This window comes from Onychomys torridus, chromosome 7 (genome assembly GCF_903995425.1).
Source record: "Onychomys torridus chromosome 7, mOncTor1.1, whole genome shotgun sequence".
NCBI lineage: Eukaryota > Metazoa > Chordata > Mammalia > Rodentia > Cricetidae > Onychomys > Onychomys torridus.
In genome coordinates this window covers 48,704,279-48,834,570 of record NC_050449.1, presented here as the reverse complement: position 1 = coordinate 48,834,570, position 130,292 = coordinate 48,704,279, and the positions used below count along the sequence as shown (strand labels likewise).

Genomic DNA, 130,292 nt, shown 5'->3' with positions numbered 1-130,292 from the left:
CATCATCACCATCATCACCACCATCATCACCACCATCACCATCATCACCATCATCACCATCATCACCACCACCATCACCATCACCATCACCATCACCACCACCATCATCACCACCATCATCACCATCATCATCATCATCACCATCATCACCACCACCATCATCATCACCATCATCACCATCACCATCATCACCACCACCATCATCACCATCATCATCACCATCACCATCATCACCATCACCATCATCACCATCATCATCATCATCACCATCATCACCATCACCATCACCATCATCACCATCACCATCGTCGTCATCGTCGTCATCATCATCATCTTTCTTCACTGGTCTTATTCACCGATGATCTCTGTTTTAGGCAAGACTGTTAGCATGTAAATTCCCATAGCCGGGTCACCCTGGTTTAATTGTTGAATGGCATATCCCAGAAGATAGGAACTGGATTGGCAGATTCAGAGCACAGAAGCTTGACCACAGTGTGAATGTTCTAGAAGCATCCTCGTCTTCCGAAAACAACTAATGTAAGAGTAATCCTGACTTGTGCCGCTCCATGCTGTAAGTGTTTGGCTAACTTAAACTTCGGGTGTCCATTTTAGGGTTTGTTAGTTTATCAGACTTTGTGTCTGCAAAGGAGGGGGAGTGGAGAAGGATGACTCTGAGACATTATAACTTTTTATGCAGATAGTTTGATACTACTATGAATGTTTAAATTCTGCTCAGAAAATGCTCTGCCCTTTCCTTTACTCTCCTGGTATTTTCCTCTGTGTGGAGAAAAACAACCAGACCCTACATTATCTGAACATGTGGCCATCAATTGCAGTCTCCTGCCCTAGGGTCCTGATGCACCAGGAATACAAGTCCGGTTACATGCAGGTCTGAGACAGGTGGGTGAGGCTATGACCAGGCCTGCAGGAAGCCACGGGCAGGTATCTGGGGCCATGTGAGTCATCTGCAGAGTGGAATGCGTAAGACTGCCAACTGAGGTGGCACCCTGTGTCAAGCATGCAGCACCATAAGGAAGAGATAGGAAGTGAGCAGTGATGACCTCTAGACCCCACGCGGCCTACTGCCTAATTGAGCCTGTTTTGACTTGCAGTCACTTACTGCAAAGTGCTTTTGGAAGCTGTGGCATCTTAGCCTGCTAGTGAAGTGAGAGGACTGCAGTGAAGTGATAGCTCTTCACAAGTCATGAACACATTAGCACCATGGGATCCTAGAATGCCAGAGCTTGTGGGGTCATCAGCCTGTGCCCCCATTGCCCAGGTTGAAATAGTGGAATGCAGAGGAGAGAAAACCATAACTTGAATTGCCTGGGCATTCATGGCTTCAGTCACCTCATGAAGTGACTACTGTATCTTTCTATCTTTGGGGTACTTTTTAGAGGCTTCTCCATTTACCTCTGTTGCAGGGGCAGGGGCAGGTGAGATGGCTGTAGAGGGACCCCATTGAGATATGCTGGTGAGATATACTTCTGTGATGAACTGATTGTCCTTTCTCCCACTGTTCCTCTTGTCATAGCTGCCCTCTCCCAGCTCCAAGAACCAGAATTTACTGGACACAGCTGGTTCTCATCCTCACCATAGCATTTAGCATAGTTATGTTACTTACCAGGCTGGTATGTTCTAAGAAATGTCCATTTTATTCTCCAGGTGTCTTTGATTGTACAAACCTAGATGTCTCAGCCAACTCTATACCTAGCGTTCATAGTGTGCATATATGTTCATGTGACTCGCAGCACAGTCAGTTTGTTTACCTCTACCCCACAGATGTGTGGTTAATATGTTGTGCCATGTTACTACACACAATAGGAAATTGGCAGCAATGTTGCAGTCTTGCAGGACTACTGTCACATAGGTGTTCTGCAGCCCTTGACTGTACAGTATTTGCTGTGCATATAACCAGGCACTATCCTAGCACTTCCTATCTCTCTGGTCTTCATAAGGATTGTTAAATTATATTCTGCTTTTGTTGCTTTACAGCAATAATCTCTACAAGGTTCTGTAACTTCAAATTGGCAGGTAAACCAGAGCCAGGATTTGAAAGTGGGCTTCCAAGTGGTGCCTTCACTAGAAATCTGAGTCTCCCTCAACTCTAGAGACAAGGAGACCAGGCCTACATATAATCAGCCTCAGACGCAGCACTAAATGATTCTTGCCACTCATGAGGCTTTGTGGCAGCTGTTTTATCCCAGAACAGGTAGTTCCTTTGAGTGCCAACTTGGAATGTACTTCCAGAAGTCTGGGAAGCTGGTTCAGATGGTGAAGTGCTACATAACCATAAGGACCTGAGTTTGGATAACTGGTACCTTCTAAAAGGTCACACCACTACTGGGGAGATGGAGTTAGGTGGATCTGTGGGGCTTGCTAGCTAGCTAGTTTAACTAAATTACCTTCAAGCTCAATAAAAACCCTGCCTCTAAAAAATAAAGTGGAAAGGGAGTGAGGGAAAGACAACCAATCTCAGTTTCTGTCCACCACATGCACACACATTTGTACACATATATAAACATGTACACACAAAAACTCGGCTGTCGAAGATGGGATAAAGTGAAAACAGTCCACAAGGGATGGTCTGAGGTGCCCCTTTTACCTTCACTTTTTTGGAAACTGCACTATCAATTCCTTTTGCTCTTTCCTCTGGCTCTAGATCTCTGGAAGCAATGGGGAAGGAGGCAAGGGCAGTGTGCTTCCTACTATGTGTGTGCTTCTCCTTTCCTTCTGCTTATCTGAGGTCTGATTGGCTTCCTCTGGTCCCTGGAAGTTTTGGTGGCCTATTTCCCTTTGCAGGACAGCCCCTGAGAGGACAGAGATGCTCCTTCCCTCAACAGCCTGAGGCCCAGTGGTGCACTGCTCCCAGCATCCTCCCATGTGCTCAGGAACGCTGCAGGGAACATTCTTGCAGTGTTGGATGGTTCAGCAGTTGTGATGTGTAGAAGCCACAGCCTAAGGTAGCCTTAACTTCACTTGTCAGAGAGGACAGTGTGCTAGTCTCTGAGGTCACAGGCTGTTGAAGGCATGGTCCCTGCTCTCTGAATTATACCAGAAAAGAAGAGAGGAGATGTAGAAGCAGAGAGCGAACACTAGGCCAGTGGTGGCTCTTCTTAGGGGCTGGAGGCTTTGCATTAGCATGTAGGATGGAAGAGGAAACTGAGCTCAGAGTTCATGTAGATAGTTGAGGCAGTGAGGGCAGAAATGTAGAGTTTTGGAAGTATGAGTTAATGGAAGCCAGTTTGTAGGGGCCATTGACAAGGTTAAGAGACCTTTTCCCCCTAAACCAGTGTTTCTTGAACTTTACTCTCAAGGAATACTCCCATAATGGTTCCATGAAAGTGTACCATAGAGGGACAGTTAACCAGTAGAGCTGTGCTAATATGAAGTCATCCTGTACATCCTTTGCAAAAACTTTGCTGTCTGTACCCTTTATTTTCTAGACAATACAAGCAGATATCCAAGTGAATGGACAAGAAGCTCAGGCTGCCTTTCCATAGCTTTGTCTTAGAGATGTATCGGGTAATTTTGTTAAATATTTCAAAAATCCTTTCTGCTAGTAGGTGGCTATTGTTTGAATGTTTTAGAATTAAGTATGTCAGCATATTGGACCGAGATTATGGCTTATCCGATAAAATGCCTGCTACACGAGCATGGGAGCCAGAGTTTGGATTCCCGGAACTCATAGTAAAGCCTGGCAGGTGCAGTGGCAACTTACAAGAGGCAGGATCTCAGGACTAGCTACCTAACTAGCTAAACTAGCAAGAATTGAGTTTAATGAGAGACCATGCCTTCATAAATAAAAGTGGAGAGCCACTGAACAAACTCCCAGATTTCAACTTTGGGTGTACACACACACATACCACATACACACAATCAAAACTCAGCCTACTGAGTGCTCTACAAAGAGCTGTACGACCTGAGACCCTGCCACCTGAGGAGGGTTTATAGAGTTTATAGAAGGCCCATGGCCTACCTGGACAGCTAGCCAGACCTGGTGATGTATTCACGATGATGGAGGGAGGAAAGATGGAAGCTATTTGGAAGTAGTTACAGGACTCCTCTGGCTTCATGCCCTGAATGGGTTTAGCTGAAAACTCTTTGGCTACAATATGGGGCCCCAGAGACTCTGTAAATGGGTCCAGTGCTGTGGGTGAGGCTGGCAGAGAGCAAGCTTTTCCTCCCAGGATTGCAGGGGAGCCGGGTTGCCGCCAGAGCCTGGGTGTGTCTGCACCGGCTGGAGGACTGGAAACCCCAGCCATAAATGCACCTTATGTTCTCATTCTGAAAGGAATGCTCAGCATGGCTATGTTTCCTGTTGCCTCTGACTAGGGGTTTTGTTTTGGTGGACATAAAAGTGAGCCGGAGAAAGAGTGGGAAACCCAGAGAACCCTATTGATTGTGCCAGGTGGATATAGTTAGCTGGAGGCTTGGCTGATAATTCTGTAAAAAGAGCGTATAGGGGGGTATACTGTCAGAATTCCATGTAACCCTAGATTTGGGGGAACTCTGGGAGCCAGAATGAAGACCTGCTGATAACCTTGGCTTTTAAAATGCTGATGCTCATGGTCCTGCTAGTGAGTAGGGAGAGACTGAGGAAATCACATGCACAGGAGTTTGCCCCAGGTCACAAAGCAACTGAAACTTAAACCAGAAGTTTTGGCAAATATGGCTTACTAAGAATTGATTACATACTGGATGGTCTCTTATGCAGCCATCTCACTGCTGCTGCCTTCTGTGTGGAAGGCTGAGGGAATGGCCAGAGATACGGGCTTTGACATAGGGACCACACTGGACTTGGAGGTGCATGGCCTTCCTGCCGTCCCAGCTCCTTCCAAACCCACCTCCTCCGGGACTCTTGCCCTCTCTATTGGCTGCTTCCTCACCACCCCCAGCTTCCCTAAGACTCTCCTCCATGCACATGGCTTCAGAGCTGCAAGCCTGTTGTAGCAAGAGGCAGTGGTGGCGTGGGGCTTCCTCCAGAGGGGCTGGCACTTGCTTTCCATGCTATCCAGTCTGCTGGGTTGGAGGCCCAGAGGCTTAGGCCTACAGGGCATTGCCTTCATATCTCCCACAACTAGTCACATGGGCCAGGCAGTCAGGGCAGAGGCTGCTTCTCTCTGGACTATCCAGAAGCTTCAGTTGCTATCCTTATGTTGGGCCACCTGGGGACATTTGGGCTGATCACCCAGACATCTGGTTCTACTTCTATGTCTCTGAGGTGAGGTCACTCACTGGGCTAGACCCTGGTCAAAAGGTGCCTATTTATTTTATTTTTCTCTCCTTTTAATTTCCTTCTCTATTAATAACAGTGGTTATTATTATTATTATTATTATTATTATTATTATTATTATTATTGACACCATCTCACTCTTTAGCCCAGGCTAGCCTGGAACTCACTATACATCTCAAACTCGTGGCTCTCCCCTGCCTCAGCTTGAGTGCCAGGATGACAGACAAGACCCACCATGCCTGGTTTTCTTCTCCATTTAGGTTTCATGTTCTTCATGTGTAAGACAGTGACTTGAATGTGTCAACAGACCTCACACTATATGGGTAGAGACAATAACTCTTTTTTGAGAGTTTTGTATACCCAAGATGCTTTGCTGAGCCACTTAGATGCATGGTCTCATTAAAGTTTCATGAACCCATACTACAGATGAGAAGACCAAAGCCAACAGGGTTTATAGTCTGCCTGGGCACTTGGGACTAGTAGTAACTTTAGACAACCAAATGCTGTCCCACGGGCCCCAGCTGGGGTGGTCTGGAGTAGAGGAAAGATGTGGCAGGTAGCCAGGTTCAGAGGGCATAGCTGAAGAAGTGTACATCCAAAGCAGAAGGCCCTGCCTGGACAAGCACAGGTTCCCAAGCACAAGCTGACTCTCATTCCTGAGGCCTCTTCTAGGGCCTCCATTCTGTGCTTTGCTCAGGATGCAGTAGAGGGCAGGGGTTGTGCAGCAGGGTGGGTCCAGTCTGCTTTCTCTTGTGGCACTATCCCAACCAGGACCCACAGTCCATGCCCCTTCTTTAAACAGCGTAGGCGAGGTGAGTCCTCCTAGTTACGAGGCCTAATTGATGTTGGGGAGGCTCCTGGAGCGTGGGGTGGAAGGTGCGCTGTAAATCTCAGGCACGAGGTTCTGCCACACTTATCACAGTGTTTAATGTCCTGGCTGACCTCCTGGGTAGTCAATTTCATTTGGCTGTTCAGGGCGAATAGGCAGCCTGCTAAGCTGCAGCCCGAGGCTCTGTATGAAATTATGTCAGTGTGGTGTCCTTGGTAGCTGGTAATAAATTAGCGTCAAGTGTTCCATCATTTTCTTTGGATAATTAAATTAACTATGCATCAGGAGACAAAAACCAAACTTTTGAGCAATAAAGCCAAGGAAAGAGAAATCTGCAATATTATGATTTCCTCGAGGAGTGTGGGGTAAGTTAAGAGCTGGTATTGAAGAAGGAGATGGCAGGTATCTCCTTTCTGAAACTGGGTGACTCTGCGGCATTGTTCACAAGGGGACAAATGAGGATGTCGGAGGAGCAGCAGCAGGAGCTCAAGAGCTGGCTGTTGGAGCTAGGGCAGGGTACCCATCAGTCCCACCCACCTCCCTCCCCACTCTGAACTATCAGTGGCAGCAAATGAAATAACGGAGCATCTCCTGGGCATCCGCCCCAGAAGTGCTGAGCATGCGCTGGCAGAAACGCACCCCCGGCATCTATTATTAATAAGGGTGCCTTCAGCTTGTGTTTCCCTTGAAACATTCTCAGAGGGCTTTCCCTTCCATTATGTCATTAGTCATCCCAGCAACCCTCAGGGGTGGGGCACACGGGAGTCATTATTCTTGTGCTAGGGAGGGAGGAGCTCAAGGGTTTGCTTTGAGTCACAAAGCAAGACAGAAACAGGGCTGGTCTAGGAATCCAGATGCCCAGGCCTTGCGTGCTGTAAGGGACAGCGGCACTTGGAGTTAGGGTGGACAGGGATGAGCAGACTTTACTCCAGCCCAGTTCAGATACCAAGAGTTGTGAATCTTTGTTCAGCAGCTGCACACGTTGTAGATATGGCTTAGGGTACTGTGGGCTCTCAACAGCTCCTAGGGAGAAAGACCCTAGCTCTAGGGTCTCTCATTAGTGATAAGAACCTTGCTCTTTTGACTGGCCCAGGATGGTCCTGGGGTAAGAAGGGACTGACTAAGCTGTGGAGGCAATGAATACACTATCCCAGCCTCCACAGGGTGAACTGTTCTGCCCCTTGCCCTCTCTGTCCATATGACTTGACCTGAAAAGTTCCATCCTTGGTTTGAATTCTTGCTGGGGGCTCAGGAGGCTGAACAGTCATGCTACTTACTCAAAGAAGGCCTTACAGCCCCCGACCTAAGTGTCTTCTGGCCAGGGCTGCCGGGTTCCTGCAGGCTGGCCATACACTGCTGGTTCTGAGCCTTGCTGTCCTTACTTTGGGGTTCAACATGTCAGGATGGTCACAAGGTTCTCGAGGCTCCAGAGGCAGGGCTGAGCAATGAGGCCAGCCCTCTAGGGTACAGCAGGCTGCAGAGCACTAAGAGGCTGGAGTCTAGATTATGTCTCCGGCTTTCTGTCAGTGCCTCGTTTGATTCACCACTCCCCACAATGGCAGCTCACCCAGAGTCCTGTATTTGAATCCTGCGTCTACATTTTACTGGTTAGCAGTCTGTAGCAGGGACCAGTTACCTCATCACACTGTACCTGTACTTTCTCCTTGCTTTGCAGGGGAAGTAGAGCCTCGTTTGTGTGGCTGTGACAAGGAGAGACTGTCAAAAGTGCCCTGGGACATAAATAAGCATAGCCATTGCTGCTGTCACCATATTCCTACAGCAGGCAGCAATTGCTACCTGAGCTGCCCCCTTCTGAGGGAGCTTCAAACAGCTCCCTTGGGACCCCAGAGTGGGATTTTCTAAAGGAGTAATGAGCAGGGAGCCTCTTCTCTGGGCTGGAGACCTCCTAAGGAGTGTTGGCCCACCTCCACAGGCCCAGCTATAGCACTCTGGAGAGCCATGAAAGCCAAATCTTTTACCACAGGCCTCAAGTACCTGCCTGCCTCCGAGTCTTCTGTGATGAGGGTATAACTGAGGCTTGGCGCCTTCCCTCTCTGAGAGGAGTCCAGAGAAAGAACTATAACGCTGTCTGACACCCTGTGTAGGCTCATGATACTGGAAGCAGCCATCTCCACATGCCAGGATCTCAGACACCAAACACCAGAGTGTGGTTTCTCTACTCTCTGCTGCCCCCCTCCCCTACACTGTACATGCAGGGGTGCCCAGACCTGTAGGTTCTCACCTGCTTGACCCCTATGCTCTTCATCTTACTGATCTGTCTCTGGACTGTCATCCCACAGCAGCCACGAGGCTCCACTGTGAGCATTTCTGTGGCATAGTCCGTGAACACCTCAAGCCAGCACTCAGGGCCTCGGTGACCTGCCCCACTGATCCTTTCTATGTATCTGCACATGGCTCTACCCTGATACACTTTCTAACACTAGACTTCTTCCTGCTCTTGCAGGCCTCCACCTCCCTGACATGTTCCCATGCCTCTGCCGCCCGGCTAGCTCACCATCTCCAACATTCTATTTCTTCTAACAGTCTGAGCTGGCTCCCTACCTATTCGTTTTCTGGAAGTGGGTCATGTTTACAGTTCAGTGTAAAAACTACTCCATAAAAAAAAAAAAAATGGTATTCTTATTCTTTTAAAATCTCCTGTAAAGGTTTCCTCCACTGTCCTGTGGTTCATTGCTGGAGCTGAGGCTCATGGCAGAGGTGGGTGCTGGCTGGCTGGAGCTGAGGCTCACGGCAGAGGTGGTGCTGGCTGGCAGCAGATCTGCAGTGTTCATCTGGCCCACATCCTGGTTGATGATCTGCTTGATCAGCTGCACTAGCTCAGGACTGGGGACAACAGAGCTCATAGAGTGGCGGATGGCTGAGGAAGGTGGCTGGTGTCAGTCCTATGGGGGTAGGTTACTGATTACTAATGCCATCTTCCCATCACGATGCGGAAGACTGGGATGGCAGCCTTACCTCCAAGTGCTCTGGGGGAACTTGGATGCCCAGCCGTGTGTCACATGTCCTTCCCGCTGGTGTTGACCTGAGGACATCAACCTGCTTCACAGGATTGCTGAAGTATGGAAAGGCCTGCGAAATGGAAACCTCACAGTGCTGACTGGTGACCCAGCCTACCTCCAAGACTGCTGTCTTCACAAAGCCTCCCCGTGGCAGGCCTGGTCACTCCAGCACATGCCATCTGGGTTTCTTTCACACCTTTGTCACCCTCTTGTTCAGTTAGAGGGACATAAGTAGACAAGGTGCAAATAGGCTACCTGAGATGGTAGCTGCTTTTTTTCCCAGCAGGCAATGGGAGGAGAAATGGAGAGAAAGCATGGAGACAAAGGACAAGTCTCTAAACAGGCTCCATAGGGGAAGGGAAGGATCCAGCGACTGTTTGGCCATAGGCCTCTCCTATCCGGAAGGGGCAAAGCTGTTGCTCGTGTCTTGCTCATGGCTTACTGGAGCCTGCTCTCAGTAGCACTTAAAGGACTAGCTTAACAAAACGTATGTCTAGGACCCTCTGCGGCAGCAGCGGTTTCCCAGATAACAGCTGGAGGCCCAGGAGGACCAGCTTGCTCAGGTTGGAGGCTGGAGATGAGGACTCCTCAGGTCTTAATGCCTTTGCTTCCTGCCTGGTGTCTCCAATTCTATTCTTTCCTCTTTGAAGCCAGCTTCTGCTTCTGTCCCATCATGCTCTGGCACTCCTGCTTTATTATTTATTTTTACTTTCTAGATGCTATAACATAAACAGACCAAGGGAAAAGAGCATTCAATATTCTCTAGATTATGGGCACATTATTCACTCTGGGTGCTTATCATGCTCACATACATGATTATAAGCCTGAGAAAAGGGGATCAATGGGAACACTTACTCCAGAGGTATTTTTGAATGAAGGAGCATCTAAGATTAGGAATTCATTAAGGTCACAGGATATTGAAGAGTCATATGAATAAGAGCAAATATTTGGAACAGGCTCCCCCTCCTTTCATGGTTGCTAATTTGAAAAGAGAGGACATGGTATCCAAGCCCATCTTCAGAAACTTCCGAGGATGCTCTGGAGAGAGGGATAATGGCTCTCCTTTCATGTTATTAGATGGCCCAGCAGCAGCAGAGGCCCCCCTTCACTGTACCCCTGACCCACTGGGGTTTCTCTGACCCATGGGCCTTAAGAAAAGAATGCTTGCTTTTTCTGCACACAGGCCCGTCATAAACCGAAGGATAAAAAAGTGGCCTTTAGTAAGAACTATCAAACTGTATGTAACTACTTAATGAGTAAACTAACAGGGTAGAAAGTCTCCACAGCTGTGAGCATGGGTTGAGAGCCACAAAGATGAGATTCTTGTTGGGCGAAGCTTGATGTGCTTTGTAGGTCCCTGTGTTTCTTAAACCAAGTTTTGTCAATAAAGGAGGCATTTCCAGAGCTGCACCCAGAAACAACAGAGAGGACCATTTATTAGGTATAGGATCAACCCTTTCTGTGCATGTACTAGGGAAGGTGGATACCAATGGCCAATTTCTGTTGAAAAATGGGCAGAGTGGCATTGGCCCAGCACCCGTCTAGGGCCCTGGACAGTCTGAGAGGACAGATGAACCCGTTTCATTTGGATGACATTAGACTTGAGGGTAAGTCACGGGTGTGAAGCTTGCATAACCAGAAATGGTCTTCCCAAAAGGCCCCTCGGCAGGCTGAGCAAGGCAGGGGAAGCAAGCCAGTAAGCGGCCCCCTCCATGGCTTCTGCATCAGCTCCTGCCGCCGGGTCCCTGCCCTGCGTGGGTTCCTGTCTGACTTCCTTCAGTGAAGAGCAGTGATGCGGAAGTGTAAGTCCTGCCCAGGGTGCTTTGGTCAGGGTGTCTCATCACAGCAATAGTTTCCCTAACTAACAAGACCCAAGCATTCTTGTCTCAAAATATCTCCCAAAGCCCCCTTCCCTGAGTCGGACTGACCCTCTGACTCTGTGGCAGGGAGAATTATTTCCAGATATAGGACATCATGATCTTGGCTCAATTCAACATTGTAGTGTCTACCTACAGCCAAGAGATATAGGCCCACTATGGTTTAAACCTAAAAATCAAATGATCAAATCTCCTCCCTCCCTCCTTCCCTCCCTCCCTCCCTCCCTCTCCTCCTCCTCCTCCTCCTCTTCTTCTTCTCTCCTCTCCTCTCCTTTTTTCTCCTTCCTTCCTTCTCTCTCTCTCTCTCTCTCTCTCTCTCTCTCTCTCTCTCTCTCTCTCTGCCATCTAGGAGGGACCTCATACCGTGATTCTAGCCACTCTGACAGCTATCCCAGGTTCCTCACTCTTGAGAGCAGCCTAGGGCTAATTGCTTGGGACCAGTCTAGAGATGGTCGCCGATCTGGGCTGTACTGTAGTGCCGCCCTCTAACATGCTCCTCTGCACTCCTTCTGCACCTGCAGATGGGGCACTAGATGCACGGCCTGCCACAGTTTTACTGAAACCCCTTGAACTGCCCCCAGGAGCCCATCTCATAAAAGCCCCTTCCCTGTGGATTGACAGCCCCTAGACTCCACCCTCTGTCAGCAGGAAGCAACGAGAGTAGCCATTGCCCATCCCCCAACAGTAATCTGTGTCAGTCTCCTAAAGGTGAGAATGTAGGAGGGTTAGAGGGACATGGGTAAATAAGGAAAGCGGGAAATGGGCTCTGTGAGATGGAGATGTCTTTGTGTTTGGGCAGGGTGGGGTAAGGGGTATCTAAACAGAACTAATGGGGAAAATGCGAGGACCCTGGGGCCCTGTAAAATACCCAAGCCTGTGTCCATTTCTCAGACTCCCAGCCCTAGGCCCCCCAAACTCTAAGGGATACAGTTTACACTTTCTCTTTCTTGCCGCTTCCCCTTCTGTCTTTCATGGCTGTTCATGGTTGTCTTTCCATGCCAGGGAACAAACCCAGCAATCCTCCCGTGCCTCCGTTGCAGGGGTGGTCTTTGCCTACACAGCAATGTCCCTCCTTTTCTCTGATCCAGGCGCCTTTCCAGCATGGCTCTGTGCTTAGGCCTGGGCCCTGGGCCTCTAGTAACCTCAGAAGTAGGCAGAGGAGCAGGTGAGGGCCTGCTGCCCTACCAGGGCTGATTCAATGGGCACCAGGAGCTGGAGGACACCTGGCCTACTAGAGCGGGGATGGCTGGGCACTGATACTGCAAGAGTGAAGGAAAGATCTGAAAGTGTGAGCTACTTCATAAATGGCTGGGACTCACTGTCTGGTCCTCTGCGGGAATAGGAACCTTTAAACCGGCAAACCTTATCCCCCTGCCCCCACCCTCCCCACACAAGAGAGACCGTGATGGTCACACTCACAAAACTCTGACATCTGGGGCAGGGGGGAATGAGGGCAGGAAGTGATGGAGAAGGGAAACCCAGAGGCTAGGCCAGGCTGAGCTTGCTGCAGCCCAGCCCCTTGGAGGACATGGGCCTCAGCAAGGCTAGGACGGGAGCTGGGGTCAGGTAACTTGGAGAATGACCAGGGATGGGCAGGGAGCTGATGATGTCATTCAGGTGGCATTTGTAACTGGGCAGGTGGCAAAGCCGAGGCTGGAAACTATTATTGTGGACAAAATGTTGAACTCAGAGCTCTGGACCAGGTTGAGTTTGAGGACCCCAGGGGTGGAGCCCTGAGTCCAATGACCCCACTTGGGAGTTGCCAGTGAGAGGCACAGGTGTGGGCTCCATTCTGCTGTGGAGGTGGGAAGGGGAAAGCACTTGATGGCCTACACAGGTAGGTTTAGGACTCTGCCCTCTGTAAAGGCCTTGAGGCTGCCAGAGAGGAGATAGAGCCGCCTGGCTAAGTGTGTGCCCGGCTAACTCAGCCCACCATGAGCCCGGCTAACCTCGCCCACAGTGAGCCGCTCCAGACTCTTCACTTGGGCTAGAAATGGAACAAAAACCTCTGCCACCCCGAAGTCTCAGTGCAGCTGGTTTTTATTATTAAAGCCAGGGTTGTAAAATGGCTGCCCTTGCCCTCCCACACCCTCCCACCTCCAGATCCGTCCCCTCATGGCCTGTGAAGACTTGGAAACGTCCACGTTGAAATGAGAGAATGTCAGGTGGAATAGGCTCAGATGTGGTCTCTGTGATTGTGTCGGCTCCCCGCGGCATTCCTGCGGTGAGGCTGGGCAGCCCCTGCTCACAGTGCTGTTCCCGAGAATCCGGGGTGGACATCAGGAACGAAGGCCACGGAATAGGCTGAGCCCCACACTCTACCCTGCTGAAGCTGGGCCATAGGCTGGTTTTGTAAAAATGGTTAAAAAAAAAACAAAAAAAAAAAACAAAAAAACTAAAACCAAAACCCCAAACTCCAGCCATGAGCACCACCCTCTCCTGAGTAGGGCAAGAGGAGGCCCCAGCTCTGGACTCGGAGGTCTGAGGCATGAGGCCTCTGCCTGGCATTACCTCCCTGGAGGCAGACAGCACCCTGAGGGAGGCCAGGCGGGATCCTGAGCCCCATTTGTGGCCCTGGGTGGCCTCTGGGGTCTTGAAAGAGTTTCAAGATGGCTGTCTCCCCTCTTTCCACTCAACAAACCTGCAGGCTCTCTAGGCCTCAGGAACCCTATGCAACTTTGGCTCTTTGGATTCCAAAGATCTGAACTTCTCCTCCAGCCCAGCTGTGGGCTGCAAGTGGATGACAGGCTTGATCTGAAGGACAGGGAGGGTCTCCTGGTTCTTCTGGTTGAACAGACTTACCCTGTGCTCCAGCTCAGGGCTGGTCTGGGCTGAGCCCGCAGGGGTAGGCTGGGCCAGGGGTGCTGGGTCCAAGGCCTTATGGGCTGGGCAGGGGTCCTTTGACAGAGAGGACATCAGGTCCTGGACTGTGGCCTCTGCCACCTGCTGCTGAGGGGGAGGCAGCGGTGGGAGGGGAGAAGGTCCAGGCTCAGAGGACAGCTCCTCTCGGGGGGTGCTACAGTCTGTGGAGGAACCCAGCGTGTGGCTGCTGGCGCTCTGGGCCCTGGTGACTGAGCCACAGGTGGAGTGGGAGGTGGCCTCCGAGGTGGTACTGGTGCAGGCGCTGTTACCACTGAGCTTCAGAGGCAGGTCGACTGAGAAGAGGTCCGAGGAGATGTTGGGCTGGTGGATGTCTATGGCAGCTGTAGTGACCACATACACTGCTGGCTCTGGGACCCCACTGTCTGCAAGAAAGGTAGTATTAGTCGCACTTTGCCTCTGCCCACCCGGCTGGACTTGGAAGCCCCGTGTGGGGCTGGGCAGCAAGTGAGGCTTGGAAGGAGCCATGGTGAGGCCTTTGAGAACCGAGGTCTCTATCACTGCCTGCACCAAGGGAGATGCTGCCAATCCACCTTGTTGAACCGCAGTGCAGACATTTGGCACTCAACAAGTCACCCATGGAAAGGCGCCCACAACACTCCCAGTGGAAGCTTTAGAAGCCGGCTAGTGCCTTCCCCTTGAGGCCCACACTGTGCTCAGTCAGTGGAGGTTGCCGTCTTCTGGGTGCTGGGGATGGTCTGGGAATACAGCCTCGGACAGCTTGCCGTGGATCTTTATTTAAATCAAGAGGCAGAAGTGTCTCCACAATAGACTAACTTAGCCCATCTCAATCACCCCAGAAAGCCTGTCCCAGGAAAAGGAATTAGGGTTCTGCTGAGGAGTCGATTGAGTTGTTGTCGTTGTTGTTGTTATTATTATTATTATTATTACTATTACTATTCTTGGTATGTGTGCATGCACATGAGTACAGGAGTGCCTGCCCAAGTATGTGAGTGTGGAGGCCAGGGGCTGAATTGGATGTCTTTCTCTAATACCCTCTACCTTATTTTTTTGAGATAGGATCTCTCATGGAAACTGGGATTTACCAAGTAGCTAGCCAGAGGGCCCCTGAGATCCACCTTGTCACACTTGAGGGAGTTTTTAATGGGCTGGGATAGGACGGGCACATCCTGAGTAGTCTGCCTTCTGCAGACTGATGAGCCTCAGACCAATCAACATTCAACAGCTCTTTTCTCTGAGAGGCATTGGGGGGTGATGGTGGACTACTCTAGGTATAGAGCTACAGTGTTCTCCCCAAAGTTAGGGGGGAGGACTGAGAAGATGGATCAGGGCTGGAGAACCAGCAGTTTGGATGAGGCTAGGAGGAAGGAGAAAAGAGAGAAGTTGCCTTAAGGGATTAAGTAGTGGAGAAGAAAAATAATCAAATGCAGGTTACACAGCATATAGTCTATACGTAGAGTGGAGAGTGCAAGAATTTAAAGACTGTGAAATCCAAACTCATAGTTTAAAGCTTTGGCTACAGAAGAACAAGATGCTAAAAGGTCTGGGTATAAAATCAATCTTGCCCCTAGGAAAATACACCAGGTGTCCCCTAAGATTTCAAGGGTGTGAAGAATGCATAAAGCAGGTCAGGACTATCCTAGGCCTGCTGCCCCTTCAGCCAGTTATGCTGAGCAAGTTTGCTTTCCCTCAGGGCTACCTGAACATGTCTGTAGTTGGGATGAGAGATCACTTGAGTTCGGGATTACAGTCTTCCCTCTGTACATACTCAACCCTCATGGGTCAGAGATAAGATTGCCCCGACCTTGGCACCTGTAGGCTCAGCTCTAGGGCATCATAGTTTCAGCTAACAGTCTGCTGAGGAGTGAAGCTCCGGGTGTTTTGACCCTGAGTTCTACAATCAAAGTCCACAGGCTCATTACGGTAGGCCTTGCTCCCTGAAGCCAGGCCAGACTGTCCCTAGCCTTGGGTTTAGGGCTTACTGGGTCACAGGTGTCCTGGGGCTGCGTAGTTCATGCAAACAGTCCCAACCTGGACTTACCACTGCTAGGTCCATTGTAGTACTGGCTAATGTAGCTGTTCATGTCATCCTTCACGGTGGCTTCTACAGAGATGAGGACAGAGAAGGGTGCATGTGATGGCATGTCACTCTTTTAGCTGACTTGCCCTCTCTGAGCCACTGGAAAATGGTGAGAGCGAAGGCCGCATTCCTGCGTTATTACCGAGACTATGGAGCGCTAACAGGCAGGTCAGACTCCCAAAGTGGAGCCAGACACACAGCGGGCATTCGACACATACCTACGGAAGGCTGTGGAGGCTGCTCGGGATTTGCACACCCTCTGGCTTATCTGCCCAGTGAGGTCTGCAAGTGATAAGACCTGATGCTTTTTGAAGCTACCTTCTGAAGCACACCTGGGTTGGCTGCTGAAGCCAGGCCACACCACCTTCAGGTCTAGAGGCTGAGTGGTAGAGGAACAGATCTTAAAAGTTTTCTTTTGATCTTGAAATGCCTGTGGTCAGAGGTGTGTTCTGTGGCCGACTCCAGGCCCTACTCCTCCATTAGCTAGACCAGATTCTCTGGCCATCCATAACCTTTACTATAATTACAGTTTGGCTCTGCCACTGTGCTAGGAAGCAGAAGTGACTGTTCCCAGCAAGCCGTGGTGGGTGCAGGGCCACAGGGCCAAGGGGTCAGGCAGAAGGGGCTGTTTACTTAATCAGGTGGTGTTTTCTGATACCACCACTGACCTAGAACTTTACAGAGCCTGCAACTGCCCTGCTTATGGGAACCAAAGGTAAACTTATTGTGACTGTAATCCTCACCCCTGCCCCACTGCTCCTTCTAAAACTGGCATAATCATTCCCCTAAAGCAGCCTATACCTTGCAAATGTGTTTAGCAACGCTGCGGACTCACATCAAGCTCTTGGCCAGCAGATACTCTGCTCTCCTCTGTAGGCGTGACCTTCAACACACTACACTCCTGTGACCCCTACCCAGACTCCTCACCACCATCCCAGACCTGGGGTGGGGGGTGGTAGTCCAGAGTGCAGTGTACTAAGCAGCCTGTTTAGGCATCCCATGTCTCAGCCACCCAGGTTCCCGAGGCTTGTCTCCTCACTCTGCTGCCTACATGTCTGAGGAGGCCACATGTTCACCAGACTGTGATAAAAATAAGCTCAGTCAGGTGACCTTCAGCCAAGACCATGCTCCTGAGCACTGACGGTCTGGCCAACAGTCAGTCCATGGACAGCTGGATGACCTCCAGCTCCTTGTGACTCAACAAGTCCAAAACAGAAGTCATGTTGTCACTCCCCATGCACATAGCCTTCACCTTGGCTAATGGTCCTCCATCCCAGCAGCAGATCCTGGTCACTGCCCAGGGCCTCTGTACCTTCCTTAACAGCACCCTAACTTCCATCAAAAGTGTGACCCCTCATGGCTTTTTGTCTAGCCTTTGACTTGTCTATCTAATACATTCAGAAAGTGGGATCCCTTTGCAAAGTGACCTTCAAGGCCGAGTTGGGATTCAAAGCCAGACTTGGGTTCAAAATTCACTCAGGCTACTTCAAATGCCAACAAGTTCTGGGGCTCCTCTGGTTCCTGGTACTTTTATCAGCCCCACACACATGGGGCCAGCAAGGGGACCTTGTGTCCAGGAGCAGACAGGTCCTGTCTCCTTCAAGGATCAACCCCGGGACCAGCTCAACTTCCTGCTCCCTGCTGCTTGGCGGAGGGAAGACAAGGGCAGCCTGGCCAGAGGCACCTCTGTGGCTGTTTCTCCGGACGCCGGTGCTGCAAGGGGGACGCCGAAGTTGTGATAAATGGTGACATCTGCGGCACTCCTACCAGGAGCTGTAATTCATAAGTTATGGGCGAGTTTCAAGACTAATAAATTTGGGAGAGAAGTATTAATGACTATACAGGGGCACTGTGAACTTGGCAAGCCCCAAAGCCTGGAACTTTGCAGCCCAGGTTTTAAAAATGATTTGTGCTAAAGCAAGTCTAAACAGAAGCCGGTCGGCATAGTCTGACTGTGACCTGCTGGCAACTTCGGGACGCTCTTCCCTCTCAGAGGGATGAGGCTGGGTTGGGGCTGGCGCTGGTACTCTTGCCCTCCCCAGCAGCCCTCCCCCACTTAAGGAGCGACAGCCGTGCAGAGGTGATGCTGGCCACGTCCCAAGGCTCCTGTGACTCACTGCTATGTCTGCAGGTTAAAGCCTGGATTGTCTGTGTCTTACTGTGCATGCAGAGGGCCTCTGAGCTCTACTAGCCTGGAAGTCACAGCTACTAACAAATGTTGCCCTTTCTTAATCTTCAGAGCGGCCCAGAATGCTCTTGGCTCGCCTGACTGTAATTTCTAATGTCATGGAAATCCCACCCCGGACATGGCTTCTGGTCAGAGAGAAATCAGCTGGGGGATGCCCCGAGTCCCTGGACTACTACAGGCCGTGAATCATGGAGGCTTCTCTCAGCCCCTGCATTCTGCCCTCCGCTTTCCAAGGCATTGGCTGTGCCACGGAGAGCTCTGGAGACAGCTGTGGAAATGCAGATGGAGGACTGGATTGTGTGTGGGTGGCTGCTACACACGAGGTAAGTGTTCACTGAAAGGGAGGGAGGTATCCAGAAGTGCCACTGGGGTAGCAGGGAGCAGGAGCTGGCAAGGAAGGCATCTCATCTGTTACCACCACGTTCCTCCCCAGTGTGTTAGACTGACGTCTCAATTCCTGGTACCAGGATGCCAGCTTATCTGGAAACACGGCTGTGATGAAATTAGTCCAGCTGAGGCCATATTAGAGTAGGGCACACCCATACAAATAGGGAGTTTGGACACAGACACAAAGGGAGATGCCATGTAAAGATGAAGGCAGAGGCCGAGTCACACGTCTACAAGCCAAGGATTGCCCACAGCCACCAAGAGCTACAGAAGTGGATGGAGCAGACAGGTTCTCCATCAGGGCACTCAGAGGGACCAACCCAGCCAACAGCCTGATCTCAGACTTCTAGTATCCAAAACTGTGAGGCTATTTCGATTGCTCAGGTCACTCAGCTTGTGGCATTTTGATATAGACATCTAACAAATGACCACATTACTCTAAATGACGTAGGCATTTTCCAGAATGAGCACAGAGAACCAGTTAAGGTGGTTGTGTCAGGGAGTGACATGAAATATTTTAGAAGGGAACTGTATACCGGTGGGGGAAGATTACTGCTTCCTCACACCTCCTGTGAGGCCATGGAGCTAGCGAGTACAGCATCCCACCCTGCTTGCCCTTTCTAGTTCTGTCCTTGATGCAAAGGGTGAAGTCATTCCTGGATCAAGCTGGCTTTGGTGTCCTGAAGTCTAAGGTCTAGGCTCAACACCATCTCTTCCTGGCTGTGTGGCTGTTTTCTTTACAACCCTGCAAGGAACTCTCTTGACCCCAGGTAAAAATCAGGGTCCAGAGAAGCAAAATTGCCTGCCCAGGTGAGAGCTGCTTGGAAGAAGAAATGGCCTTTGCATCTTGCTCCATTGGTGCAGTACCTGGATGGGTACTGTCCCGTCCCCATAACTACTCAGTTATGGCCCTCAATTTGCCCCATCTGCAAAGCTTAGGTCACAAGCTGTTCTGGTTTTTGGCCGGGACTTCTTTTCTGGGCTGTGGTAGGTGGCAGTCCACTAGGAGAGTCTCAGACTTCCAACTCAGAGCCTGGCCCTACCAAGTGATGGTTAATGCTGGTTGTCAATTTGACAGGCTAATCCCCTAGGAGACAAATGTCTGGTCACCAGAGGTTCTGAACTGCAGAGAGAACAATGAGAGAGTATCTAGGGTAGGTTAACTGAGGTTGAAAGACCATCCTAACAGCGGGTGGCTCGATCCCATGAGTCCAGGCTCCAGACTGGCTAGAAATGGGAAGCAACCTAAGTACCAATTTTCATCTGGTTCCTGACTGGAGCTACCAGGTGCCCACTCCGCCCCTGCCACCTTCCGGGTTGATGGGCTGCACTCTGTAACCGGCTGCCATAAAACCAAAAAACAAAAAAGAAGACCTTCCTTCCTTTTATTAGGTATTTTTTTTTGCAAGTACAGGAAAGTATTCCCGGATCCGAATAATTTTTATTTTGTGTCAGGATCCCCTGGTTAGTTGCTCCCCCTGGGCTCTGGGAGGTAGTTCTGAGGGCGCTGGCCTCTGAGTGCCACGGAAGGTCAGGGCAGATGAGAAGGTACAGACCTGCAAGACCCCCCAGCTCCTGGAATCCCGTGTCCCCACCTCTGTGTGCAGAGCCCTGAAATCGGGGGAGGGAGCAATCCTTGGGACTCTGGGGACCGGACTCTGGGCTCACCTTGAGAGGGCCTCATCTCTTCCACGATGCTCTCGGCTGCAGTCTCCTCGGCCCACGTGCCGGCCTCCACCACCTTGTAGCGGCTGCGTGGCTGGCTGAGCACGTGAGGGCCTTGCAGCGCCGCCTCCCGCTCGGCAGCCAGATCCAGGTCCTGCTGGGCCAGGTGCGCGCGCAGCTGCCGGATCTCAAACTGCAAGAGGCAGAAGGGTTGAGGGTGGGTGCGCTGGTGGGGTGGGGTGGCGTGGGAGTGGGGACGGGGTCCGCAGCCTCACTAGGGGCTTTGCACCTGGATGGCACACTAGGATGTGGGGATAACAGGGCTGAGCACCCAAAAGCAGGACGCTGTACTCCTTAGCGTGCTCTCACCAACACTAAACACACTAGAACCTTTTACAAACGGTGAGTGCGAGCCCTGGTCTCGGATACTGTGAGGCCAGGCGCTACTCTAAGAAAACGGCTGTGACTAGAAAGACAACTGTGGTTTGTAGGAAAACCACTGGACCAGTGGTGAGGAAATCGGATTTGAATCCGCCTTTAACTACTTGTGCTCCCTTCAGGTTGCTCCGAGAGGTACTGAATGGAAGTCAGGAGACTCCCCCATACCCAAGCTAGCAGGACTTAAGCACTCTGGCTTCACATGCGTGCTGGTCCGGCTTATTTGTCTTCCAGTAATATCCGTTTCTGCTTCCACGAGTTATGGGCAGTGGCTCTCCGCTAGATAGTACCTGGATATGTGAGCTTAGAAAGGCCTCTTCACCTTCTCTGGCCTCAGTTTTCTGGTTTGTAAATGCAGTTTTATATCTCCGAGTTTTATGTCCCTTTCTGAAGATGTGGTAAAATAATGACAGCGGTAACACCATCAACACCACCATCATCGCCTTTGTTAGAAAGCTTCTTAGGAAGGCTTCTAAATGTCTCCCGTCTGCCACTGAAATTGGCGTCCACACTCCAAATCTTACTGGGACATATGTGTGTAGGACAATGGTCCGTGTGGGCTAAACGGTAATGAGGATTCACTGCCACCTAGTGTTCAAAGTACACATTGTACCCCATTTAACATGCCGAGGGGGCCAATGCTTTCTTTCTATTATCTACTTATCCCTGAGGCCCCAAACAGCCCAGACCCCTTATTAGAATGTTAGACTTGCATCTCCAGTGGCCGCTTATGATCATCATGTAGCCAGTTTGCTTGGTCAAAATAGCACTCCCCTGTCCCCCCAGACCTGTCCCTCGGCGTTTTTTATCTCATGTTAGCTACAGCCAAAAAATGTCCTCTCAGCATGGCATCCAACCCATCCCTTAGTCCAGCTCCATCTGCAAGCGCTCTCTAGTTCTGGCCATCCACTGACAGCTGCACACCCGCACATGGGCGCTGGCCACCCTACATCAGATCATGACACCCCTGTCTGTAAGTCTTAGTGGTTTAGCACCTCTCTTGGGAGAAAGCCCAAACTCCCTGCCCTTGGCTCCAAAAGCCTCCGCACAGCCTGGGCCTGCCCACCCTGCCAACTCCACCCCATTCCCTCTGTTTCTTCAAGAGTCTGGCTGTTCTGTAAAGGCATAACTGCTCCCTCTGTCCCGGATCACATGGCTGATCTCCACCCAGAGGGCTTTACCTTGGTCTCCCACCTAGTACCCTCAGTCACATCAGCCTCTGAAGTCTCGGCATCATACTGATTGCATTCAGATACCTTTGTCTCCATCCCTTCCTTCCTTTCTTAGACAAGGCCTCACGTAGTCTCAGCTAGCTTCAGACTCCTTAAATTCCCAATGTTTGGCCCACACCTTTTGAGTGCTGGGATGCTACTATGCCCTGGTTCCATGCAGCTCTGGGACTGGAACCCAGATCTTCCTGCATGCTGGGCAAGCACTGTGCCAACTGTGCCACACCCACAGACCTATTTTCAGTTTTTATTTATTTTTGTTTTATGTACATTGGTGGTTTGCCTGCATGTGTATCTGCATGGAGGTGTCAGAACTCCTGGAACTGGAGTTACAGACAGTTATGAGCTGCCATGTGGGTGCTGGGAATTGAACCCCGGGTACTCTGGAAGAGCAGCCAGTGCTCTTAACCACTAAGCCACCTCTCCAGCCCCCAATTCTTTTTTTTTTTTTTTTTTTTTGTGAAATAAGTAAAACATGAGCACAGCTGAAAGCATTGACTCACAAGGGAATGGCCTAGCTGTGACCTGGTGTGGGACAACTCCCAGTACCTGCATGCTTGTGTCTGGGACCACTCATGTTTCCAGAAAGTTCATTAATCTGTCACGGATGGGACCCTGGTGGGTGCTCTGCACTGGGAGCTGGGCAGTAGGACATCACCAGGCAGAGGGACTTCCTTTTAACTCTTGTACCTTTCTCTTAACCCTGTATCTCTCTCCCCAGGTACCTGCCCAATCCAGAGCCTGGGTGCTGAGCAGAGCTCTGGTTTCATTCTCCAGAGGACAAATCCATGGCCTGTTTTAGGGTGGAGTCTGGCCTCCTGGCCAGACAAGCCTTAGAGTATTTTAAATTTTTGTATGGACTTTTACCCAGTCTCCTTGCCCCGATGTTCATTTCACACTGCACCCCCTTCCTCCCAGAATCTCTGGGGGTTCTGAGGGCAGAACTGGTGCCATGTTCCTCTTCTGTGGTCATGTCAGTCATGATTTTGTTCACTTTGCCTAAAGCCCTTGAAATCTGTACCCTCCCTGATCCAACCTCCAAGGCTTGTCTCCTAAGTTCTATGCATTTGGGGTCTCCCTTTAACTTTCCTCTTAGTGGCAAATGTGTGGTTACAACACTAATTTACCTTTCACACCAACCGCCCAGCGGGTGCTGATAGAAAAGAAACAAAACCTTCATAGGTACCAAAACTGCCAGGAGGAAACCTGCTACTTTGCATGCAAATTAATTAATTAATTAAAACACGAAAGAACCTAACCCGAGTAAAATCCACTTAATTCACAGTGTATGCCACTGTCCGCACTTCATTACACAAACCCATCTTGGTTGATTGCAAGCTATTAGCACAATGTCATGGGAAACTGAGAAATGAGAGTGATTGGTTCTTCTAAGCTTGTAAGAGCCGTGGCACACCAACACTGTGATCCCCATCACCCCCGAAAGTATATGCAGAAGTACAGAGACCTTGTCTGTGCTGTTGTGTATACCCAGGAGGCTGCTGAATAAATGAAGTAAAATTAGTTAGCTTCTTCAGCCCTGTGGTTTCAGACTAAGCCTAACTCTAGCCTGAGCTTCAATAGCCCAAAGTAGAGACAAAGATTGTGCCACATACACTGAGCCCAGATCCTGGCCATAGACTGAGCCCTGATCCTGGTTACATACCCAGTATAGACTCAGCAATCTCAGCCTCCACTACTGGCCATACACTGAACCCTGACTTTGGTCACACATGAAAGTGGGTCCTTGTTATACTTTATCAACCCCAACCTGGGTCTGATATGGACCCCTAATCCTGGCACAGTCACATTCCTAACTCCTGATTCAAGACACTGGCTCTCAACAACCCAGCAGTCAAACGGGGCTGGCAGTCTCAAGAGTGTGAGAAAACACAGCTTACAAATTTTATGGTGGCCTCTTTTGTAGGGAGCAGCAAGAGGCCACTTCTCTACAAAGTCCTGAAGGTCTCTGAAAGTCCTGAAGGTCAATAGAGCCCATGAGGTAACCTTCCCAAGCTGTGTGGGGCTGGGAGCCCCCTTGCCTAGGCTGACGGGAACTTTCTATGGGCACATGCAGCCACTTTCTCAAGGCCATGCATCAGAGCTGCAGGCCCAGCTAAAGGCTTCTGGGGCCCCTCTGAGGGGATGCATTATTGATGGCTTGTAATCGATATGGAGCTGCTCCGGGGAGTCTCCCTGGAATTCAGGCCAGCCAGCCAGAGGTCAGGGCCTGCCCAACCCAAGACCACATGTGCTCAGAAACAAGTTTTGAATTGAAGATGTGAGCACTAAGTCCATGTAGTTTTCTCATTCGTTCAGAAGTCAGGTAGGGGCCACGTTAAAATTCGGCAAGTTTTGGAATGCAAATGCCTGCCCTGGCTTAAAGGTGAGAGTCCTGTGATCCCAGGGAAGAGATGGCTTGTGCCACTGCAAGGGACATATTACCTCTGAGAATCACAAGTCTTGTCCCAGAGTAGTGCCTGAGGCAGAGGAGGAAGGGAGAGGTTACCCAGCAGAGCATGTTACCACAGAGAGATGTTTTAGGGACCTCAGCCTGTATCTAAAGAGCAACAGGAAACAGCTGAAAATTTCACACAGGGCAGAGTGGTGGCATTAGTGCTGTGACCCAGAGGAGCGATCAAGGGTACCTTGCTGACCACAGGCTGGAGAACGGGAGATGTGCGGATACCTACCGGACCTACTGCAGCGGTCCAGACCAGAGATGGCCAAATTTGGACTACAATGAAGGCAGGGCTGAAGGAAACAAGAGGAAAGCGGGTGGGAGGCGGGGGTGGGGAAGTGAGAATGTCCCTACATGATATATATTGAAATGAGGGTAGGAGAGAGGGCAGCCTGCTAAAGAGGTACCTGGGTTTTATTTTATTTTTTGTAGACAAAGGTCTGACTATGTAAACCAGGCAGGCCTTGAACACATACTGGTCCACCTGCCTCAGTACTGGTGTTAAAGGTGTGCACCTTGGTGCTCGGCAGGGGTAGGTTTTTAGATGTTGGGTGGCTGGGTGGTATCTGGCTTCACCCTGAGTAAGAATGGCTGATTCATTATGCGAGAACTACAGATGGGCCAGATGGCATTCCACTCTGGCCACTGGCTGAGACTGCCCATAGGGGTTTCTCAGTGTGCCCCAGTGAGACCCTTAGGCACTGGCTCCCCACTCCTCTGTTACTTAACACTACCCATACACCTCCCCAGCTGACTGGAGGGTTGTTAGAGGAATGTCAGGCTGCTGTTAGTCAGATGAGTTCATTGAGGTCTGGAGGTGGAAGGAGCCTTTCTTCGTGCTGGTGGGAAGTGAGAAGGGAAGGCCAGGACCTAGGTATAACAAGCAAAGCCGCAGAGGGAGCCCTTGCCCTTGGCCTCCATCCTGCAGGACCTTGTGACAGGGAACTTAGAGCCTTGAGCATGAGATGGGGTGGGTCAGCTTGGCAGCAGGAGAAGAACACCAGGTCCCACAGGAACAAAGTCGGGCTTGGGGAGGGGCCCTGAGCCCTTAGTCCATCCCTCCCATCACGCTGGATACATCCCTTTTCTCCTCTGGGCTTCACCTCACTTTCCGTACAGTTCAAGGCAAATGAACTGGCTGAGCTCTGAGTCTTGCCCTGAACCCCAGCTTGGGGGCTGAGGCTAGGCTGGGATAATGAAGTTCAGGATCAGCTAATTCTCAGGGTTGTCATGAAGGCCAACCCTGCTGTTGATGACATAAGCCTTTCCCAGAAGACCGACTCTTTGAAGAACGATCACACAATCCAGAAGCCTCACACGCATCATCAACAGTGTGTCACATATGGTGAGACTGACTAGCCAAGCAAAGAAGCGGGGAAGAGCCATCACTTACAAGAAGCGAAAGCAGTTAGTAGAGGCGGACGGACGTGGAGTATTCAAACTAACATGTAAGGATCTAACATGATGATCCTTGTTATGTGATATGTGAAAGTGAGTCAGTGACCTACACCCAGAATTTTCACACCTGAAGAACTGAGGCAAGAGAAGTGCAAGTTCAAGACCAGCCTGGGCGACGTAGTCCCTTAATAACCTTCCAGTGGAGAATGAGACTCAAACCACGATTTATGATATAATATCTGAAGGATTACTCAGTTAGTGTTACAGCAGTCTGGGCAAAAAGACAGAATTCTTGAGCTTCAAGAAGGGAGATGGGTCTATAAAAATGTCAGAACTTACTGGTGGAGGAGAGGGGCAGCCAATAGAGGAGAGGGACAGCCAATAGGAGGAGAGGGGCAGCCAATAGGAGGAGAGGGGCAGCCAATAGGAGGAGAGGGACAGCCAATAGGAGGAGAGGGGCAGCCAATAGAGGAAAGGGACAGCCAATAGGAGGAAAGGGGCAGCCAATAGAGGAAAGGGACAGCCAATAGGAGAATAGAGCCTGAAAGATGTGCAACACAATTGGAGAACAGGACAGAAGCAAGAATCGCACAGCTGGGAGTGCAGCTCAGTGGCCCAGCATGTGCTCCGTGTGTTCATTAACACACACACCCCCCAACACACACACACAAGAAAGACAAAGAAATCCAGCCCCAAGTTTAACAATCCAATGAAAGCTATCAGTTGGCTCTATTTAAGAAAAAATAGAGAAAGAAAGAAAGAGAAAAAGAAACTTCTAGACACGCCTAAACAGGGTTGGTGCACCCCCCAACTCGTAGACCCCCTGCAGTCAACCTGCTAGAACCAATCAGAAGAAATACCATGCCCCCAGGATCTCCAGAGAGAGCCTGGCCTCTGACAAATGTAGGTGCACAGTGCCTCTGAAGACAAAACAAAGCAAATCTTCCACTAGCAAACATTACACAGAAGCCCATCCCTAGGCTAGGGGAGAATTAAAGCACAGTCATGGCCCCACTTTCTGTACATTATTAGCTAAGTACGTCTAATCAGAGAGCCCAACCTGGTCCACAGGAATCCACCGAGAGCCCCGAAGTGTGCATTACTGGAGCAAACCAGGCCCTTCCACGGTGGCCACACCCAGCCTTCTCTGTCTTTAATGGGCTGGCTCCAGAGTCCAATCGACACAGGCTGCAACCTGATCAATGCACACTTTGGCCTGCAATCTCGAGGGCATCTAATGCAGTAGCAATAATTTGGCTCCATTCTGTCAGTGCTGTCTACCTAGGCTGCCCTGCCTTCAAAGCCATCTGCTGCTGGGATGGCTTCCAATGTTTATCTCCATTAGTTTCACCACTGTTGGTAACAATAAAAATCAGGAGACGGTTGCAAACTAATGATTTAGGAGCAGAGTGAGGCTGAAATCGACCTTGGCCCCTTTCCATCCACTGTGGAGATGACTGGTAGATGGCCATAAATTTAAATTATAGTAAAAGGATAACATATGTTATTTCTCTGATGGCTAATTTTATCAGCTAAATAGGCTTGTCACTAAAGCGATCAGCTGTTTTACAAACCACTTCCCATGTTAATAATAATAATAATAATAATAATAATAATAATAATAATAACTTTACTTCCTTCAGTGGAAATTTTGAAAAATCCAGGTAACAGAGACTATTGTGCCAAAAAGGTAGAGCTGAAGACTTCTGCAGGGAAGGAACTCTCTAGAATGAGGCACTGTTGAAGCAGTACAGAACATGTTTCCTGTTATCCTGTCCTCTTGGCTGATTCTCTCAGTTCCGGGCACAGCCTCAAAGGTGAGTGCTTTGTGCAGAGCTGAGAGCCTCCCTCGGGATTCTCAGTACCAGGTCCAGAGGGAGGCCAGGATGACGGCCTTGGTTCACACCCAGCCCTCTGCACCCACAAAGCCTGCCCTAGCACATGAGCACATGGTGGTGTATCTCTCTGCCTTTCCTGCCTCAGACATGTGTAGAGCTTGGGTGGAAATATTCATCTTTTTCTTGGGGAAACTGACCATTTTGTGCGTTTGGTGACTGTGTCATGACTTCTTCTCTTTGGGGGCACACAGGTCACTATGGTCAGCATCTAGCATCTTTGAGCTATGTAAGATCTGCCAATGAAATAGGGGCAGAAGCACTGCCACCACCTCCAGGCCTGGCAAGTAAAGACTTGTGGCCAGTTCTCCATTCTCCTTTCTTCTGCCCTGCTGGGTGGAAGGAACCCAGAGGAGCCACACAATGGAAGAAGCCTGGGGTCAGAGTGACAATGAAACAGCTAGTTCCTTGTGCTCTGTATGCTGCAACACACTCTGGCAATAAGAAAGACAGACACACTCCTCATGTGTCAAGTCTTGAGAGTGCTCTGTGTGTATGTATAAGCACTCACATATGTACAAGTGCGTTATATGTGCACATATGTGCAATGCATGGGGAAGCCAAAGGTCATTCATTCACTGTCTGCTTTACCTTTTGATACAGGGTCTCTCATTGTTTCAGCTAGGGATCCTCCTGTCTCCACTTCAGCCCTGTGGGCATGTACTACAAACACAGCTTTTCATGTAAGTGCTGGAAATCTGAGCTCAGGTCCTCAGGCATTCATGACAAACATGTTTCATCCTCCTGTCCCCACTGTGGAGGTTTGATGCTGCAGCTAGCAGTACCCACCATTACTAGCCATGCCCTGTGCAGACACACCCTATCTCAGTATAGAAATGACACTGGAACTTGGGCTCAGTTCCACAAGAAACTGCAACCAGGTAAGGGCCAGCCTGTGGGAGCCTCAGTCTTCCCATTTGTAGAGGGATTAATAAAACCTAGCCTGACCATCTTGACATCTGAGTCAAAAGACATCAAGTATTTGACAGTGCATTTGTAAATAATGAGCATTATGGAAGTCCATTCAGGAGTATTTGTACTGTCTCATCCATCAAGAGCCTCTATAGGTGTCATCCACCGACCTGCCCCCTCACAGCACCCACCAATGACAACTCTGCTGCTGTCTCCATCTTTCCAGTGAAGAAGCTATGCTCAGGGGTTGAGGAGGGACATAACTGGTTGCTAGTGGAGCAAAGGTAGGAACCAGCTTGTTGGCAACTCTTATAAGCACATTTTTGGCACCCTGAAGTCTGCTGTCCATCAGATGCGTCTTTGGGGAACCAAAGCTTGTCCAGGGTCTAGGCTGTACTAAGAGGTACACAGGTACCACAGGGTTCCTTAGAGGCTTATACCCTAGTCACCCTACATTATCTCTAGACCCTCAGGAACTCCCCCAAATCTCAAGGTGAATGTGGCTAGGTAAAGAGAGTTCCACTTCCTTCTCATCCCCATGGCACTCAACAGAGGCCAAACACTAACTCTCCAAGTGTGCCAGGTCAGACTCTTTGGGCCAAGCGCTGTTATGAGACCTGAAGGGCAAAGAGCAGCCAGGCTGGGTTGTGCGGTGTGTTTCAGAATTATAGCAAGAGCCTGGGCATCAACAAGCGTGAGATCGCAGAAGTGGCTTGTAAGATGACTCAGAAGAATATACTGCCTCATGGACTGAACCACTAATCTAATGTGCTTTGATATTTGAAATGGCCATGACCAAGGGAGAGAGAAGGTCCACACTGCCTCCCCGAAGGGCAGCCACCAGCCTCTTCCTCTGGGATCGATGTGTCCACCATGGGGATTAGAACTCTGGCTGTAGTCCCATCAGGGGAAAAAACAAATCTGTAACTAGAGGCCCTCACAGCTGAGGGTTGTGGATCAGTGCACTCCACAGTCGTAGCTTTGGACTGCAAAGAGCTGGCCAGGGTCAGAGACAAGAATGGACCACTATGTGTCCTCCCCATCCGGATCCTCTGGGAATGAGAGAAGCAGAGAATCCCTGTGCAGACCTGAGCACTCATGTGGTGTGTGTGTGTGTGTGTGTGTGTGTGTGTGTGTGTGTGTATCTTACAAAGAGCCAGAGACTGGCATTTCCACTCTCATCCTCCAACTGCTGTGTGACACTCCCTTTCCATGGACCTCAGCCTCCTCACCTGCCAAATCTTAGATTGGACCCACACCATCACAGACCTCTCAGGTTTGAAGGGGTCTGGGGACACCCTGGGCGCGGCCTGTGGTAAGAAACGAGATGCCACATGGCAATGAACAAATGAATCTTTACATTGGAGAAGCCTAACTGTCTCAGTGAGGTGGTCAGCCCAATATCCGTCCGACAGAGTGTCCCTGTTGCCCGCCCTTGGTGAGAACAGCACATCTGTAGACTTCCTTCCAAACAATATGACCAAAAGAAAAACTGCGCCAAGTCTCAACAGGGAGACCTGTGGTGTATTCCAGCATTCACCCCAATAACCTGCCTCGGGTTTGAGTTTCATTAATAAGACCTTTTAAGATTCCTGTTACAGAGACCCCTACCAAACACCCAGCCAGTGCCCTCAAATCATCCAAGTCATGGAGACAAGGAAAGAGAGAGGGGCCGTCACAGGAAGGAGCCTAAGGAGAAAGGAGGGTTGAAATGAGCAGTGGACCCTGGAACGCATGTAATTGGAATGATGTATCAGTACTGGTTCGATCATTGTAACAAATGATACAAATACAACATAGCAGAAATGGGTGACTCTGCCTAGGGTCTGTGGGAAATCTGTAAACCTAAAATGGCTCAAAAAATAGCTTTAAAAAGAGAACTAAGATGCAAGAAACCAGGGCAAATATTTCTGTAGGTTTATTCAAAGGAGAAAGCAAGGTGGGCTCCTCACTGAAATGGGACTAACTGCCCTGAGGGGTGGGAACTGAAGACAGGAGGGCCTTTAAGTTCAAGGTCAGTGAAATCCCCATCTCCAAAAATCAATTTATCAGTCAATCAATAACCAATCAAATAAACCAGAAACCTGTGTGTTTCACGTGTACACGTCAGTTTCTGTGTGTGAGGCATATATGAATTCCACTTGGAAAAGGCTCCTATTAAAGACGTTCTAAGAACACGAGCTGTGGCCAAGACAAGAATGATGGTCTGGGGATGGTCTGGGGCAGGGCTAGGTGGACAGCAGGTTGGAGATTCTGGAAACACTCTCTAGACTATTGAGGAGTCTGGGCCAGTGCCTGCAAGGGGGCTGCTTTTTCAACCAGTGTCAATCAGGCTGCCCCATGGCTGATGTGTGCAATGTTCTTTCGAGTGTTGTTGTTATTGTTGTTGTTTTGGGTTTTTTTGAGACAGGGTCTCACTATGTAGCTCAGGCTGAGAATTCACTACTTAGATCAAGCTGACTTTGAGCTCTCAATCCTCCTGCCTCTGCTCTGGGTGCTAGTATAGGCACACACCACATACCACACACCACCAGCTCTAAGCAATGTTTTCACTGAGCCCGAACAGAAAACACAGGATAAGGAATGGCCCCCAACAAGGGGGGCTGGGGAAGAAGGGCACTATAGGCAAAACACCTTGATCTGTCCCTGACTCTAAGAGGGGGTGCCCTGGGCAATTTACTACTCAGATTTATTATCATAAATACCATATCATAAAGCAGGTATATGCGGGAGTGAGCAGGCAGTTTGAGGGAGCCCCTGTTAGTCAGTATTTAAATCTTATGACCACCCTTTGGGGATTTTCTTACCACCTCCATTTTTCAGGTTAACAAAACCAAAGTTCTATCAGTGTCCAAAGTCACAAAGTCACTAAGCAACAGGGCTGTCTTGGAAGCAAGTCTGTCCCTAATAGCCATTCTCGATCACCCCACACACTGCCCAACATCCACAGCCGACACATCTCCTTCAGGGCATCTGTTGTAAGGTTGTCTCAGACCTGGGCTCACACTGTAACACAGTGCTGTTTCTGGCCTCTGGGGAGTGGGCTCCAGCTTTAAAGGGCAGTGGCCTGCTTCCCACTCTGTAGAAGCTGAGCCCTGCTCCACAAGGTCACCTCCCCACCATCCCTCCTGGGCCCACAGGGACCCCAGTTGTCTGTCCCTCACTGAAGTCTTAGCTAAGATAACAGGTTTCAGGTGCTTTTTAAATTCAAACAGTTCATTTCTGTTCATCTCTTTCCAGATGTCATTCCCTAGCAAAGGTCTTTATTTATTACCCTTTCCCGTACAACTCTGAGGGAGTCCCCTCCCTTGACTCTGAGGAAAGAGCCTACATGTGGGGAGTGACTCGAACCTGCATGCCTCAGGACACAGGCTATGCCGTGAGCTTGCCATTAGCGTTTTCTCCTGGCCCTGAAGTACATATGTGGCTGATGGCCGCTTGTGGTAGGGCTGTGCTCTCCGTGGGGCATCTGTGAATTCAGGAAGAGTGATGCAGCTCTGTGGATTCTCTCAAGTTGCCCACAGCACCAGTATTTTCCTGTTGTGCAGGGGACCAAGAGCTCTTGGATCCACTTCCAGCTGGTTTCTGGCGACAATGTCAGCTGTCCCTTTTCCCTTTCCCAGGCTCCCAGCCTAAACCCTGTGTGTGCTGCTATCACCCTGGCTTCCTATCCCCACCTGTCTCCTCCTACCCACCTCCCAGAAGCAACCAGAAAGATCCATGGAAAATTAACATTTCCACAGAGTCACTTTCTCTTTTCCCAGATGACTTGATCATCCCAGAGCCCCTCCAATCCCATCCCTACCCTCTTGCTGCCTTTCCTAGCTGGCCTCTGAGGCCCAGCTCAGTCCCCAGTCTCATGCTGGAAACTGGGCCTCCTGCCTGCTCTCCCAAATGGCTTTGTTCAGGCCAGCCCCTCTGCCAACATCCCACACACGCACCACGGCCTACAGGGTCCCTATGAGGCACGCATGGCACCATACTGTCTCTGCATAAGCTTTGGCCACCAAATGCTGTTACCCAAAGCTCCCATGAGGAGAGAACTGGCCTATATCCCACTTGGAATGGTGTTTCTGGTACCTAGCTCAAGTGCAGCACAGAGAATGGGAGAGAGCCGAGAGTCATTTAGGGGCTGCACTACTGTCTCTTCAGAGTAGAATCCCATATGGACTGCCATGGTCCAAGGGGCCCCTGGACAATGTGCTGAGGGTTGGGTCCACAATGGCTCTTCCAGTCCCTCAAGAACACTTTGTAAGAACAAAAAGGCCATGTTCCTGGAGTATAGAAAAAGAATTGGCTCATGGGCAGACATCCCAAGGGGATGATTTGAAGATGCTGCGTGCACAGTCCTGTGGGGATATTTCCAAGGGTCAACATGTGGTGACATTCCACAGCTTTCCATACTCATCTGCTGAGGAGTCAAAAGAAAGCCTGAACACACATTTACTGAGACCTGCAGTGAATGGAGCCTGGGCTGGGGCACAACCAGAAGCTGAGTAACATGCAGCCCCTAAGCTCTGGCATCCTGGCATCCTCAGCAAGGCCTGGACAGAGATGGGTAGATCTGAAAATGTTACCCCTTGCTCCTGACAGATTTGTGTCAGTCTCTCCAGCTGCTCCTCTTGGATAGCCTTGGCCTTTTCGTACTGCTGGGTAACCATCTCCACCTCCAATTTGACTGGCAGGACGTAGGCTGGAAGACAGAAGGAGCCATGTGATGATCTGGCCAGCAGCTGGGCTTGGGCTGGGGAGAGGCAAGCCCAGCATTCAGCCAGCAGCAGCTTCAAAAGATTTAATGGGTGGGGTGGGGGTGGGGCAGGTGCCCAAAGCATCCAGAAAGTACATAGTGGCCACAACCCGAACTCAGTTCCTTCTTTTCCATAGTGATAGAGCCCTGGATTTTTGGAATAACTTTTAAGGAGAATGGCTATAGTCTAGCTTCTGTTATTGTTACTGGTGGTCATAAGACAAATTCTGGCCGAGTTAGGGGTCTCAGATCCTGCAGGCATAGGGTCTAAGTGAAACATAGCCTTTTCGGTTTCTGGAGATAATCCAATAATAAAGGCCAGTTCTGATGTAGGCAGAAGGTAGGTAGACAGACAGACAGACAGACAGACACCAGTTAGTTGGAGGGTCTCCTCTTGCTTTGTCCTTCCTGGCTGTGATGAGGAGTGGTGGTTAGCACTGGCACAGCCATCTTGGACCCTGAGGTAACTGAGGTTATGTGCAGCACAGCAATAAAATAGAAAGTATATTCGGTACATGGAGTAGAGAGCAAGAGCCATGCCACGACCTACAGGTGGCGAGTGACATCTGCCACTTTCTGCAGACTTCCATAAGAGAGAAGTAAGCTTGTGCTCTGTGGAAGCCAGTGAAATTCTGGGTCTCTGTTGCTGGTTACCCTACTTATGATACACAATGAGATGCTGAGGAGAAAGCTAGGGCTCTGAGTATGGGGTCCCCATGACTTCTCAGCTAACAGGAACCCCACAAGCTCTGCCCTTGGGGGGTCTTGGGGCTTAGCAGCTCTAGGTTCCATAGGAGTCTCCGTTCAACTCCAGACCTTGACCTTGACTTCTGCACTTTACCCACTAGGGTCTCACACCTTTCAAAGCCCAGCCCTTCCCAGTTCTTCAGAACGTACTACTATATTCTAGACCTCGCCACACCCCATCCCCGAGAAGAAGGATGGAATGAGCACCTACAGCCTCCCACCTCCAAGCTGTCCCTAACTGCTGTTGCCTGGGCTGTTGCAGAGACCAGTTCATGCCCAGGGAGAGAACAAAAATTAGCAAGTGTGAACAGAGGAGAAGATGGTTCAAAAGGGGCTTTCAGCCTCCACTAGTGAGGGTGTGCAGCATTCAACAGCTAGCAGGATCCAGAGGCACTGTTTCTGCCCTGAGGGGAACACATATTCCATATTCTCATAGACAGAACCAAGAATAGGACCCTGAGCAGGAGGGATGGATCAAACAGCCAAAAAAAAAAGCACTGAGGTGGTGTGTGTGTGAGTGTGTGTGTGAGTGTGTGTGTGTGTGTGTGTGTGTGTGTGTGTGTGTGTGTGTGTCCGTGTCCTGGGCTTCAATCATGGTTCTGAGCACCATTTACAGTGTGACCTTTACTCTTCTTTGACTTAGTTTCCCCATCTGTCAAATAAGGAGAATGTGTTGGATGAGCTCTTCAAGCCACCCCAGACTTCCTAAGTTGAGGAGATCCCCCACATTCCAGTTCAGTGATGATGCTGTATTGTCATGACAGACATAGCCAAGCCTGGAAAAGAACCATTGTCCTCACAGCTGCCAAGCATACACTGTTGTAGGAACTCACTACCACTGCAGCCAGAATTCAGAGCAGGAAAGAAACTTAACAGCTATCGTAGCGGTTCTAAACTGTGTTCCTTTGAGGTGCCTCTCAGGATGAGGAGAGGGCACGCAGATCCTTGGGAATCACTGAGCAGCTCCTGCACTACCTCTTTGCAGAGGAAGCGAATCAGCCTGGTAGCTCTGTAGAGCTACCTTCCTGCAATGTTCTTTGTATCTGAGGACCACCTTTGGGAGCCCAGTGACTCGGGTCTTCCTGCATTTCCCCTAGGTGACACTGGACATCATCTCTGTATCATTACCCTCTTTCCCATGTCCCAGTTGTATGACACTCTTCTCCACCAATCCCCTCTCAGGCTACTTACCATCGATGACCCTCTTCACTCGCCAGATTCGGAACATGATGATGAGGCTGATAGCATCCCAGGGGCTTCTGGGTCCATTAGCCACAGTGGATGCCACCATCGGGGCCAAGGACAAGATGATCACAGCCCCATCAAACACCTGAGGAAGAAGAGTACTTTAGTGTTCCTGATCAGGCTGTGTGGCAGGCTGGAGAGCAGCCATGAAGGCCACTGCTGAAGGCCATGTTCTCCAGGTAGCCTTCCTACCAGAAGTTCAGCCCATCTCCAGCTGCCTGCGCTCACTCTCTCTGAGAGGCCCTCTTCCTGCAAGACATGCTCAAGCATTCTTTGTACTTCTCATGACCTCAGCCATCCTCCAGCTCTAAGTTTGGACAACCTGAGGTTTACATCCCACGTCCTAGACCCTGGGCAGAGACTAAAGTGATTCCCTCACTGACAGGCTGGGAGCTAATGGCCATAGGGGCCTCTTTATGTGTGGGTGGCAAGAATCTAGGGCCAGTGTGTCACCTCTCACAAGTATAGTCTTTAACGTGGCAAGAGGACAGAACAAGGAGAGGAGAGGTGTAGTCCACATGGTTAAGCCTTGGGCACTGGCTTTCTCTCTGCTTGCCCAGTCAGGTCTTGTGTGGGCCTCTCTGAGGCCAGGCCCTCTGTGTAGGCTCCCAGGTTTGGGCTCAAAGAGGCTAGAATACAGACATAGAAGAGAGGGAGGAAAATGTAGCTGGTACTGAATACCTACGCCTAACCTGCCTTGGTCTAGTGCACAAATCACTGGCAGCCACTGGGCCTTCAGGACTACATGTAGGGACCTCTCCACACACCCCAGCCCCCATCTCCCTGAAGCAGTGTGGACACCCAGGCTAAGAAGAGAGGTCACAGTTTCTCAGAGCCACCACTGGGTAATTCTAGAGTAGATTTATTTGTTATTGGATATATCTCTCAGGCTTTTCAAATTGATTCAACTTTAACTGTATATGTTTTGTGAATCTCAAGGGAAGTTTCAAAGAAAATCCTTTTGGAAAATGTCTGGATTTGCCCCCTCTAAGCCTCCACTGCCTCCCATTCCACCCAAGTGGCACCCCTGTGGGCAAATGCATGCTAGGCAGAGCTCCAGATGAAGCAACATTCTGAGCTTCTAGGATCTGGGGATAGAAAATAGTCATACCTCTATTTTGTTTTCGATGTAATCCCAGATCCCCAGCACCACAATCCGTAGAACTGTCTGAGGACGAGAAAGAGAGAGAGAGAGAGAGAGAGAGAGAGAGAGAGAGAGAGAGAGAGAGAGAGAGATTATTGTTCTCTTAGCAAAGAAGGTTCCAGAGCTCAGATCTGGAGCTCTGTTGTCTCCATGCTCCATAATAACAAGCTAAGGTCTTCACCATCCCCTGTTCAGCCCTCAGTCCACACACCCTCCCTATCCCCACTACAAGAGCCCTGTTCCAGTACAGTGGTGGCCTTGTCTTTTGGGGTCCCCTCTGTCCTCAGTCCTGAGGCTCAGCTCCACCTGTCTGAATGCTATCCCCTGGGTATCCCTTATACCAGACTTATGCAAAGCCCTTCAACACTCAAAGCACATACAGAATGCACTCCAAACCCCTTAGATGGATGGTACCCAAGGCTCTGCATCCCTCTTCAGCATCATCTCTTGCCACTCCTGTCATGACAGAACCACTCACAAATTTGCAGACTCTCTCCTATTACCTGTCACTGCGTCATGGCAAAGGGTGAGAGTTGGTTCTCTCCATATCTCTCTGTCCTGTACCAAATCTTCAGCATGGCCACATAGCTAAAGATGACATCTCCCAGCTTTCCTTGTGCTTGGAAGGGGCCATGTGTCTAAGTTCTGGCCAATGGCTGATGAGGAGAAGCACCATGTATAATGTTGGGGCCGTGTCCTTGAATAGACCTACCTCTGCTCATTTTCCCTTTCTCTTCCTTCTAGAATGTGGGTGTGTAGGCATGGTGGTGCCTTCTTCAGTGAAGAGGGGATAGGATCCTCACTAGCTCCAAGTCCACGTATCTGTCTTAACTCCGTACTCAACAAAACCAGTTCCTCCAGCCTTAACTACAGGAGTAGGAAGAATTCTGGGCGGGGGCAGGAGTGTTCCAAGATCTCTTAAAGTCACACATAATAATGGCTGACTGTGTCTTTGAGAAATCTCTTCTTTGGGCATCACTTTTCTCTTATGCTGGAGAAGTGGGTTAGGTGACAGTTCAAGACATTGATGAGAATAACACCTGCCATCTAGGCTCTGCCACTGAGAGCCAGATGCTGCGCCAGCCCTCCTCCCATGTGAGTCTTGGGAGATTGAAGAAGCTGCCCAAGGTCCTAAGCAACCGAGGGAGGCTGCTATTTGGAGCAGAGGTTTCTTTTTCTACGGAGCGTACTCAAGCTGGGTAGAAATACCACATGCTCTCCCGGCTTCTTTTCTTGCTGCCTGTTCCCTCTGCCTGACTTGAAACTTGGTACTTTCCTCTTTTGAATGTTACATCCATCTTCAACTTCTGGGGCTTCCCTGGCAAAAAGGCCCAGACTGGGAGGAAAGAAATGACCTAAGCTGAATACAATCAATGGAATAGCTGTTGTTGCTACTGTTACTCATTTTTAAGGACCGACCGCGGTCCTTAAGGTAAACATGGAGTTTACCTTTTTGGTGCACACCTGCAAAATTAAATATGCTCACATGTGGCAATCACCACCAGACCCCTAACACAACAGTCAATGGAGATCTGCACCATTCCACAATAATGCCATGCTCCCGGCTCCTGACCACCTCCAATCCATTTTCTGTGTCTATGATTCCACTCCTCAGGAGCCTCACTCGGGAAAAACTGTTACACTTCTTCAAAAACAAAGCTGGGAACGTGGTGGTGTATGCCTCCAACCCCAGCTTTTGGAAAGTTGAGGCAGGTGGATCTCTGAATTTGAGGCCAGCTTTCTCTACATAGCAAGTTACAGGCCAACCAGGGCTACATAATGAGACTCTGTATCAAAATAAAATAAGGCAGGTCTTAGATGAGAAGTCTATAGAATGTAGGTTAAGGATATGGGGAAGGGTGTGGCCAGGCATGAGTGAGAGGCAGGGGAGGAGAGGGTAGCAGACAGCCCATGGGGCCCAGGTATCCCAGGAAGGAAGTGGGCATCTAGCTTTGCTGACCACTGTGGTGTCAGGGAAGCAGGAGGAGCAGTTTGTGCCTGCCCCCTGCTTGACCTCTTTGGCGGTCCATTTGTGCTCCCGACCTCCAGCTCTGGGAGACTACTTTCCTAGGCCAGCAGACACTGAAGCAAAGACATCTGTGAGAAGCAGGACTTGGGGCACACTTTGGCAAGCAATGGCCTCGACTCAGCTGCTTCCAGTTGGGGTCAAAGCCAGAGTGAAAATCCAGCTCCACAACATCCCACCTGCTGGCTCAGGCCCCACAACATCCTTCCCTCTACAAATATCTGTGCTGAAAACTAGTGTACATGGACCAAAGGACCTGCCCCGTCATCCCCAAAACCTAGCACATCCTACATCTCTGAAGATATACTTCTCAACATGCAAAGACCCTGCTCCAGCAACATCTGTGTGCACGCGGGGTGTGGGGGTCAGTTGTTTAAAACACCAGATTCCTGGACTCCCAGGGAGATCCAGGACACTAGACTCTGTTCCAGGTCTAGACTATGCTTTATCAACAGGGCTGAGGCAAAGCTCCATTGCAGGGCAGCAAGCTCTGGGAGAAACACACTTTCCAGCCCAGGCTGCTTCTTTCCCACGGTGGCTCAGACAAGCAAGGCAGGGAAGAATCCTGCCACACCTCAAAGATGGTCCATTTGGTATCTATTATAAACCAAGCTCCTGCCCCATAGGATGGGTGCAGGCTCTGAGGTTCAGGGGGCAGGTAAATCTTCCGGTGCCTAGGCCTGCTGCCTGCCTCACCTTTTCTCCATCCAGCCCGGCTCATTAATCCGGAGGGAGGAAAATCTGACTTTGTGTTGGGGGGCCGAAAGGGAGGGGTGGAGACCTCAGCTTTGCATCTGGTCCAATGGCAGAAGGCCTCTTGCCCCTGTTTGTGGCTTGAGACCCTCCCCTTGGGGGAACCAGTTTGAAGATCATAGTGGATAGAGGAAGAAGTACCTGCTAGAATTACATCAGCTTTGGGCACTTTTAAGAGCTGCTCCTCCCGGCTCAATGCTTCCTGAGCAGTTAGGCAACACCCCAGTCCCCAGGCCAGGGCCTGCTTCAGCCTGGTGGGGTGGGAAGTGAGTGGTCCCTGGGTCCCTGAGCTGGAGGTGCTCCTGGGGGAATGCAGATTGTGGACGATTTTCCTTCGGACTAAATAAGAGCAGCGGGAGGAAGCCCTGAATCAGGGTCCGACTACACAGCATGAAAAGGAATGTGGGTGTGGCGGCTGTCACCTTGACCACAGCTGGAATGAACTAAAACCCAAGCAGCTGAGCACACCTGTGAGGGATTTCTCTTTATTGGGTCATTTGAGTCTAGTTTTGGGGGATTCCAACATATACTGAAGACTGTCTGAGACATCCAGCCTCGGGAACTGAACAACTATTGGATTCTTGGACTTTCCATTGGGGACAACCATTGTTGGACTAGCCAGACCACAGCCTGTAAGCAACTCTAATAAATCCTCTCTCCCCTCTCTCTCCTTTCCCCTTTCCCCTCCGTGTGTGTGTGTGTGTGTGTGTGTGTGTGTGTGTGTTCACGCTATCCATATTGTTCCTCTAGAGAACCCTGACGAATACAATGGGGAACCCTGCAGAAGAAGAAACTTAATCAATCTTGAGCTTTCTTAAAATAGAGTTCTAGGGCTGGAGAAATAACTTCATGATTAAGAGCATGTACTGTCCTTCCAGAGGAACTGAGTTAGGTCCTCAGCACCCACACTGCACAGCTCACAACTACCTGTTGATTGGACATTGGCTGCCCTCTTCTGGCCTCCATAGGCACTACACTCAGGTGCACAAACCCAAACTCAGAGACATACACATAAAATAAAACACCTGTGACAAGTATCTTTTGAGAAGGGGCACAAAGCCATATCACTTCCTGTAGCTTATTACATCTGTATCCCTGGAGATAGGACTGGTGACCTGAGAGACTGCCTCCTCCCAGGGTCCAAAGGGTGCATCCAACCAGACAGAGCAGCTGATACCTGCAGCAGCCCTAAGCTCTCAGGCAAGGTGACCTCCTTGTCTCTCCTCATACTGGTGCATGATTCTCGGCTATTTTAAAGGATTGCGTTCAAGGCCTACGGGGGAAAGCAAGGAGCAGCAGATATGTGATTGTGTGTCTGCCAGTTAAGTGGCTGACATTTTGATGGGGCACTCACAGTGCATGGAGGAGTGTCCCAGACCTTGCTGAGCAGAGAACGGGCAAGGCTTTATTGTTCCAGAACTTCCTCTCAGCATAGAAACATTTTCAAGTCTAAAAATTAAAATAAATGATCCCTTATGGACCACATGTGTCCACTGAGCTGCTGACTTCCCACCCCTTCTTCCCAGGCAAAAGTGCTAAACAAAGGCATCTCTAGTGAACCTGTTACAACTTGTCTTCAGCCCCCTGATGCCTAAGTAAAACGGTCCCTGGGGTTACCAGTGAGCCCCTGATACCAAGGCCCTAGAGTGTCTTGTTTAGCTCAGGTTTACAGGCAGTTTGTGGTGCTAGCAATTGTCCTGCTGTAACAGCACTGTTTCTAGGGCAACCCCCTTCTTCCCTTTCCACCCCCGCACCCCCCGGACTTTCCTTCCATCTCCCTGGCTACATTTTCCCAGCTACATTTGAAGGTTTCTACATCCTCTGCCCACACCAAAATCGTCTCCCAGGGCTGTTGCCTCTCTTCAGTTCCCTGCACCCTTGCTTTTACCCACCTCCAGTTCCCTAAAGCCCCAAACTCTATGTCTGCAGCCTAGATGTCTGCCCTGATTACCTGTCCCAGAACAGCAAAGGGACATCGCTGTCCCCTCACTGACTCAGCCAGAACCTCGGAGACCTCTGCTTCCTATCCTGTGCCCATACTCTTCCTGCCTGCCCTCTCCATCCATTCCCTGTTCCTCTAACTCTCCCTTCTGACGACTGCCTTTCTGGCTCAGAGTCTGAGTCCCTCTCAGCTGAATCACCCTCCTAACTGCTCTGCGAATTCCTGTCCTGACATCCTCCAACCCTGACCCTGTCCCCAGAGCTTCATCACGATCCTTTGCATGGAACCTCTGCAGCTCTCACTTGCTACAAGAGGTATGGGTCCTCCCAGCCTGGACCCTCTCCCTCATCAGACACCGATTCTAGCTAAAATCCCTGACTTAAATGTGTCATCTCGTATCATGAAGGCTGATGTTTCATGTGTGTAAATCTGGTCTCTGTGAATGGAATAAGCGGAACAGCAGCTCCTGATTGCCTGACAAATATTCATTAAATCAGTGATTTCAGATGAAGAAGTTTCCTAGTGAATCACAAAATAACCGTCAACTCAGAATCTGCTTTCTTTCTTTTTTTATACTTTATTTTTATTTTGCTTTCATGAATGTTTTATCTGCATGTATGCCTGTATGAGAGTGTTGGATCCCCTGGAACTGGAGTCACAGACAGTTTTGAGCCACAATGTGGGTGCTGGGAATTGAACCTGGGACCTCTGGATGAGCAGCCAGTGCTCTTAACTGCTGAGTCATTTCTCCAGCTCCAGAATGTTTTTTATTTTAGTGTTCCTGGTCTTGATCTCCTTTGAGGCCTCTCTATATTTTGTTTTAAAATGCTTTGGGATATTAAAAACCACTCAAAGAAACAACAGTGAATCCAGCTCCTCTGTAAGTCAGCAAGCCAAAAGGATGGCATAGTTTGAGCACTGCTGGATGTTACTGGACAGATACCAACACTGCACTGTTCTCAGAGAAGATGACTTCAAAACTGGGTTTTTCCTTTGGAAATAAAGATGATGAGAAGGATAGGGGGACCGGCGGTGGTGGCGCACGCCTGTAATCCCAGCACTTGGGAGGCAGAGGCAGGTGGATCTCTGTGAGTTCGAGGCCAGTCTGGTCTACAGAGTGAGTTCCAGGACAGCCAGGGCTGTTACACAAAGAAACCCTGTCTCAACACAGCCCTCCTTAAAAAACAAACAAACAACAACAACAACAAAAAAAAAAACCAATCACGATAGGGAATAGCTTAGTAAAATGCTGCCATACAGACACAGTGTTTGTAAGCTTAGTGCTGGCGAGGCGGAGCCAAGCAGACTGTGGGGTTCCCTGTGCAGCCAGGCTAAGTGGTAGCCAGGGAGCGGCCCTGTCTTAAGAAAACAAGGCAGACAGCTTATAAAGAAAGACTGTCATGAGGTTGTCCTTTAGCACCTCTGTGTGCACACCAATGTGTACACGAACGCGCGCGCGCGCGCACACACACACACACACACACACACACACACACACACACACATGCACCTGCACACACGTGTATGTACACATCATTCATATGAGTATATAAAACCAGGCAAGCATGTTCCGTGTTAGCCAGGCCATTTCTATTTGGCTTTTATACTTAGAATACACGGAGACCTGTTTGAACTTACTTAATTCACCTAAAAATTTACTGGGCAAAACAAGAGAGTCAAAACAACTTCTGTCTCTCCAGGAATCATCCCACAGCAGCAAAGAAAATACAGGGGATTGTCTGCTTGTCAGCTACAGCTGCAAGGCTTCTTCCCTTTGTGAGAAGGGAACCGATGCAGAAATAGTAAGTGAGGCAAAACCCAGTGTGGGAATCGAGGAAAGCCGTGGGGGATCCTGGCCAGCTCAGCAGTCTGGAGTGCAGGGGCAAGGTCAGGGCGGGAGCTTGTTTTCAAGAAGGCAAAGAATAGTTGTTTAGCAGGTCTCTCACGTGAGCCAACCAGGACATGGGTTCATGTCTCCTGTGGGGAACCCACGCCAAGGCAGGAGGGGGAACGGCTGGGGGACATAGATGAAATTAACAGTGGTTATCTGTGGTTGGTGAGGCTATGAAGAGAAGTTTGTTTTTTTTATTTGGGCAAATTGATTTTTTTTTTTTTTAACTGATACACAGGCAAAATCATTCTTATAAACAGTAAACCAATTCTTTTCTACATCAGGCTGCTCAGATGAAGTCTCTCAGATGGCCTGGGTATAAATGAGGCACAAACAGTTATCAAGGCTGTCTGCTTCCCAACCTAACCTTCCTCTTCTCAACCTAACCCCGATGGCTGAATGTCAGGTCCCATTTGCTTCCAAGGCCAGGTCAGCAAGGATGCGCTCCTAGGAGAATGCTGTGTGTGTAGTTAGAACATTCCAGATCTGGGTTTGTTTCTAGCCTCAGAGATGGAAGGGGACATCCACTGTTGTATCCACAGCCCAAGCACAACACTGTTGTAATCCCTGGTCCAGAAACCTGGTAGGTGGCCATCAACATGGTCTTGCAGACTTCTGCTGATTGTGAGCTAGGCTGTGAATAGCAAACAGCACCTTCCAGCTTGCTTAGAACAATTATCTTCCCATTTGACTGCCAGCTTTATAAGGTCATTGTCAAGATCATGGCAAATCAAAAAGTGGAAAGGAGGCTTTGAGGAGTAATTTTTCAGAAACAAGTTTAATTGATTCACTCCTTTGGTGGTCGAGCCACATGCCCAGCCCTATGCCAGGAGATAAAGGGAGGCAGGGGAACAGAATTAAGTCTTCCATTCCCTGTCTCTGTGCCCAAGAGATGAGATAACCGAGTGCAGGGCATAGCATGAAGTGGGAGGCAGGATGGAACTTCTCTAGAAATCTCTAAAATCAAGGCAGGCCCTTGGGAGCCTGTAGCTCAGGACCTAAGAGCTGTTCACAGCACCTCCAATGATGCAGCTGGCTGAGCCTTCCAGCTGGACATGTTGTCTACTCTGCATGGGCATGTCAGCAGAAGTGAATGATGGCTCCCATGGCTATAGGGGGCAGGTCTAGAACCCGGTTCCCTCACACCACTGTGAAACACAGAGAGGGTAAGAGAAGAAAGTCTCTACCCTAGAGTCTAAGCAGTGGGCTCACCTCAGGTCAGGCCAGGAAGGGAGCCCACATTTTGGGCCAATTTCCTGATGTTGGTGCTCAGGAAACAATACTCAGAGAGGGACAGTGACTTCTAAGATCACACAGTGTCTTAGTGGCTGAACTTACTCCCTCCAACAGACACCGAGAGCAAGCAAACTCACCCTTCATCCTTAGGAGCAAAGAGCTCAGTACCACACACTCTCTCATTTCCTATCTGATGACTGAGGCACCAAGGAGCCTCCTGAGACAAAGCATAGGCAGAAGTGGGATCCCTTGAGGACCCCAAATCACCATCTGGCTGCTGATGTAGAGAGATAAGTGTGTGGTCCAGTTTGGTTTGGCAATGGACTTCCTATGGGCTCCCTCCCGAGTCAGTGCTGCCCTGGGACAGCTCTGTGAAGCCTCTGGCAGAAAGGATCTCCTAAGGTTGACATCAAAAGACACCTGGCCGGGGCTAGTAACATGGCTTAGCAGCTGAAAGCCCTTTCCACATGCCTGACCTCAGTTCGTGCCCTGAGACCCACATGTCGGGGAGACCTGACTCAGAGGCTCACACACCCTCTCCCTCCTCCCCATAATAAACATGTAAATTTTATAAAGGAGACCCTTGGCTCAGCTGATGACTGATGTGCTCCACCCACATGATGGACTATTACTCAGACATAAAAAGGAATGGAATCCTGACTCACGCCGCAGCATGGACCGATCCTGAAAACATGCTCAGTGTCGGTTACAGGAAACATAAAGAATACTAACATTCATGGAGACAAAGAATAGATCTGGGTTGGCAAGAGCTATGTAGAGGGAATGTGGGAGTGACTGCTGATGGGTGTGGGGTCTTGTTTGGGGGGTATGGTTGCTTTGGAGCTAGCTGGAGGTACCAGATGCATATTGTGTATGTACTAAATGCCACCCCTCAGCACCCATGTAAAAGCCTAGTGTGAGGACTCCTGGGGTTCTACTAGCCAGCCTAGACTAGGTGAATTGGTGAGTTCCAGGTTCAGTAGGTGACCCTGGTTTGTTTTTTGTTCTTAAATATGGTTGAGAGAGATTGAAAAAGGAACCCAGCAGAGACCTTTGGCCTCCATATTCACATGTACACATGTGCACATATGCTCACATACACAAGTACCACACACACATACACAGAAGGGGGAGGGGAGGAGGAAGCAGCTGCCGGATCACTGCACAGCTATCACCCCAAAGCCCCTGTCTACAGGCCTGATGTGTCTCTTCTTCCTGGGCAGGATCTCAGGAGGCCCCAAGAGCTTTGCAACCTCAGGAAGAGGAGAAGTGGGCTCTCTGCTTCTAAGGGGCCAGCCCGGCCCGGCCCGGTCTCAGCCAAGGGCATGCCGTGCTTAGGAAACCCCATCTGCACACTTCTTATTTTGATTCCCAAGTCTCTGCTTATTCTTGGTGCACAAGGTCATGTGGGAATATGGTGACCCTGCATGGCCAAGCACCACAGGGCCTAGGAAGCTGCATGGGCACATTCTCCCCTTAGGCTCCTGCTGGGACTGTCCCCTAGTCTGCCTAAGGGCACCCACTCCTGCTTTTTTAGAAGGTCCCAACTCACTGTTCAGTAGTGTGGCCTATTTGAACAGATGTCCTTGAACTGAATCCATGGCAGACTCTCATAGTTCTGCCCTCTGAGGCCCGCCCAGGACAAAGTGCCCCATCTTCCTGGAGCAGCCTCCGAACTCTGGGGCGTTGAAGATGGGGCAGTGGATGGCTCACCCACCAGAGGCCTATGTCTGACTTATCCTCATGAACTCTGGACAGTTTTCTCCCCCTCTCCAGGTCTCAGTTTTCCAACCTGTAACATTGCCTGTCATCCTTCCCTAAGGCTTGGTTGAAACTAGGGTGGAGCAATGGTCGGAAGCAGGCAAAGGGCCCTGGGATGGCCGCAGCCCTTGGCAGTTCACCTGTGTGGAATGAGCCTGAGTAAGGCAGTCCTCTTGCTAGCCAGAGAAGGTAAGCCATGACTTCTCAAGAGGCCTCTGGCTCTCAGCTCACCCCTGAGTCTGTTCCAGAGAAAGAAGGGGCCAGAACTAAAGGAGAACATTGCCGTTCCTCTCAGATGAGAAGAGAGGACTGGCTAGCCCAGATTTGTGCTCAGAGGCCTTGCTTGGTTAGACCCCTTTTCTCTGCCTGCCCTTGCCCTGATCTCTCCCCCAGATTCCTGATTTCTTCTCAACCTGCCAATGCCAGGCCCCTAGAAGGCAGTGACGAGAAAGACAAGTTTGATGCCCAGAGAGCTAGGTCCAGTCATCCAGTCATAACCATCATAACCTCAAGCTGCCCTTCATATATATATATGTGTGTGTGTGTGTGTGTGTGTGTGTGTGTGTGTGTGTGTGTATGTGTGCGCGCGTGCGTGCATGCGTGTGTATGTGTGCGTGCGTGCGTGCGTGCGTGTGTGTGTGTGTGTGTGTGTGTGTGTGTACACATGCTTGTGTGTGTTTTGAGACAAGGTCTCGTGGATCCCAGGCTGTTCCTTGAACTTTCTCTGTAGCAGGAGATGACTCTGACCTTCAGTTCATTCTGCCTCTGCCTCCTGAGTGCTGGATGACAGGCACTCACCACCACACCTGGCTTATGAAGTGCTGGAATCAATCTCAGGATTGTGCATGCAAGTAAGCTTTATACCAACTAAGCTACATTCTGGCCCTATGTAGTGTTTTAAAAGGACCACACTAGCATTCTGGCAGGCAAATACACAGGCCTGATACACTTCGGAGGGATACTGGGCTCTCTGGCTCTTTCTGTTAGAGGTACCCCCAGTCATTCATTGCAAGGGCACAAATGACTCATATTCACCAGTGCATGCTGTGGGGACATCTGAGAGCTTGCTGGCATTGAGGTTTTGATGCTTGGTTTTCATGCTCTGTGAGTCTACAGAAGCCCACCCTTGTTAGCCAGGATGCCTCAGCAGATCACTGTACACAGCCCCTCATTCATACTGGGTAGACTATATGGGGAGAGCTTTCTCCTCTGTGTGGACAGCCTAGCTCCATTCCATCCTCCCCACCTATGACAAGGTCCAAGGCAAGGGACTAGCCCTTCTCCTCATCCCCACAGGCTCTGCAGAGAAAGCCGAGTCTGTGGGACGCTCAGCCTCTTCCTCACGTTGTGGGGGTTGGCTGTCAGGCCTCTGAGGCTTCTATTCCCGCACACAGGAGCCTGTCTGTTTCAGGTGGTTTGTCTCTCGCAGGGACAGGAAGGGAATGCCAAATTAACGCTGGGCAATAAATTCTGCAAAAGCCAATAAAACCAAAGCAGAGGGCTAGAGGGAAGAGCCACAGCAACTGGTTAAACATTTTTGTTGGCAGTCACAGGCATGGGCACATTTTCCAAGGTTTGCATCAAGGAGACATCTGGCTCTGGCCCAGGGATTTGCAGGAGAGAATCTTAGCAAGCAGAGAGGAGGGGCCAGGCAGGGCTGGACCCTCTGGGGATCCCAAACTACTGGTCAGCCTCTTCCAAACACCTGAGCACTACCTCAGTTAGCTGGTTAGGAAGCTTCCTGGCCAGTTCTATGAGCTACAGAAGTCAAGGTCTGGAGAAGACGGTGTTCTATCTACATTTGGAATGCCTGCTACCCTGCCAGGCCCCACTCAGACCCAGCATTCTGAACTAGAAGGCTAAGGCCTAGACCTTCTTTGATTTTTAGGGAGACAGCAGAGCTCTTGGCTAGGCCAGAGAAGGCCCTGGGATTCAGCCTCTTGGGTCCTTTGACCATAACATAAACTCTCTTATTCTACAGCCTCGTCCACACTATTTCTCTTCTCCAGGCTCACACCCTCCCTCTCAGCCTGTGCTATGTTCTCTCCAGTGTACAAGCAGCCTCATGTGTGCACCATGCCCGTGCATTCCCAGCAGGCTCTGAAACTTATTTGTGTTTATCTTCCACTAAAAGTTGCTACAGAGCTCTTTGTGGGCAGATGTGTACCTGTGGCAGAAGGTGGGGACAGCCAGATAGAGTGGCCAGTGGCCAGCTAACCTAGTCAGTTCTTGGCTCTACTTGGAGGAAATGGTTCCACACAAAACTCTCTGCCCTTCACTGCCCACAGCCCTTCCCATCCTCCCAGGAGGCCCTATCTGAAACAGCTGCAAGCCAGTGTCCTACAAGCACAGGCTACAGTGTCACTGATGGCATGGGGACTGCTCAGGAGATGTCGCTCCACGTGTAAAAATCAAGGCATGTGCTGGTATCGAGGTTTGTCAAATGACCCAGGAGCCAGATGGGCCTGTTCTACTGCCACAGTAAACCCAGGGGCTAGGAGACTCCAGGTAGCTTTTCAGACGTGGACCTCAGCCATCAACTCCAGCAATACCAGGAAACATCTGTCTAAGGCACTTCAGAAGCATAGCCCTCTGTTGCCCCAGGGACACCTGCCAGCTGGGACTCCACCCTTCTACAGGACCTGGTCAAGTCCACTGCCTTGGCCCTGAAGCAAGCAAATCCTAACTGCTTCTGCATCTGGTTTTCCTGGGCCTTACCTCCTGAATCACTAGTGACACACAACTTCTGCCCTTCAGCTACGTCATGCACTGTCTCACCTTCACAAACCCATTACCCGGACTTCACTTGGCAACCCCTGCATATGTTCTGGATTCTGAGCAGCGGTCACCTGCTTAGAGACAAATCTCTCCATCAGAGTTGGCCACTGGCATGCATGTCTGTGTCTGTAGACATTCCTTGAGCTGTATCTTATGGTGAAATTCAGCCTCAGGAATAGCAGGAAATGTGGAGTGAATGAAACCTGGGTTTCCTGGGAATGAGTCACCCCAAGGAGATTTCAGGGCCCAAATCTTTACCTACCTCCGAGAAGAACACAGAGAGGATGACCAGACTGATCCAGTGAATGACACCAGCAAACTGGAATGCACTGGAAACTGGAATGAACACAGTGAAGCCAGGTTTAGGAGCAAAGAATTGAGTCCATCAGTCCAGGGGGCTTTGTGGTATGGAGGCAGACCCCTGGGGACCCCTGGGTGCTTGCAGACACATTTGGATCTGTTAGAAACTGGGTCGGAGAGCAAGGGTAGCTACAACCAGTGGTTATGTGGAAGTGGCAAGGGCATGGTGACCCAAATGCTTTTCTGTCCTCAAAGGCCACCTCCTTTGATTCCTCCTGTTCACTGCTATTGTCCTTTGTGTCATAGCCAGACCCAGGAGGGGTCACGACCACAGCAAGGCTGTGGACCTGAGTGGGCAGCTTCAAGATCCACAGCACACCAGCCTCACAGCTCAGCACACTTTGTGTGGGGCTCTGGGTAAACCTCTGCCCTTCCATTCTGAACCTGCAGTACTGGAGATGGTGATGTCAGCAGCGTGCTTTGGAAAGAAGGCTGGAATGATGCCTGGCACGGGGAGCTGATGGGTAAAGGCAGCAGAGCCTGCCGGCTGGGACAACAAAAGGATCTTCCAGGTCCACAAGGGGGAGGCCAGCAATGATGGTTCCTTATTCTACCTCAGCTAGTCAGTCACTCTAAAGGCCAGGACACCACAGCCTCCAAACACTAGCAGGGCACAGTTTATGTGCTAGTGAGGCTAAAAGCAAGGGGTTGGAGTCCAGGAAAATGGTGGGGTGACCTTGGTAGAAAGAGGGAAACATGGTCCCCAGAGGGAGTCCTCTGGATGGATCAAGGGAACTTTGAGGACAGGGGGTGGGGGTGTTGTAGCAAACAGGTCATGTTGATTCTCTAGAGGGCCTGTTTCAAGCTGTTCAGCTGACCCACGGGGGGCAAAGAAAGATGTCTTCTTTGGGTAGGGCTGGAATTCCCTGTTTTAGAATCTTTGAACTCTGGGAGTGGGTAAAACTGAGGTCTTCAAGCAAGTCCCAGAGGAAGGTTGCAGTTCTGGGTTCCAGGAGGGAGACACATAGGTTCCCTGGCTCGGGGCCAGTGTGACCCTCGCAGGATGAGCCCTAGAGACACTGTGAGCCACATGAATACCAGTGGGAACCACAGAGCTGAGGCCTGTGTGACTCTGAAAAGACCTCAGATGATTCTGGAAACATAAAATCTCTCCCCATTATTTCTCAAATGAATTCCTGTGCCTTTTTTACGGTTTGCTTTAGAAGAGCAATAAATCTCGGATTGTGCGTTTTATGGAATTTAAGATGCCTTTTATGAGCTGCTATTGGATCTCCCACCAAAATCAATCTCCTGGATACTTAATTTCAAGCAAAATTCCAGTGTCGGCTGGGTTCTCAGTTCTACCTGATGCCTCATCCCAACCCGAGAAGCTCAGGGCCCCAGTACAGCCCACCACAGGGAAAGAGGGTTCCGTTATGGTCAGGTCTTATAAAACACAGACAGTCTGGATGTGAGGGGGGAAGCCTACAGCATGGTTTAATTGAAGACAGGTTGAGTGTAAAACCAGTACTGGGCACTTAATGCTGGAAGATACTTTAATTGGAACCAAGGGGCCACCGGCTACATAAAACCCAACTAGGCTTATCAGACAAAAGCAATTCTGTGCTCTCTCAGAGAGCAGACAAGGCTGGTGTGTCTTGGTGGGAGCTTTGACTACCCCTGAGCATAGAAGATCCAGGGAGGATTTGGGGCATTTGAGAAAACAAAGAAGAAAATGGGTTTTGGGGGGCAGCTGAGCCTCTTGTCCTGGATTCTGTCAATGGTGGACACCAAAAGCTCTCGGCAGCCACTAACTCCACTTTTAAAGTATTTGTACTTGAATGGTTCACCTCCCAGATCAAGAAAGGTATGTGGGGACTTTCCCATAAGCTATATGCTCATCCACAGGCAAGGGCCAGACATGTGGGCCTCTGGCCCTCTGCTGTACCAAGCAGGGTATTTCCAAGGGTGGGGACAGAAAGCGGGCCTCCACGCTACAGCCATGTTGTCAAAGGGCATCAGAAGAAGTCAAGCCTCCTGGTGCCACCTGCACCAAACTGCATGAGGCTGGAAGGAACCCCCAAAGGGAGGAAAGTAGCCAAACAGTTAAACCGTCTGGAGGCTTGGAGCATCCTGCTCTGTTCCTCTACCTCGGGTAAGTCTCCAGTTCCCACAAACTTTAATTTGTCTGCTTTTTCTATAAAATGGGGTCCTGTCCTACCAGTCCCGGGCACCATATGGTTGCAGGCAGGGTTGAAGGTGTGGGTGTGGAAATGCGTTTTCAAAGCTATCAGGGCACGTGTAAATGATGCTGCCCGCTTCGGGTTGGTACCTACACCAGCGCTGCAGCTGCTGGCTACTGACTACCAGTGGTCAACTTCCCCAAACGGAACTGTTTAAGCCAGAAAAAAAAGTTCACCCTGGAAAATTCCAAATGAGAACAATATAGAAAAAAAATGATGCACACAGGGGTCCCCAACTTTTGCTTGTCTCATTATGGAAGTCTAGGGAGGAGACTGAAGAGGCCACATTGGACAGAAGACAAAGCCATGTTGACAGTGATGGAGAAGCTGCCAAATGTGTCCCCTCCCCAGGGGCAATTCCCGTGGGCTGTCGTGGGGCCAGCAGCTCGGCGGTGGCACACACCGGGGGACAATCCCAGTCTGCAGGTTGGGGACCCCTGAGGGATGCAGATGCACAGTGAATATTGACATATGTATTTGCATATGTATCTCTCTTGCTACTCACACTGGAGAAGCTTTATATCTATTAGAAGTTCCAGAGTCAGGAGAATCACCACCAATATTACACAGGCTACCAGGAAACTGTTGAGACTCGCACTGAGCAAAAATACCTGCCATACGGCTGCTCTCTTCCCACAGCACGGTTTCAGCCAGTTAGACCTGCAGGGACAGAAACAAGGAGAAGAGAGCCTGAGGGGCTGAGGGGAGAGACCTTGGCCACAGCCTTGCCTCAAATCAACCAGCCTGGCTCCCCGGGGGCCTGGGCTCACCATGATGTTATTTCGTTTTGTAGGCTGTGCTGGGGAGGGAAGGCAGGGAGGGAAGGCAGGGCCTTGTTAAGCTAAGCATGCACCCCACCACTGAGCTACATCAGCAGCTGGGCTTCCAGAGAGACTGCACTTATTCAAGAGGCCACTGGGTAAAGTCCCAAGAGTAAAACAATCTCATTAAGGGACACAGCTGCATTTACAGGTTGGCTTTGGGAACTTATGGGAACTCTCTGGGATTCAGGCTTCTCAGCTCCGAAATGGGGGTGAACCTCACACCCATAAGTGAATCAAACTTGCCTGGGTGGCAAGAGCCCAGGACAAGCTGCTGTCACTACATTTCTGTGTCTCTCGGAACCCAGCCCATGTGCTGGCATTTGGGGACATCTCTGTTTATACTCAGCAAATATGCTGAAGCACTCAGTGGATAGAATTCGACTTTTTCAGCTATAAAAGGAAGTGTTGGATTGGCTCCCTGCTTATCAGAACAGATTATCTGGACACTGGGTCTGCAGAGTGTTAATAGCTGTTACTTGACCTCCCCCACACCTCCAAAAAATTCTGTGATTGGGTAAGTTTGGAAAAATCTGGGTCAAATTTCAATGGTCACTTATTTGTGGGATATTCCAGTCCCTTTACGATGCTGCTATGTTTTACTGTCCTCTACAAGAATGGCATCTGTGTTTACCAAACTGGTGAGGCCAAGGCTGCCTCTTGTCACAGAGCATCAGGTGGGACTCTCACTCTGTGTATGGTTGTCTTTTAGGAGACATTTACAGGGGAGAGGAGGCCCCTGAGGATAGACTCTCCTGAATAGGTTGGATGTAGGCAGGAGGCCACAGGAGCTCAGAGCAGCTCAGCCTCTCAGGGTACTAGATGCCCACCTCTGAGGAACACAAGAGGGTGCTGTACTCAAACCTCACTGATCTGGTCGTTTATGACCTGTCCCTGCCTGCCCATCTGTTTTCAGTGAGAATTATACATCCTAAAGGGGATGAGACAAGCCAGGGAAGTTTTATTTTGGGGTCTATCCCCATTGCCCTGGGATCGCATGCAAAGACATCAGATCACTCTGGGACTCCACTTCCCCATTTGGAACGTAAAGAATAGTATTATTAACTTGTAGAGTTGTTGAAAGATAAAGGAAAGACTGTATCTGACCTGAAAACACGGTGTGGCTGAAATGACATCATGATGATGGTGATGATGCTGATGCTGATGGTGGTGATGATGATGATGATATTGAGGGTGTTGCTGCTGCTGATGGTGATGATGATACTGATGGTCATGATAATAATCTCTGATGGCCCAAATGCTTGACCATCCCCACATCCTTCCCATCCAGAGAGAGTCAGTCTGCTGCAGTCTGCTGCCAGGAGGATCAGTGTCCTCCTCTTGAATACTCAGGTGTCAAGGGGCTGGGAAGGCAGCTCTGCTTTTTAGCACTCTCTGAAAAAATGATGTGGACACTGGTGACATCTTCCTCAAAGTTTGTTCAGAGAGAGCTTGAATGCCAGAGGTCTTGAAGAGACCTGCCAGGAATGGGGGCTTGCTCAAGTCTCTCTGGGTATTTCTAATACCTATGGGAATGATTGATGGTCTCTATCCTTGGCTCAGTGGTGACGTAAAGACCAGACATGGTCCTCTCTAGACTCAGGAAGCAGGTTCCAGAAAGAGACGCTTGGAGACCTCAACATGATGGAGGAAGCTAAATAGGTCATTTTGGATGGGGGAAGCAATGATTGACTCAAGTTCCTACAAAGGCCAAGAGTATGGTGTGAGAGAGGAAGAGACTGGCTAGGTCAGAAGCGAAGGCTTCTCTTTAAGAGACAAATGGAAAACAGGCTACAAAGCCCAGTGGGAGCTAAATCACTAAGACCAATGATGGGGTCTGCATGGCGGCCCCTTGCAGGTGAAACTTCAAATGCACTGCATTGACCACACTTCTCATTTTGTTGCTGTTGTTTGTTTGTCTTTGTTTTGTTTTGTTTTCGGGCTCCCACAGGTCAACCCAAACAGAAGCCACATAGAGCTCAGGAGAAATGCTAGATCAATTCAAATTTCACATAAACAACAAACAACTTCCTAACACAACTATATCCCAGATATTACATAGAAGGCACCTTACTAAACACACACACACACACACACACACACACACACACACACACACACACACACTAAACTTTACAGGGCCCTGTGTATTGCTCTCTGCTAGGTCTGGCAAACTCGGAGCTGAGGTCTCAAGGAGCCTGGTGGGAATGACTGTAATTTAGTCGGAGAAATGCACGGATGAAGAAAGAGGCCATAATAGTGTTTGAAAAAGCAACATTCCCAGAAGCCCAAGGTTGATCTTCTCAGCTGTACTCTGAGAGAGAAAACAAAAGAGCTCTAGCAGCCAGGAGAAGTACTTTCTGAGAGATAAATACCCTTTTCTTGAGGCTACACGACCCTGGGACACCTTGAGGAGCCAGGGAAATCTAGAGAAAACCCCTGAGGCCAGCTGTCATCATGAGAGGCTGAGGGAAGCACTGGATAGTGAAGCCTCTACCACATGCTTGAGGACAACCTGTTCCCAGCCTCTTGGAGGCCCCCAGAGGCGGAAGGCTGCTGCCCACTGGATCCACTCTCTGCAGACGCTTTCCTGCAGCGAACACTCTTGGCTGTTGAGAACTCTGTCCTTCTGCCCTCCCCACCCTCCTATCCTTCCTGCTCCCTACTTTTTCTCCATGCCACACCAATCTCCCCTTCTGCCTGGGCCTATTTGTGCCTTTCACACCTCTTGGTTGTGCCCAGCCTTCAGCCTGGGCCTTGTGGAAATTTTGTGTTGTGCACTTCCCACCCTGTGGTCTTCCAATGCATGCCTTCTCTTCCGGGGCACAAAGACCCCCTCAGCTCCAGTCCCACATCCACTGTTAGTGGCCGCATCCCTGGTGCCATCTCACTGTCATTTGAAATGGGAGCCAAGCAGCTTTGGAAGCTATAAATAAAACAGGCAGCTGGGAAGACTGTTGGCCCTGGGTGATGTCCAGTGGTGAACAGGAGGTTTCACCCTCGTGGTCAGTGGAAGCAGCTGGGCATCCTTCTGCCTCCCGTCTTGTACATCTGATGAGGGCGAGATGCAGCCTGAGAGCCTGCTGCTCCCTCTGCCCCAGAGGAGAGCCCCAGGCAAAGGGGAGGAAAAGCACTCTGTTGGGCTGCAGCTTACCTGAGTGTGGGAATGCTTGCTGACTTTGCTGTTGAAAGAGGTGTGGGCAGGCCTGGAGTCACTGCAGCGAGCTGAGGTTAGCCTGAGTCACCGAGAGGATCAGATGGAAAGCCTCAAAAAGGAGGCAGGGCAGATCTGGATGTCAAAGGATGCTGTGCCCCCAGTATGGACTAGGTGGGCCCTGTGTCCCAAGTCAGCAAAACTGGTTACATTGTAGTGGGAAAGAGGAACTCAAAGCAGTTATAATGCACTATAAGGTGACGGGGGCATTAGCAGGGGAACCCAGAGCCGGTGCAGGACTCAGGATGGTGAAGAGTTGAGCAGACATTTAAAACCAAGTGTTGGGGTATACAGGGCCATCTCCTGAGCCTCACTCACCACCCTGTGCCTGTAAGCTTGCTTATTTGAAAACTATTACCCCAGCAGGACTTCTTGACTGTTCCATCCCCTCATCAAGGGGTGGGAAGGACATGGGACCCTCACCTGAGTATCCAGCTGCTCCCCACCAACCCTGTCCAAACTGCATGGAGCTAGAATATATATAGTTGAGGAAGTCTAGGGGAGGGGGCACCATATAGCTAACTATGGGAGAGTCCTCATTCCTGCTGGGCAAGGACTTTCTGGTACAACCTATTTGGAGAGGAGCACCCACACCTCTATAGGTACCCCCAAACCCCAAAGCAGGTGCAAAGCCAAGCCTACCTATTCAAGTCCTGTACTACTAATCCCATGGCAGCTTAGGTGTGCCCAACCAGAGCTTGTCCCTCAGCTACCTCTGACTACATCTGTCCCATGGCTGCACAAGGAGGTAGTATTTCTATCACTGGTGATATGATATCACACATACTGGGGGAACCTCTTTCCTCCCAGTGACCCCCACAACTCAGCAGGGACTTAGGAGACACAGACAAAGGAAGACCATCTAATAAAGGACCCCTGTGGGTGGATGTGCCAGAACAGGGAGGCCTGGAGGTGGGGATTGGGATCTGCATCCAGGTCAGAGGTTGTTGTAAAGTCCCAAAGTTCAAGCCCTACCCACTTCAGGGTTCAGACCATGGGCTAACTTCCTGGGGGTGATTCCAAGGTGTGGTTCCACTGTCCTGACTCTTCATCACCTGGGCACCCACTGAGTTCTGGAAGCTGTGTCCTCCTCAACATCCACTGAATTTGGCGCTGCATTTCAGTGATAGCCCAGGTGATGCGGCTAGCGCTGTTCTTACAGGTGACAGGTACTACGGAGAATGAACAGGGTGTCGTGAAGGGAGTTTAGGAGCAGGACAGAGGTAATGGTGACAGTACCAGCTCAGCACGAAGCCCAGGAGGCTTGCCCGTGGCTCCGTTTTGAACAAGAGAGACCGGACACGGCAGTACAACTCTATAAGAGCAAGGATCTGGGCTCCTCGGCAGAGCTCTCCAGAGGGAACGGGAACGGTGGTGTGGCGCTAAAACTGCAGGTTCCTGGCTGGCTCCATGTTTGGGGTCCCCAACAGCTGGTAATACTTCCTGTGAAATGCAAGTGTCTCAGTCATTGCAAGGAGAGTGTGTGTTCATGGCAAAAGGAGGAAATATTTCCCGTTTCTAAAGACCCCTGAGCGGTTAACTAGAGATCAAGGAACTTATTGGGCTGAAGCTGCAGGAGAAAAATTGCTGTCTGGTGGCCTCGGGCAACCAAAGCCCCGGGGTGATGTCATTCCTGGAGTTGCCACCAGAGGGCAGGCGTGCCCCATTTCCCCAAGTGCGCTACAAAAGCCAGGGGCAGCCTGGGGCGGGCTTGGGCTGCCCAAGTCTCAAATACCGACAGATGGGCGTGAGGGCAGGAGGTATTCCAGAGAAGTTCCGGCACCCCCTCCTGAGGCCTCAGAGGAGTCCGGGGGTGGAAAGCAAGTGAGGGCCTGTGCGGCTTCTGCTCTATATCCTTAGTTGTTCGGGTAACAGTTTGAGAGAATAAAATTCTAGAATATGAAAATGAACTTTAGAAATTCCCACCAAGGCTCTTTTATGGGAGGCAAGGCCAATCCTGGCATTGGCCTGGAAGGCAGGCAGGCAGGATCAGGCAGTGCTCCAAGCTTGGCACTGAAACAGCCCCATCCTGAAGGTGAAGTAGGCCACGTGGTGTGGACCGGTCAGGGCTGAGCTTGCTCCTCCAGGGCCAAGCCTCTTCCACCCCACAGCCCACTGTGTGCAATGGAAGGGGCAGAGGGAACTGCCTGCCTTCTGGGTAGAGCCTGTAGAGATGGGGGAGACACTGTGTCATCGTAAAAGGTGCTCCACAGGCAGTGGGGGTGGTGACATCAGAAAGGCTGATTCCCCTGGGGTGACAGCTGGAAGACCTTGTTAGTTGCTCATGTAGACTGCCATCCCTCAAGCGCCCCAAGAGAAGAGCTGAGGGAGGTCGGAAGGTGTCAAGAAGCCAGGTGGTAGCAGCAGCTGAGATGAAGCCCGGAGCACCAGGCTTTCCTACCCCATCCTGCCTGAAGCTGTCTTCTACACCAGTGGCTTGGCAGCTTTCTTGGAGCAGAACAATCCCATAATTGATGAAAACAATAGTCATATGTCTCCAAATACACACAAAAACACAACCCTGTGCATGAAGTTTCAGGAGATGCAGAGACTCCTTGACTCTCATGGAGGATCATCAAGGGAGACCTGGGTGGTCCCTTCCACCTGCCTAGCTTCTTAAACCGTGAACTGCAACCTCATATAGGGGTCATTGTGCTTGTTAGGATTTTTGTCAACCCAACATGAGCTGGGGTCATCTGGAAAGAGGGAACCTTAATTGAAAAAACGCTTTGATCAGACTGGCCTGTAGGCAAGTTTGGAAGGGCATTTTCTTGGTTAATATGAATTATTAATTAATTAATATGAACTAATATGATTAATGAATAGCAGCCCATTATGGACAGTGGTACCCCTGGACAGGTGGTTCTGGGTTGTATTTAAAAAAGCAAGCTGAGCAAGCTGAGGAGAACAGGACAATAAGCAGCGTCTCTCCATGGTTCTGTTTCGGTTCCTGCACCCAGGTTCCTTCCCCGAGTTCCTGCTTCAGGGTCTCTTGATTGTGGATCCTGACCTGGAAGATGTAATCAGCCCTTTCCTCCCCAAGTTGCTTTTGGTGTTTGTCATAGCAACAGAAAACACACTGGGAGGTCATGGAACTAATGCCTCCTGAGATGGACTTGGCGTTTGATCCCCAGCAAACCTTCCTTTCTACCTGAGGAGCAGTCTAGTTCGGTGGTTTCTCCGAATCATCACTTATAGTGAGGGTGATGCAAAATCTGGCTAAAGGTTCTTGAACACAAAACAAATAAATTCACAGGGCTGGGAAGGTAGCTCAGTGTGTAGAGTGCTGGCCATATAAGCATGAGGACCTGAGTTTGACCCCCTAGCACCCATGTAAAAAGCTAGGCAGGCAGGGACAGGCAGCTTCCTGGAGCCTGCTGGTTGGTTGGTTAGCTCAGGTGCAGTGAGACCCTGTTTCAAAATGTAAGTTGGAGAATAATTAAAGAAAATGCGTGGCATTGATCTCTGGTCTCCACTGGCATGTGAACACACATTAAAAAACACAGAAGAGGGGTCAAAAGAGGGCTAGGGGTAGTTCAGTGGAGAAAACACATGTCTAAGCATGTGTGAAGCCCTAGGCTCAGTCTCTGGAACCACACCCACAAATATCAAACGTGTAACAAATCATTTTGCATCACCTTGGATCTGAACACAGGCTGTCACGCCACGCAATACCAATGGACACTTTCTAAAACACCTTGGCTCAAAGTTGAGACCAGGAAATGTTAATGAATTGCAGTGTTTCTAGTCTGCAAGCAAACTTCCACTGTTAGAGAAACATAATGGTTTGACTATGGGAAATAGCAACATTTACTGTTTTTCTATCTTTCCTACCTATCTTTAATATACATATTAAATTAGTATATCTTTAGATCGCAATATATTAGATTGTTTGGCTTTTTTTAATTGCTCATTAAGATGCTGAAAATTTTCATTTAGAAATTGTTAAAGCCCAGAACTCAAGAGCAGAGGCAGGCAGATCTCTGAGAGTTTGAGGATGGCCTGGTCTACATAGTGAGACCTTTTTCCAAACACAAAAATCATTAAAGGAATTTTGGCTTGGGATCAGGACAGACACTCCAATAATTTGAAATAGCCTCAAACAAACACACTTCTGTCATTTTGTGTTATATATTTATGCCAAGTGACGATCTCAACACTGGAGATTAAAAAAAAATATTGTTGAAGATGCTCTACCCTAGAGTATCACAGATTCAGTCATGACTTAATTCTTTCTGTAATCATAAACAGGTACATTCATCTCATTAATGTGCAAATTTGCTCTAATCTTTAACGGGGAATTATATGACTACCAGAGAATTATTTTAAATAAATTCCTTTATGACTTATTATCAGTAAATGTTTGGTTTGTATACCTACTTTATATTCCTATGTGCCTATGGTTGTGTAACAGGTTCTCTGTAAAGGGCTTAGGGTGGAAAGGGTTGAGGAGCCCGGTCTGGCCCACATGCGCTGTTTCTATGATGCTCAACACTGGCACCATGGAAGCCGCTGGACTTGGTGGTGGCTTTGACAGTCAGCAGCATGTCCTGGTCCTCCCTTTGTTTTTCTTTACTGTATTCATTGCAGATGGCTAGCACATGGTCAGAGAAAGCTATGAGGTTGACAGAGATCCAACTCTTTGATCTATGCTTCATTTTTGTTGGTTTAACAGACACATACATGGTACACTCTGTTGTGGGATATTAGCTTAAGATGTGTTCATTTGTTTATGCTGTGGGATGTTTGTTTAATGAATTTGTTTAACTCTGTAAAGCTGTGTTACTTTGCCTGCCTAAAACACCTGATTGGTCTAATAAAGAGCTGAACGGCCAATAGCAAGGCAGGATAGGGATAGGTGGGATTGCCAGATAGAGAGAATAATGGATGGAGAAGTCTAGCTTTGAGAGAAGAGAGAGGAGCAAGAAAAAGAGGAGAGGAAGAGGCCAGGGGCCAGCCACCCAGCTACACAACCAGCCACAGAGTAAGGAGGAAAGAAAGGAATATAGATTAGAGAAAGGTAAAAGCCCAGAGGTAAAAGGTAGATGGGATAATTTAAGAAAAGCTGGCTAGAAATAAGCCAAGCTACGGCCAGGCATTTATAAATAAGAGCAAGTCTCTGAGTATTTATTTGGGAGCTGGATGGTGGGTCCCCAAAGAGCAAAGAGTTAAAAAACAAAACAAAACAAAACAAAAACACCTAACCAACTGCAACACTCTATGCGCCAGGAGCTGTTCTGGGCATTTAAAAGGTTAATTTATAGCCGGGCATAGTGGAGCATGTCTTTAATCCCAGCACTCAGGAGGCAGTGGCAGGCAGATCTCTGTGAGTTTGAGGCCAGCTGGTCTACAGAGCTAGTTCTAGAACAGCCAGGGCTACAGAGTGAAACCCTGTCTCAAAAACAAATAAATATATGGTGGGGGGAAAGGACTGGCTTGGCTTTGGTGGCAATTAGTATCTAATCCCAGCCACATGTTGACTAGACCCTGAAGCCAGTCTTTGGGTCCTTAGTTTGTTAATCCTAAAAATGTGATCCTGGCCTTTGCAGAAGTGCTTGGAGGATCTGAAATATTAAATATAGCATATATGAAGCTAGCATGTGTCAGGACAATGGTAGTTTCCATACATGTATGAGCAGGTAGATTATCTGACTTCAGGAAATGGTGGAATATATAGCATTCCATATCTAGGCACTGTGCAGGGTGTAGGACACGTTGGGGGAGGGGAACCTTCATCTCCACAGAGTCTGGAATCTTGTAAATGAATTCTGACTTGCTGTGGGCTCCCGCCCTGGACCACTCTAGAGAGAGAAGCAGGAGAGGGAGATGAACTCAGGTAAGCATGACTTTCCCAAAGAGACACAGCCTGTCCTGTGAGAACCATCAACCCAGAGCTACAGGGACACCCTCTGGCTGACTATCTGAGATGGTTGGAGCTTCATTCCCTCTCTCCTGGTGAGCCAGAACATCAGGGAGTCAAGCTCTGTCCCCTTCGATTCCAGGAGGCAACCCAGGCAGCACACACAGTCCCGGGGCACACACTCACACTTCACAAAACAAACACTCAGGCTAGACAGGAGAGACGCTTCAATTCTGAGAACTGACCACAAATCTAAGGACTTCCTTTGTACTGGTCTTAGCAACTAGGGCTATTAGATGAGGTCAACTCCCTAATCCTGTGGGAAGAAGCTTGCTGCAGTGTACAACTTCTTCTCCTGCCCTGCCCCTCTGGGTTGACAGGAGTTTGGTAAATTCTAAGTTGGCCATGTTCTCCTTTTTTCTCTTCTGCCAAATTCTGGATCCTGGATGTCTCCACAGATAACTAGTGCTCTCATGTTGGAAACCATAAACCCAGGCTCCCTTGGCTTTCTGCACCCAGCCTGAGGGTACAAACCTTCCTCCCTTCAGGCTGAGCTCAAGTGCCCACTCCCATGCCTGATCACCAGAGGCCCTCTGCTGCCATCTAGTGGTCCCCAAAGGCTGTACACCATGTATGTTGTGAATAGGTGGGGGTGGGCAAGTATTTTAATAATGTATCTGTGAACTGATTGCTTAATCAAATAAAAATGAGAGGCCCTCAGATGATAGGAAAATGATATTGCCTATGATTAATACATTTTGTATCCTAACTAAAGCTCTCTTTGATAGCTGGAGCCTAGAGAATCCTTGTGAAAGCCTCATGAAGGGTAGTATTTTACTGTAGGCAAATCTCTTCCCTTCCTCCCCTCTCGTCCATCTTCCCATCCTTCCATGAATCGTGACACAGAACCCCTAGGTTTCACACCTGCATGGTCACGGCTAGGGTAGGCATGCCTGTTAACCCTGAACACATCTAAATTCTTACTAAGTAGAGTTGGCATGCTCCGAGGCCAAACTCACTTCTTTCTTTTAGGCTGACTTTGTGGAGAGGAGGTATACCGGCTCCAGCTTAGCTTTGACCTGTGGGCACGAGAAGGCTGGTGCTGCTCTCCCTCCTTGTCCAGTGGTCTTACCAACCCCATGAAGATCAGGTTACACCACTCTCCAGGGGAACTGGTTTTCCCATGCCATCTGATCTCAGTGTTGCCCATTCACTCACACTCAGGATGACGTTCAAGTCATCCCTTTAGTCCATCAGCCTGCCCTCTATCCCAGTCTCAAACGATCTGGTCCCGGATAGAAAGAACCTCCTGGCCCAGGGCTGGGGTTAGATGTGGAAAGTGTAGAGCCCAGAGGTTGTCCAAGGCTGTGCGCACCTATCTGCAAGTTGTACCGAAGTGGGAGTGGGTGAGTGTTTTGCTTACGAAGAGTATACCTGTGAAGTTATTGCTTTCCTAATCATTGACAACACGGCAGGAGCGGGCTGTGGGAGCATGGGGGTGAGGGCAGGAGAGTTCTGGAGGATGTGTCCTTAAGGTGTTCCGAGAAGAGGCTATTTTCGGCTGTGGCTTAAGAGCCCCCTCCTGCCTCTCTTTGCCCCCAGCTATTGCTTGCTGTCATATCTAAAATTATTTCAGTCCTTATTTAGAGGTGTTTGCTATATTGGGCCTGTCTTCTTTTTCTAACCTGACATCTCAAAAAATATCCCTGTGCCCCATTATGTTGTCTTCCTCTGACTCCTCATGCTGGCAGAAAGATGCGGTTAGTCTTGTCTCCATTTAGGCCTTTTTGAGACCTGTGCTTCTTCCAAGCTTCACCTGCCTGGGAGTCCGGTTAGAAATGGGAAATTAGTTCCCGTTTAAAAAAAGCGTGTGTGTGTGTGTGTGTGTGTGTGTGTGTGTGTACACGTGCACGCGCATGCACACACACACATGTATGTGAGTGTGTACATGCACACTGGGCATATGTGAAGGTCAGAGGCCAGCTTGGCATAGCCAGTTCTCTCTTTCCACTATGTGGATTCTGGGGATCAAACTCAGGTGGACAGGTTCCGCAGTGAGAAGCACCTTTACCAGCTGAGCCATCTTGCCAGCCTGAAACCAGCTCTCTTTAGGCTGTGATGTACTGTGGGTGAGCCTCCCACATCTGCATAGCAATTTACCTTGCAAAAGACAGGTCCAGTCAGCCTATGAGCATTCTTTGCCCCATGACTCAATTCCAGCCCATAATACATTAGCGGAGAACCTGCTGGAGGCTTCTGGGAGGTTCTGTGTTGTTCTCAGGCTAATCATGGCCAGCTATTCTCACTTGCTAGATACAGAGGAGGATGCAGAGCTACCACGGGCAGCCCTTGCACCAGCGGAGGCCACTATGGCATCAGGGTGAAGTCAATACCGTTGACAGCGGTGATAAGGGGAACCTGGTCCTTGCTGACACTGAGTCCTCTGGACCGGCCTCAGAGCTGCCTTAGCTCTGGATCCCACAATCTGGAGGCTAATGAGTTTGAGGTGGGTTTTCTGTTACACACAGCCCACAGCAACTAGCGGGTGGTAGCCAGTCCTCGAGGAAGCATGTGAGGGAGAAAAGGAAAGCCATGCAAATGAGCAGGACTCAGTAACAGGGCGGAAGGTCTGAGGGAGGAAATCAAGCTAGTCTCACAACATTTGGTTGTCACAGGATTTTGCAGTTGGGGCTGACACCTCCTTCTCCCCCTCCCCTCCCCAGACTGTTCACCTCTGTGGATTCACGTGGCGGGGAGGTTTTGGGTTTTCAGTGCTGAAGGAGGGAGACATTTGGTGGAGAGGGCAGCAGACACAGGGCGGGGAAGGAAGAGCATCAGCGGGCATGGCAAACCAGGGCAGCTCCTCCGTTTGCGTTGGGGACCTGGATGCAGGGAGGCGAAGGTGAGAACCAGTAGAACTACAGAGGGTGTGAGAAGTCCGTGGTCGGCAGGAGCCAGAGTTGGGAGTCGAGGGGAAGGGAATGCTCTGTCCTTACCCGAATGGAACCCACACTGCATGAGCCTCCCAGGTGCCCTCGGATGGGCACTAGCATTCCCACAGTGGACACCTTTGGCAGCAGTGACCTCACGGGCACTACAGTGGGACTGAGTCAGTCAAAGCAATAGAGAACAAGATCTCCAACCGCAGTGATGTCTGTGAGTGACAGACTCCGGGCAGCTGAGAGGTGTAACATCGGTTCCTGTTGAGGTGGGAAGGGGGCTTAGGGCCGCTGGAGGGAAACTTAGGTGCTCATGGCTTAATTTGGTTGTGGAGGATCAGGACCAAGCAACTTCTGTGCCCCACTGGTTTGAGCCGTTTCCACTTTGAGGAGAGAATTCTGGGGACATGCTGTATCTGAGATGGCAGTAATGGGCAGGTTGTGGCTCCTCAGTCTGGATTTGAGTGCCATCACCAAAAAGGCTATGAAAGAAAATGATCTGGGTATAGATGAGAACATTTCTCCTTTCAAATATACAGCTAACTCAGAACAAGAAGACTGGATCATTCCATTGACATTTGTCGGGATTCAAAGGCATTTGGGGATCCCTATGAAGACGTCCAGAAAGAACTCAGGAGTTTGAAAGGGAGATTGAGACCAGACACGTGGCTTTGATCATTACTAGCTAAAAGCTTACAGAGATGGATAAAATTACCCAGCGTGTAGAAAAAGGGTAGTGAAAGTGTGTGCGTGTGTGTGTGTGTGTGTGTGTGTGTGTGTGCGCGTGCGCGTGCGCGTGCGTGTGTGTGTGTGTGTGCGCGTGCATGTGCGTGTGTGTGCGCGCGTGCATGTGCGTGTGTGTGCGCGTGTGTGTGTGTGTGTGTGTGTACTCCAATAGTTAAAGAACAAGCAGATGACAATTGTTATTTGTCTGACAAAGGCTTAGCAGCACAGTGGCAGAGGAAGATATGTTTGTGGTCGTAGGCATCAGGATACCATGTCAAGGAGGAGACAGGGACAAGAGGCAATGGAAGGCTTTCAGTAACAAGGGGATGTGGATGCCTGCATTAGTTACTTATTTTTGTCCCTGAGAGCAAATGTTTGACAAAAGGGAGCTTTAAGAGAAGAGGACTTGCTTTGGCTCACTGGTCAAAGGGAAATATATTACATCACGGTGGAAAGCTGTGGCGGTGGGGGTGGGGGACGTCTGGTCACATTGTGCCTGCAGTCAGGAAGCAGGGTGAGGAACGCTGGTGCTCAGCTGGTCCTCCCTTCCCCTCCCCTTCAGTTTAGGGCCTATGGGGGTGGTGTCACTTACAGTAAGGGAAGATCTTACCTCTTTTGTTAAACTCTGGGAACATCCTCATAGACGCTCCCCGAGACGTGTTTCCTAGGTGATCTTACATCCAATCAAGCTGGGAATCAAGCTTAGGCATCATGCCCTTGAGAAGAGTGGCGGGCACGGAAGAGGCTGCCGCCAGATGTGGTAGACTGAGGAGTGCAGCAGGTGTCACTGAAGCTTGCAAGAAGTTTGATTGCAGAGGGAGGGAGGGAGGAATTGGGGGGGCAACAGGGGTCAGGGTGTAGAGTGGAGGTTAGGAGAGAGGAGGGTGGGACTCTGGACGTGGGGGGGCTGTACTGAAGGAGTGAGGTTTCTGGGAAGAAGGGAGTGTCGGGGGGAGGGGGTCTGTGTGTTCCATGGGGCGGCTGTACTTTCATGGGACTGTGGGAGAGAATGTCGTCTTCAGGAAAGGACTGAAGAAAATGGACGCCATGAGACACGGCCAAAGAGGACTGCCAAACATGCCTGAGAGTCAGGTTGAGGCTCAGTGGAGACCTGGAGTCTGAGGCAGTGCCAGTCTGCACAGTAGCCTGACTTCCCCTCTGAACCCCAAGCTGCCTGACAGCAGAGCTCAATGTCACAGGCGACAGACAGTGTGGACAGTGGCAGCAAGTGTCTTTGGACAAAGGCTAGGTGATGGTTGATTGTGACTGCTTTCATGCTGGGACATCGAGATGTCTAGGATATTCTTTAGTAGAGCACATCTCTGGGTGTGTCTTTGCGGGCATTTCTAGGTGTTTCTGGGGTATTGGTTGCAGTAACAAAAGCTTGAAACACAGACTTCTCAGCAAGTCGAGGCTGGCCCCTTACCTGTGCCTGTGGTTCAGTCTGAGTTATGATGATGGCCCATTTTACCTCATGGGACTCTTGTGCACAAACAGGATTGCACACTTTAAAATTCTCAAATCACATCATACCTCACTACTCAAAATGGTGAACAGCAAGGACTGGTGCGGACATGGGGCAATGGAACATGCTGTGGATGATTGATTGATAAATGAAGTACTGATTGGCCAGTAGCCAGGCAGGAAGTGTAGGCAGGACAATAGGAGAGGAGAATTCTGGGAAGTAGAAGGCTGAGGCAGAGAGACGCTGCCAGCTGCCATGATGAGAAGCAACATGTTAAGATACCAGTAAGCCACAAGCCACGTAGCAACTTATAGATTAATAGAAATGGGTTGATTTAAGATATAAGAACAGTTACTAAGAAGCCTGCCACAGCCATACAGTTTATAAGTAATATAAGTCTCTGTGTGTTTACTTGGTTGGGTTTGAGTGAGATTTGTCCTGACTGTGGGCCAGGCAGGACCAGGAAAATGCTAGCTACAGGAACATTCATGACGCACTGTTGGTGGGAGTGTAAAATGTCACAGCTTCTGTGAAAAATGGTAGTTCTGCTTTTAATGCCCTCAGGACTTGTAGAGCGTGGTTCAGAAAGTGCACTTGTGGGCGTATACCTCAGAGACCCGAAGGCAGGGTCTCAGAGATGTTTGTTTACAGCAGCACTATCCATGATAGGTAAAATGCAGACACCACCTGAGTGTCCAGAAGATGAGCAGAACACGTAGAATATATAATCATGGGATGTTATTTGGGTTACAAGAAAGGAAACTCTGGCCCATGTTACACCATGGGTGAACCCTGAGGACAGTATTCTTATTGAAGCGAGCCATTCATAAAAACACAAATACTGTATGTTTTCACTTGTACAAGGTGCCTGGAGCAGTCATATTTAAGGATGGGGCAGAATGGCGGTGCCAAGGGCTGGGGGAGGGGAAGGGCTGTCCAATGTGTACAGTGTCACTATTGGGAGCACTCTGGGGACAGTGGCAGTGAGAACTGCTAAGAAGGGAGAGCACCGCTCCCTCTGTTACCTTGTGACCTGACCACACTCTTCAGGCTGTTAGAGTCCTCAAGCATTCACTAAGCTCTCCAGCCCTAACAGTCCCGGAGTACGGGGAAACTGGAAAGCATCTCCTGTCACCACACTCCGGGGACACGAATGTAGGGCAGATGAGTCACTGCAGCTTTGCCTTAGGGTCCCTAAGGTCCTTCGGTTTCCTACAGAAAAGATATTCCTGTTTATAGTGCTTCCCTCAGCAGGAAGAGGTCTTACAGACGCAAGTGACCCTGAGCACGTAAACTTGGACTTGGCTCTTGGATTGCATTGCTTCAGGAAGAGCCGGGTTGAAAATGGTAGGAAAGCCCTGGGAAATGAAGCGAGCCAGGAACAGCCTGGCTCCTTCACAGCCTGCTCTTACTTGGTCCCTTCCCCAGCTTCTGTTCTGGGCAGGGCTCTTGCTTCCCAGGACACAGTCTGGCTGCCCCAGGGGTCCCACTGAGGAGCTCAGTCATCTCCCTGTGCCTTCCTATTTGCATGACAAGAGAAGCAGGGGGGTGGGAAACCCACCTGGAGAACCAAATCAAATCCAAGGCCTCTGCCTTGCCCAGAGAGACCTTGCAGACAGCCAATTCAGAAACCAATTGAACGGCTGAGCCAGGCCTCTGACGACCTGGGGAGTGGGGCAAACATCTCAGGGGTAAGTCTGGAAAGGAGGCACACCCTGTGGTGTGGTCCACCTGCATGGGGCACACCCACTCACTAGACAGTGACAGGAGCAGTTGTGGATTCTGAACCAGAGCTCTTAAAGGGTTTCCTGTCTCTTTCCATGACATTTGACTATGAACTTGAACTGGGTCTGATAAAAACCAGGCCAGGGTAGAAGAAGGACCAGGGTAGAAGAGCCAGCACATGTTCCTGGCTATTTCTGGAGGTTGTACTACCGCATCTGACCACCAGAGAGCAGGAACATGGTGACTCTCTGGGTGCAGGGAAAGACCCTCCTCCTGGTGGACTGCAGTCCACAGAACTGAACTTCAGAGAGGGCAGGAGCAGAGCAGTGAACTCAGCTCTGTGATCCTGTTGAGCACCGACTGGCCCTGCTGCATAGGCCATGTGTCCACACAGCTGGCCCCAGTTCTGGGCCTTTCAGGATTTAACTCAGGCTTTAAGTTACAGGAGACCAGGGAAAGCAGGCTCTTTAGTCTGATTGTGGTTGCTCAGGTCAATACTGCCTCTTCCAGGCAGGCCTCAGAAATGTCCGTCCTTCCTTCCTTGTTTCCTTCCTTCCATGCATGGCACATGCATGTGAATGTGAGGGTGTGTGTACTTGTGGAGGCCGGAGCAGGGTGTCAGGCACCTTCTGTGGGTCTCTGCCTTTTTGCCTTAAGACAGGGTCTCTCGCTAACCAGAAGCTCACCATTTTGGCTAAGCTGTCTGGTCAGTGAGCTCTCTGGATCTGCCTTTCTCTACCCCCTGGGGTTACAGGCACATGCATCCATGTCGGTCTGGTTGCTGGGGATTCCAGCTCACATCCTCCTGCTTGCAGAACATGCTCTCTTTCCACTAAGGCATCTCCCTAACCCCTTCGGAGATTTTCCTATCAATTTGCCTGTCAGTTTCTTCTGGGGTCCTGCTAGCTGTGTTTACAATACTTGGAAAAATTATATTTTCAGAGAAAGCCACTGGGGTGTCATTTTTGCAGAAGCAGGTGTACAGCTTCCCAGTTGTTTGGCAGTTTATCTTAGGAAGGGGGTATCCTTCAGGAACAAACAGGGAATCTGAGCTCTACAAACTTAACTTAGCTATGCCTTTGGCCTTGCTTCTAAAATGCATGGCAACCCTTCCCTTTTGTGTTTAGAGCAGCCAGCGTGTTCTAAAATGGTTACAGGCACCTGGGAGCATTGCCCAGAACTGGCTCTTTGGTGCTGACCAGTGTTTACAATTCTGTGTCTAAAAGCCACAGGATGGAACTGGAGAAGCCTTAGGTTAGAGTTAGAAGTCTTTGCTACTATATGACCTGAGGATGTATTTCTGCCCTTCTGTGGCTTTCAACATTCCAATCCCCTACCCCTGAAAAACAGGAGATCAAATTCTTATCTCCCTCGCCACCATCCAGCTGGAACATCACACTATTCCTTTAAAGAGTGGGTTTGTGAGAGAGACCAGGCTAATGAGAAGTCAAGTGAGAAACACACCCACTGATCTGATTGACAAGTCATATAGGAGGAGTTCAAGAAAGAGCATCCCTGCAGGCTCCCCTGGACAAGGAGAGAGATAGTGTCACTGTGTGCAGAGTGAAGTGTGGTCCAAGTTCATCCCGTATGGGCTCTGTGACCTTGGGCACATTCCTAACCCCTGTCAGGTATACAGAGTGAGTTAGAAGGAACATTAAGGATCATTTCAGTCTGGAGACAAATCTTATTATTACCTAAGTTTTAAGAGAACATCACAAAAGACATTAAGAGGTTGTCCAGCAGCATTTTCTGTACCCAAGGTCTTTTTCTGAGGAAATGGAGTCTGAGTGACCTAATGTCAACTTCTGGCCTCTTCTGCTCAGTATATCTTACCTCTGTTGTGGCCTCTTGGGAGGTACCCATGGAAACACGGGGAGTTATACAAGAGGCTCTCAGCCATGCCAGAACCTACCCTTCTCTTTGGTACTCTTCGTCCAAATTCGACAGGAGCTGTGAGCCCCCCGTGGAAAGGTCTACAGCAGCCAGGGGCAGGTCCCGATAGGCAAAGTTCACCAGCTGCACGGGAGCAATGCTCTTGGTTTCTTCGTCTACTTGTTGGGAGATAATCTCAACTTCAGAAATTCCTCCTTCAATGGCAGGCCTAGGTGGAGAGCAATGGGGAAGGGTTAGCCCTGAGAACAGTGTACTGTCTGCCCTGGGTCAAGGGAGGGCGAGCAAAGGCATAGGAAGCTAGAGTACTGTGCAGTGCTGTGTTGTGCTGTGCAGTGCAGTGCTGTGTAGTGCAGTGCAGTGTTGTGCTATGCAGTGTTGTGCTGTGCTGTGCAGTGCTATGTTGTGCTGTGCAGTGCTGTGTAGTGCAGTGCTGTGTTGTGCTGTGCAGTGCTGTGTAGTGCAGTGCTGTGTTTTGCTGTGCAGTGCTGTGTTGTGCTGTACTGTGCTGTGTAGTGCAGTGTTGTGCTGTGCAGTGCTCTGGTGTGCAGTGCTGTGCTGAGCAGTGCTGTGTAGTGCAGTGCTGTGTTGTGCTGTGCAGTGCTGTGTAGTGCAGTGCTGTGTTTTGCTGTGCAGTGCTGTGTTGTGCTGTACTGTGCTGTGTAGTGCAGTGTTGTGCTGTGCAGTGCTCTGGTGTGCAGTGCTGTGTAGTGCAGTGCTGTGTTGTGCTGTGCAGTGCTGTGTTGTGCTGTACTGTGCTGTGTAGTGCAGTGTTGTGCTGTGCAGTGCTCTGGTGTGCAGTGCTGTGCTGTGCAGTGCTGTGTAGTGCAGTGCTGTGTTGTGCTGTACTGTGCTGTGTAGTGCAGTGTTGTGCTGTGCAGTGCTCTGGTGTGCAGTGCTGTGCTGTGCAGTGCTGTGTAGTGCAGTGCTATGCTGAAGGGCACGGGAAACACAAGGTTGCTATTTTTCCCCACTGGCCAGTCAGGGAGCGGTCCAAGGGCCTGATCAGTCACCCTTTCCTCACTAGCTAGGGTGAATGGAAAGACCTGAACATGTGAGTTTGGGTGTGTGTGGGGGGGGGGCAAGTTCTTTAAAGGGAGGTAAGGACCTTCTGCTAACCAGAAAAAACAAAAGAGTTGCAGCTCTTAGCAGTGTCCGTCACCGCACTTTCTATTGCTGTGATGCACTGAGAATCACTGCATGTGATTCTTTGCTGTGGTTCTGTTATCTGTGTCACAATAATAAAAGGTACTCTTGTTCCCAACTGGATATCTCCTCTGGGTAGCCAGGGGCTTCTTAGAGACTTAGGGGCCTTGGGGGTGGTGAGGAGGAAAGCCAAGGACAGCTAAGAGGGTGCTCCCTTCCTATTCAAAGGGGTCTCACCATACCTCCGTTCTCAAGATTGAGGGTGGGAAATTGGGGGTCACCTGAGCAAACTGGAGAGTGTGGGTCAGTCCATGTCTTAGGCAGGCTTATCTTGGGCAATGACACCAACCCACAGCTTCCCTGGCACACAGTAGGCCTCCGCCAGGGGCAGGGACACCTCCCAAACCATCAGGAGTTTTGTCAGTTTGTGGAGGCCTTTTTAATACCACTGGTATCTGAGTAGGAATTGGAGACCGAGGAGACATAACCATCCTGCAAGATGGCTAACAGCTGCGTACTGTGCCTAACAACTCCTGATGGGAGATGCAGGATGGAGACCTTGGCTATTCCTTCATGGGCATCTTTGGTCCCTCCTGCACATCCTTGGCTCTGTCTCATCCTGTAGAATGAGAAGCTGAGGCTGATTCTTGTATCTCTGGCCAACAGCACAGTTAGAGAGGGAAAGTAGTGTGCACGGATCAGTAAAAACTTAACATCTGAGGGACACAGAGGGTCTGTGCACGGGGAATGAGAAGCCAGTGACAAATCTCAAGGCAGCCAGTCTGCTGTAGATCATTCTTGGGCTCTGGTACTTCTCTCTGTGGTACTTTCCCCTGGCCTCAGTTTCTCTAACTGAAAAAGGCTTGCTGAGGGCTTCTGTGGTCTGCTACGGAGCAAGCGAGAGGAGCTTCTAAGTGGCAGGCCCCACTTGCCTGTCCCATTTGCTCTCCGAGGGAAAACTCTAAACTTGAAATGCTTCTCACAGCCTGAAACCCAGCAAGCAATACACAGTAGCAGTTACCTGGGGTGCTCAGAGCTGAATCTGCCCACTTCCTTTGCTTGGATTATTCGAGGGTTAGAGGTGGGCTACTTGGACCACCCACAATCACCAGGAAATTCCCAGTACCCAGATTTGCTTTCGTAGCCCTGCCCCCCTTAAGCCTTTGGTTTTTTCCTCCCTGCCAAGCACCGATAACAGTACTCATCACAGTGTGACATTTACAAAATGACTCCAGAGCTTCAGACAGAACAGTCATCGGATGTGCAGTTCTGTGTTTCTCAACAATTGATCTGAAAGTGTGGGTGTTTCTGGGGGAATCCCAGCTACCCCAGATGTTTCCTAAAAAGTACAAGCTGGGTTAGTTTGTTCTCTTAAGGAAGCAGGATTTTTGAATTGAACAAACAGAACTTTCTAATCAATGGGGTCAAAGAAGGCTGGAGTTATGTTTCTGAAACCAACAGGATCTGATTCTGACACGTGTAGAACCAATCGCGTCTGCCTGTCACATCCCTGCCCTCCAGTCCACGTGGACAGTGGTCGTAGTGGTCCAGCTCCATCTCTGGCTGCATGGTCATCTCAGCAGAGACTCCAGGCTTCCTTTGGTGAAAATGAAACTCTAGAAGCTCACAGTCCAGTCAGTTACTGAACCTACACATTGGTCTTGCATATAAAGAACACTGTGATGGATGATGAGCATTCGTGGCGCTATCAGATTTCCTTGAAGGGGTAAACACCACCCTTACTGCCCCCTTTGTCACGTGACATTGCAGCTTCTCCCATCGAAAGGAAGTATGTGTTGCATTTTCCAAACCCTTGATGGGGGGGTCAGCCATGTGACTTGTTTTGGTCAATGGGATGATCATAGACATGTTACCAGCAGAAGAATGAGAGGTACCTGTGACTTTTTGTCTGGCTCTTACTCCAGTAGAGAGTGATCAGTCTGGACCATGGGGGTGAACAGAGACCCATTGACTAAAGTCTGTTCTCACCTAGATCCTCTGGCAGTTCTACAACAAAGCCCACAGTGAAGGGCGATCCCAGGCGAGATCAGCAGATCCATCTAGCTGATCACCTAGCCATGTGATCTTGCATTGTGCCATGTTGAGGACGGTTGTCACAGAGCACTGCAGTGGCAGAGAGAATGCACTCACGCGTCATCATGCTTCCGATGACTGAGGAGCCAGGCACACAGCTAAAGGGGCTGGGACAGCATTGTGTAATAGACAGAGTGTTATTTTTTATCTTGGTTTTGTTTACCAGTGAGTTGTCAGACACAAAATAAATTGCCACCTGATGACTTACCACACTGACACTTGGTCAGATTAAATGGTTCATCCATATGGCACCTTGGGTTTTGGGAACTGAAAGCAATTCTCCTTTAAGAGGCTTTTGCTTGGTGTCATAAAACCTGCTTTTAGAAACCCTCTTATGATTTCTAAATTTCCTTGCAATTCTCATTTTATTATCACCCTTAGCATTTCCTAGTCCTATTCCGAGGTTTGTTTCCATTGCCTGAAGGAACAGAACTTCACCTCATGAGACACTAGCAGCATTGTTCTAGATCCAGAGAGCAGGTTCTGAAGGTACTTACTGTGGATTGGTCATGTTGAAAGATGCAACCAAAGCCATGGGTGTTCTTGATGTCTAGTGGGGCTCAGCTGTCCTTAAGCCTGATCTTAGCATTTCCAAGTGGGGCTTTTATAAGATTCATGAAAACAGAGTGCCCTGAAATGATAAACGGGCATTTATTACCTTCAGAGGCCAAAGTGAATTCCTCCTAATCTCATCTAAAAATGGAGTGCTTAGCACTGTCCCCATACAGCACTTTTCTTGATGGCACTGCCGAATGGATCTTTCCAGTAATGCCTTGAAGTGGTAATGATAGGTGTTATGCTTCTCTCTCTCCAATCCCCCGGCTTCCTCATTCACCCATGTTATTCCCACTAAGCTGCTGCACCCCCAAATCCTACCATGAATTAGGATTCTGTCTCTCTTTTCTTCTCAATTGAGTCCTCAGTGGAGAACCAGCAGACAGACAGACAGCAGCTCAGGGGAACTGGCCCTCTGACCAGTCTGTTGAGGCTCATAGCCTCACTTGCACCTACACGCTCTACTCTGTTTCACCAAACAAGGATAACCCCAGAACTACCTAAATGATGGATTCACAGGAGACGCTTGGAACAGTAGCAAACTATGTGAGTGCTGGCTTCTACTACTGTGTTTAGAAACTTTTACAAATGAAGATGGTACAAGCTGTTGAATCTGATCACATCCCAAAAACTATTTGGAGACCTAAATATAAGGCTTTCCTCCCTAAATTCGGCTTAGGTAAATAGTTTATGCTTTTCTACCAACCAATGTGACAATACCCAGGTGACTCCTCTGTAAGCTGGAACAATCCTAAAGAGGGGACACAGGCAGACAGACCCTGCCCTGGACGTTTTCAGACAGCCACTATGGAGGGGGTTCAAAGGGGTAATCTTTTTGTAGGCTGCACCGTGCACAAACTGCTGTTCCTACAAGAATTCCTCCCAGGATAAAAACCTCATTCTCCTGACCTGGAATTCTGCTCAGAGAGGAGGTTCAGCTGGGGAGACAAAGGGAGAGGCACACAGAAGGAAAATGACTCCCAGGATGGGAGACACCGGGAACAGATGGCCAGGAAGGAGCTCTCTCTCATGATGCGGAGCAGCTCTGGGAATGGCTGGACTTAGCATAACCAGAGAAGAAATGAGAGCTCTCTAAATCTGTGTGGGGCTCAAGCCAGCAATCATCCGACACCAGAAGTCAGTAGGGTGTAAAATAACTTGGGACAAAGGGTCAGAGACAATTTGGGCAGGGCCAGTGTGGAAGATGTCTTGTGGACATACCTCACTAAGGTAAGGGTTTTACCTTGCCTCAGTAGACCTTAGCAAAGAGGTCTAAATGTTAAACAGAAGACTGCCCTTAAAAATATTTGGGGTTATATATTAATTATACAGTAGACATTATAAAGTTCATCACCCCACCATGCAAAGTTAATCCATTTCAATTTTTCCTTCTCTTTGTGAACACGCTCACAATGTCTTCCTGTTATTGAGAAGCTTGTCTAACTTCAACTGCTAATGGGCCCCACAGCTGGAGGCAGGTGAACAATACTTCTTTCCCAGACGGGGTCATGGCAAACCGCCATTCCTACATGAGCACCTGAAATGCTATACAAGGTCATAGCCGTGTGAGGATACCATGGGCAGCCCCTTTTGTTCACACACCTCCCAGTCTGCTGGGCTGACAACTTAGAACACCCCGAGCTTTTTACATACCTAACTAAAGAAGAGTAAAAACTGATGACTAATTAGAAATAATAAACATAAGCTATTAGAACAACATATTATGGCAAATATGAAACGGATAAAAAGGAAGAAATTATAATTATAAAGGATTTTAATTTTATTAAAAGTAAAGGAAAATTTCAAATACATACAACATTGTAGAGAACTGTGTAATAGATTTAATAGATTTCTAGTTCTTTACTATCCAGCCTCAATACTTAACAGTTCACAGCAGTCCTGTTTCTTCTATACACCTGTCCATTCTCTGGCCCTCATGATTATTTTGAAAAAATACTAATAGATCCTGGATATCATCTTATTGCTCTGAGACTATTTCCATGAGGAACAAAAGGCTCCTTTACCTATTTTTATACAATATTTTTATTCTTAGAGAATTTCATACATATCTTGATCATTGTCTTAGTAACTTTTCTTTTGCTCTAAGACACCATGGCAAAGGCAATTTATAGATTAAGAGTTTATTGGAGGCTTACAGTTGCAGAGGGTTACAGTTCATGAGCATCATGGTGGGGAGCACAGTAGCAGGTAGGTAGGTATGGTGCTGGAGTGGTAGCTGAGATCTTACATCTGATCCACAAGCACCAGGGAGAGGAGAAGGGAGGAGGAGGAGGAGGAGGAGGAGGAGGAGGAGGAGGAGGAGGAGGAGGAAGAGAGAGAGAGAGAGAGAGAGAGAGAGAGAGAGAGAACTAGGAATAGTGTGAGCTTTTGAAATCTCAAAGCCTGCCCCCAGTGACACACCTCCTGTAACAAGGCCACACCTCCTAATCCTTCCTAAACAGTTCTACCTACCGGGGACCAAGTATTCAAACACATGAGCCTATGGGGGCCATTCACATTCAAACCCCCACAATTATATTCTTCTACCCCTCTCCCCTTCACTTTTCTTCATCCCCCCCATCTCCCTCTCTCCCTCCCTCCCTCTCTTTTGAAGTGACTCTCACAGCAACTCTTAGTTATCTGGTTCTTACACTCCTTCCACCCCTCTTCCATGATGTTCCCCAAGCCTTAAGTGTTGTAGGTGTATCAACCCATAGTCAGTTGTTCTCTGTATTTAGACCAGCTTTCTGTAATGGTCTCTGAAAAACAAAACAAAACAAAAAAAACCAAAAATCTTCTTTGATAAGAGGTGAGAACCCCAGTATGTGTGGATAAAAGGATAAGTATCTAGATTGCAGTTAGGATAACACTGGCTTAGGAAACTGGATGTCCTGAGTTTCTTCTAGGTATGTGGCTCTACCAGCCACAGGCAGCTGGCTAAATTTATAGTCCCAGGCACGAATTCCCTCTTGTGGATCAGGCCTTACGGCCAATAACATGCCTCTTGGCTACCTCCAGGTTCTAGGTGCCACTATTGCACCTTTCACACTATCTTGCCATCCTGGTTATTGTAGTGGTCACTGGTGTTACAGCTGCGTAGGACTATTGATTGCTCTTCTCTGTTGGCAGCTTGCTTGGCTCCTTCTGAAACTGTAAGAGCTAGTCCTCAGTGAGGAGGCTTCAAGGTCAGAACCAGATCGATTCCTCTAAACCCAGTGTCCAAAATGTGAGTCTCTTGAGCAACACCTCAAAAGGAGTTGGGTTTCTTTTAGGAAGGACTGTCACCCCAAATGGTGTAGCCTGTGTGTGTGTGTGTGTGTGTGTGTGTGTGTGTGTGTGTGTGTGTGATTTTAAGTATCCATAAATATAACTCCCTATGGCTTTACCAAACATTTTCAATGTTACTTGTTCCTCTGGGCTGCTGTCCCTCTTCCCTTCCCAGGAAAGTCTACCCACCCACCCACTCACTTTTCAGTTCAGCCATTAAGAGCTAAGGCTCACAACCAAAAAGGCATATCACAATTGTATCATCAATCCCAAGTCAGTATTTCCTTACTAACACCAAACATTTCCTTGCCAGTCCTGTAGTTTTTTAAAATGCTTTTCCAACAAGGAGCTGTGCTGGCTAGTTTTGTCAATTTGATGCAAACTGTGGTCGTCTGGGGAAAGGGGACCTTAATTAAGAAAATGCTTTAATCAGGTTGGTCTATAGGCAAGTCTGTGGGGCATTTTCTTGATTGATGATTGATGTGGGAGGGTCCAGCCCACTGGGGTTGATGCCACTCTGGGCAGGTAGCCTTGGTTTCATAAGAAAGCAACCTGAAGGAACTATGGAAAACAAGCCAGTGTTCACCCTGGTCCCTGCTGCAGCCCCGGCCTTGACTCCCTGCTCTGCCTTCCCAAGTCACTTTCAGTGTTTATCACAGTGATAGAAAGCAAGCTGGATCAGAAGTCAAACCACGGCCACACCTCATCACGTGTCTCACTTCATCCCTAGGGCCCTCTGCAACCTTCCTTATCTTGTGCATAGCATTGGTAAAAACTGGTCATTTGTCCCATAGGCTTGGATTGTGGTGACTGTATCCCTTCAGTAGATATAATTAATCAATTTGTCCCTCTGTTTCATATATTTCCAGTAAAGTTTAATTACCCCATAGACTTTAGCTAGATTCAGGTTCTTTTGTTTTACAGGATTTTATGAGTAGCGTCATAACTTCTACTAGGAGACAAATGCTAACTTTTGTCCTTTTGATGACACTAACAGCCATTGGTGATTTACTAGTCCATTCATTCATTAAGCTTATGAAACTGTGAGTTTAATTTTAATATTATTTATCAATCAGCATCCATGGTTTGATCAGACCAAGACAGAGTTCATTCATATATAGAGGAAAAAAGATACCTTTTGTTTGTTATTAGTTTTCAGAACAATAACTTGGTCTCTCATCATCTTCCAAATGACTGATGAGGCGTTTGCTGTGTTTAGTAGTCTCATGGGGTCATTCACTTACGCTGCAGGGGCCGGCTGGGCAGCAGAGTCCCTGACAGGTGGCAGCCCTTTCCTGGAGGGGAGATGGAGATGCAGCTTTCAGGGATGCCTGTCTCTTAACCCCCCAGCAAAGGTAAGATGGGGAAGAGGGTGGAGTCACATTGGATGGACTGTAACTAGCCACTGTGCTGGAACTTCTGGTCCTTGGCAAGCAGCACGTTTTAAAAGACAAAATGCCTTAAGATAATGGGAACACTCAGCCTGGCTGTTATTTAAAAATAATATTTGCCAAACAAAACCGCCCTCAAAGCACAAGCCTAGCACGAAGCAGGTGTAGTCTGGCACTTTATAAAAGAACATCTGAAGTGCAAACCTGCTGCCTCCTAAACCTGGTAAAAGTAGAAGAGAAAACCTGTTTCGGATTTACTGTGTCTGGTCGAGTGGGTGGAGGGTGCTTTTTAGTCTTCCATGAAATTCTCGGTGCTTCTACCTGTTGGTCATGTTTGAGAGTTGCAGCTACGCTGCTGTCCTCGGGATTTGGGGTTAAAAGGGCTTCTAAGACCAGCTAGTGTCTTACCTACCACATGAAAAAAACAAAAAACAAAAAACAAAAACCAAAACCCTCAACTCAGCTCACCTGTCCTCAGAGGTCTCGGGTTCATTCTTCACCCTTACATCAAATGGCATACCTATTTCACCGGTTCCCTTGTCGAGTTTAACTCTGACCCACTAGGAAATATAAATTCATGGGCTACTCTGCAGAGATGTCAAGCTGAACTCGAGGGGGGAAGATGAGAAGGCTTGTTAAGTGCCCATGTGTTTCTGACCCTCTAGATCAGTGGTTCTCAAATCTTCTCCAGCACCAGATTCTCTTGGGAGCTTGCAGGTCTCTGACTGCTTATGACATTTCTAATTTAGCACAGTGGTGGTGTTGGTGGGGCTGAACATTTACATTTCTAACACATTTCTGCTGGAAACAGATCTACTCACATACAGATTACACTCTGATCTGAATAGGTAAGATTGGCCAAGGTAAAGTATGTAGAGACCTCTCTCTCTCTCTCTCTCTCTCTCTCTCTCTCTCTCTCTCTCTCTCTCTGGCAAGTGAAGTTAACCTGCTCTGGCCAGGCTGTAGAAACAGGGACGGTGCCAGGAATGCTGTTCGCAAGCAGGAAAGGAGTGAAGGCTGTTTGTACCTTTCCTTCAGGAAGACGGCTTGGCAATACTACAAGGACCTAAGCTTTGGGGAGACTGTAGATATTTAGGATGTAAAACAAAAGGTTTGAGATGGGTATTGTGACTGAAGTCCCAGGTACTCATGAGGGTGAGGCAGGAGAATCACTTGAGCCTTGGTGGTCAAGGCGAGCTTTGGGCAGCATAGAGAGACTCCAATCTTCATGAAATGTGTGTCATGGCCAAGCTAATTATTGTCTCTGTTCCATTGAATAATAATCTGCATTATCATTGCTATTATTTTGGCAGTAATGAGAACATCTGTGATCTCAGCACATTTCAAGTCAACAATACATTATCATTATCATTATTGGTCATCACGGTACATAGTAGGTCTCTAGTGTTCATTTATCTTGCAACTAAAGGTTTTTACTGTTTGACCAAGATCTCCCCCTTCTTTTTACCTCTCAGTTCCTGATAACCACTATTCAGGTGTTGGTTACTATGAACTCAACTTTTTATTTTGATTCTGTATATAAGTGAGGTTATATAGTATTATATTTCTATGTCTGGTTTATTTCACTCCACACAATGTTTTCACGATTCATCCACCATGTTGGAATGGCAGCTTCCTTTCTTTTTAAGGTTAAATAACATTGCTGTCTATTTTCAGTAGAGTCTGCTATAATCTGGATCTTTTTTAGGTTTACTTATTTTATGTATATAAATGTTTTGCCTGCATATGTACCACATATGTGCTTGCCTGGTGTCCATGGAGGTCCAAAGAGGGTGGTGGATCCCCTGGAACTGGAGTTATGGATCCATGTGGATGCTGGGAATGGAATACTGGGTTCTCTACTAAAGCAACAAGTGTTCTTCAACACTGAGCCAACTCTCCATCCCCTGTAGTTTGGGTCTTCAGTGGCCTCTAAAGACCATGTGTAAAAGCTTCATCACCAGGGTGGCACTACTGCCTTATCCTGCAACCTTTAAGAGGGCAGGGCCATTAGGTTCCTGGGAGAAGACCCTCCAAAGGGATTGTGGGTCTTGGCTCCTTTTTCTTCCCTTTAACTTACTGGCCAGGAAGTGAGTGAGCATCTGGCATCTCTACCAGAGACCTAATGCCAATGGGTCTGCATGATCAGGAGCTGGCATCTCTAAAACCATAAGCCAGAAAAACCTTTCCTCTTGATAGATGATTATCTCAGGTGTTTTTATAGTAAAGGGAAACCCACTAACCCAAGACTCGGATTGATTCTGTTTCCACAGTCCTTGTGAATAATTCTGCGAGACCATGAGACTATAGATCTCATATTGAGATACTGGTTTGATTTCTTTGGGGTCTGTATTCAAAAGCAGGATTGCTTAATTATACAGTACCTTTACATTTTTGTGGAACATTTATACTGTTTTCAAACTGGTTATACTCATGTATATCCCACAGTGTTCAGGGTTCCCTGTTCTATATACCTTGTGACTTTTGATGAGGCCATGTTAATGGCTGTGTGGAGATGTCCCATGGTTTTTATGTATTTTAGTGATGGCTGGCTTCACTGAACACCTTTTTACATACTTATGTCCTTCTATGCCTCATCATTGGAGCAATGTCTACTTGATACCTATGTCCACTTCTTGCCTGATACCCAAAGAGGTTAAAAGAAGGCACTGGATCCTCTGAACTGGAAATCGAAACCAGGTCCTCTGGAAGAGCAACAGGCTCCCTCAACTGATGAGCCATCTCTCCAGCACCCTCCTTTGCCCATTAAAAAAAATTTTTTTTTGAGACAGGCTTTCTCTGTGTATTGCTGGCTATCCTGGGACTCACTCTTAGACCCCGATGGCCTTAAACTCACAGGCCTTGATCTGCTTGCCTCTGCCTCCTGAGTGATGAGATTAAAGGTAAGTACCACAGAGCCTGGCTCCACCTTACTTTTTGAGACAGGAGCTCTCATTAAGCCTAGAATTCACTGGTAATTCATTGTTCAGCTAGAACACCACTGTCTGACCACTGAGTCTCTAGGACCTCCCTCCCCCCGTTTCCATCTCCCAGTGCTAGGATTAGAGGCACACACCACTACAGTTGACTTAATTTGACTCAATGGGTGCTAGGGATCCAAACTTAGTCCCCATGCTTGTGAGTCAAACATATTACCCACTCAGCCATCTCCCCAGGCCCACATGCAGGGTTGGTTTGTAGGCTCTCCATTCTGTACCACTGATTTCTGTGTCTGTCCCATACTATGCCATACTGCACTATTTAATTACTACAGATTTGAAGCATAATAATCAGAAAATAGAATGCCTCAAACCTCTTCCCATTAATATTTCTTTGGCTATTTTTTTCTAGTTCCTTTTTTTTTTTTGTTTTTGGTTTTTGAGATAGGGTTTTTCTGTGTAGTTTTGGTGCCTGTCCTGGATCTCGCTCTGTAGACCAGGCTGATCTTGAACTCACAGAAATCTGCCTGGTTCTGCCTCCCAAGTGCTGGATTTAAAGGTGTGTGCCACAGCCATCCAGCTGATGTTTTTCTAGTTCTAAGAAAAATAGCAGTGGACTTTTGTTGATGATTATATTGAATTTACATACCTACATACCTGCTTTGGACAGTATGGACATTTTTAAATAGGATCTCTTTTAATCCATGAACACAGGATATTTTTCCATGTATTGTGCCTTCTACAGTCCTTTGTCAGTATTTCACTGGTTTTCAGTGTACTGAGACCCAGGCTCCTGCCATTCACACCTTCCTTTACTCTGTGCATGATGTGTTCCTCATGCTGGCTGCCCTGTGGTTGCAAAACGTCTGACTCAGTCTCAGTGTGCACATTTTCATACTAGCTCCAAACTACAAAGAGTTAAATTTATGTCTGCACAAAGAGGAGCCTCCACAGGCATATCTTTCTAAACTTGCCAGCTAGTATCTTCATAGAGTTGGGTCCCATGGCTACAAAGAAGACAAGGAAAACATGCAGATAGGGGATATCGGTTAGGAGTTCTAGGACAGCCTAGACCAGTCATGATTCATCCATCTGGGGTGAGCATAATGTTTCCATAAACATCATCTCAGGTCTCTTAGCAAGAAAGTGTCAGGATGAGCTGTTGCCTAAGTAATGAGGATGTGCCACACCTGGGCTTTCAAAGGTAACTGACCAATTGGTGAAGGACTGGTAAAAATTTACAAGGCCATGCTGTAAAAAACAAAACAAAACAAAAAACAAGCCTCTGTGCCTTTTTTACTTGGAGATAATAGAACTGCATGCATGGAAAATGTAGTTTTAATATCAAAAGCCTACTACAGAATCTGAATTGTGGGGAGAATTCACTACACTCCAATATCTTGGTAGACAGGATGCTCATACCCCCAGGAGAAGGCAGCTAGGCCCCCTCCTCCCCACTGGATGAGGAGGTTTTATGTACAGCAGTGTAGGTCACTCTTGTTGTCGCCCTGACCTGTTAATCCCTTGCTCCATTAACAAGGAGCTAAAATGAAGAAAATCAATCACTCGCCCAGGCATTCTCCTCCACTCTCCATCTACTGCAAACATTTTAGCTGCAGATTTACTCAGCAAATGGGCAGACCCACAGTGGCTTTCCTTTTGGGTGCATGGGGTCTTTTGTGGACTCCTCTGTCTGCTATTTGTTTACCAACACAATGCATTCTCTCTGTCACTACTGACCCCATGAAGTGTGGGTCACACAAAACCAAACCAAATCATCCAAATGAGTATTCAGAGATGGAATTTAAAAGGACCACTATCATAATTCCTTCCTTCACCTCAATATCATTCCCCTCCCAATTTTCAGTTCCCCTAAATTCCCTAAGTTGAGAGTACTGTATGACCCCTGCTAGATTAGAGGATACCCTGGATTTTGCCCTTGGACAATCTAAGCAGAAAAGAACATCACCAGCAACCTCCTAACAGCTCCAAGTGAAGTCATTTTCTTTCCAGAATTCTGCAGGGATACTGGAGAACTCAAATCGCTCTGACTAGGGAATTACCGGTAATGAGCAGGGGTTGTAAAGGATGCCCTGTCTCCTCTAGCCCTCCCCAGCCCCTGACAAAGCAAATCCTAAGTAGAAACACCAACTATGCACCAAAGCAGCCTTTTGCTTTACATGGTGGTCAGTAAAATACATTAGGAGCTCAGATATAAAACTTATATAGAATCTAATTTTTATGGGTTTTTCTTTAACAAAATAAAATAAATCCTTCCATTTTTAATCACACATTCTTTCCATAAATTAGGTAATGTTTTACATTTTCTTATTCTTAATTCATAAATGTGCATGCATATACACATAACCTTATATAAGACAGCTATCACAGTTTCATGTTTTGGTAGTATCTGTTAATTCTCTATTGCCTACCTTATGGTTGTTTTGCCTTGATACACACATGCATGTATGTAAGTAGCTACCAATGTTAACAAATTGTACACCATTCTTTTTCTTTGTGTTCAGAAAACTATACAGGAATATTTCATTGTTTACGTCAAAAACCATAATTCACACATAAAAACACTTGCTTTTTGCTTGTATAAACTCCCAAGTTAAGCAGGAAGAATCTAATCTATTTTTTTTTAATGAATGGACTGCATCATATTGGATGCCCACCAATTAGATAACAATTTCCCTGCTCAGATTTGTTTTATTTTTGGACTTTTATAGGGAGTCACTGTGGAAAATGCTTGGATATATTTTATTATGTGCTGATATTTTTGCTTGCTTGGGATGGATTCCCAGTAGTGGTATTTCAGGAATAAAGAGTAATATATTTACAACTTTATTAGTTAAAATAAAATTTCTTTCTAAAAAGCTATAATTATTCATGTTCCACAGCAAAGTAAGAAAGTTCTCCTCAGAAGGGAGACCCCTGAATCAAACATGAGCCGTCAAAGACAGCTGTCACTCACTAAGTCCAAAGATCTGTTTAATGATGCCCCTCCCCATGGAGTGATGGAATTACTATAAGAAAAGCAGAGAACCAATGGTAAAAATCTAAAGTAGCGCTGGGCAGTGGTGGCGCACACCTTTAATCCTAGCACTTGGGAGGCAGAGCCAGGTAAATCTCTGAGTTCGAGGCCAGCCTGGGATACAGAGTGAGATCCAGGACAGGCACCAAAACTATACAGAGAAACCCTGTCTCAGGAAAAAAAAAAAAATCTAAAGTAGCCACATATATCCTTGCAACAAAAGAATACACAGTTGGCTTGGGAACCACCCCATCAACTGTTTCTATGGATTGTTCCAACAACAGCCAGTCTGTTGAGGATCCTATTTTCTTCATAAACACCCACCTCTCAAACTAAACCAGACCCATAGCTGATCCACAGGTTTCTGCTAGTGCCCTTCCCTCCCAACCCTGGAGGACCTACAAGCTGACAGAGTAGGTAGAAACACAGCAGATGTAATTCAATAGATTTCAGACCAATCAGGAAAAGAATTCCAGGGAGATTTAATCTCTTTTAATAAGTAGACCACCAATATGTAAGTCACTGCTCAAACTATTGCTAGAAACTCTTTGAAAGTGGCATCTGAGCTTCTAGGATCCATCATAGGGTTTGCTCACTGTACTCCAGAGGAGCCAGTCTCCTCTCAATGGCCACAGTCTTGTGTCATCATGACAGAGGCCAAACTTCGCTACTCTCTCATTTGCACACCAGTGGCACAGTGCTCCTTGACACCAGGCAACGTCCAGTTTGAATCGGCACTTCCAGAAATGCCACTCACCAGCACCTCTCTTTGAAGAACCAGGCCCACTTCGAACTCAGAGCCCAGAAGTAACCTGGTGATGCTAGTCATAAATTTCAAGGGATGCTGGATCTCATTCCCTTCAAAGGACAATTTCTTCCCAGAAGGAAGAAACGGGAGAGAAACAAGTCATGGCATCTAGGTTGCAGATGGCTGTATCATTGGTCAGGGTGCCTCGGGCAACAGGCATCAGGGGAGGCACCGTGATGCAGAGCAGTCCAAGGCAATCCCTGCACTCAGGCTTTCAATCTCATCAGAATGGAGGGCCCAGGGCAGGAGAAGGCAAGTCATGATGGGAGACAGTCTGTGCTGAAAGCTAGATGAGTGATCTGGAGAAAGGTATGACACAACTGAGGCAGGGGGATAGCACAGTTGGGAAGACTAGGGTGACTCTCACGGGAACGGTGAGCTGGCCCTGCTGCAGACTGTTCACCTAGCCCAACGCAGGTTCGAAAGGAGACTCAGTCCTCTGGCCTTGGGCCCAGTGGTAGTCTCAGGAGGCTCTGACAGGCACAACCCCCTGCAGCCCTTGCTTACAATGCAGATTCCTGGGCTATGCTGGCAGTTCTGATAAGGCGGCCAGGAAATGAACAACTTCAGCAGCCCAGGTGAATGGCTACCTGAGAAACAATGACCTAATTTATCCCACCCCTTACCGCTAATTTCTCAAATACCTTAGTAAGGGTCTCTAATTTCAGAAACACCCACAGGCCTCAGTTTACTCCAGTCCTGTCTCACAAGTGTCCTCCTATGGACCCATTGGCATTCTCAGCTTGCTGCTTCTTCAAAAACCCTGTTCTTTCTTCAGATACCCCAGCCTGAGCCCATTCCTGTGGCTTCCTTTGGACCTAATCTGGGCAACTCACTCACCAGGGTTTATAACAACACGGACTTCGTAAAAGATAGGGGTAACAACAGCTTTGGAGCGGGCAGCTAAGAAGCTAGTCAGAGCTCAGTTTTGCGACAAATAAATGACAACTTACTCACCCACCTCAGTCTCTTTCATCATCATAATCCTGGCAGGTGACAGAGTCATAACACAGGAGGATTGTTACTGTTAAACACCACATTTCCTTGCCTCTAAGAAGCCATCAAAATAAGGTACACAGTCAATTTAATAACAGCTTGTCAAGAAAAAAGACACACTGTCATATTGGATTTATACGTCAAGTTTAAGATCCTGATTGTTTCAGTAATGGGGAAATATGGGGAAAAGGCTCTTACATGAAACTCTCTCCAACCGTCCCATGGTTTCTACTTGGGACAGGAGAAAAAGCCATCCTTTCTCACTTCAGTTGTCTCACAGGCTATGAATCACTTTTCTGTTTTCTGTTGCAGTAGATTTTATTAATGTACCATCTACTCTGGACTATACACTTCTTTGGATCAGGGTCACAATCAGCAAACGTAGAAAGCAAGCTCTCAGGCTCATCTCTACCGGCTTTCCAAAGACAATCAATCAAATCAAGGTAAGGTCCCGGGATGGTCTTGTGAGATGGTCTTCTTCATTTGAAGAGTATTTCTCACTACTCCATGAAACTGGAGGGGTACTTCCCAACAAGCCCATGCTATGGAGGAGGAGACATACACCAGTGGAAAGGTCATCTTTGTGCCTGAGCAGAAACATGCCTGAACGTGCATCCCCTTGCTTGATTCAGTAACATGTTTTTAAAAATTAATGGGATTAATTTTTTTATAAAAGATTTGGGATTATTGAAAAGTTGACTAGAAAGCAGGGAATATTCCCACATATTCCTGCCTTTGCCTCTACAGTTCCCCAACATTAGCATGCTGCATTTGTTAAATATGGCAAATCAATATCACTACATTATCATTAAATGAGGTTTAAACCAAGATTCATTTTTGTGCTGTTCGGTTCTATGGGTCTTGACAGATCTGCAACAGTATGTGTCTACCACCACAGCACCATACAGAAGCCAAACTGTTAGCTCTAAAAATCCTCACGGCTCTCCCACTCTCCCCTCCCTCCATCACCCCAAACATGCTGCAGCCCCCGAGTTTCCCTCTGTCTCTAGACCCTCTCCTTTCCCAGAATATCAAACAGGTAAAACTATACCGAATGCAGTCTTCTCAAATTGGCCTCTCTGTAATATTAATTGAGGTCCTGTCATATCATTTTCTGGTTTGCTAGCTCATTTCTTTTGATTGCTCATCAATACTGCACCACATGGAGGGGCTGAAAGATACTTTGGTCACTTCCAGTTTGGGATAATTATGAACAAAGCTGTGTTAGATGCCTGTATGCAGGTTTTTACGTGGACATCGTTTTCCGATCTTTTGGGTAAATATTTAGGAGTGTAACTACAAGACCCCCTGGGAAAGCTGTGTTTTGCTATGGACTGCCCAACCATCTCCCAGGCTAGCTGTACCATTTTTCATCCCCATCATTGTTCCACATCCTTGCCAGCAGCTGGTGAGTAGCCATCCCACTCATTTGCATTTTTCTGATTGTGTATGATGCTCAACATTTTTTCACAGGCTTAACCTCCATACATTCATTTGGTGGTCTATTCTAATGCTCCCTTTTTAACTAGACTGGGTTTCTTCTCCTTTATTTTCTTTTTAAGTCTTCCTTAATTTTTTTTTTTTTTTAAAATGTATGTGTATATGTGTGCCTGTGTGTAGGAGCAAATGCCACAGGTGTTCAGGTGTCCTTAGAAGTCAGAAGAGAGCATCAGATCCCCTGGAGCTAGAGTTGCAAGCAGTTGTGAGCTGCCTTACGTGGGCTATGGGAAAGGAATTCAGGTAGGTGCTCTTAACCACTGAGCCATCTCTCCATCCATTCCTTTCCTTTCTTATGGATACAATTTTGTTACCAGCTCTGTTTCCCCAAGGTGCTGGCTTATCTTTTCATTCTATCCATTTTCTTAAGCACTTGAAAAGTGACTATCACAGCAGATAGAGCTAGGCCAACTCTGACCTTTAGCACTTACTGGGTAGCTGTGGCTGGCAGCCTACACCTTCAGGCCTACGCTGGACTGTGAACACCCTGAAAAGACCCCGTCATTAGCATTAAGGGGAAAACCGATTTTGCCATGGCCACTTTTGAAGTGTGCGATAACTGCTGAGTATATGGAGTCTTTCAATGTTTGGTTATTAGTGCCCTGTCTTTTTTTGACCTTTGTGTGTTTATTCAACAAATGTTAGCATTCTTAGAGGCCCAGGGCTGGGGCTGGCTCCTTGTTTGAAAAGCAGCCACACTACCTCTCTTCCATGTCATGGACATAGTGTGTCTTAGTTAGGGTTTCTATTGCTGTGAAGAAACACCATGACCCAAAGCAACTTGGGGAGGAAAGGGTTTATTTGGTTTACATATGATGAGATACAGTCTGCTGAGGGAAGCCAGGGCAGGAACTCAAACCGGGTGAGAAACTGCAGGGCAGGAGCTGATGCACAGGCCGTGGAGCTTAGTGGCTTGTTCCTCATGTCTTGCTCAACCTGCTTTCCTATAGAACCCAAGACCACCAACCCAGAGGTGGTTCCGCCTACAATTTACTGGGTCCTCCCACATCAATCACTAATTAAGAAAATGCCCTATAGGCTTGCCGATAGCCTTGATCTTCTGGAGGCATTTGATGAACTGAGGTCCCTCATCTCAGAAGACTCCAGCTTGTGTCAAGTTGACATCAAACTAGCCAGCACATAATGTAATGAGGCGAGCGAACAAACTTCTCTCTCAGCCTATGGACTGTCACTTGAATGCCTCAGTACAGCCCTCTGGACATCTGGACTCCTGCACTAGATGTTTTTCACGTCTCTCCCCAGCTGTCACTTCAGGTCTGATACCTGGTTCCAACTTGGATTTTGAGCCATTTTGCCTCTGATCCCAGGAGTACCTGGTACAAAGACAAGACACTTTCAGAAGTTCTCACCCTAGAGAGTATGTTTTCCACAGCTTACAAGGCCTCTTAGATGGGATCAAAGAGAGACCCACAGGAGAATAGGACACATCCTTACTTCCAACAATCTAATTGAAAGAAGACAGTGTGACTGCAAGTCTGTAAGCAAGGAGTCCTGTGGGCAGTAAGTATAGTTTGTCATATAGGAGCCTTGTGTTGTGACCCAAATTATTCCATACCCCACTTTCCTCACCTAAAATGCAAGACAGACAGGGATAGAAACGGCCTCACTTTCCCTGGACCAGTTGTGGCAGGAACACCACCTGGTGCCTATTAGAAATAAGGATTCCCAGATCCTATCCCAGACCAGTGAATCCAAAATCTGTGCCTTGACAGCATCCACAGAGGTGTACTCCACTGCAGTTTGAAAAGCACCAGGATGCATGATCTTCAAATTCCCTCTGAGTTTTATACTTTGACAATCTATGACATTTACTGTGACTCTGTCAGGAGACAGCTGCTTGGAGGTCGCTGAGAAGATGCTGGCTGACTGGCCCTGAGCAAACCTGAGGGTGGTGCCCCCCAGCAACTGGGCTCTCATGCCAGGCATCCAGGCATGGCAGGCAGCCACTGGCTCAGTGGGTCAGTGTGACCCTCCTGGAGAGTCATGCTGCTCACCTACCAGGGGAACAGCTTGAGTTATCACGACAGATCACAACCCTGAGGTGGAAGCTGGGGGTGGTGGCCAGTGTGGTGAGTTTTCTTGGTCAGTGTGGGCTTCACTCAGAGACCTGGCTTCTCATCACGCAACCAGGCTTGGCTGCTGGCTTCACCCGTCAGCTGGGCAGCCAGAGAAGGGAAAACAGATGGGAATTAACAAGGAATATTGATGGCACACCCTGAGGCTGGGGACAGAAGGAAGGCTTTCTGCTACAATCCATTCCCTTGAAAACAAATCTTTGGGTGTCAGAAGCCTGTGTTTTCAGGTAGCAGGTCAACTGTGACAGAAGAACATCAAAGAAGTGCAGTGCAGTGAGGCCCAGCAACATGGGCTCCAGGGTGACAGACAAGCCTCCCCTGTCTTTAGATCTCAATGTCTACTCCCATAAGGCGAGACTAGATTCATTCATTCACATGATTGAGCCCCTAGGATGCCTGACAGAAGACTAGGTTCTGGGCACACTGGACATTTATGGTTACTTTTCCAAAAAGCTTCCCAGCTCAAATATTTTCTTATTTTGTGTGGTATGTATGAAGTATGTGTGGGAGTGTTTTCACTTGTGTGTGTGTGTGTGTGTGTGTGTGTGTGTGTGTGTGTGTGTGTAAGTCAGAGATCAACCTTGGACGTTATTCCTCAATTCCTCAGCAGACATCCACCTTCTGAGACAAAGTCTCTTGATTGCACTTTGGGCTGTTTCTACCTCCCCAGAGCTACAATTACAAGCATGTGTTACCATGCTCCCCTTTTTTATACATAGGTACTGGGAATCAAACTTAGGTCTTCGGGCTTGCACAGTAAGTGTTTTTATTGACTGGGATACCTCCATAGCTCCTCAAATATTCTATTTTTAAATTTTTAAAAGGCCTATTACTTTTATTGTATGTGTATGGGTGTTTCCCCTGTACTCATGTCTGTGTACTATGTGTGTACAGTACCCACGGAAGCCATAAGAGGGTGTCAGATCCTCCGGAATTGGAGTTACAGACAGTTGCTAGCTGCTTTGCAGGTGCTGGGAATCAAATCCAGTTCTTCTGTACAAGTAACCGGTGCTCTTAACTACCGAGTCGTCTCTCCAGCCCCTCAAACATTCTATTTTAGTAACCAGGCTTACTTGCTTACTTTAGTAGGCTTTAAACTCAAATTTGGGTTACAAGTGTAAATTTTGTAACCTACAGTTAGGTATAAGAAGCTCATGTATCTGTTTTCTCACTTAAGCAATGAGGACAACTCTGCTTCATAAGGTGCTTTGAAGATAGAGAGGGACCGTGAAGTGCCTGACCAGAGGTGCTCAGTGCTGCATGTACTGGCCATTTGCCTGTGCCCTGTGTGAGGGATATACTCAGAGCCATAAAGCAGACACAGCTACTAAGCACCAGGTTTCAGCCTGTCCAGCTGTAATGTGCTGAATGTGAGAAATGCATGCTGGCCACTGAGAACCCAGCATGAACAAAAGAATGCAAGGTTTCTCCTTGATAACTTTTATATTGATTTCATGTGGATATCATAGTATTCTATGAAGTAAACTAATTAGGATTAAATTCTTTTTATATCAATTTATCTATTATGCGTGTGTATATAAGCCTGTGGGGGGGTGCATTTGTACCAGGATGTATGCATATATGCCTATGTAGGGGTTGCATTTATGCCTGGGTATGTGTATATAAGCCTATGGGGGGTACATTTATGCCAGGGCTTGTGCATTTGTGCCAAAGAATGCATGTGGAGGTCAGAGGACACTGTGGAGTTGTAGTTTTCCCTCTACTACATACGTCCCAGACTTGGTGGCAAGGGCCTTTATCCACTGAGCCATTTCACTAGCCTGACATGAATTTCATGTTTCTTTTGATGTTGTGAGTGTGCTACTAGGAAACTTAGAATTGCATATGTGTTTAAGTTATATTTCTATTGGATACCACTGACCTCCGAGAGCTTAGAGTGGGCTTCTGCTGAGCTCTGGTAGTATGTGTGATGTGTTGAGAAGAAAATATCCACACTTGCACTCAGACCCAAGAGAACCCACCAGAAGGCAGCACTGAGGAGGAGGAAAAAGGAACACAATATGGTAACTATAGTTAATGATCATGGGTTGGATGTGTGAAATTACTAAGAAGGGAGATTCTAAGTGTTCTGAGTACAAAGGAATAAGTAGGTGAGGTAGTGAGCATATAATTTAGCCATTCCATAATGTATGCATATTTCAAAATATCATGTTGTAGATCATAAATGTATATAATTTTAGTCAATTAACAAAATAAGTAGAAAGGAAAGGGGAAATCAGGTGTGTAGGGGATTCCATGGGAAGCCTTAAAGAGGAGGCCAGGAGATCATGGGTAGCTGTATTAGTCAGGGTTCTCTAGAGAAACAGAACTTATAGAATTAATATATATGTATATATATATATGATTTAGTAGAGTGGCTTACAGCTGTGGTTCAGCTAGGCAAACAATGGCTGTCTCCCAAGGGAAAGTTCAAGAATGCAATAGTTGTTCAGTCCATGGGGCTGGATGTCTCAGCTGGTCTTCAGTATATGTTGGAATGCTGAAGAAGTAGACTCTGACATCAATGATGGAATGAATTTGTCAGCTAGAGTGAAGGCAAGCAGGCCAAAAGCAAAAGCTTCCTTCTCCCATATCCTTTATATAGGCTACCACCTCAGATGATCTGGATTTAAGGTGGATCTTCCCACCTCAAATGATCCAGTCAAGGAAAATTCCTCATGGGTATACCCAGCTGCTTGGGGTTTAGTTAATTCCAGGAATTGTCAAATTGACAACCAAGAATAGCCATCACAATGGGCAAAGGACAGAATCCATGGGATGTTCAAGCTCCTTAAGGGATGGGTCTATGATTCTCCCATCTTGCCTTGCGTATGATAGGTACTTGAAAGGTACTTGTTCTTTGCAAGGAGCTGGGGGCCAGAGGGGAAACAGGAACATTAAGTCAGAATGAACACAACACTTATTTGGGAAGTGGATAATCTCATGTACTGGGGAGGGGAGGCTTGTGTACCCAGGAACCTAGGAGAAAGGTTGTCTAGACCGGACAGCAGCTTAGAATTGACATACCTCAAAACTACTTCTGACCTTTTTTTTTTTTTTTTTTTCTGGGCATCCAGGGCTCATGTTCCCATGTTTCCATATACACAGTACAGAAAGGCTGACCATTGACAATTGTGCTGGAACATTGTGGTGTGCACACCTTGACGGCCCTAAACACTTATTTGAACATATCAACTCATTTATCATCTGCTCAAATGGTTTCTGAGTCCCTACCCAGTACCCAGATTCATGTTAGCTGTGGAGGCTACAGAGATAATTGAGACTTCATCCCTATCATCACTTTGAGCAGGAAAAACTATGGTCCACAGGTTAAATTCAGCCCACTGTCTGTTTTTGCAAATAGTATTCTATTAGAACATAGTAATGTCCAATCTTTGACATATTGTCTGGTTGCTTCTGTATTGCAAGGGTATATCAGTGTGACAGAGTCTATATGGTCTGTAAAACTGAAACTATATTTACTTTCTGTTACTTTTCAGGAAATGTTTGTTGACCTCCACTTTGGAGTAATGGACGCATAAGCAAAGAATGGCTATGTAAGAGAGGACTGGATAAAGTAAGACACGAAAGGATAATCACGAACGGACAGTGGGGGGGGGGGCATGCTGCAGCCTGGGGGAAGATAGTTGGCTCCACAGACAGCAGGGATGGGAAAACACAAAGGACTCTGTGACAACAAACAACTGCCTGTGTGAGCACAGTCTGGCTTTGGGAAGAGCTCAGCAACCCTGCCTCTGTGCCCAGTCAATCCCCTCATTCCCACTCTGTTCAGGACAATGACTTTATACCTTCCCCATCTCTCTTCATACCCAGGAAGCCTCTGTTCACACTTTCAGCTGGTGACCTTTTCTTCCCCTGGTGAAATTGAGGCAATCACAAGCAAACCTGCGCACACTCCCACCACCGCAGGCTGTCCCCTGTCGGCCACCACTCTGTGGCGGAACTATCTGTTTGTCCTTGCATAGTGCACCCCTAGTGCCTGGGGATTTAACTCCACCCACCCCCTTTCCTACTCACCCGCACAGTTCTCTCAACGTCTTTCCTCACTCCTGCATTATCCTCTTCCTCCCCCATGAGACTGATCTCAAAGCTTCTGATGGGGTGGGCTCCTCGTCCCATCCTCAGGGCAGCCCTTGGCGTTGCTTAGCAGCATCACCTACCCTGCTCTGTCAGAGCACGTGGATTTGGAAAGCTGTGACTAGTGTGGCCTTCATCCTCTTCTGCTTGCTTCCCACTTTTACTCTCTCCAGTCTTGTGCGCTGTTGCCTCAAAACCAATCTTGTTGCCAATGACCTGCTTATTAAATCTACTGTCAATGGCTGACCCTTGATTTATCTGACCTCCTAGCCACAACTGACCTGGTGAGTCCTGTCCTCTCTAGGAGCTGCAGCCACATCTCCTTCCCTGCATTTTCCTGCTTTATGAGCATGGAGGGATCCATTCTCTCCTGGGGTTGACCTTGCCTCCACAGGCTACTCTTCCGCTTCTCTCCAACTTCTACATGCTCCCTTTCTCCATCATTCATTCACAGAGTCACTGAGACTCAAAATATATCAGTACTGTTCAACAGAACTTCCAGGAAACTGGAAATAGTCAACATGGGTGCTGTTCAGTATAACAACCACCCTACCCCCTGCCCCCGATCTCATGTGGCTGTTGGGTTCTGGAAATGCAGCAGGTCTAACTATGGAACTGCATTTTATCTCATATGTGGCTGACAGTTACTCTACTGGGCAGTGCAGCTCTACTTGATGACTGGGACATCTTTGTCCTCAATTGCCGACCTTACCCCAGATGGCCTATTGGACATCTTCACTTGGATGTCTAATATGCCCCCACTGCCATTCCCATCATATTAATGTCAACTACATCCTTCCAGTGACTCGGGCCCAGAGGCTTGGAGTTACCCCGATTCTCCTTCCTTTCATCCCACATCCAGTCTGTTAGCAAATCCATCAGTTCTTCTTTCAGAGCATATCCCAGACCGTATCATTTGTCAGTACTCCCCTCATCCTCGCTCAAGCCCCATTGTCTCTCAGAGGAGACATGGTAAGAGATTTCCTAGCCTGTCTTAATTTCACCAACTTATGTTGAATGAATGCAGCATGGGTGCAAGACAGTACAGGAGGGTAGAGAATTACCTAGGAGGCACACCTGAGAAGAGAGGCAGACCTGCCTGAATGTGTGGGCCATCTCATGGGCCAGGGTCCCAGACTGAAACATAAAGGGAAGAAAGAAGGAAGCCAGATGTCTTAGCTACTGTTCAATTACTGTGAAAAGATATCATGACCAAGGCAATTTATAAAAGGAAACACTTGACTGGGGCCTTGATTACAGTTTCAGAGGGTTAGTACATGGCCATCGTAGCAGGGAGTGTGGCAGCAGGCAGGCACGGTGTTAGGGCAGTAGCTAAGAACTTACATCCTGACAGCAGACATCAGGCAGAAAGAGAGCAAGACTGAGCCTGGCATGGGCTTTTGAAACCTCAAAGCGCACTTTCAGTGACACCTCCTCCAACAAGGCCACACCTCCTAATTCCTTCCCAGACAGTTCCACTAACTGGGGATGAAGTGTTCAAACATATGAGCCTATGGGGGGCCCATAAACTTGTAGCCATACCATAATGCAAAATGCGTTCAGTCCAATTTCAAAAATCCCCACATTCTTTCAGTCTCAAAACTATTCAAAGTCTCTTCTGAGAATCAAGGCAATCTTTTCACTAACATACTTCCAACATACAATTGCACAAAATATACATTACCCTTCTTCCAAAATGGAAGAATGGGAGGCACAGTGAAGAAATATTACACCAAAGCAAGACTGAAACCCAGCAGGGCAGACTCCAATTCTCCTCTCTGTGTCTAATGTGAAAGGACTTTCAGCTGGCTCTTCATGTCTCCTGCTCCTCCCAGCCTTGCTTCTCTCTCGGGCTGGTTCCACACCCTCTCTGCAGCTTTCCTTAGCCGGGATCCCACAGCTCTGGCATCTCCACCATCTCAGCGTCTCCAACAAAATCCAGGCTTCGCCTTCACAGCTTCCTGCGATGGCCTTTCAGGGACCCCCCTGTTGTGCACATGGTCTCAGTGGCTTTCCTTAATTATGGAGGAAAATTCCATAACCCCTTTCTTGTACTTTTCTTGATGAAGCCGGAACCACATGACTGCCAAGTTCTGCTGCCTGCTAGAGCTGGAACCTGGCCCTCCTGGAATCACGTTTGCATAATGTAATTACACTGTACCTGTAAGTATCTGGAGGTAATACATTGACTTGTTGATGCTTTCTCAGATGAGCTTCGCTTCTCACAGAACCTTAGTTGGGTGGGTCCTGCCCTGAGGGCACCACTCCCTCTATTAGATTTGGCTCAGGCCTTTAAAATCTCTTTGAGCACAGGACTTGGATCCAACATTACATTTCCTGGTTCTTTTTCACCTCAAATTGTGCATTTTGTATTTCTTTTGCCCTGCCTCCTCCTTTTCATTATAGATCTGCACAACAGTGATCACTAATAATTATGCAGTACTAGGCTGTCCTGAAATCTCCTCTGCCAACATTAACCCCAAACTCTTCAGTTTAGCCTCCAGCAGATTTTTAGGGCAAGGGCAGAGAGCTGCTACACTGTGTGCCAAAATATCACAAGGATAGTATCTAATATCATGCCCCTCTGAAACCTCTTGAGCTGGGCCTCCACAGCCCACACTGCCCTCAGCACCACTGTCTTCCATGCTCCTACAAGTAGGGCCCATTAAGCCCCACTGACAGCATTCAACTGCTTTCCTAATCCAAAGTCCCCAAATCTTCCATATTTCTTCAGACAACAGCATGGTCAGACCTGTTACAGCAATTCCTCAGTTCCTGGTATCAACTTCTGTCTTAGTTACTGTTCAATGGCTGAAGAGATATCATGACCAATGCAACTTATAAAAGGAAGCAGCATTTGATTGGGAGCTTATGTACAGTTTCACAGGATTAGTCCTTGACCACCATGGAGGGGAACATGGTGATAGGCAAGCAGGCAGGCATGGCCCTGGAGCAGTAGCTGAGCACTTATACCTTAGCAGCAGGCAGCAGGCAGAAAGAGAGAGACTGGACCTGGTGTGGGCCTTTGAAACCTCCAACCCAGTGATACACCTCCTCCAACAAGGTTACAACCCCTAATCCCACACAGTTCCACACAGTTCCACTAGCCAGGGATGAAGCATTCAAACATATGCGTCTAAGGCAGCCATTGTCATTCAATCCACCACAACAGCTGAGCACTTTATCATACATCTCAACTTCCTGACTGGATGCAGTATGACTAGCTGCCTCATGTTCCTTTTGCCACAGCTGGAGTTGTATTGTGATCACCTGACCGTACCTTCAAACTGGAAGCTAAAATAAAGTTTTCTTTCCTAAAATCACTTTCACCAGACATTTTGTGCCAGCAGCCAGAAAAGTAACTAACATAGAATACTGGTAGTGAGTAGTGAAGTTGTTGATATGATAAACGTGACCAAACTGTTCTTTTAGGCAGAATGTGGAAGAAGACTTGGAAGCTGTGGGCTAGACAGGCCCTAGAATGCTGTAAGCCAGGGGTTCTCAACCTGTGGGTTGTTACAGTTAATAATAGTAGCAAGATTACAGTGACAAAGATAATTTTATGGTTGGGGGTCACCACAACATGAGGAACTGTACTAAAGGGTCATGGCCTTAGGAAGGTTGAGAACCACTGCTTTAAACAGAGCTTAATGATCTTCCCTGGTGAGAGACCAAAATGCTAGGAGAAATGCAGATAGTGGAAACCCAACTCTAGAGGCCTCAGTGGAGATGAGCCTCTACTGGGAACAGGAGGTGGGAGGTGAGGGGTGGAGGGGGGGTAGGGGGTTGGGAGTAAGGGTTGGAGGGTAGGGGTTGGGAGGGTGGTGCTGTCGGGTGTTGGTGTTACATTCTGCTAAAGGAGCTAGCTGCACCCTGTTTCCGTTCTAAGGATTTAGTGAGGCTACCTTCAAAAGTGATGAACTAAGTCCTTGGGTGGGAAAGGTCAAGACAGCATAGCATTCAGGCTGTGGAAGGGTTGGCGTTCTGTGTATTCGGATCTACAGTGGCAGAGGGAAGAAGGGAATGAAAAATGTACAGTTTGTCTAAGAGATGAACACCATTAAAGAGAACTCTTAAGCTCTTTACCGGGGTCCAAGGGCAAGACTCCCAATTGGTCAACATGCAAATTCATTTGAAAGGGAGAGTACCTGCCATGGGGATGCCACAGAAGACATTGCCTGATGGAAAGCAACTGCCTAAGGAAGTGTTTTCCACAGTTTGACAGCCGAGGCACAGAGGCCATATAACAATGAGAAACATAAAATAATGTAAGTAAAGTGTGTGGGTGAGAAGAGGGAGTTAGGACGTTCCTTCCATGTGCTCCAGCCAGGGGTTCTGGCACCAGGTCTGGCCTTCCATGGTACTGATGGGACATTCTTCAGTGATTGAGTTGGAGGTGTTTTTATACTGTAAGAACCTTAGATGTCACCAAGGAACTAACCCAACCATCTCACTTCATGGATAAAGAAACCAGGGCCCACAGTGGGGTAAGCGACTTCCTATTGACACTCACTCCATGGGTTAATTTCAGAACCAGGACAGGAGCAGGGTTTACCTCCTACCTCTTCATGACAGGCTTCCTGAAGGACTGTGTTCTTTGGACACCTTTCTCTGCTCACATCTTTTAGTTTCGGTCCACCTTCCTGTTCCTATAAAATTGCTGTTTCCACAGCAGGAGGAGCCTGTGCAAACAGTCCCTGATGGCTACCATCATAACCTCTGTGCCTGTAAACAGTCTGAGTCTGACCCTTATGCAGAGGATGGAAACTAGAGGACTCCTTTAGTTGTCATGGCAACCCTGAAGCTCTTTTGTGCTAGGTACTTCAGCAGCTTGATCTTCTACAGTGATGGTTGCTAGGTCTCAGATCTCTTGCTGACCAACCATATGATCCTGGGAAAGTCCTTAATTCATCCACCCACCCATCCATCTATCTGTCATGTAGTGACATCCAAAAGGAATTTGTGCCAGTTTACAACACAAAATAAGACCATTAAAAGAAAAACAAAAGCACAAAGCCAAGCTAGAAATAGAGACTATAGGAAAAAAATCCAAGGTAAGCATTGACTATATATTATTTTGGCCATTAGAAAAATGGACAATACTTTAAAACATGAGCTAATGCTGCTATTGTAACTGAAAGTTAAGTTCAGTTGGGGCTTTTGAGTCCTTGCTACCACTTGGCCTCAGTCTCCTCTTCTATGTTACAAAATGATGGCAGGGAACTTAACGAGCCAAGACTCATTTCTGTTCTGTGAGTCTCACTTGATGGAGGCGCAACAGACCATCCACTCTGCAGTCTCTGCCCATCTCCTCCCACAGCGGCAACAAAATGGCTCACTTGTGGCCACAAGCCATAGCTCCCAAGTCCTTTGCATTGGAAGAAAGAGCGACAGTCTAGTGTTAGTGACAGCTACTCATCCAGTCCGCTCACCAATGGCCAAGACCCACCTTAGGCAGGACAATCTGACAGTGTCCTTACAGCCTTTCCAAGGACAGCTGCAGTGAAATCAGGGGTGGCAGAGCATCATGGGAACCCAGAGGATAGAGCGAGCTTTAGAAGCTTTTGGAGAGAACTTTTTAATAGGACCTTAAATGAAGAATTTTTTATTAGCTATTTTTGAGACTACAGCCTCACTATGTAGTTTTTGATGTCCTGGAACTCACTATATAGACCAAGCTGGCTTTGAACTTACTTAGATCTGCTTGCCCTCTGTCTCCAAAGTGCTGGAAACAAAGGCATATGCCACCATGTCACGTCAGGATTTGAATTATGAGAGTAATCTGTACTCGCAGTGATAATGGTTCGACAGTACAAAAAGTGACGGAGATGAGGTTTTCACCTTGTTCCCCACTTCCAGCTCTGACCTGCAAAGGCAACCACTTAGGCCACGTTTTTTAGAGTCCAGTCTTAGTTTGGGTCAGTACCTCCTGCCCCTCCAGGATGGAGGATGTGGTTGCTGACATCTGCATCCCTCTCTCTACCTCTCCCAGGGAAGCAGGAAAGCACAGTGTAATGAAGATCCTGGAGCCACAGACCCTGTACCAATTCCAATGCTTCTATTTTCTAACTACATGACACTGGGCAGTGACTTCACCTCGCCATACCTGTTTGCTTTCCTGGAAACTAGAAATAAGAACCTAACTCTTAGCATTGTTATAAACCCAGTAACCTGTCAAAGTCAGAACAGTGGCTAGAGCCCAGCACCGGCTCAATGAAGGAGGACTGCTCTCCTGTTCATATCCTTTACAGCATTCCAACTTCAGTGAGCTGTATTAACACTTTTTCACACATCACTGTCTAAACCATTTAGACTTCTGAAATTAGAGTCTTATATACATTGCAACATTGCTAATACACTGGATCTAAACTGAAGACCAATAAATAGCATTTATATTATTATATACCCTGCAGAATCAGGTAGTGCAAGTCAATCATGGCAGAAAGGAATATAGCACTATTTCATTAAAGCCAGGGAGAGCATCATCAGATGGAGAAATTCAACTGCATGTTTCCTTTGTCTAACACTGCATCATGTTGTTCAAAATTATACCACACTGTGTCCATGTGTGGGCACACATGTATGTGTGGTGTATATGTACTTGTGTGTGCACAGGCATGCACACAGGAGCCAAAGGAGCATCCTGCTCTATCACTCATCTTACTCCCTTGAAACAAGGTCTTTCCCTGAACCTGGAGCCCTGTGTTTGTTTTGTTTGTTTGGGCCCTCCAGCAAGTCCCAGCAATCCCCCTATTTCCACACCCTCACCCAGTCCCAGGGTCACAAGTGCTCATGTCCACACGCAGCTTCTTATGTGGGTGCAGGAGATCTGAACTCGGGTCCTTGGACTTGCAAAGCAAGCGCTCTGACCCTCTGGAGTCACCTCTTTAGCCTCACGCTCATGCTCCATTTTAACTTGCTTCGTATTTAGTCTGCCATTTCTTCCACAGGTTTCCCTTCTGCCCCTCAAAGGTTTCTTGCTGATTTTTTTCTTATGGAAAGTAGAAACAGATGTTTATAAAAAGTATAGTATGATCATCAAAATATCGAATTTTCCTGTTAAGTGGTCAATTTCAGACACATTACTCAGTGGGTCTATCTGCTGATCAACAGTCATCCTGACTTGGATCCATGTTCTATTTTTTTTTTTTAATAAAATCCTTTGTCTTCTTTGTTGAAGTATATCCTCAAATTAAAAATTGTTTCTGTCAAATTAGATGGGAAGGAAAATTTCTGAGTATTTGTACACTGAAATGACTACATTTTACACTGGCCTTCTCCAGTTTCTCTCTTTCCACTCCAACACTGTGCTCTCCACTTCCTGCACTGAAAATAATTTCCCTGGGTTTGGTGGCTAATTACCAAGCCTAGCAGGCATTTTAAATCCACTCATATCTGTGGAAATTGACATTGGTGATAATCCCAGGGTTCTTACAACTCCCCATGTGGTTGGTTCTCGATGCACCCAACGTTCTTTATTCTTTTCCTTTGAAGTCATTTCCAGGTGTTTACTTCCTCTTCACAACCTTCAGCACCACTGTCCTTTAACGCTCCACCTCTGCCCACTGATGCCATTCTCTACACGGGCTTTCAGAAATGCCAGCACAGTGGTTCCACATAACAACACAACCAAATTACACAGCCTGTCCGAGTGTGTGAGTGTGTGAGTGTGTGTGTGTGGTGTGGTGTGGTCTGTGCATGTACACATGCCTATGCATATGTGTATGGAGGCAAGAGACACTGAGTCTTCCTCAATAGTTTGCCATCTTAATTTTTAAGTCTGAGTCTATTACTAAACCTGAACCAATGGACAAGATTTGCCCGTGAGCAGCTGGGGACTTTCCTGTCCCCTCCTCCCAGTGTTAGGGTACAGACATGCACTACCGCAACTCAGTTTTTTTCTGTGGGTGCAGGAGATCCAAACTCAGGTCCCCATGCTTGCACAGCAAGTGATTTACCCACTGAGCTATCTAAGCCCCCAAAGTCATATTTCACTTCCACTCAAAGGCTGTGTCTAATCCTACGATGGTGTTTTGGGTTCATGAAGTCACCATCCACCCAGTTCTCCCTACTGAAGAACTTCGACCGCATCCTCAACCTTTTCTTCAGTCACATCCCCAGCCAGTTGCTAAATCCTCTCAAAGCTATATCAGACATGATCCTGGAACTTCACCCTCTCTGTTCACACTGTTCCTTTAATTCCGACACATTACTTCTTACTCGATTACTGAAACAGCATCCTAACTGGGCCCTGGGCCCCCAGCCTCCTCTGTCCATCTGTCCTTCCTTCCGATACCTATCTCCTCCCCTCTCCAAATCTGTTGACCATTTATTTTAATCAAGATTCCAGCTGGCTCCCAAGGGGAAAAAAAGAAAGAAAGAAAAACCACTTTAGTTTTAGATGTAACACTTTGTGGTTTCTCTCCAGTGTCATCTTACCCTCACACATCCTACAACTAAGAAGATTTGGGGGACCTGCCCACCTCATACATGGTCCCCTCCATGTCTCTATGACTTTATATTTACTACTTTGTTCCTAACTTACTGTACGTGTTTACGGTCATATGTGCTTGTGCGTGTACATGCGTGAATGCACGTGGAAGCCAGAGGTCAAGGCTGTGCGTTTTCTTTAGTAGTTCTCCGTTTGGTTTGATGAGACAGGGTCTCTCCCTTGGCTGAGGGCTCAGTGATTCAGTTTGACTGGCTGGCCTGTGAGTGCCAGAGATTAGCCTCCTCAGCACTGGCAGTATACACATCCCCCACAACACCCAATTTAAGGGGCATATGTGGAGGTCAGAGGACAACATTTGAGTGTTCTTCCTTCACCACAATGGTCGCAGGACCAAACTTGGGTTGTCAGGTTTGGCAGCGGGTGCCTTTACCCACTGAGTCATCTCTCAGGTCTACACACGTGGATCTGAACTCAGGTGCTTATGTTTGCATGGCCCCTACTATACTGGCTGAGCCATCTCCCCAGCCCAGAGGGTCCCTCCATATTTCCAGGATACCCTGATAATAACTTTCTATCATACTATATTATTGAAGCTATTTTCATTTTCTGTAACTATGCTGTCAACTCCTAGGAAGCCGGGCCCACTCTCCACTTTTTTTTTTTTTTTGAGAGACAGGGTTTCTCTGTGTAGCTTTGCAACTTTCCTGGAACTCACTTGGTAGCCCAGGCTGGCCTCGAACTCACAGAGATCCACCAGGCTCTGCCTCCCGAGTGCTGGGATTAAAGGCGTGTGCCACCACCGCCCGGCTCACTCTCCACTTTTTATCCTCAGCACTAGCACAGATATACATCAGAGGATACATCTCAATGAGTGCTAAGAGAAAGGAGGAAAGAAATTTAGGAAGGGATTGTGTTCAAGGGGCAAGAAGAGGTGCCCTGATGAGGTTAAGAAGCACCTATCGGGTCACAAAGGCCAAGGGCAAAGCGCAGAGCATGTAGATGGTACAGCTGTGAACAAGTCAAGCATCTAGAGACCTGGATGGCTTTGGATACCTTCAGGACAAACATTCTCACAGCACAAGGAGTGGATAGAGGAGCCTGGAGGGTCTCAGCTAAAGGGGCTGGGCTGGTACTGAGGACCCCTCTGCTCTTCCATAGCACTGGGGATTAGGCCCTCCATATTTGTTGCTTATTTGGCCCCATGACAGACACTTGAGCATCTTTTCAAATTCCTTCAGGGGTTCCCTCTCTCTCCTGCCCTTTAAATGTCAAGGTTTCCAGGGCTCTGTTTTTAGCTCCTGTCTCTGTTCAGTTTACACACACTCTCCCATTCACAACGGCCTCCATGACATCTCCTTCCTGATGTCCCTCTGCCTGGATCTCTGACCCACTAGAACCAAAGATGCCCAAGAGGTAATGCCCAAGAGATACATCAACCAGTTCTGAAACTCAGCTCATCTCCCATCACCAAAGGCCTCCTCCAAAAACAGTTTTCTCTGTCAACTAGACTACATCACCAGTTTTCTCCACCCTCTCTTCTCCAATCTACTTTTGAAGTCTTGAAATTCTACCACCTTAAAGATCCAGAAACTCCACCCCTCTTCCCTACCTCACTTTCACTGCTTAAATTCTGGGTGTGTACCTCTCCAAGTCTATTTTTAATTCTCTTTTCTACCCTTTTCCATAGTGATTTCAAGGAAGTTGAAATGTGAAGAGTAATTTTTATACAATCACACACATTTTAAATGTGCGGCTTGATGACTATAAACAAGGTTGCCAACTCTGTTAAGATTTAAAACGTGGGCTGGGAAGATGGCTCAGTAGGTAAAGCACTTGAGCATGAGGCCCTGAGTTCAGATCCCCAGAACTCATCCCCAGACATACAGTTGAATTCCAGTGTTCCGGTAGCAAAATAGGCAGCAGAGATGGGAGAATCCTGGAAGCTTGGGGGTCAGCTAGCTTGGGGGCCACTGCAGCAAACAATGTAGTCTGTCTCAGATGAAGAGAAAGGTAAATACCAGCACCCAGGGTGGTTCTCCAACCTCCATATGCATGTCATGGCATGTGCATACCTGTACTCATACACAGGAAACACACACACAAAGACTAAATAAATAACATATTAAAACATTTCCATTTCTGGAACATTCCTTTCTGACCCTTTGCCCCACACTCTCAGAGGCAACTGCCATTCTGATTTCCAGCACCAGAGATGGGTTTCACTGCTTTTGAATTAGACAGGATTTTTGGAGATTATATTGGAGAGATTTTTGTGTGTATGGCTTCTTTAGCTTAACACAACACCCATGAATTTCCGTGCTAGTCTGCGCCTTCTATTGCTGCCATGCATAACTGTATAGATAGGTAACAGTTTCTTTCCCTTTTACCTGCATATGAAAAACCCACCCATTTCCAGCTTTAGTTTCTCCAAAAGTGCATTATGAACATTTTTGCACAAGTCTTTTTTGGATATATAGTTTCAGCAGTTTAGAGTAAATATCTAAGTAGGATTGTCAGTTTTTTGGATGCGCTTACGGTTTGCTTTGTAAGAAGCTGCCAAACAGTTTTCTAAAATAGTTACACCATTCTCTAACACACCAGCCAAGCATGGGAGTCCGAGACACCTAACACAGCTTTAAAATGCGAATCAAGTCACACCATGGCTCTGCTCTCAGCTCCCCTCCCTGGCTCCTTCCAAATGTTTCAGTTCCATGGGAAACAGACCAGGTCCACCACGGCATAGTGAACAATGGGCCCGGTCTCACCGTTGCTATTTGTCTACAAGCTTCCTTTTCTCCAGGCTCACAGATGAAATTCTCTAACTTACAAATTTGGTTGTTGTTTTTGCCTCTCCCCCGCACCCCACTTTATTAAACTATGTCTTGCCATGCAGCCCAGGATGGCCCAGGATCATTCTTCTGCCTCAGTCTATAGAGTTCTGAAAACAAAGTTCTTTGATGTTTCTGTAAAGCCTTCCCTTTGCCAGGATGCCATTTTCGCCTACCTTTATTCTGATGCCTACCTGCCCTCGCAGAGGTGTTTCCTGATTATTTCACACACTTCTGTGAGTTCACTCCTGTTCTCTGCTCCCCAAACATACAGGAACTCCACCATAACACTCTGCTCAACGCGTCATAATACCTTATTTTCTTCCCTCTGACTGACTGACTCTTACAAGATGTCCTTTGTCCTTCCCTTTCTGTTATCACGGACAACTACAATAAGACAGACGTCCTGCTGGCAGATGTGCACAGGATGACTAATTAAGACCTAATCCCTGCTCCCGGAAGGCTTTGGATGAAATGAAAAGAGAGTTGAGGTCTGGTCAGCGTTAGAGTGCTTGACCAGTACACATGAGGCCTTGGGTTCGATCCTCGGCACCACAGAGGCACACAAAAGGCAGCCCAAAGACTGAGAAGGGAAAGCTAGAAACCAAGTTGTGTTCTGGGCAAGAGAAGGAACAGCTGAGGGCAAGGCAGGGTCTCTTCAAAGACACAGTGTCTGCCCTGGGATCTAAAAGCAATGTCTGAGCTAGTCAGATGGCGTGCAGTGAACAAGGGGCTGTTCAAGAGAGTGAAACTGGGCTGGGAAGAGAAGCTGAGGTGAGCGGTGAGAGGTGAGGAAGAAGGCTAGGCAAGTGCCAGAATGGGCATGGCTGAGGATCTTGCTTGAGACCACGGTGCAAGACAACCGAGGTACCATCCCTCATCTAACTCCCTGGACCTGCCACTGTATCTGTTAGTGCTTACAAAATATATTATTTGTTCAATTAATAAATGTTAAAAGAGTTCACAAAGTTTGATGGAAAGGCAGATACAAGCAGCATCTTCAAATTTTATGTACTTACTTACTAACTGTATTTTCATTAGTTCTTTGAGAGCTTAGAGTCTTGTACAATGTGTTTTGATCATATTCACCACCCCTAAACAGTATGTTAGGTGTGCTGTGGGGCTTAGCCTGTTTTTCAGCAAAGGCACAAATGGAGTTTGTTGAGAGAGTACAGCCAATGGAGAGGTGATGGAAACTTCACATTCAGGTTTGCACAGGTGGGAAGGGGCAGAGCTAACTGTATAAAGATGGTTAGTTTTGAGAGGGAAGAATAATTCTTCCTTTGAAATGAGAGAAAAGGGTGAAAATGGGGGGCAGGGGATACTCTAGACATAAAACACTACCTGATGGGAGGGATGCTCTTATAGCCATGTGATCCAGAGGGCATTTTCTTGAATCTGCATGGTGCTGGAAGACAGCCATTCCTTGGTTGTACCATTGACAGTACTTATAATTAACGTGGGCAGATTTATGGAGCAGTGACCACAACCGGCTATGTTGGAAGCTTTGGTGGACATTCCCCATCTCACTAAGATCTCACAGTAACTATGCTGGGGACGTGCACACTAGAGTTTAGGAACATTAAGAACCTTACACAGTACTACACTGACCATGAGCGGCTGATCTGGGGTTGGGATCAAGACTGACAGATACCGTAAGGAGCTATGGCAATCGGGAGCCCAATCTTGCTCCAGTCTGGCGGGAATGTCATCTTGAGTGAGTGAAGATAGTTTATGGTAACAAAGGCCCTATGTGTAAATGGGGTTAACCAGTATAGAATCTCCTAGTGAGTGACTGGAGAAACATGGTAGTTTGAGAGTTTAGAATGTAATGTAATACCCGGCTACAGTACAAATTACTGTCCTAGGACCCCTCCCCTACCAGTGGACACATGAAACTATAAACTTTAGTACCAAATTCCTACTTGCTGTCTATTCTATACATATATATCTATGGTAAGTGACACTTTTTTACTTAAGGAAGCACTTTTTGACTTCCCTTTTGGCATATTAGAATCCCCCCAAATCACTACTTTTGTGCTCTGAGGCATTGTTAAGCCAAATAGTGGTTACCTGAACACAAACACTGTGATACTGAGATAACTGCTCTGATAGGCTTTCTGGCTCAGAGAGCAATGGCCGGGTAGCACAGTGAGAACAAACCGACAAAGGGAAGCTTCACATCCAGGTTTGAATGCTGGGGGATGCAGGAAATTTCATTATGAGGCTCGGGATAGCATTCAGTTAAAAACTTACAAACTGCCTGTGTAGTATTGTGTTCCCAAAAATATTGTGCAGGCTAATCAACTTATCTGGGATCAGAGAACAGGGCAGCCACAATATTAAACATGAGGATAGGCAGTGGTTGCACATGCCTTTAATCCTAGCATTTCAGAGACGGGAATACCTCTGGATCTCTGAGTTCAAGGCCACATTAGAAACAGCCAGGCATGGTGACACAAGCCTTTAATCCCAGAAATCCAGCCTTTAATCCCAGAGAGTGATGACAGAAAGTAGAAAGATATATACGGTGTGAAGACCAGAAACTAGAAGCATTTGGCTGGTTAAGCTTTTAGGCTTTGGAGCAGCACAGTTCAGCTGAGATCCATTCTGGATGAGAGGACTCAGAGGCATCCAGTCTGAGGAAACAAGACCAGGTGAGGTATCTGTGGCCTGTTCTGCTTCTCTGATCTTCCAGCGTTCACCCCAATAACTAGCCTCAGTTTGATTTTATTAATAAGACCCTCTAAGATTCATGCTATCCTGCCTGGGCAGTGGTAACACATACCTTTAACCCCAGCACTCAGGAGGCAGAGGCAGGCAAATCTCTGTGAGTTCCAGGCCAGCCTAGTCTACAGAGTGAGTTCCAGGACAGCCAGGAATACAGAATGAAACTCTGTCTCAAAAAAACCAAAAACCAAACCAAACAAACAAAAACTTACAAACTGTTTATTTTCTGGGATTTCTCATTTACTATTTCCCTGACTGTGGGTAACTGCAATCACAAAATATGAAACAGGAAACTAAGGGAAGCAGTGTCCTTTCTTGCAGAGAGAAAGGACCCAACACTGATGAACTAAAGATGAGGTCAATGACTTGTCTGTACAGATAGCGACATGGTACAACTAACACAGAAACTTGCTCTCCTGAGCCACTTTAGAGCTCAATATGCAAACGCAAAGATAGCAATAAGCCTGGTGGTGACCTTAGTGAATGTGGGGGGGGGGGTGGGGTTAGGGAGTGTGATCCTTTACGGAGAAATACATCTACCTGAAGAAAAGGAGCCTTTGGAATAATCCCCAAAATATCCAGAGAACGACAAAACAACAAAGGCCCAGGGCCAGGAGACAGGTGGCCATATCAGCAGAAACAGCAGGTGACATGGGACCTGGATCCATCTGTGGAGAACAGTCCTGCTGGAGTAGTCTCAGAGGAAAGCAGGAGAGCTCAGGATGGGTAGCTGTCCCCAGTGGAACTGTGATCTTAACTGGACTACTTGCAGCAGACAGGATGGTCTCACTATTCTGTTCGGTCTTCCTTATGCTTTTATATTAACAAATGATAGATGCTTTACTTTGCCTAGTCACTAGAGACACTGTAAATTTCCTAACCTTAGGACCTATAGTGAGCTGAATTGTGCTCCCTCCAAGATGCATGACCCCTCAAAACCTTAGAGAATATGACCTGACTTAGAAACTTCACAGCCAGTGTTTATATATATGTATATATATAATATTATATATATTATATATCACAGACATCCACTACAACGAGGTAACACTGAGTCAAGGTTGGATACTAAACAATGACCTATCCTTATACAAAACAAAGGCACAGGAAAGAAATCTCAGGCAAGCCAGAGGCAGAGGCTGGACCCAGGCAGCCATAAGGAAGGAATCACCAAGAGAATGGGGAAGGCGAATGGCCCTGATCACTCCTTGATTTGGAAGTTCCATTTTTCAGAACTGTAAAAAGAAAAAAATCCCATTGTTTTAAGCCCTTGGGGTTTACCAAGCAACGTGTGTGATGCATTTCACAGCCAAAGCAGGAAAGTAGCGGAAAGGCTGAGGTGGTCGGAAAGGGCACAGGAGGGGCCTTTACGCAAGTGCCAGGAAAATCCCAAATAAACTCATACCCTAGATTCCGAGGGAGATTGCAGTCCCCCAAAGGTAAACAGAGGGGTCTGTGGTGACATTAAATGGTGTCTGTGCATGAAAGGCTCATAGTGTGGCTTTAGCCTGGCACATTTACAGAGAACAGAGGTGCAGACATCAGTTTTGTCGCTGTCAAGATTGAACGAATCTCAGCATAACTAATGAAGTCAACACCAATCAAATTTCTCAAATTCAAAAGAAAGAAAATGAGGCTGATCATTTGTTTCCCCTGTGTATGTGTGAGAAAACAATCAAGGTTCTCTTTAGTTATCCCAAATGCTTATGTAGGCCACCAGGGACCCACGGTCCCACACCTGCGAGCTGATAACAGTCTAAGTTACAGTGCATCAAAGTGAAGGAGCAGAACCTGGAAGAGACTCCACCCAGACCACGAAAAAGCCTAGTGATGTTCGTCCACCCCGTGCCACAGCAGAACATGTCTCCGGGCCTCACAGAGTCTGTGGCGTTCGCTGCAGATTGATAGTTCTTTTCTATGTTCTGGGACAACATGCCCACTTCCTCCCAAGGAACTGGCCTCTAAACAGAGTGTCAAATAACTGCTGTTATATTACAATTATGCCCTGAACTTGACTTTCTAATAGTACAAATTGGATCTCAAGACGAAGGTGTGGGCTCCCCAACTCCCATAACAACTAGTATTGCTTATTTGGTTTCTTGTGGCACCTACAAAGGCCACCGTTGGTGGCTGAAAACAACAGACATTCATTGTCTCATGGTTCTAGGGGTCAGAAATATATGTCAAGGTTGTCAGTAGGACTGGGCTCCCTCCAGAATCTGGGAGAGAACCTGGTACTTGCTCCTTCCAGCTCCTGGTGGCTCTGGTGGTTCCTTGGCTAGGGCTGCACCATCCCAATCCATCCCCATAGCCACAATGCCATCTCTTCTGCATCCAATCTTTGGGTGCCTCTCTTCTAAAAGGATACTTTTTTTTTTTTTTTTTTACATTTTAAAACAGACTTCTCCAGTTTGCATTCTGAAATAGCTAACAATTCTCTCTAACCCCTCATCTGGTTTCCTGTGCTCTGGCATCCTCTGAGACGTTACTCCTTGGACCTTGGGCAGCAGCACCAGACATTATATCCCCAGAGGGAGAGGTATTAGTTAACCTGCTGCCAGTCACTCTTGTCTGAATGCCATAGACAGATTCTCAAACCTCTTATTTAAGACATGACGATCATCGGGGGGAAAAGATTAAGCCGAACTTGCATATTGAAAATAATGAAACACAAACAAAAACCCCTGCAGATAATAAAAATCGCTGATCCACCTAGTTCAACCAAAGTCCGATCTCTTTCACCCCTAATAGTCCTGCAGTCTATTGTACACCTTTGGCATGGATCCTTGCTTCAACAGCTGCTTGGCACCTTCTTTTGCCTCCTCTGTCAGCTGTTCTTTTGGAAAGTCCACGTCAAAAGTGATTATCAAAGAGCCCTTGATGTTATTGTTGTCCAAGTTGGGAAGCCCTTCCCCTTTCTTCCATAGCTTGGCTCCTGGCCTGGTAATCTTATCCCGGGAAATATGCACCTTGTGATCATCCAAGTGAGTGATTCCATTTCAAAGCCAACCAGAGCCTCAACTAGTGAGATTGTCACATTTGTGTACATACAAATCATCCCTTCTCCTCTCAAATATACAGTGCTTGACAACTTTTGATTCGGAATCGTAAGTCTCTGGGTTCTCCATCCACATGAGGCTCACCTAGTCAGAACAGTTCAAAGAAGACCCCTAAAAGGATACTTCTAATAGTGCACGACCCATCTGATGGTGCAGAATTCTCTCTCAAATCCTTAACTTGATCACATCTTCAAAGTCCCTTATTCCAAATAAGTTGGAACTCACAAGTCCTAAGGATTTTACAGTTCTGCATTGGGTAGGAAGGGGAAGAATCCATTTTTAAACGTATTATGTTGTGTAGATTTATCCTTATCATCGGTTTTGTGTGCATGTGCCATGGCATACTTGTGGAAGTCAGAGGACAACTTGAGGGAGCCAGTCTCTCTTTGTACTGTGTGGGTCTCAGGGATTGCACTTGGGTACCTTTATCTGAAGAGCCATCTCACTAGCCCACTTATCTGTTCGATACACCCTCGATACCTCATGCATGTGTGAGAATGAGTATAGAAACCAAGGTAACTTATTTCCAATTCTCATCTTACAACCACTACACACTATTACCCCATTAGCATTCTCCTAAAATATAATCCTGAATTCATACCTTAGACCCTTCAAACACCCGAATGGGTTTCTTGTATGCACAATATAGTAAAAGCTATCTGACCCTGACTTCAGCTCTTCAGGCTAAGCTATCAGTAGCAGTTATGAGGCTTAATGCTATCTTTAATTAGGATATCAAATGGTCTCATATGATTCTATTTTGCCCTTAAATCATTTCTACCTCATGCATGCATGGTGTGTGTGTGTGTGTGTGTGTGTGTGTGTGTGTGTGTGTGTACGTATTTGTGCATGTTTATGTATGTTTGTAAGTGTGTGTATGTGCAGGTTCATGTGCGCATGCATGTAGAGGTCAAAGGACAATCTTTGGTATCATTCTTTAGGCACCATCTCTTAACTTTTGAGACAGGATCTCTCACTGACTTGGAACTCACCAAGTATTTTGGGCTCCATCTCCCTCCACCTTCTCAGCACTGAGATTTGAAGTATGTACCAGAATGCTTAGCCTTTTACATCCTAGACTCAGCTCTTTGTTTGCAAAGTGAGCACTTTGCTGAATGAGTTCTCGCCCCTGTCCCCTTTCTACCTCGTGAGGCTCCGACTCCATCTAATTATGCCCCTTCTCAGGAACTCCTCAAGACATCTACCTCCCTGTGTTCATGTCTTTCTTTGAGATCCTCTTGCCCTGCCTGTGGATGCCATTTCTACCTAAGACTTAGTCAACTTCCTGAAAAGGAGGCCCTACTAGAGACTCAGTGTGTCACTTTTCTCATTGTTGTGACAAATCTGGCAGGAGCAGCTTATGTGAGAAGAGGTTTATTTCAGGCCATGGCTTAAGAGGTAACCAGTCCATCGTGGTAGAGACAGCACAGTGGTGGGCGTGGGTCAATTTGTGGGGTAGGAGTTTATCCTGCAACTTCCTCATCTTGATGGGCTTGGAAACAAAGACCTTGGGTCAGAAGTAGGCCCAACTAGGCTGGGCTCATTCTCACCGAACCACTTTGGAAGCCATGCCTCTTACCCCAAAGATTCTATCACCTTCCCAACCAACCCACGCTGTAGGTCAAGTGTTCAAACAGATAAGCCCACTGGAGACCCATCACATTCCACCCATCACAGTGAACAAAATCTAGTTGTTAAAAACTGGTAGGGGAAGTCTCTCAAGACTCCACTTGTAGATGAAGAGCTACAGGCAATTAATTATTGCTGAGAGAGAATCGGCCTTCCCCAGGGATGAGCTCTCTAATTTGCTATCCAATATCAAGTGGTCAACCCTACAAACAGATGCATAAACTAAATGGGTTCAGCAGATTGTGTGTGTGTGTGTGTGTGTGTGTGTGTGTGTGTGTGTGTGTGACAATATTTTCAGAAAGAGAGGCCATTAATTTGAGAAGGAATGGATGGTACACAGAAGGAGAGAGAGGGGAGGGAATGATGTAATATAGTACAGATACAGAAAAAGAAAAAGAAAATGAACTGTTGTGTGTAAGGTGAACTAATAAATCAGAGGTCATACAAAAACAAGACCATTTTTCAACCTCTTGGAGAATTCAAAAGAGAATAGTCAGGAAATTAGACAACAACCTCCTGAGTGTGCTTACTACTCAGATAGAAGGAAAAAATTCTTTAAATTGCTGGTAAGACAGGAAACAGGGGAGGTGGTTTTCTATCAAGAAATAAAGTATTGATCTTCAAGAAGGAAGAACAGAGAGCTTAAAGAACCACCTCCATGCCAGGCTTTGGCCCCAGTTTGAAAAATATACATGGCTATCCCAGAACGGAGCCCTAGGACTCAGACGACTCAGCCCAGGGATTTCTAAGTGTGGGTCTTCAATCCCTAACCTGCTTTGAGATCCAGGACTGTGATATGACTCATTCTGGCTACTATCAGTTCATAGATGAACACAAAGCAAGCCACATTTGGTAAGTGTCAGCCAAACTGCTGTAGCAATAAAATGAAGTGGAACTGCTTGATGCAAGAGTCCCCATCTAGTCCCATCATCCGACAGATATAGACTGTGGTGTCTGGAGGTTCATCTCAACCTAAGCCACTGCTAAATACGATGCTCCATCTGACAGCCACTTTAGACACTACTGGCCACTCCTCTCCCTTGAAGCACTTTATCAATGGTTATCAGAGGACCATGTCATCCAGTGTCAGTCTCTTCCCTCACTGGGTGTTCTCATTTCCATCACTGGCTCTTCCCCTGGACCTCTAAACATCGGCATGCCTTGGGTTCATTTCTATGACTCTTTCCCCCATCTATACTTTCTGTCTTGTCCTAGGTAAGTTCATTCAAACTCATAGCTTCAAATGTCACCTGCATATTATCTCTACTCTAAAATGTCTGACTCCAGCCCCACTTTCTCCCCGAACTCCAGACTTGCATATTCAACTGCCTGTTTGACATCTTCAATTAGGCCTCTAATAGACTGTGAAATGTAACATGATTGAAACAGAACCCCTCATTTCTTCCACTTATCACCTCCTCCTCCTCTATCCCCACATCAAAAATGGCAATCTCATCCTTCCAGCAGTTCAACCCCAAAACTATTAGGTCAGTCTTCATTCTTTTCTTTCTCTCCTACCCTGAACCCAACACATCAGCCGGTTTTGTGGGCTTCACCTGCAAACTGTGCCCAGATTCCCACCACCTGATCCACTTCCACTGACAGCCCCATAGCCAAGTCACCTTATGGATTACCTAGGCAACTGGCTCCGGCTGTTCTCCCATTGCCGTCCTATGGCCCAGTCAGTGTTTCATGGACGACCATGATCCTTTAAAACAAATTTGGTCATTTCACTTGTCCGCCACACTCCAAAGATGTCCCCATAAATTTTATGAGCTCCACATCATCAACGAGATCTACATGGCCCACAAGCTCCTTTCTCCATCTTATTCCCCATCTCCCTAATTTCAGCATTCTCATTACACAGGCCTTTGTGCTGAACTAAATAGAAAGCATTAAAACCTATTATAAAATATAATAAAGAGGTACTTGAGCTATCAGTAACATAAAGCTGTGAAGGGACAGAATTCTTGTAGTTAATGAGCAGAGTCTCAGTTTTGCAAGATGGAGACTTCTGGACTTGAATGGCGATGATGATTGCATGATGCTGTAAATTCACTAAATACCACTGAATTCAATGGTTAAACTAGTAAGTTTTATGTGTTTTACCACAACTGAAAATAATTCAAAATACTCATAATAGGTATTACCACAATAGTGGATAATAATTATCAATAGGTATTATAGATGTCTATGATATTATATATGTGTGTGTTTAATATAGATACAGGTAAATAGATATAATCTATCTATCTATATATATATATAATCTTAGTACAAAAAGATTTTTCTGGGCTAGGGAACTTGTTTAGTGGGAAGACACATTTTCTGTGTAAGTATAAGAACCTGAGTTTGGATCCCAGCACCCATGTAAAAAGCTGAGTGTGGCTATGTGTGCAGAGTTGGATGGCAGGCTGAGAAGGAGGATCACCTTGACTAGCTGGCCAGCCAACCTAGCCAGAAAAACAGTGAGCTCAAGGCTCAGAGAGAGCTTGTCTCCAAGGAATAAAGTGGAGCGATGGGGGAAGATACCAATATCTGCCTCTTGCCTTCCTACACCCAAGAGCTAAAGGTTAGCTCAGCTGGTAAAGCGTCTGTCTGGCATGTAGAAAGCCCTTGGTCTTGTCCCCAGCATTCCACAAACCAGGCATGGTGGTACACACCTCTACTCTAGATATGGAGGCAAGAGGATGAGAATTTCAAGGTTATCTTCAACTGTATAGTGAGTTCAAGGCCAGCCTGGGATGTGTGAAACTGCCTCCTAAGGAGGTACAGCTGTGGGAGCTGAGGAGAGGGTTCAGTCTACAAATGTTTGTTATGCAAGTACAAAGACCCATGTTTGATCCCTGCCATCCATGTAAAAGCTAAGTGCAGAGGCACACAGCTATAATCCCAGCACTGGGGAGGTGGAGATGGGGAGATTCCTGGGGTTTGCTGGCCAACCAATCAAGTCAGATCAGAAAGTTCCAGGATCAGAAAAAGATTGTCTCAAAAATTAAGATGGAGAAGGGCTGAGGAAGGCACTTGATATGGACTTCTGGTCTCCACATGGCTGTCACACATGGACATGGACATGGATACGGACACGGACACACACACACACACACACACACACACACACACACACACCACCTTACACCCAGTGTGGTAAAATTACTTGACTATAAACAAAGTCTTGAAACAAATCCTATGTATAACCAACCACCTATGGTCCTTACTGAGTGTGGTCAATGACAATGGACTTGTCTCCATAGGAACCAGACACGAGTACTTTAAAGACAGGAGGACTTGGGTTTTCAAAGCAGACTCTGCTGAAATCTGGAAGCTGCCTCTCTGACACAAGCCAATCATCTACAGATGAACAAGCTGCGGCAAAACTCTATTTCCCGGGTGTGTCATTTGACGATGTGGTGTCCTTTGACACAGACCAAGCTACAAAGCTGCCTACGGTGTATAATTAAGGGCTTCAGACAGACCAAGGTTTCCTCCTGCCAAATGCCATTCATCTATGCTCGAACCTTCCAACAAATAAAACCAAAGCACAATGTAAAACCAGCTCACTCGTGGGAATTATTTTGTACGGCTGTCTTAAGGCACTGTGTGGTTTAACAGAGTAGAGGAATTATTTTTGGATACTTAGACCACAAGTTCATTCTTATTGGACAAGAGAAGATGCCAGGACCTAGAAAAGTAAAGTAACCTGTCTGCAGTTACACCTCCAATTTGTGGGAAAGCCAAGACTAGATTCCAAAATCTCTAATGCTTTAAGCAAGCACTTCTTTTCAAAATTTAAAGTACAGGCATGCCTGGGAGCTATTGTGGGTTCAGGTCTATACTGCTACGATAAAGTGAAAAAATACCATAATAAAGCAAGTCATATGGTTCTGGAGATACCCCCAAAATACAGGATATTGACATTTCTCTTAGTTGCCCACCAGAACTAGATAGTAAGAACCAATTGCTGAAGACACTACACAAACTGGTCACAGAACATGGAACAATTAAGTTGGTACTGATCAGGAAGCTTCCTCCATACTGGCTATTTTTCCTAGGTGCTATGAGGGTGCTATGCAGACTTCGAGTGGAAAATTTTAATAATCTTACCCAGCTGTGAACTTGGTACACTGCAGTTATGACCTGGATAGCAAGATATGCACATGCATGCAATAATGATACAAATGCTTCGGGGGTAACCAGCCACTTTCTGATAGGATTTAAGGCCCACTATAGTAGGAAACACATGCCTGGTACTGTAAATTTAGCTATGATCCCTTAGTGGGGAGCTCATAGGCCCTAGAGGTATAACTAGTATTATTATTTTAAATGGCCCTCTAAATTTGTATGTCTCTACCAGTAGATGTGCAGTTCTGATACCTCATCTGAAAAGTTTCTTGGTGTAGTGGATGGTGGTTAACATAGGAAATCACAACAAGTGCACAACAAATGTAGAGAATAAATGTTAGTGGAGTGCTCAATGATTATCTCTATCACGCACCCCGTCCCAGGGTCAGTGACCATCATGGAAGAGGGAGCAGACTGTAAGAGCCAGAGGGTGAGGAGGGCCACACCAAACAGTATCTTCTGGATATAACTGGATCTCTGTACTCATGATCTCACAGCAGCTGTGGTTATCTGCACAAAATCAAGCCAGCCAGCATTCTGTCATGAGTGTGAAGGGATTCATGAGCCTCCACCCCTAACTGAGGAGCTCCAGACAGCTGATGGCTTCTGGACGAGGAAGAGTCAGGGGGGTTTGTTTGTTTGTTTGTTTGTTTGTTTGTTTGTTTGTTTGAGACAGAGTTTCCCTGTGTAGCTTTGTGCCTTTCCTGGATCTCGCTCTGTAGCCCAAGCTGGCCTGGAACTCACAGAGATCCGCCTGGCTCTGCCTCCTGAGTGCTGGGATTAAAGGCATGTGCCACCACAGTTTTTTGTAAGGGTGTGGCTCCTGGTAGATTGACCATGCTCCAGCAGATGGCCCCACACCCAGGAATATATGATTAGCACAAACTGAGAATCAATAGGTTACAAACACATTTTTAAAAGAACACCAAATTGGGGGGTAGAGAGGTGGGGTGGATTTGGGGGAGAGTTGGGGTAAATATGATCAAAATATATGGTATGAAATTCTCAAAGAATTAATAAAATAAAAAACTTAAAGCAAGTCACATGAGTATTTTGACTTCTCAATAAAGTTCCATTTATACTAATATATATATATATATTAGTGTTATATCTAAGAAAACAATGTGTAGGGGCTGGAGAGATGGTTCAGTGATTAAGAGCACTTATTCTTGCAGAGGACCTGGGTTCAGTTCGTAGCACTCACACGGTGGCTTCCTAGAGTTCCAACACCTTCTTCCGATCCCTCTAGGTACCAGACATGCATATAGTACCCAGACATACATGTAGGAAAACAATCATATTCATAAAATGAGTAAGTCTAAAAGAAAATTAAAAGCAATGTATAAACTTTAATTTATGATTCTTTGTTGCTAATGATCCTCTGAACCATTTGAAAGATAAACTTTCTCATGCATGGCTGACATAAGCCTTCAATTCATTAAAAGAAGGAAAGAATGTGATCTGCTATAACATGAGGTGTTATCATCTTTAGAAAGGGAGAGGAACCAGTACCAGTCAATGTGTACAAGTGACAATAAGACACAGCTTCGTTTTCTCCTGTCTTTGTCCTCAAAACGTCTCCACTGGGCTTCTCTTTTCTGGCCTTGAAGACAACTTTCACAGCTTTCTGCCTCCTCACATGGGTAAGAACAGCTCCATTTAAGGCTGGTGTGTAGGTATTAACAAGACCTCATCTGGTCTAAATCAAATCTTCAGTCATTTGTCCAGTTCCAAGCTCTTCCCCTCATTTAGTAGGAGATGCTGAAGAGGTGGAGGCAGGAGGATCATAAATTTGAAGCTATCCTGGACTACACCTTGTCTATGGCCATACTACCCTGAAGATGCCCAATCTCCTCTGATCTTGGAAGAAAATGCACCAGGCTCTCTTCACTGTGTGCTCTCCCGTCCCCTAAGGCAATGAGTAAACCAAAGGTGACATTCAGCCAAAGCAGGTTTCTTCCAAAGACGTTAAGTCTTCCAGAAAGCATATATTTAACTGTCACAGTCTTTGGGTATGGCGTGCAATTTCTGCAACTGTGTTTAGAAAGAACACAGATTGGAGGTGGGCTCTAAGTCACCCGCCTATAGCCATATTTTCTAACAGCCATGAAGATTACTGAGCAGTTGTGGCCTTTCACCAGAGCACAAAGTACCTTGTCACTCACCCTGCGCCCCGAAGGGCTGTCTTGGAGCAGCTCTTTGGTCAGAAGGAAACTGGCGAGCAGAGCTGGTACTCTCCAGGTCAAACCATTTCTTCAAATCGTAAACCACTCAGAGTTCTGCGGGGTACTATTTTTTGTTTGATAAACTTATTATTACAGTCCTAACAGTATTTTGTACATTTAAAATGCCCAAATAAAATACGCCAAGAATGCCTGCAGTAGCCCTAGGGTATATTGTTGCATCTGGACCTAAGACCTGTGGGAGTTAAGACAATCTGAATTCTGTAGCTATTTTGTTTACATCTCATTATTTATGAAATAATCTAGGCATTGCTTAGAAACACCAAGTCTATTTCAAATGTTAAAGCCAAATTTGTCTCACGCATTAGTTATGATTTTCATTTGACCCAAATTGCCCAAATTCTATAGTTTACAAATCAGACCATCACTGAGTTTTCTGTAGTGACCCTGCAATTCTCATTTCAGGAAGATTTATTCCCTGTGAGACATTTGGTAATTTGGGGGAAATTTTGGTAATCATACTTAGAGAGTGTTGACAGTTCACTGGCATCAAATGGCAAGGACCAGGGATGGTGCTAACCATCTTAGTTAATGCATGGGACGGCCCCTCGGTGTCTGGTTACCTGGCCCAGACTGCTGATAGGGGTGAGGTAGGGGAAGCTCCCAGTGAAGCCTCAAGATGCAAAGGAACTGGCCCTTGATAGCCTCCAGGGTTAGAAAGAAAGTTGTTAGATTTTTTTCTTTCTTATTGTGTGTTTTTTATTAAGTTTTTTCATACAATATATTAAATCATGTTTCTTCTTTCTTCTCAACTTTTCCCAGACCCTACCCACCTCTCTACCCATCCAACTTTGTTTTCTCTCTCAAAAAAGGGGTAGGGGAGGAATAAGAAACAACAAAAAAAAAGCTTAAAAAAACAACAAAAACAAAAAAATGAAAATAAACAAGCAAAAGACTATTAGGACAAAAAAAATGCTGGAACAAAGCAAAACGTCCACAAAAATATCATTGAGTTCATTTTGTGTTGGCCATTCCTGGGAATGGGGCCTGTGCTGGAGTGTGGTTGATATACCTAGAGACACTCCACTGGGGGAAAGTCATTATATTGAAGCTGAAAAGAACTTCTGATTTTCCATAACCTCAGAGATAGAGCAGATACTGATGAAAAACACACACCACTCTTTCATGCCAATTGAGCATGCCAGTAACAGGAATATATATATATATAGTGTGTGTGTGTGTGTGTGTGTGTGTGTGTGTGTGTGTGTGTACACGTGCCAAGGCTACAGGTGTCTTCCTCAGTTGGGCTCATTTGGACTCCACCTTATGTTTTGAGGCAGGATCACTCATTTGAACTAGTGCTCACTGATTGGCTAGACCAGCTGACCAGCAAGCTCCAGAGGCGGGCCAGCCTCCACCCCCTGCATGAGGATTATAGATGCCTGACTATGTCTGTTTGTTTGTTTGTTTGTTTTTGTTGTTGTGGTTTTGTTTTTTGTTTTTTGCATAGGTGTTGGGTATCTGAACACAGTCCTCAGGTTTATGCAGCAGGTACTTTACTAACTAGGACATAACAGCTTTTCTGTTTTGTTGTTTTTGTTTTTGTTTTTGTAACCAGCTATCCCGTCCTTGGATGTGTATTAACTTTACTATTCTCTTTAGCTAGCACTGAGGGGAAGAATGCAGGCCCAGAAGAGAGTAGCTCAGAGGAAGTCTGCAACACATCTGAGGGCTGTGGTGCATTTCTTGTCCCTTAGCACGCACCTCATTCTGATGGTGGAGAAGATGGGAGCAAAAACAACATACACACAACTCGACACAAAACAATTCAAAACCACAACTCGGATCACTGTAAAAATAGCCTCAGGGGTTGGAAAGAAGACAAGCCACTTTTTAAAGTATTAAATCATTCCCTACAGTCCCGTTATTTTTAGTTATTTTTGTGCATCCCTCCTCATTCCAAAAGGTTCTCAGGGGGTTGGTATCCTTGTGCTGTTGACTCAAGTTTTCTCCTATAAAGCCTGCGTGGACTCCAGGACTGTGTACTGATGGTCCAATTTAGAAGAAGGATTTTGGAAGGCCCATATAAAACTGCAATGTCTTAGCAGATAAAAGATAGGCGTTAAACTCCTACTGTGTGTAAAGTATTAGGCTGAATGCCGAGAGAGCTATTTTTGAAAGGTATACATCAGAGCTGCTGTTTTTGAGTAATTTGTGATCTGCCAGCGAGATAGGCTTCATGCCCAAGGGAGGCCTGCTGACGTCACAGAGCAGGCTGCACTCTGTGCCTCCCGCAGGCAGGCGGCAAGCCAGCAGAGTCCTCAGCCTCTTTATCCCTCTGGCAGAGCAGGACAAGGTGAAAGCGGCCAGTGGGGAATGTACTGGAAAGGAGAAAGGGCCAAAGGGGAACTGAACAGGAACTAGTTTTAGGGGTCTTGATGTCAGGGAGGAACGCTGGGATTTTATTCCAAAAATACAAGGGGTATCTAAGCCGGAAGTGTTAATGACCAAAGGTGACATTTGGTGACTGCCGCTCTCTTGGCACATTCTTTTCATCTTTGTCTCCTGAAGCTATGACATAGCTCTTCCACAGGGGCCGAGACGTTAGGTTCCATGGTGAGCAAGTGCAAGGGCCAGATTCAAATCCCCAGCAGAGCTCATATTCCTTAACCACCTCAGCCTGGGACAGAGCAAGAAGCCTCTGAGCGCAGAGAAGAGGCCGAGGCACAGTGTTTCCAGGAAGAAGTCAGCAGGGTCGGGTGTTGCTGAGCCATCAGGAAGGAAATCCGAGAAACAGCTATGGGATGCGTGACCTTTAGCAGAGCTGTGTTTCAGAGAGGGGCGAGGACAGGAGTGTCCTGTGGGACAAGAAGGATGACAGCAGACCCAGCCCTGGGGAGCAGCTGGCAGCAAAGCCAGGAGACAGGTTTCTAAGCTTCTGTTTAAGGAACGATCACAAGGCAGAGCAACTTTGATTTTATTGGAGGGTTTGCAATATATTCCATCCTATTCTTGCAGAAATAACACATTTTAGTAATTACAGTAGGAGACAATTAGCTGCTTTGCACGCAGGTGAAATGCAAAAATTTAACTATTTATAGGGCAATTCTCAAGGAGAAAGACATCGCATCAGCTCCACACAGCTTGCTTTGGAGTTTTTGAGGACCCCTCCCCACTCATCCTCCCCCCCCCCCACTGCTTGGTAGTATGCAGCATAGCTCCACACTAAGAACATCTGTCTGATTCCAGTCTGAACTTCCAAAAACCTGAGCTGCAAGACAGATGTTCTTGGACAGACTCTGTTTTAATGAGTGGTTAGAATTGCAGCTTTCATGCTAGGTGCTGGATCTTACAAGTCAAACACAGTTTTAGGGAGACTGTAGCTTTTGAAAGGGCATTCTACTTACAATAAATAATTCAGAGCCATGAGGGCAGCCGTTAGAGCTCAAAAGAGAAGGAAGAAGTGGTGGAGGTGGTGGTGGTGGTGGTGGTGGTGGTGGTGGTGGTGGTGGTGGTGGTGGTGGTGGTGGTGGTGGTGGTGGTGGAGGTGGTGGTGGTGGAGATGGTGGTGGTGGAGGAGGTGAAGGTGGTGGAGGTGGTGGTGGAGGTGGTGGAGGTGGAGATGGTGGTGGTGGTGGAGATGGTGGTGGAGGTGGAGGTGGTAGTGGTGGTGGTGGTGGAGGAGGAGGAGGGGGAGGAAGTGGTGGTGGTGGAGGTGGTGGTGGTGGTGGTGGTGGTGGTGGCGGTGGTGGTGGAGGAGGAGGAGCAGGAGGAGGAGGAGGAGGAGGAGGAAGTGGTGGTGGTGGAGGTGGTGGTGATGGTGGTGGAGGTGGTGGTGGTGGAGATGGTGGTGGTGGAGGAGGTGAAGGTGGTGGAGGTGGTGGTGGAGGTGGTGGAGGTGGTGGTGGTGGTGGTGGTGGTGGAGATGGTGGTGGAGGTGGTGGTGGTGGTGGAGATGGTGGTGGTGGAGATGGTGGTGGAGGTGGTGGTGGTGGAGGTGGTGGTGGAGATGGTGGTGGTGGTGGTGGTGGAGATGGTGGTGGTGGAGATGGTGGTGGAGATGGTGGTGGTGGTGGAGATGGTGGTGGTGGAGATGGTGGTGGTGGAGATGGTGGTGGAGATGGTGGTGGTGGTGGAGATGGTGGTGGTGGAGGAGGTGAAGGTGGTGGAGGTGGTGGTGGAGGTGGTGGAGGTGGTGGTGGTGGTGGTGGTGGTGGAGATGGTGGTGGTGGAGGTGGTGGAGATGGTGGTGGAGGTGGTGGTGGAGATGGTGGTGGTGGAGGTGGTGGTGGTGGTGGTGGTGGAGATGGTGGTGGAGGTGGTGGTGGTAGTGGAGATGGTGGTGGTGGAGATGGTGGTGGAGGTGGTGGTGGTGGAGGTGGTGGTGGAGATGGTGGTGGAGGTGGTGGTGGTGGTGGTGGTGGAGATGGTGGTGGAGGTGGTGGTGGTGGTGGAGATGGTGGTGGTGGTGGTGGAGGTGGTGGAGATGGTGGTGGTGGTGGTGGTGGAGGTGGTGGAGATGGTGGTGGTGGTGGTGGTGGAGGTGGAGGTGGTGGTGGTAGTGGAGATGGTGGTGGTGGAGGTGGTGGTGGAGATGGTGGTGGTGGTGGTGGTGGAGATGGTGGTGGAGGTGGTGGTGGTAGTGGAGATGGAGGTGGTGGAGGTGGTGGAGGTGTGAGGCAGGAGGAGAAGAAGTTGCTATTTTATCAAGGCCTCGTTCTGTGACTATCGGCTCCTTCAGCATCCTACTATAGTTCCTTCTACAGAGTTCTATGTTTGAATCAGTCCCCAAAGTGCCTATGATTTTGCTGTATCCCAAACAATACTTCTGCAAACTACACATTCCCAAAAGACATATAGACGAGAGCTTAGGACTGTTGGGCTAAAGGGAACTCTGGGTGTGATGCTTCTAGTTCTTGCTTGCTGGCCATACTTCGCAGACACACTGACAGGTGGTTGGATTTTTAGAGTGAACTCACACCCTGGCTTAGGCAGGGAAGACATTTATTAAACAGGTATCTACTGTTTAAACCGCATAGTGGGTTACTACCGGTAGCACAATGATTAATCTGCCTGGGTGAAAAGCTGGAGTGGGTGAGCATAGATTCTTTTCTTTTTAGTGACATGGGCTAAAAACTTGGTGGTTGGCAAAGCATTCATCCTGCAGCCCAACTAGAGAAACCTCACAGGCCCCCATTGTCACTGGTCTCCCCTTCTGCTTTGCTGCCCTATCATCCTCTCAGAATGACACTCAGGGACCTTCTCTCCACCTCTGTAGTGCCTGATTTGCCGCAGGAGTTTCCTCTCTCACAACTGGAGCAAAAGTAAGACAATTTTCCCCTAATTCTCTTGCACTTTCCTTGCTGTTCCTCTAAGGAACATAAAAAGCTACCGCAGGGGACAACAAGAGCCATCACTAACAAAAACAAGAAATGTGGGAAGCTGGAAGGAAGGATTCAAAGATGCCACAGTGACTTGCCCCCCCTCTCCCCCACTATAGCACCAGAGAGTAAAAGCACAGTCAAAAGCTTTTCTTCTGGAGCATTTGTTCCATGGAGGAGAGAGATACAACACTCAAGAAAGACGTAATGCTGTGTGCTAGGTGTTAGAATGTAAACAAGGCAGGCAGGCTAGGGATGCCTCACTGGGGTGGGTGGACTTGTTTTGAAGGCACAGTTAGACTTTAAGCAAAGTCTCAAGGAAGTAAAGGAGTGAGTCCTGCCACTACCTGCTGGAAGAGCATTCCCAGAAAAAAACCTGCTATAGCCAGGGCCCCGAGTAGAGAAACAGGAAGGAGGTCAGTACAGGTGGAGCAGAAAGGTGAGAACACTGAGGGGCAGAGACCACCTCACCCTGCAGTCGGGGCAGAGAAAAGAAAAAGCCCAGAGCCTGAGCCACACTAGCTCAGCCTCCAAATCAGGTCTGTTCCTCTGTTGTTTATTTTGGGCTCCCAGCTCCACATCTGTACATCTGACCACAAAGGGTAACTGCAAAGAGACATGGAATATGAAACTCCCTATAGGACACAGAAAATGCCAGGTTCCTACACACCACCCATCAGTTCCCCCAACCTTTTCCTAGTTGTACGGCTCTACCTACCCAGCTCCCACTGTGGCTGAATAAAAGTGTTTAGAAGCAGACCACTCAAGAGCCTCTCAGACATCAAAGATGTATTACAAGGTGCAAGAAAGCAAACAGGAAAAACACATTATTTGTCTATGAATGTCATAGAAGAGAATAACATTTTAGCTTCTGCACTTAAAATCTGCAGCAATCCACACCAAACTGTTAATGGTGAACACTGGTAAGAGTTAAGACTACCAAAAAGTTTGATTACTGACTTTCAACCTTCTACTTTTTAAAAAAAAAATTTTTTAAATTTATTTATTTATTTATTATGTATAGTGTTCTGCCTGCATGTGCCCCTGCAGGCCAGAAGAGGGCGCCAGATCTCATTATGGATGGTTGTGAACCACCATGTGGTTGCTGGGAATTGAACTCAGGACCTCTGGAAGAGCAGCCAGTGTTCTTAACTTCTGAGTCATCTCTCCAGCCTCCTTCTACTTTTTTTTAATGACTGGATGTTCTGCAGTGAACATTTATTACATTTGAAAAAAAAATCATAGCATAGGCCACTGTTGACTGATGCAAGGGAATTAGCTTTCTGGCCTTGCTCTGTTTAGACGTCATCCCACCCCACCGAAGGTAGCTATGACCCACTTTAGGAACACTCTTAGGGAGTTCTAGGGTCCTCAGACGAGATCTGGACCACAGAAGGTCCCAAATGAGTTCTGAGATGGTCCTCAGCCAGTATCTATGACCCTCGGCTAGTTCCATTTGAAAGGAGAGGATGGATAGATAGCCCTTGCTACCACTCCCATTGAGGAGAGAAACAGAAACCAGTGAAATTTAATTAATTCCAAGTAAACTATCTGTGAACTTCTGTGATTCATAAATGTCGGAACTAAAATTTTTCATTTAAAAATACTAAATTAAAGCCAGGCAGTGTTGACATATACCTTTAATCCCAGAACTCAGAAGGCAGAGGCAGGTGGATCTCTGAACTGGAGGCCAGCCTGGTCTACAGAGTGAGTTCCAAGATAGCCAGGGCTACACAGAAAAACCCCATCTCGGGGCGGGGGGGGGGGACGACAAAAACAAAAAACAAAAACAAAAACCCAAAACCAACCAACCAAAACAAAACAAAACAAAAAACCCCACTAAATTAAGGGATATTATAAGTAAAACTCCATCTCATAACTAAACAACTTGCAGGGTCAGCTAACATAAGACAGCGCCCAGCTTCATCCTCACAATGCATTAAACTGTATTATAGCCAGTTAAAGCAAAACACATAGCATGTAAACGTCAGCCTTTCCTCTCCCCTCTGACATGCGCGTGCTACGTGAGAGGAGTTAAAGGTAAGGCCAAAGCCTCCACAATTGCCCACATGGCTTTCCCAGTTCAAAAACGTTTCAAGAAAAAAAAACCCCATAGTCCAGAATATTTTTTATTTTTGAGCTGACCTTTGCACCAAGGATGCTCATCTGAGCATTACATAAAGTTATGCTCACAGGGAAGGCATCAGACTAGTCTACCTCTCTTGACAACTGAAGGCCCCTTCCTGGAAGGGATCCTGATACTTTCCAAGGGAAAACCCTTCTCTTGCTCAGAAACCAAGCAAGACCTCTCGTTACTTTCCGTTTCTTCCTGGTGCTGTCAGGATTCATCTTGAGTTTGTCTGACCATAGGCTGGAAATCTCCAGGGCAGAACAATTCTACCTCAGCATTTCCTTAAGCGCTGGAAATTGAACTCTTCCAAAACTGAGTATCTTCAGAGAGGCCCATCTGCCATACAAATTGTCTGCTATCCGTAGGAGTATAATGAAGGAGGTAACGTTCTACTCATTGTCCGCGGAAGAAAACAGAGCTCATAGAACTTACAGACAACTTCATAGACCTCGCTTAGTGTTATCTAGTATGCCAATGATCATTAAAAGCTATATTTTCCATAGAATATACTTTTCAATTAATTCTTTACATTCAACTATAGTTTTCTTACCACTAGATCATTTATACGACCTGAACACAAAACCTCGCAGCTCCATTAGGTGAATTTTCCATTCATGAAATGACAGCAGTTTCTAAGTCCATGGAAGCTGCTATGTATGTGGAATAAAATCCAACACCTGAACTGTAAGAATGCACTTGTAAAAAAAGGAGATTAAATATATATATCCATAACCAAACGTACAAATTTCCAGAGCGTTGAGTGAGAAATTGCCACATTTGTAGAAACTAGATTATGGCACATGCTGGCACGGATCCCCTCACCCCATTACAGCACCCACAAGTAAGTGTGGTAAAGTCACTGTGACACAAATGATGTTCAAGACAGGGTGGGGTGGGAGTGTGAAAACACACAAGCACTCTACAGGATTTGTAGGTACTTCCTGGGTCTAAACTGGTAGTGAAACAGTTTCTGAATGTATTGATTATGTGGGGGAGTTTTACAGCAGGACGCCTTGGACCCCGTTTTAAAAAAATTGGCTCAGTGTCACCGCAAAGGAAATTCCACACAGCCACCCTCTGGAACAACAGTTTCTCATTTTGGAGAGCCACAGAAATGGTAGGGAATCTATGAAGTAGAAAATCCCATCAGGGCCTGGATGCTCCCCCGTGAACCCGACCTTAATGAAAAGGTGCCCGAGGCAGCAACACCCCCAGCACCCTGCCATCGGATGTGGTGCAGATGAATTGCATCTTTACCCTGCTCCTGACTGTGTGACCTTGGGCAAGTCAGTTAACCTTTTGAAGTCCCAGCCTCTTCATCCCCAACACAGAGATGGGAGCCTTGCTGGGAGGACTCAAGGAAATCAGTCACAAATAACTTTCAGCTCAGTCCTGGGTCCACATGACTCGATCTCATTATTTAATGTGGCACTACAGTCTGGCTGTCATAGCCTACATCTTGCCGTGGTCACTTTCATTCTGTTCCTTTCACGATGTTATTTCTGGGGGAGGGCATCAGGGAAGCAGTTACCCACATTGCACTTCCCCCACTCTTCCTCAAAGCTAAGTGAAAAGCCAGGGAGATAGGTAACATACACCGAAGAGAAACTCGGTGCTTAGGATATGGTGGTGTATGAATATGGGAGATAAATAAATCATAGCATTTCAGTCTATAACATAAAAGGCAACAAATCATAGGTGGACTTTATTTCAAAAGAAACAAATGACATGCAACACATTTAAAGAGGGTAGAGGGAACTATTGGGGCCTATTATTATCTCGGCATTGAAACAGAATGGAGTATGGGGTCTGACTTCCAACAGGTGGCTAGTTTTAATCATCTTCGGATGCAAAATCGCGATGAGTTTGTTGAGTAGGCAAGTCTCAGAGATTCAATTCAAGGCCTCCTCTTAACAATCTTGAGGAAGATTTGTCTGGATTTAAGCCTCCCTGGCAAGTTAGCAAGCAGGGAACTGCTTTGGCTTGCACCTGTCCTCAGAACAGGACGCCAGGTTGACAGTGAAACCCTCTATCCTTTCCAGACTGTGTCCATTCTGCCGCTGAGGCGCCTAGCGACAAACCGGGGAAGCCCACTAGGAAGTGGTCACGACCAACCAAGCCACAAATCCCCAGGGTGTGGGATTTCCACCTCTACACCACGTCGGAAAACCGAAAATAGGCGCCCGCTTGCTATACTGCAATGGGATTCCCCTCATCAGCAAACCTCCCGCACCCCAGTTTTCATGTTTTATTAATAAATGCAAGATGGCACACGGAGGCAAAGAATGGGAGGTAAGACATCTGCAGCTGGACCCGAACCAGGGCAGTTTGCAAATATAAATAAGAAGCATGTGACAAGCAGATTCCCCAGGCTGGAGCTGAAGACCTGGGGCTGTCCCGCAGATGGTCGCCCGGCTCCCCAGCCCGGGGCATGAAGGTCAGCTGCATGCAGGATCCCAGTCCTCCAGGGCACTCACCCTGCAAACCGTGACCCGCCCCTACCCTTGCCTCCCTCACCCGTCCGCCGGGGCTACGGCTAAGGCAGGGGAAGCCCCGGCGGCCGCCGGCTGCAAGAGCACGTACCTGCTGCTGGGGCTCAGGATTCGCTCTGCTCTGCGGCGCTGGGCCCGCGCTCCCGCTCTCCGGGCTTTCCTCTCCGCGCCCCCCCCCCCCCCCCTCGCGGCCCCGCCGCTCCCTCCGCCCCTCCGCCCACCCCCTTCGGGCGCGCGCGCGCGCGCCTTCGTGCCGGCGGCTCTCCCGGGCCCGCGCCTGCGCTCTCGCTGCCCGCACCCGCACCCGCACCCGCGCCCGCGCGCGTTCCGGAGCCTGCGGAGGGGCCGTGCGGCTGTCTAGGAAACGGCGACCCGCCGGGGCCGCGCGTGGGCAGTCACCCCCGCCGAAGGGCGCGCGGGCATCGCGACAAAGGGTGACGGGGTCCCGAATGAGAGCCCGAGGCGGAGGCTGGCGGGTGCGGCCGAGGGTGGGCGCCCGCGGTCACTGGGTACGTTCTCACACCGTGCGCTGCGCAGCGAGCGGCGGCGCGCAGTGTCCTCCGAGGTTTCTGCCTGCCGCCCCTGGCGTGTGCAGTGCCCCTAGGAGCCTTTGAAGGCATTGCCCACCTCTCAGTGTTCCGCATCACGTTCTCCGGGGACAGATACAGTTTGTGTGTTGGTCGTGTATCGTGGAAGAGTTCTGCCCTTGAAGCACCTGTCCCGATTGAGAATGCCTAGAGCAGACCAAGTCACCGAGCTATCTGAGGGGTTTTTGTTTTTGTTTTTAATCCTCACGTGTACATGTACTGTAGTGCTGTGAACAGTTTTTAAAAGCAGTTTGTACTCTCCAATTCCTGTTAAAAAATATATATATATATAGCCGTTTTCCTTTGAGGTTCTGGCCTTTTTATGTTAACATAATTTTAAGACCGAAAATCCTCCTTTCTTTAGGACACGAAGTTTCTAAGTGACTTTGAGGTTCTCCTCCCTGGCTTCCCCTCCAGAGTAATCACTCTTTGGTTAGGTTCACGCGGCCTTCAGGAATGTCCTGCGACTTTCTTGCCTTTTCTTCCCACCCAGCCTTTCTAGCAAAACGGTGGTAATTATAGTTGACGACTTTTAAACTGCAGAACTGCCTCAAGGTTTCGGATCAATCTTTCAATAGATGCAGGAATGTCTAGATAGGGAAAGCACATCTAATTTTGGCCAACTGGAGGAAAAAGTATTATTTCTTTGTTTGATCCTTCCTCTCCTTCCAACATTTCTTAACCATCTCTAATGTCTCATTTCAAAGGGGAAAAGCTAGAAGGAGATAGCTGTAGAAATTATCTGGTTTGGCAAGATTTTCTCCTGCCAGTTCTAGGCATAAGTAGACTGGAAAGGAGAACTGATGCTCTTTTGCCATGTTATATCCCCATTTAGTAGAACTACACAAGATTCCCTTAAAGGTA

At 47.7% G+C, this 130,292-nt stretch overlaps 1 protein-coding gene across 4 annotated transcripts; it reads right to left on the bottom strand.

Moving 5' to 3' along the window:
- Positions 1-12,986: 12,986 nt before the first annotated feature.
- Positions 12,987-129,527, bottom strand: Tmem266 (transmembrane protein 266). 4 transcript variants are annotated; one of them, XM_036191860.1, is made up of 11 exons: positions 128,933-129,020; positions 73,648-73,781; positions 69,933-70,121; positions 51,773-51,927; positions 48,987-49,060; positions 36,305-36,361; positions 35,140-35,278; positions 33,032-33,147; positions 20,128-20,317; positions 15,846-15,908; positions 12,987-14,208 (listed from the first exon to the last, which is right to left on the bottom strand). In XM_036191860.1, exons 2-11 carry the CDS (start codon positions 73,683-73,685, stop codon positions 13,616-13,618), a joined length of 1,614 nt encoding a protein of 537 aa, XP_036047753.1. In that variant the 5' UTR covers positions 73,686-73,781; positions 128,933-129,020; the 3' UTR covers positions 12,987-13,615. The 4 variants fall into 4 exon arrangements, with proteins under 4 accessions (XP_036047753.1, XP_036047756.1, XP_036047754.1 ...); XM_036191863.1 differs by having other exon boundaries at positions 51,879-51,927; XM_036191861.1 differs by lacking the exon at positions 128,933-129,020 and adding an exon at positions 129,469-129,527 and having other exon boundaries at positions 13,377-14,208.
- Positions 129,528-130,292: the final 765 nt, after the last annotated feature.

Excerpts from the sequence above, each read along its gene's own strand:
- Tmem266 (XM_036191861.1), bottom strand. The coding sequence starts at position 73,685 with ATGGCTTTGGTTGCATCTTTCAACATGACCAATCCACA. Across the intron at positions 36,362-48,986 it reads TCTCTGTGTTCTTCTCGGAG|ACAGTTCTACGGATTGTGGT; the intron begins GTAGGTAAAGAT and ends TCTCGTCCTCAG. Across the intron at positions 33,148-35,139 it reads AGTGAAGAGGGTCATCGATG|CCTACGTCCTGCCAGTCAAA; the intron begins GTAAGTAGCCTG and ends TCTGTCTTCCAG.